Below are 144,179 nucleotides of genomic sequence, written 5' to 3'. Positions count from 1 at the left end.
CGTAGTTTGGTCTCCCGGTTCTGGTGGGGATCGGAAAATGGTAAGAAAAAGATCCCGTGGGTCGCTTGTACGAAGTTATGCCAACCGAAATGCTTGGGTGGACTTGGGTTTCGTAATTTCTAAGAGTTCAATTTAGCATTCCTTGGTAAACAAGCATGGCGAATGATAACAGATAGAGAGTGTCTTATGGTAAGGGTTCTTGGGGGCAAATATTTCCCGAATCGATCCTTTATGAAAGCTGAACTAGGGACTAATCCAAGCTATACATGGAGAGGGATTTTTGAGGCCAGTGGTGTTCTAAGGGCAGGGTTACGAAGGCGGATTGGGAACGGGTTAAGTACGCGTGTATGGTCTGATCCTTGGCTGGCGGGAACGAAGACCCACAAGGTACTCTCACCGCGTGGAGAGGCTGATGAGTCGATAGTGGTAGCTGATCTATTGAGTGCGGACGGACGAGATTGGAATGTGCATAAGGTACGTACCTTGTTTCTTCCATTCGAACAGAGCTATGTCCTGAATACGCGTATAAACCGGGAGGATTGTGAAGATGATTGGGTGTGGAACTTAGAGAAGGATGGAACGTACTATGTTAAGTCAGCCTATCGAGCGCTAGTGGGGGATAATGTGGCGGAGGAAGGGCAGTCGAATGTAGACAGGAATATGTGGGTTTGGAAACGAATTTGGAAAACTGATGTATTGCCACGCATTAAATTATTTTACTGTCAATTTTATAGTAATGCCATTGCTACGAGACAAAATCTAGCATCCCGTACACAAAACTTGAATGTGGAGTGTCCGGTTTGTTGTTGCGAAGTGGAGACGGGTCTCCATCTAGCTCGGGGTTGTGGGTGGGCTGCGGGGGTTTGGGACGGGTTGGGTTTGGAAGTGCGGGCGATATAGGGATATGAGCGGGTGAGGGAGTGGGCGGAGGATGTGATGAGGGAGCTTGATAAACGAGAGACCGAGGTTTTTATGGTCAGTGTGTGGGCTATTTCGTAGATGCGTAATAAGGTTGTTTTCGAGGGTACAAAAGTCAGCGTGGACAAGTGTGTGAAGCGTGTGTCGGAGTTGCTAAGGGAAATGGCTGGGTTGAGGGAGGCGGTGGAGGAGAAGAGACAAGGGGGTGAGCAGGAGGGAGTGGATAAACGAGGGGCGTGTGTGAGGTGGTGCAAACCGGTGCAGGGGTTGATGAAGATTAACGTGGATGCTAGAGTAGCGGAGAGGTCGGGGCTGGGAATTGGAGCTGTCTACAGGGATGAAATGGGTGGCATACGATGGGGTTGGGCAGAGAGAAGACGGGCTGAGTTTGAACCAAGTGTGGCGGAAGCAGAGGCAATGCTAGCAGGGGTTCGGATGGCGCGAAGAATGAAGATGACGGACGTGTGTATGGAGACGGACTGCAAGGATGTCATTGATGCAATTACAAGCAGACGAACAGGAAGAAGTGATTTCCATAGTGTGATTAGTGACATTCTCTTAGCTAGTTCACATTTTCGATCTGTGTCTTGGTCTTTTGTTCGTAGGAATTGTAATCATGTCGCTCATGAATTGGCACATTTTTGTCCGATTGGTAGTAGCAATTTGTTTGATGGTACGACCTTGCCTCGTAGTATTATCGACATTGCTAATGCAGATTTAATATAAGTTTGTAATCCCGCTTTGGGGTTTCCTTTCAAAAAAATAAAAAAAAAATAAAACAAACCTCGAACATTTTGTATTCCTTAGCAACGTCTAGGATGTCTTGAGCAACCTGTAGACGAGTATCCCTGTCAGTGAAGTGAGATGGAGCGGGGCTTATGGATGGAATTCTCGCTCTAGGTCCATTTAATTGAAATGGGCCTTCATGTGGTAGTAGTTGGTAGGTTTCGAGGAAATAGTCGCGGTTGGGGTTGTTCAATAAGCGGTGGGTTAAGAGGCGCGCGTGATCCATATTATTTCGAGAAAGAGAGATTTGAAATAAATTAAGAGGTTATTGTAGTTTGGATGAGTGTGGGAGATGAAGTGTTGGATTTTTGTTGTGAATTTTGATGGTAATGCGTAGCTTATTTATAGATAAACTAGTTTTGTGACCCGTGTAGTACACGAAACCTTTAAAACTCTATTTGGAGGCAAATGGGAGATTTATATGTTATCATTCCGCACAAAATATAGCAGTGATTTTAAAAAATAACAAAGCAACATCATAAATTCATAAAATACTTGATGAATATACCATTCTCTACTATCGCACTGACTTCATATAATTAGACAACCAAACCTACGTCCTACACCGGGTAAAAGTGTAAAACCTATAAATCTATAATGGCTCAACATGTTTCACATCTAGATACATGGCTCATACGGTCATACAGAGATATTGTCTTCTGACCAGTGGAAGACAACCGGCTCAACATCTCAGCCGTTTGCGGGTATTTCGATTTGGTCACTCACTTGATGAGTAGAATCCACCGCTCGAGAACTTCATGTTACACCAACTGATCAACATCAACCTTCTTATCAAATTCTCCTACATATTGAAACCAGATATAGTAAATATGTATAGACATCATAAATTATTAACATTATTTTTAGTAGGATAAATGAGTTTCATAAAAGACGCAGTTTAATATATACGTAGTACTCCCTCCGTTTCTTAAGAATAGCCCAATTTAATTAAAATACTCCTCAAAAATCTTAAAAAGTTGGGGCGATTCCAAAAAATCGGAGGTAGCACTCTATAAATAAGGTCATCTCATGAAAGTAGATCTGTACTCGAGATGTGAGGTTGGACAATAACATTATTCACCATAGGTGGCTACGTTTCACGGGAGTATAATAACATCACATTCTTGCCCTTCTATATCTTCTGACTTACTGTAAAGTTATACTCTAGTCAAGTTGTACTCCTTTTTCCATATTAGGATTAGAATGTGTCATTCATTTGTATATTAGTACTACGTATAGCCGTATAGGTGTGTAGGTAAATTACAGATTACTCCGTAGTTCTTACTAGTTACAGTGTTAGTCTCTCACAATATTGCTCACACAACTTAGTCCAAACTCAGACTTTGAAATTAGTGGCACCGAAAGGTCACCATCAGATTTGCAAGTCCCTGGCCATCCTAATCTATATCCCGTTACACCTTGCGTTCTTGTTACTTCTTTAGGCCATGTTCGCTTCCGAACAATTACATGGGATCGACATCTACTGACAACCCTCGTATCATACTAATGAACATCCTCATCATTTCCCAATGGTAAACATCTCTACGACTATATAAAATAAGCTGTAATACAAAAGGTTAGTTCAATTATAAAGTACGACAATATATAGTCGGTTCAATATTCGTGTCAGCCGTTGGGCGTACAAACCAAATACGGAGTACAACATCGTTCTATATAAGATCTTTTGCAATAGAATAACCGCAAACAACGATACAATCTAAAGATGAGCTGGTTCAGGATAAATACTCTGTAACATATACCGAGTACTACACAATTAAACATGAGGTAATCGCAGTTATAATTAACAAAGCATATACTCCATAAATCTTCACAACTTTTCGGTACATAGTTTAAATATACCTGTAGCATCATATATTTCATGACTGTGTAATCAAAGAACAAATCATATACGACTTGTAGACCGACGGAAATGACAGTATTTCACAACCCATTAAAGCATATACATAACCGCGTAAAATAATGATTGTTTGTCGCCATGTAAGTATACTATTCGCCTATTTGGTCAACAATTTTAAAATGTGTATGATTAGAAGAATTAATTATGTTAAATTTTGGCAGGATAATCCTCTCGAGCGATAATTAATCTAATCCATCCAAGTTTAAAGCTTTGATTTTGAATTCTTGATATCCATATGCCATGTTTCACCTGCACCAAATAGGCAAATATTGTCTACTCCTTGAAACAAAGGACAACACATGACACTTCTAAAATCAATCTATTGATAAAATTATACGAAGTATGGTTTCATGAATAACAAAATTACAATCAGTCAATCCACCAAATTATAAATCAAAGATACACTTAAAGGTGTCAAACTTGATCCTAAGGAGTCCTTAAGGACGACTAAACAAATTTTGCTCTTTTTTTAAAACCAAAGAAAAGCATCAAGAACAAAATTTTAGATTTACCACAATGCTCTATGATCAGCCATACTCTCCAATCCCTAACAAAACGAAAGTACGCAAGTTAATTAGATTTTAATATGAATACCATATGGATATCACTATGAATAAATTGCAAGATAGAGTAAGTAAAAATGTTATGTAATGAAAACTAAGAAATTTGTTCTAGTTTATTGATTATGAAAATATTATTCTACTCTAAGCATCAAATTGTTGGAAAACTAATATAAGATGAGCGCAAATAAATACTTGAATGCGAGTTTGACATATCTATTCATATTGAGATTAGGGGTAATATATAGGGAGGGGTAGAGGAGTTAAAAGAAGAGTAAAAGGTATGTAGAAGGCATTAGTTAGAGAGTTAATTTAATTATTACTTAATTTGAGGGGAAACTTGAACGATGCTAGAGAAAGTTCATTATGGTTTAGTGAATTGACGGGCTAACAAACTGATTATGAGAGTCGTTTACACTTCATATAGAATTGCAAATGATCCTCTAACTTGATTCAAAACAATATGAGAGTGACAAGTGGCTACTCAAACTAGCCTTTTAATATATTTGTATAGATAACTTGATTCAAAACAATATAAGAGTGACAAGTGGCTACTCAAGCTAGCCTTTTAATATATTTGTATAGATAGATTAGGGTGAGCATATTAAGTTGGATTTTATTGTGAGCATTAATAGATAATTCAATTATGGGAGATGAAAAGGAAGAAACAAAGGGACGGTGTCAATGATATAATTGATTGCAAATTCAAGATTGAGGCTCAACTGATTTGTATAGAAAATTTCAAACGTGGCAGGCTGGCAGCCCGTAAACAAACGTGGCATTTCTAAATCCTGCGTGGCATTTCTAAATCCTATGTGGATTTGTCTACATGGAGTATATGGGTCATTTTAGCCTAGGCTTTTAATAGTATTTTATAGATAATGAAAAGTGAATTTATGCGTAGCTTATTTATAGACAAATAATGAAAAGTGAATTTATGCTTTGATTAGTAGATAGAAGAGAATAATTGATGAAAATTTGATGTTAGGAAATGGAATAGTTAGAAAGAATAACACACTTCTCATAACAACAATTTCTTATGTAAGTCAAAGAACGGTATCCGATAATTGACGGTAAGGAAAAAACCAGGAAAAAAAGAGAAAAATAAGATACCTTCCATTCAAGGATTGCATAATAATAATAATAATAATAATTTGAGAGGAGAGGGAGAGGGGAACGTGCGATTCATCTGCGATCTACTGTGACACGCCTGTGCTGACCCTAGACCACCACCGTCACCACCGTCATCGTCATCTCAGGCCGGCATTCTCGTCGTCGGCAAGGGCTGTGGTTAGTGGCAGTTGTTGGGTTAGTTTTGCGCTGTTTAGGGTTGCGTTTTTGCGCTGTTCAGATTAGGGTTCCGTTTCCTTTTTGTTTTTCTTCTGCCGTTGGCTGCCAACAACCACCCCACGTCGACCTTTAGACCTCACGTCGTCGGTCAGGGGAAGTTGTTGTCGGCGGTTCCTGCGGTGGCTGCCGCTGTTGTGAGGGGAATTTCGTGCAGCGTTTTGCATTTTCAGGTGACATTGTCGCCTGTTGTGCGACGGTTGTCGACCTGCGCCACCACCCATTGGTATTCCGACCTCAAGTCACCGGCCATTGCTATGGTGGTTGTCGGCGCTGCCATTGCCCTTACTCCGGTCAGTTTCTTTTCTTTTCCTGTTTTTTTTTATTCCTTTACTTACTTCACGGTTTGAGCCTTGTTACGGTCTGGTGCTCCGGTCTGGTGCTCGGCCACTGCCACCTCTACCGTGTGTGGGGTCAGGTTGTGGTGTGGGTTGCTATTGGGAGTTTGGGTTGTACGGATTTTTAGGGCTGTTTGTCAACCATTATCGTTTTGGTTGGTGTGTTGGTCGTCCTTGGCCGTTCAACGCCGCAGTGTGCGAGGAGGGTGTTGGGTTTTTTGTCCTTTCATGCCTGAGCTTGTGCGGTACCATTTTCCCTTTTCGAGTCTTCATGCATGTCGGGATGGTTTTGGTAAGGGCCTTACTAAGGCCGCTTGGCAGAAACATTTTCAAGACCGACATTGCCTTCATGGTGCGCTGGAACTTACGCGTCAAACTCTTACTGATAGTTTGACTGTTTATTCCAATACCGAGAGTGTTTTGAGACGGATGGGGCTATGGTTGTGTGGGGTGTGTTTTATGACCCGTACCACTCGTTCTAGATGTCGACATAGCCGGGGTGATATTGTGCTGTCTCCGGAGCGTGTTGATGGCCTCTACAGTTTTCATATTTATGGTATTCCAAGACCTTTGGCTCCCTCTACTTCGGTTTCTTCTGATGATAGTGTTGAGCTTGTTCAGTGGTCTATATCTTCCCTTGATCGTTTATTGTCTTTGGGCCTCCGCACCGTAAAATATATTCCTCCTAAGTGTCGTCTTGGGTTTGCTCGGGCTTTGAAAGGAGCTTTGGATGATGTGGCTGATTCCCCTAGTGATCTCTCCCGCTGAGTTCGGTTACTTGTTTTACCGCTGTGTCTGCTTAAGACTTTCGCTCCTCGGAGTAATGTTGAGTGTAGGACGGCTATTCGACGCCAGCGTCAGGAGGAGAGTATTGCTAGGGCTATCCTTGCTTGGGGGGGTACCTGGGGGAGGTTTGCAGCTGTTGCACGAGTGTTTTGATGACGGTCCTTCTTTGTTTACTGTGGAGGAGGACCTGGATTTGGGTGAGCTTAACCTCCGGCAATGTCGGCGGAAGATTTCGGATGGTCATTATACTGCTGCTATTCGGGTGCTTTCTTCCTCTGGGGTCGCCCCCTACTCCGATGCCACTCTTGTGGCCTTGCGTGAGAAGTATCCTGTCGCCCCACCTCCTTCTTTACCTCCTTTGTCGGGGGATCATCATCCTCTGGTTGCCTCTGAGTCAGTGGTTTTGGATATGATTCGGAGCTTCCCTCGTGGTACGTCTTGTGGGAGGGATGGTTTTCGGGCCCAGCACCTTATGGATTGTTTGAGTGGCGCTGCTGTGACTATTTCTGATGAGTTGATCACTTCTATTACTAGGGTGGTTAATCTTTTTCTTGAGGGTCGGTGCCCTCTTGCTTTGGGAGAGTACATTGCCAGCGCCCCTCTCACACCGCTTGTTAAACCAGGTGATGGGGTCCTTCCTATTGCTGTTGGTACTGTCTGGAGACGGCTTGTCTCTAAGGTTGGTGCTTTTATGGTGGGTCCTTCTTTATCGTCTTATTTTGCTGGTTTACAGTTTGGGGTGGGTGTGTCCGGTGGAGGAGAGGCTATCTTGCATGCCTTGAACCGGCTCATTGAGGCTCGGGGTGCTGAGGTGGGACTTTCCATGTTACTGGTGGAGTTTTGTTATTCCAGCTCTGCCCGTCTTTTTTATGGGGAGCATTGCTTGTGGTCTTGTCAGGGAGTCCATCAGGGTGATCCTTTGGGTCCGTTGCTTTTCGCTTTGGTTTTGCATCCCTTAGTATGCAAAATCCGGGACACTTTTGACCTCACTATGCAGGCATGGTACTTGGATGATGGCACCATTGTGGGAGATACTTTGGAGGTGGGGAAGGTCTTGGATTTGATTATGGCGGATGGCCCCCGTTTTGGACTACACCTTAATGTCTCCAAGACGGAGGTCTTTTGGCCTGTTGAGGATCCTCAGAGTCGGCTACCTGGGGTTTTCCTCCCCTCTATTGCTCCCCCCAGGGGTGTTCTGATTTTGGGTGGACTCACAAGATTTGCCCCTGGTTTTGGCAGTGAGATTGTGGCGAGGAGAGTAACTAAGACCATTGTGCTAATGGACTTGGTTGCGAGGATTGAGGACCCGCAATGTGAGTTGCTTCTACTTCGAGCTTGTACTGGTATTTCTAAGCTCTATTTCTCCCTTCGTACTTGCTCCCCTTGTGTTTTTGGGTCTGTCCATCTTCCTTTTGATGCTGCTCTTCGTTCCAGCTTGGAACGTATCGTCACCGCGTCTGGCTCGGGTTTTGGGGATTGGCAGTGGCGCCTTGCTACTTTCCCTTTTCATTTTGGTGGTCTTGGTGTCTATGCGGCGGGGGATGTTTTGCATTATGCTTTTGTTGCGTCCCGTTTGCAGTCTGCTGATTTGCAGGCTAAGCTCCTCGGACCCTCTGGTATTGTAGCTGTTGGCCCTGCTTTTGATGATGTCACGCGAGGTTTTACTGCGACTACAGGCTTTGGTATCTTAGGTAACCCTAGTAAAATTGCGGCCCCCAAACTTATGAAGAAATTGGCAGACATTTATTTCGCGACGGTTCTTTCGCTACCTCGTAGTCCTGTTTTCTCTTTGACACCTCGCCCTTGCTTTGTGGCGATCTCAGCAGGGGTCCCACTCCTCCGATTGGTTGCGTGCGGTTCCTATCTCGGGGTTGGGTCGACTATGAACGGGAGGACGTCCGTAGTGTGCTTGGTTATCGTCCGGGTGTTCCGTTATTCACGGTCTCTAGGCCCCGTCCCTTGCTCTCGGGATTTTGCTTGATGATGTTTTTGGGGACCACGCTGTTTCTTGTCTTGATCTTGTGGGCGTTAAACATCGGCATAACCTCGTCCGTGACACTCTTTTCGACATCTGCTATAGATCCGGTATTTCGTGGGAAAGGAGGTTGATGTTGGTTTGGTTGACGGGCATGGGGTTCTCTTCGTCCCGCGGATTTGCTTTGCTTTATTCTTGGGACATGGGGCGTGATGTGTGCGTTGACTTGACCGGGTCTTCTCCTTTGACTCGATCGGATGACCGATTTTGTGCCTGGCCGGGTTGTTGCCGATCTTTGCTCGCCGTAAGTGTGCTAAGTATGGAGATTTGTCGCGCAGCGGGTTATGGTTTCCTTCCATTCTCTTTCTCATCACTTGGGGAGTTGGGGTCGGATGCTGTTGCCTTGCTCAAGCGGATCCAGAAATTCTCGGTATCTCAGGATGCGTGGGTTCGGGTTGCCGCTTACATTTTTACTAGACTTTGCTTTGCTGTTGCTAAGGGTGTGGGAGCCCAGCTTGTTTCTCGGCTCCCCACCAATTTCATGTAAACTTTTATTTTTCTTTTAATGAAAGCTGCGCGCATCCTTATAATAATAATAATAATAATAATAATAATAATAATAATAATAATAATAATAATAATAATAACAAAGTAATCAAGTTTAGGAAAGGACGAAATAAAACATGAAAGTCGTCCTCGAGCTGACCGAAGCACGCACGCGCGACCCTCGCCTTTAACCGCGACCCGCGCCAATCCCCGTGACCCGCGCCAATACTCGCGACCCGCGCCATTTTCTGGTCCAATTCTCCGTGTTTCGTCTTTTCCTGTTAACTTGCTCTTCATTTCTATTGTTGGGCCCAAAACATGTTGTCAACACCAAATGTCTTAAATCCAACTCATCACCAAATCACTCCTATGATCCATTTCTCAACAATTCCACTTAATTATTCCCAATTATAATTAACATTAAAGCATGAGAATTTATACAATTACTTCTCTAAATCTCCATGTAACACCCCATAATTTTCACGTCATCCTATATAATAAAACTCATATTTTTAAATAATAAGAATGATTCACAATAAAATTTTATCCTTTAAAATCTATTATTTTTCGACAATGATATCCAAATACCCATCCTAAACTTACAGTCCTTATGACGACGAATAACTACTTCGTCGTTGATGCTAATTTTATGATATTTTAAATACAGATTTAGCTCTTGGTCGTACAATGAAGTTGTAGATATTTCTCTTAGCTTTCCAACGCCACCAAAAATACCTCAATCGGAGTTCTGTAGAGGAAATTATGCCCGAAATACGAAAGGCTGTCGCAGAAATCCGCGAACAAGACCCACACTCGTTATTCCTCTTTTCACCTTGAGTTATCATTTACCTCATCACCTAGGCACATGGCAAGTTGACAACTTGATTTTTACCTTGGATTCCAAGGCCGCCTACCCTCATAGGCATGTGACTACTTTACTTAAAGTAATAGTCTAAGGTTTAGCCTTAATCATTCCCCTAACCTATTCCTTTTTAGCCTCCTACTCATCTATAACTTACACAACACAATTTGCACTCACAAATCTCTCCTCTTTGCCGTGAGCTTCTACCCCAATTCTCTACATTTCATTTCTTTCATTCATTCTCACATATCTTTCATCTTATTCATTAGTAAGTGTAAGTGATTATTTAGTTCCCATCCTTTTATTAGTTTATTTAGAGTAGTATTTAATTAATTGTTTTTCATTCTTATGTTTGTTCAAGAAGGTGAGCAAGAGACATAGGTTGAGGGAGATCATTTGGGTTGATCTTATAACATTATCCTTCTTATTTACTAATCTTAATCTCTATCAAGGTAACTAGATTTTCTCCTTTCTATGATTTTTGAATTTCAAGTGCTTTTATGAGGTTATAATAAGATTGATAATATATATGATGTTTAAAATAATGGAAATATATGAGATTCATGATTTATATCATAAATAGTAGTTTTTATTATTTTTGTGATGAATATATACTTCTTTAATGTTTTCTATGATTTATTTGTGTTTTTATGTGATTTAACAATCTAATCAATATGTAAAATATATAGATGCTTATAGAAATTATATTTTTGATTATATTCTGATTTATTATCATTATTTATGAGTTTGCATGTGATTATTTTAGTTTTATAACTATCATATGTTTATTTGTTGTTATTTGATATTTAATCACGGTTTTATGTGATAATCGTCTAATAAATATATACAACATAAAATAATTTCGAAAAATTTACTTCCTTAATTTTATTCTGGCCTATTATAATTTATATAGTACTTAAATTGATTATTTTATTTTTATAATTATTATTGCTCTTATTTAATATATATTCGTGTTTTATGCAATTAATCTCAAGTAAATATGTAAAATATATAAATAAATGTTAAAATTGAATATTTTATCATAATATGACTTGTTTTAGTGTATTAAAGTTTTTCATATCCATTTTTTAATTTTTATAATTACTTTTGAATTTTATAACTAATTAGTCCATAAATAAGGTTTAATTGTGTTAGAATAATAAATAAATATAAATAAAATATTTAAAATTTATTTTTATGCATATTTTGTCCTATACTTATGAAAAATAAATTATTAATGGTCGTGACACAATTTGCTTAATTATTTCTTTATTTTTGCATGAAATCGCCTATTAAATGCTATTTTAAGTTAAATATATGAAATGAAGTTAAATAATTTATTAGGTAATGTATTTATTGAATTTATAGCTCTTTAAAATGTCTAATAATTTTTCATGGGCAGAATATAACTTTTGTTTAATTGTTTAGATTAATAGGTGTTTAATTAACGGATTTAATAAATGTTTGTTAAAGAAATAAGTAATAACATATTTGTGTTATCATGTCATGTGAATATATTCTCCATAACGATGTTTATAATGTGAGATTACAATAATGCATGTGTTAAGAATTGATTGTTACTTCTACAATGCTAAATGTCATGTATACGCTTTTTGTGATATTGCCTTTCGTAAAATATATATTGACATGAGTGTCTCTTGTTTTATATTGGAAAAGTTGAACTTATATTCTAGCTTTGATGACCATTATTGAATTTCATTTGATATTATTTATCGCTCAGTTATGAGCATTTTGGCATGTTAACATGAGGTTATTCATGGTGCACATTTGTTATCTTTTGGACCTTGTTCTATTTTAAATATGGTTTAGCTAGAGTGTAAGATATCGAGCACAAATACTATCTTACAACCAGTTGTATATTAGCATTGTACAACCGCCTCAAAGTTGTTGAGTTCTTTACACAAAGTTGTCGAGCTATTTTATAAGTTATTGAGCTAGTTTAAAAAGTTATTGAGTTTAATAATTATTCCTCTTAAGCTCAATAACTTTGTATTGTAACTCGACAATTTTGTTAGTAAAGCTCGACAACTTTATAACAAAACTCGACAACATTAAAAAGGTTGTACATAAACTACATACAACCAGTTGTATAATCTACTAATTGGATATCGAGTAGATTTCAGGTTATTGGTCTACTTGAGAAGAGCAATACCAAACTGGGTAGGTTTCAGGTTATTGGCCTACCTAGTACCATGACATGGTTTCAGGTTATTGGCCTGCTATGGGCTGACCGTCCTTTTTGGATACTCTTATGAGTCTATGGATATGTCGTTTGGGGGTCAAGGGTCCGCACTTTTACGCCTTGACTGGTTAAGGGTCCGCACATTTACGCCTTAACTAGACATTATGTCCCTCGAGAGTCTGCCAGTCTTAGACATGGGTTCACGGTTATGTGTCCCGCCGTAGGGTTATTTTGGTGTCAGGTTATTGACACCAAGGTTTAGGGTTTCAGGTTATTGGCCCTAGACGGTGCTCGTTCTTGTCTCGTGTTATTCTATGTATTTATGGTCCAAGATTTGGATGTGTTTACCACTTGTATATTATCATTACTCATTTCATATGTCATTCAGGTAAATTGATGTTATTTCTTTTTCATTATGACCACCTTCTTTTACCGTATTTCATATAATCATGTAAGTGACATGGAATTTGTAAGTTGGTTACACATTTTAATTAATCGTGTGGTATCATTATTACTCACTCATTTGTGATTATATACCTTGATATTTAATTTCCATGGAGTTCACATGTTTTCATATTTTGAATGGATTATATGTTGTCTCTTATTATTTGCTCATAATTGTCGCCTAATTTTTCTTAAGTCATGGCTGGGAGGACTCCTAGTTACTCTCCACTGACGGTGGTTGTTGATATTTTTTTTCAGGTTGATGTGCTTCTTGGTCATGGAAGGGTTTTGAGAGAGAGATAATAAATAATAGTTATGATGTTTAGTAATCGAACCTTGTTGTTTTATTTTGGACCGGTTTTCATTCCCGAGAGTAGTTGTATGCGTAGTTAACTATTACTTTATATATTTCGGTAGCACCCGGATTTATCGTCATGGTGCTTCCGCCACCATGGACTTTTATTAATATAAAATGCAATATTTATCCAGCTTATTTGTATTATTAAATTCGGGGTTGTTACACTCCACTTATTCCCAATAATAATCACCCAAATAGGCACTCATATACCGTAATAAACCCGTCATCAACTTTCCCACACTTAGATCTTTACTCGTACTCGAGTAAACTCAAAGGATAGATAAAAGCTCATACCAACACCGATCCACGGAAGTATAAGGAAGCTAACAAAACGCAATGAAACTCTTACCATACGGTCTTCAACACAACAAGGAGAGATAAAACAGTATTGGAAGAATTCTTTTCTTTTACCTAAATCTCTCATTTTGCCTAGAGCGCCCGCCCTTGCGGTTTTTCACTCTAGCTTATATTTTTTTTTCAACCTCACTCTACTCTCAGTGGCACGCAACTTGATTCTTCATTTTACCCGGAGCACCCTTTCGGGTTTTCATTCCGTCCTCGGCCACATCCCAATCTTGCCTAGGCGCCCTTTCGGGTTTTCACCTAGCCGGGATACTTTTCTTTCTTTCTCTTTTCTTCATTTTTTTCTTTTCAATTTTTTTTTATGCTGAAATAAATAACTGAAATAAACACACCACACAATTACAAAGGTGTACAAATCGGAACGATTCTCCCTCCTCACACTTGAATGAAACATTGTCCTCAATGTTGCAAGGACATAATAAAGGGAAAAGGAGAGAAAACCTCAGTTAGACGACTCAATAAACATGTCAATCCTCAACATCGCGTGTAATAGAGAAATCCACGCCCCACACCTCCTGCCTACACTTGGCCATTAGCATCCTCCATAAAGTACACTAAGAACAAGGCCAACAAAAGATAAGAGTAACCAAAGAAGACTAACGCCCCTTACTAATCCGATCCTAACAAATGACCCAATAGCTCTAATAACATATGTGCCAGCAATAGATTGCACATAAAGAAAATACTCCACAATCCGAGCTTACATGGTCAATCCTAATCTCCTCTACACCAAATCAACAAACCATCCAACCGCAATAGCAAGGTGCCCACAACAACGCACCGCGGTTTCTCCACCATACCCACTATCCTAGCCATCTGACCTTCTATGTCTCCCTTCTTATGTCGCCAACACCAGAAATCAAGGCAGTTCCGATTGTTTTTTTTTTTTTTTTTTTTTTTTTTTTGCAAAGATCGCACAAACAAATCTATGAGTTGCCTCCCAGAAGCGCTGTTGTTTAACGCCGTTGGCTCGACATCTCGCAGAGTGGTGAACCACCCGACTTAAGAGAAAGGTAGAGATTTACCTGTCAAAATTTCCTTCAGCTGAGTGATTAGTAGTCAAGAGCGGAACAACTCAATGCTCTTAAGAGTTTATCAAACATGCTAGCAAAAGAATCAGTGAAATAACAGTAGCAGCTCAATATCAATTGAAACAACACATGAACAAAAGAGGTATAAGGAAATAACCAGAATTTATCCGAGCCCCTTAATTGTTCCATACTAGCTACTAAATCACGATATGGCTCTTTATAAGATAAGGAATCAAAAGGCAAAATCAAGTATGTAAAGGAGAAAATATAAGGAGCTTTGGGATTTACCTTATCTATCTCCTTTGGATGAGCAGTTGGTGATTCCTGTTTTTGAGATAAAACCTCAAGGATATCATCATGTTGTACTTTCTCAACATCTTTTAGTCTACTCTCTTGAATGTTTATACTCAGTTCTTCACTTCCTATCAGTACAACTGTAGGTTCTCCAAAGGGTAGGGTGTCCTCTACGTTGTCAAACATTGAAAAATCATCTCCAACATCACTAAGGACCTCATCCACTTTTGGGCCTCGTGTTCGTGTAAATTATGAAAACATTAGTCATATATACATAATAATCTCCATGTATATTAACAAATGTGTGATAGCATATGGGTGAAAACATGTTTCAATAGCCCAAGCCACCCGAGTTCGAGCCTTGCCATAACCTTTTTTATTTATTTTCTCAAATTTTGAAGGCCTCCGTTTTCATTTTGTACGGGGCCTCCGAATTATTTGAGACGCCCCTGTTTATAAGAGTGCTTCACATCAGATTCAAGAGAAAAGGGGTCATGACACTTATCAACATGTTCAGCTTGCCACTTAAGATAATAAGAATCAAGTTCTTCTTGTGTCACACAGTTATCAAAGTGATTAGTCGCTTGTTCAACTCCGTCCTCTAAATCTTGACTAACTAGCAGGTTAGTCTCACATGGGATGGGAGTAATATTAACACAAGAAGAATTCACATCAGCTACATAAGCACGTATCAAATCCTCGGTAGGCAAAGGTGAGTTATCATGACAATTTAAAGCATTGAAATAAAGGGGTTGGGAATGTATAGAGAGTAAATTGTATCTCTCCCATTCTTCAGTGTCATAAGCCAAATATCTCTCCCCGGCAACGACGCCAAAATTTGGTGAGCCGAAGTCGTATGCTCCCAAAAATAAGTAATAAAGTCATATTACCTTAATTATATAGTAGAGGTAAGTCGGGTGTCGAATCCACGGGGAAGACGTTGTAATTAATGTGTAGAAAGTAAATAGTACAAGTAACAATAATATGGGGGGTTTTGTTGATTGAATAAGCTAATGACTAATATGACAAAATAATAAAGATGATTAATTCAGATGATTAAAGGTCTTGGGTCAACAAATATCCACTATCAACAAACTAATTGGTCATCGATTGTCTTTAACTCAATTACTCTCGAGCACTTTATTGTGGAAATACAAGTTTCCCCTTCCTCTTAGGTTTAGTCAACTAACTCGAAACGCGATATTAGAAGACCGTAACTATTGAATAACCTAAGCCAAGCGTCTAGATTTAATCCAACAACAGCATTAACAATTCAAGGAAGCAATAAAGATAACGATCTTTAACACACGCAGTTAACGATTCGAATTATATGTTTAGTCTCTACTTCGTCCTAATAACGATGAAACACATACAAATTATTAGGCTAAAGTTTGCTACTTTAGTCTAGATTAATTGAACAATTACGGATTCAATATCTAAACTTGCAATAGATTAAATTAAACAATTACTAATTGATCAGATTAGCAAAAAGAAACAATAATCATAAAATACGAGTAAGAGACATAAACAATACTTGAGAAATAAAAGAGAGAAAGAACAATCTCACAATTAGTTAGTCAATAGCTTCAATCTGTTGATCCAAAAAAAGGAGGATTAGTTCCTCATAATTTCATTAAGTTCTTCATTTTTTTCTAACGTAATACTCCAAAACCCATTTTTTTTTTCATTAACGTGGCACCATTTATAACTTCATTCTTTCACACAATAATTTCCCAATTCTCCATCTTTAATACCAAAAACGTTTTAAAAATAAATATGGATATAAATTTCCTTTTATCGGTTGATATAATTTTCAAAATTTAAATTCTTTTACCACCCGTTATTTCCACTAAATGTCGAAGAGTTTGTAAAGTGTGACGCATAATAATCGTCTGCAGGTACAAAGAAATTGTATGAGCGGATTGAATTCGAAAAGGAATTGAAAATCGAAATTTTTATATTAGTTACTCTGTACCATAATAAAAATTATAATAATTAACTGGAAGATTTTATATGGATAAAAAAGAATAATAAGTTGTTTTAATTACAGTAACAACTTTTCATTTTAACAAAAATAGTTATAGTTAAAGTGTTAATTTTATTCCTGGTAAGATTGTCAAATTTTATCTATTCTAGCTCATAATTACTACATGTCCGCAATTATAAATGTTAAAGATAATAGAATAATGCGATAGCGCTACCACATGGTACTTATACTGAGCGTCAAACGGGGAATGGTAGTAAATTTCTTGTTTATTTTCATTTCTCCCCCTTGAATTTTGAAATCCAAACCAATAAAGAAAAAAGTAATTAAGGAAATTGTAGTTATAACTTGTAGTTATAATTATTATAATAAGAAAATAAAATTCTAATGCGTTATTAACGCCATATTTGTAGCATTTTTTAAGATCTTCATCAAACATAAAAGAAGGTCATATGATCTTTTCATTTGGACCACGTAGGATCAAGTTCATATGATGCGTATAGTTTAATTACTACGTATAAAAGAAGACTTTAATTCATTAGTTAAGTGAGATTGTGATTGTGTGGGTAATCAGACCTGTCTAGCATGTTGATAACAAATCTGATCCAATCCATCTTTATAGTGTGTTCATTCTTCGTCGACGGATCGTATTGAATTTTCTCTTTCGTTGGTTTGTAGATAAAAAATCAAGTAGATGAAAACCGAAGTAGATTAAGAAAAAAATACATACAATGATGAAAAAAAAAGTAATTACTGATGAAGAACGTAATTTAGTATAGATTAGGTTATTACGGAGTATAGAATAAATTTTTTTGGTGTAAAATATTATAAGAAAGAGTGATTATAATTAAATAGATATAAATTTACATAACTATTCTTAAACACTTGACGCAAAAATGAAAATTGACATTTTTATTTTAATTTTTTTTTTCTATAATTATGGTGGCGCCGAGATTCGGCGTCACCATGTGGCGACCTATCACCATCCAAGATAAAAAGGGCATTTAAATTTTAATTCTTTAATATATAGTTAATTCTCGAACAGTACAATCTAAAAAATACCATGCTTTAACATGGGATCTATACTAGTTAGACTATAAAATGATAAAGCTCTCCGTCCTAAATTTTAACACGATTGCATTCTTAGAAAACCAGAATTGTCTATCATATGTTGGTTTTCAACAAGCCCGAGCATCGCTCAATTGGGCTATGGGTTACGACCTATGCATGCATAGACAATAGTCTATGATGAACGTTGGTTGGCTTAAAACAATTAATATTGAAATAATTTACAATATATAAACCCCCTTCATTTTCTCTTACAAACAGTGGCTCATTATTATTTTTACCAGGTTTGATTTAAAGTTATTTTACTACCAATTGCCTATGGCAAAAAAAAAGAGTTATTGAAAATATTACAATATTATACTTGTATTAGGTATTTTTTTTATCAAATGACGATAAAAAATAAAAACAACAGTACGAGTATTAATAATCTACACTTGGGTTGGGGTTCAACCATGTTTTTGGTGGCTGTGGGCTGCCTTTATATTAGGTGTACCGCTCATTTTTCCGACCGTTCCACCACCGCCACCGTCTTACGTCCTTTTTATTCCTCTCATACTTCTTGTGCTTCTAGCAATACTTGCTTGCATGCCTAACAAACTCCGTGATCAATCTAATAATAATGCTGTATTTTTTGGTTAATATTTGATTTTTGGCTCAAATGAGTCGCAATAGCTGTATAATATAAAAGAAGGATCGGGGATTATACCTACGACCTAATATTCCGAGTACATTTATTTTTCTTAATCACATAATTAAACGAGATTGTCTTATCATGACTTGGTACCACATAACGTCATCTCATTTTAATTCACGTATACTATTAATTACTCCGTATATGCACAAATACATCGCGCCGTTATTAAATTTGTTTGAACGTGAGCATTATTACGTGCACAAATGCACCTATACTTATTATTACAAGGTACTCCGTATTTTACTACTGGCAATATAATATAATATACTCGTATTTTCCAAAGTTTGTACAACTATATATATATAAATCCATCATCTCTATTCTCTCACTTAAAAAATCACCATAAATACAAGAAATACAAAGAAGATGCAAAAGAATAATCTAAGACAAATGAAGGAAACCGTAAAGACGACACAAAACTACGTCGAACGACAGCCTCGTCGAAGAAAAACACAGTGTTATTGGCAAATGTATATTTGTAGGAGAATTAGCAAGACAAGTGCAATAATGGTGATAGTTATGGTGTTTGTCACGGTGTCGTTGACGATGCTTCCGTTGTTTCTGCCACCGCTTCCTCCGCCACCGTTGCCTTTCCTCTTTCTTCCGGTGCTTCTTTTGGCTCTTCTTTTCTCTTTAGCATGTGATCCTTCTTACAATAAATTTCCTCATGATCCCTCTTTTTTTCTAAATACTTAATTAATTAGTGCAACATTATTGTGTATTTGTATTGTACAAAAATGGTGTACGTTAGAATTGTTCTCAAATTATATTTTGGAAAATGAGAAAGTGTCACTATATATGTAGTATCAAATCTCCATACCTACTGTACCACCCTTTCACGTATAATATGTATAGTTCTTTAATATGATGGATTCTACAATAAGGGCATTTGTGAGGGTGGTAACAAACTAACAATAATGAGCTCAGACTGTCACTACCATCGGCTACATCCTATCCAGTGGCGGAGCCAGGGGCCTTTTTCTGGAATCCTGGTCTCCTGGGACACCGCAAACGGAAATTTTTAGATAAAAATAGAGTAAATTTATATTTTCAAGTAGAAATAGGTATTTTATTTTATTTTTTCCATGGGAATTCATAGAAAAAAATTTTGGATCCTCTACTGGTCCTAGCTATCATGGTTTATTAACTTCAATATTATTCAATATGGAGTACGGAGTATATTTTAGCGCTATATATTTTATTGTCCTAATTTAAATCGTCTTCATTTCTCCTCTTTAGATTTTTTTTTTTATTTTTTTGTAAGGAATCACATTATATCCTGAGACGATTTAACGATCACAATTTCGAGCAATAGATGCAGTACATTAAATGAAGCTATTGCTATCCAACACCACATATGTGGGTGCTATGTCCAAGACAATGAAACCAAATATATCTCTTAATAAGTCTTAATTACATACACTGGACAAGCAAATGAAGCAGCGTAATTTATAAGACCAGTTTAAATTCTTCATTTATAACAGGAAATTTCGATACTACCATGCATGCATGTAAACTTATACGGAGTATATTCATGGATTTACGTCACATTCACAAAATGGAAACATTATTACGCTTTATAAGACCAAACAAATACAATTCCATGGACCTACATGGCTACATAGTCACATACTCACATAGTCTACTAGTCTAGTTTCCCACGTCTAACAATCTAACATGAATAATACATACACTTGCTAAAATTGTAAACAAGAACGATCGATTGAGGGCAAGCGGTAGGAGCGTAAATAAATGAAATTTTGGGGTGACAAATTTTCTTCTTGTAATATTATATCTTTGTTAATACCTCATGTTCATAATCAATCAGGAAGCAGAAATCGATAATTTTGATTAATTTTTTGAATTTGGGTTGCAAGTGCTACCGCCTTTACTATTCAGTAGCCCCCCTTGCGAGCAAGCATATAAAACCGTCAAATAAGAGAGAACATATAAGTAACTATGAGTATATAATTAATTTACCTTGAAGTAATAAGTCATTACAATTTACCAGCGACAACAGTCTTATTTGAATTTATCTGTCGAGAATTTGGATGAGGCTAGGGTAATTTGGTCTTTATAAGCTAATTGGTTATATCGATTCAGGTTGTTGTGAATGTATGTATTTTAATTTTAAAGTGAAAACAATTAAGATGAGGGTAATTTGGTGTTATAAGCTAATTTTCGATTCTATGGAGTCGGATTTGGGACGAGTTGGACCGGATTCATCGTATCGGTCAGCTTTATAATTTGACAGGTCGTCAGGCATGGAGCAATGAGCAAAACAAGCAGTGCATGCGGTAATGTACCTGAATAGCCGTGACAGAAAACAGAGTACTAAAGTAAGATAGATTATATTCCAATAATATTAGTGGCTCTGTTGAAAAATGAAAATGAAAGACACATCACAGAGCACGTGTCTATCATTCTATAAAATGAACACCAAACAACAACGTTTCCTTTATTTGTACTGTATATAGGCTTTTCTGTTGCATCTTGATCAACTTAGCCTAGGTGCATTGTATTTCCAGAAAACTATACAATTCAGTAACCAAATTGCATGCATGAGTCCTATTTTTGAATTAATGAATATGACACACATTACGTATATCAACTCACGAGGATATGCATGCCTTAACAAGTTAAGATCGAGCTGGATGGACCTTGCAAATTTTGTTTGTCGTCCTTTCGAAATTTTAATAAGCTTACACCAAGAGAGCGATAAGAGTTTCATTAAGTTTTAACATTGTCATATGGTCACGAGTTAGAATAATTAAAATTTGGAACGTTTTCTGCTTAACTAAATTACTCCAATAACTGCGTATACATTAATCCGAGTGTTCATGAGTTTTTGATGGAGAATGGAATCTCAAGGACCAGACTTATTAACGGTCAACTCATTGAACCAAATGAAAGCCACAAGTAAGCCCGATACTTGGTCTCCAGTCGACGATCATTTTCCATATTTATATGGGAGCTCCTAGCCAGTACCTTTATCCAATTGACGGTAACATACTAACAAGCCTTGACCATGAATGATACGGGTTCACAAGTATATTGTCGTGGCTAAAAATACCTCTCGTGACTTCATTAAATGAGGTATTAAGTATTAAATATTCATCTCCTCGCTCTCTTTACATTATAAACTTGTAAATTGTACCTCAAGTACAACGTAGAATACGTTTCCAACAAACTATGACTTAGACATCGGAAATGGCCCCTTGAAAGATAACCCCGATGCCATTGAAGATTGGCCTATGTACTTTGCTCTTACATGTTGGTGGATTTGGAAGTGGCGGAATAACATTGTGTTTGGAAGGGACAATGAAAACCCTCTAGACCCGAGAGAGTTCTTATATCAACAATTCCATTCTACAAAGCTAGCCCTTGATCGTCACAGCATTTTCGTGCCTATCCCACGCAACCCAAGAATGGAAATATTTGTCCGTTGGACACCCCCTCCTCACGGGTGGATTTTATTAAACACTGGCGCAGCCTCAAAAGGCAACCCCGGTCCAGCAGGAGGTGGAGGAATTCTTCGGGATGAAACTGGTAATTTTATTACTGCCTATTTCTTTTCTTGTGGGTCGTGCTCATCTATGAAGGCGGAACTTCTGGCTCTACTAGCGGGACTAGAACGAGCTAAATCCCTTAATATTCCAAAACTTATTATCAATATGGACAATTCTCCCTGTGTCAATCTCATAAATGAAGATCAGCTGGTAAGCAATGGATTGAAATTCATTGTTAAGCGATGCAAGGATCTAATGCGAGGAGGGCAGTGGAGAGTCAAGCTTGAGCATACTTATCGAGAGGCAAACAAAGCAGCCGATTTCCTGGCCAACAAGGGAGTAAACGCGAGTACTTTAATTACGCACTTAGATCTTCCTCTTAATGAACTTCGTCCTATCCTTAGGGAGGACATTTTCGGGGTTACTACCCCTCGTATAATAGCTAATAGTTAGTTTTGGGGCTTTGCCCCTCATTCGCACCAAAAAAAAAAAAAAAGATAACCCCGATGCCCCGTTGCTACATGTTCAAGCATGTTAGCTGGATTAGCAGTTTAGCACTAAGCCCAAAGAAAGAGATCATTAATTCATCATCAAAGACATCTTATTTATATCGACAAAACAGTGATTGATCAAATGGAATCGGGTCAACATCAACAACATTAGAATCTTAATCCTAAAATAATTTGGGGTCGGCTGATATGAATCATCCCAATTCCCAAAATAAAATCTGGTCAAATTAAACAAATTCAAAAACAAGAAGAAGAAAAAATAGACGAAACACATGTTGAATGATATTGAGTTTCAATAATACAACAAAAAGAATTTAAAATATGTATGAGATGATTATACCGAGACTCGTTAATGAACTAGAAGGAACAACATCGTTAACATGAAAAGTAAAGACAATGTTCATGACAAAACCCCCCAAATATTATTATCTTAATAAGCCCTAATTTTCTAGATTAAGTTATCTTCAGTTTCACACTTCGTGCATCATATGATCTCTCTACGTCTACTAAATTTTGATGTATCTAGGAAATTCCCAATTCGTATTTCCTGTATTTTTTTTTCTTTTTTCTAGTACCTTTTATTATGATCATGGGTCTTTCGGAAAAACCCATTTTGTCGCTAACATATGGATACGATTGTGTACATCCGATCCTCCCTTGCCCCGCAATTTGCGGGAGTTCTTGAGGCATTGGGATAATATCGTTGTTGTTGTTGCTTAGTTGGAGCTAAACTCACATGAATTGCCACAAAATGTATTATTGGGATTCAATTTAATTATAATTGGATTTTTAATATTTTGTTGGTTGTAATTTTTGAATGCAACAACTGTGTTTTGTAGTTCTTGTGTGTGCATTGGATTAATGGAACATGGCTTATGATAGTTATAAGTACTTTATCAAATGCTGTTAGGACTTGGTATTTTGTCTGAGTCACCTGTTATTAATTACCCCTGCAACTGATTGTCCTGAATGACTATAGTTGGATAGATGGATATCAGAAACCATTACACTGGTTTGAACATTCATCACAACTTTCGACGAATTCTTAAACATTTCATGGACAAGTCCTTTTCTAGAAAGCAGGCTTCAGCATTTCAAGTTCCAGCTGACAACCATAAACTCTGGCAGGATTATCGATTTTCAGATCATTGGAAACTGTATGAGCAGCAGCTGCAGAATGTGTTAGGAATATATCGGTTATACCGATATCTTTGGATATTATATATGCCGTAATTATAGGAGATATTATAGCAATATTGATTGTATTCACACCGTACATTGTAACTATATAAGCCAGTGGACATTTATCAATGAGACTCAACCTTTTCCCTTCATACGCTTATCATGGTATCAGGGATTTCTTCTCAAAAAACCTAAAAATCACAAAACCTAAAACCACGAAAATTCTCAAATCAGCTGCCATGGGCGACAAGCTCGATTCCACTGTCGAATTTCCAAAAATCGACCCTTCGAGCCCGTATTATCTCGGATCCCAAGATGGTCCTGGCGCAAAAATTTCTCATATCATGCTTCGTCGTGACAACTACCATGACTGGCAACACTCCATGACGATGTCTTTAAAAGCTCGACACAAATTCGGATTTATAGATGGTTCGATCAAAAAGCCAACAAGCAAATTTGACCTCGACAATTGGGAGGCCGTTCACTGTACACTCGTGAAATGGCTACGCAACACAATCGATCCCTCCATTCTCGACAATGTCTCCTATGTGGCGGATGCATCAGTGTTATGGGCGGAATTGAAAGAGTAGTTCGATGTCGTAGACGGCACCAAAATTCACGGTTTGAAAACTCAACTCAATAACTGTAAACAAACCAAAGGTATGGATGTAACCACTTACTATGGCAAATTAAAAACACTATGGGATTCTCTTATTGTGCACGAACCACCGTTTGCTTGTAAGTGCGGAAAATGTGAATGTGACATAGGCTCCGCTGCCCTTAAACGTCTTGATAATGAACGATTGCACCAATTTTTTATGGGTCTTGATTCCTCCTTATATGGTAGTGTCAGGTCCCAACAGTTTCAGTTGGATCCTCTACCTAGTCTCAGCCGAGCCTACAGTGTAGTCGTTCAACAGGAACGTTTGAAAACCGAGTCCAATCCGGATGTGTCTGAAGTTGCTGCCTTCGCTGTCCCTAATTCCTCTATCGATTGGAGGGTATTACGCGATCAGGAGAAGGGTGCACACCGTCAATTATTCTGTTCCTTCTGTGAAACCAGAGGCCATGAAATTTCTGGTTGTTTTTTCAAATCCAAACGGTTTCCCGATTGGTGGGGTGAGAGACCACGAACAGTAGCTGAGTATCGTCGTTGGCACAAGGAAGTGGCTCGTGGGAAGGACTCAGGTGCTGCCTCGGGTTCAGGTTCCAGCCGTGACAAGGAGCCTGTGACGCAAGTAAATGCCGTCATCTCAGGCGCCAGTGCTCATTCCCTCCTCGCTAACGACCGTCTCAGTGGTATGTGTTCTTGGATACTTGATACAGGAGCCTCTAATCATGTTACAGGTACTCTGCAATATTTGGAGAACAGTTACACGATTCCAGGCCGACCCGTTTGTCTCCCCAACGGACAACAAGTTGTGTCCACGACGATGGGTTCCATATATATAAATCCGTCTCTCACTCTTCATAAAGTGTTATTTGTTCCCAGCTTAAAGTGCAATTTGATTTCTATATCTCAACTTACGACAAACACTAATTATTGTTTTGAATTCTCCCAAAATTCATGTCTTATACAGGACCGTTCCTTGAGAACGACGACTGGAGTTGGTGAGCTACGGGATGGACTTTATTGGATTTGTGCGGGGGAGCGACCTTTGGCGGTTCATAGTATAACTGATCAAGGTACTTTTGATCTTTGGCATAAGCGTCTGGGGCATCCATCAGATAAAGTTGTCAAGACCATTCCCTCTTTGAGTAATTTAATTTGCAATAAGAACTCTATTTGTGACGTGTGTCACTTTGCGAAACAACACCGTAATACTTTTGATTTAAATAATAAACGTGCTTCCGATATTTTTAAATTAATACATTGTGATTTGTGGGGTTCTTATCGCGTTGCATCTTCATGTGGGGCTCGATATTTTTTGACAATTGTGGATGATTACTCCCGTGCTACGTGGGTTTACTTATTGCTTGATAACAGTTGAGGTTACGGACATGTTCATGAGCTTTATTAATATGGTTAACACTCAATTTTCTAAAAGCATTAAAACAGTGCGTAGCGATAATGGAACGGAATTCAATTGTATGGCCGGGTATTTTTTCTCTAATGGTATTCACTTTGAGACTTCTTGTGTTGGCACGCCTCAACAAAACGGGCGCGTTGAACGAAAACACAGGCATATATTAAACGTAGCCCGAGCCCTTCGATTTCAAGGCGATCTACCTCTCTCATTTTGGGGTGAATGTATCCTTTCCGCTGCCTATTTGATTAATCGCACCCCTACACCATTGCTTAATAATAAGACCCCTTATGAACACTTGTACGGGAAACCACCGAATTATACAAATTTACGGGTATTTGGGTGTCTCTGTTTTGCGCATAATCAAAATACTAAAGGCGATAAATTTGCAAAAAAAGGTCGAAAGTGTGTTTTTGTTGGGTATCCTCATAATAAGAAAGGGTAGAAATTATTTGATCTTGAAACGAAATCACATTTCGTATCTCGAGATGTTGTTTTTCACGAAACCGTGTATCCGTTCAATGTCACGGATGACACTCCTGCTTCTAATCCTCTTGAACCTGACATTTATGACTCGGATACGGAAGCCCCTGGAATCGCACAACCTGGCGTGACCAATCCAGGCCCTGCCACCGACGACATACCCACCCCGGACACAGGTACCGAGCCTGATACTACCGCTGCTACTGACTTGAGCTCAGCCCCTACCTTTGACACGGGTTCTGAAACAACTACACACTCCGCCAGTACCGACCTCACTGCCGCAAGCTCTGCCCCCACCACGGATGAAGCAATGGGCCGTGGTCAACGGCTGAAATTCCCTAATTCGAGACTTCGTGGTTATGTTCTCGAGACCGCACAAAGTCCATCCCCATCACCAAGCGAACCAAGCTCATCAACGTCGCCCTCAGGTACGTCCTATGCTCTCACTAATTATGTTAATTGCAATAATTTTTCGGAAAAACATCGATGTTTTCTAGCAGCTGTCACAGCCGGAGTTGAACCTCCAACTTTCAAAGAGGCAATCCGAAATAAAGAATGGTGTGAAGCTATGAAATCTGAAATTGACGCTTTGGAAAGGAACGGAACATGGGAACTCACAACACTTCCACCCGATAAGAAAGCTCTTGGGTGTACGTGGATATATAAAATCAAATATCAGTCCAATGGTGAAATTGAGCGCTTCAAAGCACGCCTTGTAGTATTTGAGAATCATCAAGTGGAAGGTTTGGACTTTGGTGAAACTTTCGCCCCAATTGTCAAAATGGTTACGGTACGAACTTTTCTTGCCGTCGCCGCAATTAATAAATGAGAGCTTCACCAGATGGACGTCCATAACGCTTTTCTACACGGTGACTTGGATGATGAAGTGTACATGAAAATTTCTCCGGGTTTCAGTCGTGGGAAAGATGGGCAAGTATGTCGTCTCAAAAAGTCCTTATATGGTTTACGCCAAGCACCGCATTGTTGGTTCGCAAAACTCACTTCGGCTCTAAAAGAATACGGTTTCAAGCAGTCCTATTCGAACTATTCCCTATTTTATTTACTCGCAAGGGCAGGTGCGTCTTTACATTCTCATTTATGTTGACGATCTTGTCATTGCGGGAAATGACTCTTCCGCTGTTGCTCAATTCAAGTCGTATTTAGGGAATTGCTTTCACATGAAGGACTTGGGTCCTCTTAAATATTTCCTTGGTCTCGAAATCGCACGGAGTACCGAGGGTATCTTTGTTAGCCAACGGAAATACACGTTGGACATCATCTCCGAGGCTGGCCTTCTCGGCTGCAAGCCGTCTGCCACTCCCATAGAACAGCACCATACTCTCGGTTCAGCTACAGGGCCGGTTCTTGAGGACGTGGAGTCTTATCGTCGTTTGGTCGGGAAACTTGTGTACTTATCCGTCACTCGGCCGGATGTGTCTTATGCTGTCCACATCCTCACTCGCTTTCTTCAACAGCCACGACAGGAGCATATGGCTGCCGCATTGAGGGTGGTCCGTTATCTTAAAGGTAACCCAGGGCAAGGAATTTTGTTGAGTGCTAATAGTAAAGCTGTCATTACGGGTTGGTGTGACTCGGACTGGGGTGGATGCCCCTCGTCACACAAATCTGTCTCTGGGTGGTTCATTTTTTTGGGTCACTCGCCTATATCGTGGAAGACAAAGAAGCAAACCACGGTATCCCTTTCCTCGGCCGAAGCCGAATATCGGTCCATGGCCAACATATTGTGTGAATTAAAATGGTTAAAGAGCCTCCTGCTTGATTTTGGTCTCTTTACCGTCTCCTATGCACATTTTTAGTGATAGCAAATCCACTATTGATCTCGCTCACAATCCCATATTTCACGAGCGTACCAAACATATCGAAATAGATTGCCATTTCATTCGCGATGCTATTCTTGAAGGCCTTGTCACCACGGCTCATGTCTCCACCAACGAGCAGTTGGCCGACATATTTACCAAAGCATTGGGTGCGCCTCAATTTCAGTCTCTTCTCCGCAAGCTGGGCATTCTTGATCTCCATGCTCCAGCTTGAGGGGGGTGTTAGGAATATATCGGTTATACCGATATCTTTGGATATTATATATGCCGTAATTATAGGAGATATTATAGCAATATTGATTGTATTCACACCGTACATTGTAACTATATAAGCCTGGGCATTTATCAATGAGACTCAACCTTTTCCCTATTTGGGAAAGTAAGTCACTGCCTGAGCTGTTTAAAGGTCATTCTATTTGGGGAAGTCGTTTTACTGGTGTCAAGTCTATGTTACAAGTGTGAAGGTATGCATCTATATGCATTTATCAGAAACCATTACACTGTTAACTCTTGTTTCTCACAGAAATCCACTTGTTTACCCTCTACAACTCTCCATTCAAATTTCCAAACCAAATAACCCACAAAGTATTCCAAGTGATGTACACCAAATCCTAGTCCTGGACATATCCTTCTCCCTATCCTGACAGCCATCATCTTTATTTTCCGACTTCCTTTTATATCAACATCCCTCCCTTTTATATCATTCAAATTTCGAACAAGGACCGTCTGCGCTGATATCAAGTTTGACCCATATGTAATCACAATATATGAAATTATTACTTATACAAAATGAAAAATTCATATACAGTGATCACCTTAAAACTTTTAACTGATCTGTATAATATAAATATATATAATACACAATCTAATACAATAATAATCCATAAAAATACTACTATCTAGTTATATCAACAAAATCAAGGTTTGAGTTAATAATTGCGACGCCTAAGATTATATTTTCTCGAAACACTAGTGACAATGGAGTTTTGAGACGGTGGATCATCGTGAGCAGCTGGAAGAAGGTATTCAGGGTCTTCATTGATGCTCATATCTTCTGACAACTCAGTGTCCAACCATGAAGGCCAGTCTACTTCACTGTCTATGCTCTCTTCGTCGGAACAATAATACTCTTTTTTCCATTGCTGCATATTGTTCACTTTATCAATCAAACTTGCTAGCATTTTATGGTTTAGTGCTTCATAATCCCTGCAAATACATCCAACAATTTTATAATGTCAGATATCAATTCATGTTATCGCTTTTGATCCTATAACAATGTTTAATTTGTGCATACCTGTATGTGATAAAAGAGTATAACAGTTGAAGAACAACATAAGTGCAAAGAAGCGACTTCACTATCGATCTGACCCGAGTTTTCTGTTCAACTTCAGTACTTGTCAACTGCAGAATCCCACACTCTATTGCAAATGCAATGCACAAACCTGCAATTATTATTAACCTATAACTGTTAAAACAGAATATTCATCAGAATATCTGAATAAGGCCAGCTAGGATAAGACGGCATAAATCATACTTATATAAAGCCTGCATCTTACTGAGTAGGTCTGCTTTGTGCTTGTAAACATGAACATAGCAAATATTAGGAGGGAGTATACGATGAACGCTTTGATAAGCCTCGACTCCAGCAACATCGCTTTGTGTAATGCAAACAGTTTATCTATTGCACTGAACATGCTTGCTTGTTTCGACTCAAAAGCTTCCTGAGCTTCCAACATTGATTTTGAATTAGTAGCCAACTGATCATGAGCCTGTAACAGCTGTTCTTGCTGCTCCCTGAGCTCTTTATGTTTCTCGTGCGCAAATCCTACTATCTGCTGAAGCGTAACCCTAATAGTACAGTGAACAAAACATCAGCAATACAAAGATGCACAACACAGTCTAAGAACAAACACGAATTCTCATGTGAGACGGTCCCATACATCCTAAAATAATTACCTGCTCTCCTGAAGGGCTTCAGACTGAAAACTAGTGAGAGATTGAAGACCGTCAAGTGCCTGAGATTGGGTTGTAAGAAGTTGTCGTTGATTCTCCACAGTAACCCCCGTCATTCCTGCAATTTCATCAGCTTTGCCTTGAAGATTATGCATCTTTGAAGCTAACGCTTGGCCGTATTTATTAACCTCTTTCTGTACATCAGCGGCCTTTAACTGCAACACCATTATGTTTTCCTTCAAGTTATAATACGATTCTTCGACTTTTGCCAAGTTTTCCTCCATTTTCAACCTCAATAACCCCTGTCCTTGAACCAAATCAACCTGAGAAGTTGCAATACCATGGGCTTGCTCTTTAAGCTCCTTGGATTGATCCAAAACAATGCCCATATCCCCTACCATGTTCTTCAAATTTTCCCCCACTTTTCGGGTTTCTGCATCAATTGATGTTATTGATTCTTGTATTTGATTTGAGTTGTGAATGAGATTATCAGATTTTAGTTCAATGGATTCTAGTTTTTCTTCTGTCGACAATGCTGAGTCTTTTAAATCGTTCACCAAATTTTCAACTTGAACCTTGAAAGCCTTTGATCTGCAGGAAACATTCCATTTTAATAAACAGTATTGAATTTAACAGAGACGTAAGCTCCGCATTAAGAAAATTTTTACAGCAGAGATGCACTTACTGTAACTGATGACAGATAGAATTGGTAGTGAGGTAGAATTCCAGGTAAGTCCGATGTTCATCATCTTTTAATTTACGGAGACAATTGACCATTTTACTATTCGAATCACATTTAGGAAAAGAATCCCTTCCTGAGTCCCTTTGAAAACAATCACTCAGAAGCCAAGCAAGTCTACTTCTCTTTTCCTCTGCAGCAAAAATCTCTGAGCATGACGAAAATAAATTCTGATACGCGTTAAACCAGCATGGATTCGATCCTCCCAATTTCCTCCTCGCATTTTCAATTAACTCAACAGCATTTGGATCGTTCATGCCATCTACTGAAAACTCGGCAACCAAACCATTTGAACCCCAATCGGCCTTATTATTAGCACCAGAAGGCGGTGGGGTGGATTGTCTCGAGGAAGAGAACCAACCACCCCATGACCGGACGTCTGATGGAAATGCTAGAAATGTGAGTACAAATAGAACAAAGACGCGATTTCCCATGTTTGAATTCGTGGCACAAGTTCAAATTTTCTGATCTCTTAAATGAACCTGCATTTGCAAAAAGGCCAAATGTAATCATAAGTTTCCATTAGAATGCTTTAATGCTAAATAAATGAATATATAATCTTGCCATGGAAATGTATCATACTCTTTTCACTTAATTCGATTAATGTCGTCTTAAACAAGAATTTATATTAGATTAAAGTCATGCCATATAAATTCTAATAAAAAAATTGATGTTTAATTCTTTCGAAAATTCAGAAAATAAAGATTTATCGAGTCATCAAACACAATAATAGAATACGAAAAATTATAGTATACTCTAGTATACAAATACACCCATGCGTTCTAATCCACATATAAGTATAAAACCTTTCGACCTATGTATTAAATTAATTAAAAGTATAAATCATACAGAATTTTCATATAAAGTCGAGTACTCTAACATCAACCCCATAATAATCGACATGATTAAACCTAAATTAAACGAGTGATATCAAACATTCATAAGTATTTGAATTGGTTTGAGAGAAATTAAACCGTTTTAGATTATACTAGTACATGTTACTCAATACACTACCTTATGGCATGTACCGTGGTTGAACGACAAAGAAGACGAGAAATAATTAAGGTTGTAAAAATAAAGGGTAAAAAAAAGTTGTAAAAGTGTTTGGGAATTAGCCGGGATTTTTCAATAGGCGCGAAGGAGAAACGAGGAGACATGAAGGTCGTTACTTATATACGATGAATCGTTTGCTTGCACCCCAAGTTCATACTTTCGTTTTTCTGTGATAATTTTATATACTATGTACTTTTTGACCAACTTTGTGATAATTTTATTAAAAGAAAAAAAAAAAGGTATAACATGCGTACTATATACGTTTAATTCTAAGTGATTCTAAGGAAAGTTATTATTAAACTCTCGTATGCTTTTTCTAATTAAAACTAGTATTGGTGTCCAGTTTTCCCCGGACTGCCTATATTTAGCATAAAATTTATTTTCAATTAAATAAAACTACTTTAAAGTTGCATAACTCATAAATTTATCATTAATATATTTTTCTTTCTTTGACATATCTTAAAATTGAGATGAAATAAATCATGAGACAAATTCACTATCTCGCTATTAATATTTTACTTAAATCGATTGGTTAGCTAATTATTCATATATACCTTCTTTTATTGTTAATACTAGTTTGAATGCCCGTGCGTTGCAACGAGATAATTAACTTATTTATAATGCAAAAAAAAAATGTTATAAGGGTTTAATGTTTACATTCTATGTCTAATGATTTGTTTACATATTATTAAATATCTCTTTCAAAAAAAATCCAAGATTAATATATACGTGGGTTATTTATAATCATATAATCACCCCACCTTATACTAATCTTTCGATGTAGCACAATTCTACTATTTATAAGTAATATATTCACCAAACTTAGATTATTTTTCTAATATAATGTGGGACAATTCTACTATTTATAAGTAGTATATCATCAAACCTGCATTGTTTTTCAGTGTGGGACAAATAACATACTCAGAATTACATCATCTTTTTTGCACTTAGTTCGACATTCAACCAGATCCCGAATACCAAATACGGACAATTGCTACTCATTATATCTAATAGTTATATTTAAATTTAATAATATGATTAAGAACTCTCCATTAATATTTGTCGTTGTTTTTCTTCATTTTTTTTATCATAGTCGAGATACGTAAATTTTCCGTGGTCCCCCTTAATTTTGTTAGATTTTCCATGTTACCCATACTTTTAAAAATCTGCCAATGGTATCCTTGAGGTTCCATTTTTTTGTCCATGGTACCTCTTAATGTAAAGGATGTTAAATGGACGCTAAGTTTGATGGCGTGACAATAAAATAACAATTAAAAAATAATACCCCTTTATTGTTTTATCGGTACCGATAAAACTCTCTTTTAAATGAAAATTTAATTAACTATATCATTATAATATTGGAAATTTCTCATGGTAACCTTGAACTTTGATAGATTACACATAGTACTCCTAATTTTAAGTTTCTACAAATGGTATCCCTGTGTTCACCTTTTTCTTTCCCAGAATATCATTTGACAATTTCCGTCATAACGTCATTACTCCTATAATTTTTGACGCCTTTTTCTTTTGTTATCTATTACACAAACACTTCATCATCTAATTCTTAAATCCATATTTTATTTAATAAACTAACATTTAATACCTAAATAACAAAACACAAATAGCATGGCATGCTCAATTACTCATCTAGTTACTCATAGGAGTAACGGCGTTATGAAAAATGTGAACACAAGGGTATTATGTACAAATCTAAATTTAGGAGTATTATGTGTAATCTAACAAAATTCGAGGGTATCATGAAAAATTTCCGTTATAATATTGACCATTTTATCAATCTTTCTCACACCTAAAAAAAGGTTACAACTTTAAAAATTTAACATTTAATTCAAGATTATGTTTAAAGTCTCTTATATAATAAGTATATACTTTGAGAGATTCAATATATTTGGGGTGATAGCTAAGTTCTAAGGATAAATCCTATTTATAATCATGTGATCACCCTACCTTGTGATAATCTTATGATGTGGGACAATTCAACTATTTGTACATAGTGTATATTTATCACATCTACATTATTTTTCAATGTGAGACGAATAACATATTTAAAAGTACACCATATTTTTTGAACCTAATTCGACATCCAACCCGATTTAATAATAAGAAAATACTATATTCTATAAATATTCATACGTTTGTTTTTATTTTTTTTATCATAATTAAAATATTTGCAAATAATATGAACCTATACTCTAATGATAGAATTTTTTTGTAATACCCTGACTTTTGATAAATTATTATAAGCCGACCATGTTATGTCGCGGAATAATATAATATTACAATATAATAAATAACAAACTATAATCACAAGACGTTAAATTTATGTTACTCAGTGTCGGGATAATACGGAAGTATTCTCGTAAGTTTACGTTTCACATAAGATAATTAAATATAGGATTGCGGGTATTGGTTAAACGCAAATAAGAAACCGATCGGACCCAAAATAATTAAGGGGACCGTGTTTTTGGGAGTGTAAAGCATGCTTGATTATTTTTATCAAACCTAGACTACCCATACTCCAACTCCACGCCTACACCAACTTCCACACAACCCATACTCCCTTGCTCCTCCTTTTTCTTATTAAACCCGACAACCCTTCCCATTTTCGTCCATGAACACACCCCATCTGCGAAAAACAAGAGAGAGAGAGTGAGCTTGGGATGTTGGCGGCGCTGCAAGGATGAGCCGGGGACCATTGTCGACGGTCGGGGTGGCCATGGTGGTCTGTGTGGTGGCGGAATAAGGTAAGCATTCAACTCGGTTCCTCTTTTTTTAGTATTGATGTCGGGTTTTTGTGGTTGTTCCGTGTACTATAGAGTACTTGTTAGTGGCGGTTGACGTGGTAGGGGTAATGGGTAGTTAGGGTCGATGGTATTGGCGGTGGTTAGGGTGGTTTTGGGCGGTGTAAATGGTGGCAAGAGGCGTTGTTGACAGGATAGACATACGGGTTACATTTGAGGTTTGCGGGTGGGTTTTTAGAGAGAGTAGGCGTGAGGTGGTGCCACCGTCGACTAGGGGGAGGTCGACAGGGTGGTGATGGGTTGTCGGTGTTCGTGGGATGACGGAGTGCAAGGTCGTGGTGGTTGGCAGGGGTAAGGTTATTAGTTGCGGTGGTGGTCAGGAAGGGAAATAGGTCGTTTGGTGAGGCTCGGTGTTGAACCGGCCAGTTTGACCACCCCCGGTTCGACTCGCCGGCGGTAGTCGACCAGGATGGTGGTGTCTGTTGGTGGTGGGGACGATGTGGGGAACAGGTGCGGTGGTTGTCGTGGTGGTTCTGGTGGCGGCTAAGGGTATGGGCGAGAGTGAAGTATGGGTCGTGTTAATGCGTGAGTGGTTTTTAGTTTCGATGCGGGTTTTCATAGTTTAAAATTAGTAATTGGCCGTATGCTTAATTAATTAATTTATTTATGTTCCGAGTTATTTAATTAATGAAAGACGGGTTTTGAGACGGGATTGTTTAAGTTGTTTAAGGAATTGATTCGGGTATTTATAAATCATATAATTCATTTAATTATCATATTAGTTATCTAATTTAATTCCCGAGCCGGTTAAATAATTCAAGTCGGATTTTTGAGTCGGGTTTGTTAAAAGAGAAAAGTTACTATACCGGGAAGGTTTCCATTTTAAGAAATTATACTTTAATAACTTCTATTTTGGGAAGTTGAGTCAAATACTAATCGGGTTATTCTAATTATCAGTCGGGCATAAGTTGGTGTCGGGATTATATTTCGGGAAGACTTCTAATTGAGAGATCTCCATATTTAGTAGTTAGTAATTATAAATATTATAATTGTTTTAGGTGGCGGATTCGTGAAGGATCGATAATCAATTCATTGCTTTATTTCTGGACTGCTTAATTGGATTGCTGGCACTTGAGGTAGGGGAAATACACTTGTCCTAATATCGTTGTTGTTGAATTGTGTTGGTTGGATTCGTGGTTGATTTACGTTATCATTTATATTCGGAAAGGTGATTGACTGAATTGATCATATTGAGTATGATAGTACAATATCGGATAATCGGCATGATTTTATGATTCATCATTTAAATGATTTATATAACGTGTTGCATCAATTTCTTTGAGCATTCATATGCATTGGAGTTGGAGGATGTTGTGTGACATGGTGTGGAGATTATTCAGGGTCTGTGATACGGTGTGGAGATTATTCAGGGTCTTGTGATACGGTATGGAGATTATTCAGGGTCTTGTGATATGGTGTGGAGATTATTCAGGGTCTTGTGATATGGTGCGGAGGTTATTCAGGGTCTTGTGATATGGTGTGGAGATTATTCAGGGTCTTGTGATATGGTGTGGAGATTATTCAGGGTCTTGTGATATGGTGCGGAGGTTATTCAGGGTCTTGTGATATGGTGTGGAGATTATTCAGGGTCTTGTGATATGGAGCGGAGATTATTCGGTGGTCCGTGATATGGAGAGGTGGAGTATGTGACGAATCGGAAATAAAGTTATGCATTTTGTTGTCGTACTTATTTTGTTGTCCCTACTCAACCTCGTGGTTGACCCCGTGTATTCGTGAACACCTGTGATGATCCGTTTTATGGGGAGCAGACTTGACAGGTTTAAGAGATAGGACGGGAGCTTGATGGGCGTGAGACATTGGATCGGACGACTTACTTAGTGGCTAGATCATCATATAGAAGACTTTCACTTTTATTTATGACAGTTCTTGTAATCGAGTTGAAAAGAGGTTTGTAATAATTAAGTTAAAATATTACATAAATTGCCTTGGAGTTTAATTTGTTATTCACTACCTCGAAACCGAGATGGTAACATCCGTTTATTAGAGAATGTCTTGACGAGGACTTCTTTTATAAACCGGGGTGTTACAAAGTGGTATCGAGCGAACGATCCTCGTGGCCTAAACCAATGAGCCCAATGAACATAGGAAGAGTCTAAATAAAATGAACACCGGGATAGAACTGTTAGGAGCACACTGAGGTAAGGTTTGAGTTAGGGGCCCCCTCACACCGAACCAAAGGTGGCCCTCTCGGTTTGACTCGGAAAACCCTGAGGGTATATGAGAGAAAAGGGTAGAAAAGTTGCATAAGGTTGAACCTGAGGTTCCTATATCGTTGCCTAAGTATTGATTGATGCATTGATGATTGCATAATCGAGTTGATATATACTTTGAAACCCATATATTCTAACCATTCCGCAGGACAACGCTACGGTAAGTATTTTGTATGAATGATGACGTGATCATATAATGTTGGGAAATGAGAAATAAATTTTCGAGTTCAGGTTAATAATCAATGAAGTGTTGTGCTAGTCGTGAGCATGAAAATAATTGCGAGTCTATGATAACTACCTAGGGGGATGTGAATGATGTGCTGATAGTACTAATGTGACTAAGTAATATGCGGTTATGTGATCCCAAGCCATGCTAGTATAATAATGTGATAGTAATAAGAAACGCTATTGAATTGCCTGTTTTTGGTCATAGCAATCGTAATGTAGGTGTAAAGAGTAGATCGAGATGCGAAAGGATTTTACGGGATAGATGTTTACGAAAGCACAATGTGAGGTTTAAGTTGGGATGGGTTAGTATCGATAGTATGGTTGTAAGAGTTGGAACATATAAAATGAATTGACTTAGTGGTGAAACATGTTTTGGTTGATGTTACTCCTTAATTGACCTTACTACCATTTATTTGCTGTTGATTGTCTATCGAAGAAAATGTTATGAGAGGTAGCCTCGTGAGTTAGTGTTCATTTGACGTTGGTTTCATACTTATATGATATACGGATTAGGAGAAATAAATATTTTAGTAAGATGTGGTTAGGAAGTTCTATGCAGTGACGCTTGACCAACGATTTTGTGAAAATCTTCATTTAAATGGTATTAATAATTTTCGCATAATTTCAACTCCATCGATCGTAAAATTCACATGTGTTCAAATTGATAAGCCACGAAAAATCTTGATGTCTCAATATTAAATAATAAGTTTTGCAAACTGACCCAAGTTTTGGATCAATAGCTGTCACATGTTTGGTTGGACCAACTGAGTTGTAAAATTCTTTAAAATGGTATTCTTGTGCTTTGAACCTAATTCTTGTCCCTTGATTTTAACTCTCCGTGTTTTGTAAAAGTAATATGAATCAAGCTTTAATCGAACGGTTATTTATTAGTGATCTTTGAAGGTTACAACGTGAATCATGATTTGTAAAATGTGTGTTCTAGGTTGAGTCTTCATACAGTGTTTGATTAATTCACGAGCTTTAATAATATGAATTTATAATGTACTTATATGATGATAAGTACCAGGCATGTTCAGTAGTTACGTATCTCAACCAGTGATAAAATTGAAGTTTAGTTGATAACATTATTGGCGTGATGGTATAAGTAAAATTGAATAAATTAATTTGATTCGTAATCGGGGGTGAAATATTTTGAACGAGTCCAGTTGTTACATGTTATATATATGTGTTTGGCATGTTGTAGTATCTCTGGTGTGTTCATCATAATTGCATAGTGGTCGAATATATAAATATAAACTACAGTGTCATATCGTAGTAAAGTCAATGGCGTTAAAAGTCAATTTGATCGTTCTAATATACTCGCATGAATATTTACAATAATTTTGTTTAAAAGTTACACATGGGTGGTAGTAATGATTGTGTCTAAATGAGCACGCGTGTAGGGTGTCATCTGAGTTTAAAGACTTTCATGTGAGTCGGTGTGCCTAAAGTATGTTTATTACTTACATTGCATTAATCTATTTCAGTGGAACTACACCCATAACATGATAATAAACAGTGTTGTTAATTCTTAGTGGATATGTTCATCACTATATCGTCATAAAATACTAAAGGGATTCTTGCATTTGTAGGAGCATGATATAAAGGAAATTGTTTGATATAATACGACGATTGGTATATCTAGATTCTCGAGTCATCACTATCAATTATATTCTGATAAGGATTGTTTATGATGACTATGTTGGCAATATTATAATGGGATAACCCTTTTATGATTCACATGATACACATTGGTTTAAATGATAGTTGTTATAGTTACGTTTAATTGAGTCGTGAATGTAATCGGGTAAAGAAGTGCAACTAAAACCACGATGTTGAGATAATAGTCGCTCATTAGTAAAGATAGGATTGAAATGAATAAGATGAACCTGTAAATTATGATATATGAGTCGGCACCTAAGCTTGTTTTGTTGGAAGGAATTGAATTAAGTTTATCTGATTTTGAGTCTTGTACCAAGTTGTAATGAATTTGATGGACAGCTCTGTTATAGGAATTATGTTAATAAATTTATTCATCGTCCAGTATGGAAGTAAAAGTTTTTGAAAATGAAGATAAATTCTGTCGTGTGAGTATAAATTCGGAAAGAGATTTCCAGTCAGTGTCTGGTTGTATGTGTCCATGATAGTTGCTAGCCTGAGAAATGAAACTAAAACGGAGTCACAAGTAGTGGGTTAATTTAGTCATACTGTTGTTCATGTAGCGAATTGGTGGGTTGTGGGAAGTTACGAATGTCCAAACAGGAAATGTAACGTGATGATTTAAGTGAGTTGTGTATCAACATGGTACGTTGATATTAGCATGACAGGTAACGAATATTGGTAAAATTGGGGTAGTAAAATACATTTAATCTTTTATGTCATGGTGTTGTGTGCAGTTTAAATACACGTAATATCAAGAACGAAATTTTATGAATGATAGTCTTGCATGTTAACCTTCCAATATCGCTGTTTAATCGTTTGTTTGACTCAACCAATAAGTTGTAAAATTTGCCAAGAAATGTGCTTTCGTCATTCATGAGTAAATACCAAACCCAATTGTTATGAGGATTGAAAATAATTCTGGGATGATAAGTACTGCGAAGCTGGTTGTCTTCATTTTACTGAGGATTATGTGTCGTGACCTAAATCTATACCATTAAGTAAAGAAAAGTCAGATTGAACCTATTAAGTTATAATTCACATAAATCGATTTATCAAATGTTGACCTTAATTCTTTTCTTATGTGATTAATCCCCTATGTTTCTAAAGTATGAGATTGCAACGATTGGTAAAATGGATAATTACTAATGATTTTACTTGTAACGGTAGCTTCCTTTACTACGAGTTTGAATATTGGTTGTCCTTGGTAAGGATTAGCTAACTTGAGCGTGAGTGGTGAACCTTTTGTCCTCTTTCAGTTGTTAGCGGTAGTTTGAGAACTTTGGTTATAATAATGAAGGTTACGAGGACGTAACCATGTTTTTAGTTGGGTAGGATTGTAAAATCTTAATGCTTGAATTGCACCTGTTGTAGATTGTAGTTTTGATCAAGTTGACGTTTCGTTGTGAGGTTGCCTATGCAAATAAGTCCTATATGTGTTGTTCCTACATCTGATAGTTGGTTGTTGTGTAAAAGGAGGGTGTGATTAAACTACTGGTATTGAGTTATGAGTTGTGGGGCCTTTGCGCCGAGTTATGTTTACGGTCCAAAGCGACCATGGTTAATGAGTTTATGTTGAGTTTGAGATCGAATTTAGATGGAAGATGACGGTGTTCTCGAGATGATTATTTAGTTGATTATACATTTGTGTTCTCGATTAGTTATTAGTTAGAGTTACTTCGGTTAAGTAAAGATTTGAGTTAAACTTCGGGACGAAGTTTATTTTTAGGAGGGCGGAATGTAACATTCCGTGTTGTCATGTTTTGTTGGTATGTCAAAAGTATGTGTTAACCGTGTTAGAAATGCGTGACGTCCGTAGGTGCGATATACAATACCCTTTTGAGGTTTGGGTACGGGAGCGAACTTCGGGACGAAGTTCATTTTAAGGGGGGAAGACTGTAATACCCTGACTTTTGATAAATTATTATAAGCCGACCATGTTATGTCGCGGAATAATATAATATTACAATATAATAAATAACAAACTATAATCACAAGACGTTAAATTTATGTTACTCAGTGTCGGGATAATACGGAAGTATTCTCGTAAGTTTACGTTTCACATAAGATAATTAAATATAGGATTGCGGGTATTGGTTAAACGCAAATAAGAAACCGATCGGACCCAAAATAATTAAGGGGACCGTGTTTTTGGGAGTGTAAAGCATGCTTGATTATTTTTATCAAACCTAGACTACCCATACTCCAACTCCACGCCTACACCAACTTCCACACAACCCATACTCCCTTGCTCCTCCTTTTTCTTATTAAACCCGACAACCCTTCCCATTTTCGTCCATGAACACACCCCATCTGCGCAAAACAAGAGAGAGAGAGTGAGCTTGGGATGTTGGCGGCGCTGCAAGGATGAGCCAGGGGACCATTGTCGACGGTCGGGGTGGCCATGGTGGTCTGTGTGGTGGCGGAATAAGGTAAGCATTCAACTCGGTTCCTCTTTTTTTAGTATTGATGTCGGGTTTTTGTGGTTGTTCCGTGTACTATAGGAGTACTGTTAGTGGCGGTTGACGTGGTAGGGGTAATGGGTAGTTAGGGTCGATGGTATTGGCGGTGGTTAGGGTGGTTTTGGGCGGTGTAAATGGTGGCAAGAGGCGTTGTTGACGAGGGATAGACATACGGGTTACATTTGAGGTTTGCGGGTGGGTTTTTAGAGAGGTAGGCTGTGAGGTGGTGCCACCGTCGACTAGGGGAGGTCGACGGGGTGGTGATGGGTTGTCGGTGTTCGTGGGATGACGGAGTGCAAGGTCGTGGTGGTTGGCGGGGGTAAGGTTATTAGTTGCGGTGGTGGTCGGGGAAGGGAAATAGGTCGTTTGGTGAGGCTCGGTGTTGAACCGGCCGGTTTGACCACCCTGGTTCGACTCGCCGGCGGTGAGTCGACCACTGGATGGTGGTGTCTGTTGGTGGTGGGGACGATGTGGGGAACAAAGTGCGGTGGTTGTCGTGGTGGTTACGGTGGCGGCTAAGGGTATGGGCGAGAGTGAAGTATGGGTCGTGTTAATGCGTGAGTGGTTTTTAGTTTCGATGCGGGTTTTCATAGTTTAAAATTAGTAATTGGCCGTATGCTTAATTAATTAATTTATTTATGTTCCGAGTTATTTAATTAATGAAAGACGGGTTTTGAGACGGGATTGTTTAAGTTGTTTAAGGAATTGATTCGGGTATTTATAAATCATATAATTCATTTAATTATCATATTAGTTATCTAATTTAATTCCCGAGCCGGTTAAATAATTCAAGTCGGATTTTTGAGTCGGGTTTGTTAAAAGAGAAAAGTTACTATACCGGGAAGGTTTCCATTTTAAGAAATTATACTTTAATAACTTCTATTTTGGGAAGTTGAGTCAAATACTAATCGGGTTATTCTAATTATCAGTCGGGCATAAGTTGGTGTCGGGATTATATTTCGGGAAGACTTCTAATTGAGAGATCTCCATATTTAGTAGTTAGTAATTATAAATATTATAATTGTTTTAGGTGGCGGATTCGTGAAGGATCGATAATCAATTCATTGCTTTATTTCTGGACTGCTTAATTGGATTGCTGGCACTTGAGGTAGGGGAAATACACTTGTCCTAATATCGTTGTTGTTGAATTGTGTTGGTTGGATTCGTGGTTGATTTACGTTATCATTTATATTCGGAAAGGTGATTGACTGAATTGATCATATTGAGTATGATAGTACAATATCGGATAACTGGCATGATTTTATGATTCATCATTTAAATGATTTATATAACGTGTTGCATCAATTTCTTTGAGCATTCATATGCATTGGAGTTGGAGGATGTTGTGTGACATGGTGTGGAGATTATTCAGGGTCTGTGATACGGTGTGGAGATTATTCAGGGTCTTGTGATACGGTATGGAGATTATTCAGGGTCTTGTGATATGGTGTGGAGATTATTCAGGGTCTTGTGATATGGTGCGGAGGTTATTCAGGGTCTTGTGATATGGTGTGGAGATTATTCAGGGTCTTGTGATATGGTGTGGAGATTATTCAGGGTCTTGTGATATGGTGCGGAGGTTATTCAGGGTCTTGTGATATGGTGTGGAGATTATTCAGGGTCTTGTGATATGGAGCGGAGATTATTCAGGGTCTGTGATATGGAGAGGTGGAGTATGTGACGAATCGGAAATAAAGTTATGCATTTTGTTGTCGTACTTATTTTGTTGTCCCTACTCAACCTCGTGGTTGACCCTGTGTATTCGTGAACACCTGTGATGATCCGTTTTATGGGGAGCAGACTTGACAGGTTTAAGAGATAGGACGGGAGCTTGATGGGCGTGAGACATTGGATCGATTTACTTAGTGGCTAGATCATCATATAGAAGACTTTCACTTTTATTTATGACAGTTCTTGTAATCGAGTTGAAAAGAGGTTTGTAATAATTAAGTTAAAATATTACATAAATTGCCTTGGAGTTTAATTTGTTATTCACTACCTCGGGAAACCGAGATGGTAACAGTCCGTTTTATTAGAGAATGTCTTGACGAGGACTTCTTTTATAAACCGGGGTGTTACATTTTTTAACACAATTCTAATTATATTATTTAAACGGAGTATTTACCACACCTAGAAAATATAATGATATAAACTTTTAAGAGCTCTCCAAGACAATACTTAAGAGACTTAAAAGATTTTGGGTTGATGCCTAAGTTCCAAATATGTCTCATATTTATAATTATAGAATCACTCACCTTATACTAATCTTTCGATGTGGGACAATTCTACTATTCATATGTAATATGTTAACCCCACCTACTTATTTTCCAATGTGGGACAAAACATACTAAAAAGTACACAATTTTACATATTAAGAACTACACCATCTTTAATATGTCCAAATATATGAAATTTATACTCTACTGACAGGGGCGGATCTAGGGGGGCCCGGGTGGGCAAGTGCCCACCATGAAATTTTGGAAATAAATTTTTATTAGTCTCTTAAATAAGCACCAAGCTACATTAGAACAGTTGGTAGAGGGTGTGTATGTGTGTTTGTTTGGTACCGGGATCGATTCCTATTGCTTCAGGTTTACTTAACTAATTTTTTTGTTATTGGGCTTAGCCCTTTCACAGCTATTATTATTTCAGCCAAAAACAATTAGCATAGGATTTGAACTCTAGACCTAGAGATGAATTAACAACTACATAACCATTGAACTACTTAAGCTTATTGCCTATATAAGGACTAAAATATAATATATCTTATAACTAGTGATGTTATCGTCAATTACTACGATGTAAATTTAATGAAATCTATTGCATTTCGGAGAAAAATAAATCAACATAAAACATTATTTACTAGAAAAAATATTGATCGTACCAATTAATTCGCCATTTTTTTTATACTTTCTACAACATTAGGAGAACAAAATTTTCAAAATAATAAAATGTTTTACGATAAAAATAATGTACTAAATTTTTTTTCGGTGCCCCCCTTAGACGAAATTTCTGCGTCCGCCCCTGTCTACTGATAGCATTTTTTTACCACAAAGCTAATTATATTATTTTCATAATTTTTTTAACGATATTTTTTTGACAAATGAAATGTAAAAGTTTGATATAAAAATTGGAAATATCACTTGAATATGATTTAGGAAATATACATATTATAATAATTAAAAGATTCTCCACTTTATTTTTTACATCAAAAATTATACTTTCCTAAATTTATTTTTGATGATGTGGACGCTCTCAAATCGCTCGAAAAAACTCTCTTTTATATAGATACTAGATTTAATGCCCGTGTGATGCACGGGCCTATTGGTAATGTTCTATCTTGTATAATGTATAACGTAGTATCAGGAAAATCAAACCATCATTCTTTTAGTACCCAATCTCCACTGCCATTGTATCAAACGCAGTTGCCTTTGGACTAAGGATGGCAAAGCAGATGGGGATTAGGTCGATCGTCCTTAAATCTTACTCGCCAATGCTATCTCGAGAATGTGGTTAACTAATAAAGAGAGATTCTTATGTTAGGAACTTCTATTTTGCCTTATTCTTTTAGGTTGAGAGAAGTCGAACTGAACTAAATGTAATTGAGTTGAGCTGAAATGAACTGAACGGAGTTGAAGTAATTGTTAATTTGAGAAGTGTTGAGCTGAGCTGAACTGAACTGAATGGAGCTGAGTTGAGCTGAGCTGAGCTGAACCGAATGAAACTGAAGTAAGAGTTAATTTGATAAGAGTTTAGGTGAATGGAGTTGAGCTGAACTGAACGGAGTGGAGTGGAGCTGAACTGAATGAAGTTGAAATAAGAGTTAATTTGAGAAGAGTTCAGCTGAATTGAATGAAACTGAACTGAACGGAGCTGAGCTGAACTGGATAAAACTGACTAAAAGTTAATAAAACGTAGAGTAAATTATCAAAAACTCCCTTTTATATACAACTTTTTAAAAATTACTCCCTTTAATAATTTTTTTTAAAACTTACTACCTTTAAAGAGGAGAAAGTTAGAATTTGATACCAAAACTCATCTCAGGGAAATCAATAAGGAATATTCGGGCCATTTTGATTTTTTGCCTCCAAATGTGTTTTTTTCTGACGAAAATACCCCTCTCCCTATGTTTTTTATATCCATTGTTCATTCACATTGTCCCTGCTAGTTTGTCTTCCTCTCTATCTCATCGATTATCCACCAAAATCAAACTCGTCTCAAAAAAATTACCCCATATCTGATTGTGTGTTCATGTGAAGAACACAAAAAATCAAGAGATCCCACCTTAATTATTGTCTAAGCACCGTTGTACATAGCAACAAATAACTCTTACTGAGTAGAAATAAAAACCCAGAAAAATTTCACAGATCGAAGGTCTATTCAACAAGGAAACGAAAAGTTCATTATTGTTTTAAGCTCCGTGACTTTGTTGTCATTAAAGCTAAAATGTGCAAAAATTCTTCTACAGTATAACCCCATATTTGTTGCCATTTACTCATAAAAAAATGGCCATCTACTATATTTTAAGTTCATGGTAAAAATCCACTGGAAAATCTTTGTAAGTGAAAATAAGCTTTATGAGAAAGGGAAACGGAAGAGGTAGCTTCATGAATAAAATTCATAGAATCACAGAATGAGAATGAATCTCAAATTTTGATGTTTCTGGGATGAGCCGAGACCTACTATTGTGTCCACAAGTTTCTGCAAAAGTCACTTGCAATTAGTCCAAAGCATGAAAGGAGATCAGAACGAGCGAGGAAGGCGGGTCGTCGTCATTGTCTCCTGTTACCTACGGGTTGGTGTCTGACCATCTTAATCAGCCGTTGGAATCAATAAGAAATATTCCCGCCATTTTGAATTTTTGCCTCCAAAATGTGTTTTTTTTTTTTTCTGACGGAAATTAACCTCTTAAAATTTCCAATGAAATAGAATGAAATAGGGGCAATTAACAGTAACTTAAGGAAAAATCAAGGTAAAAAAATTACAAACTTGCTTAATGCTCCAGAGGATGAATTAAAGTTGACGGTGATTAGATGAGACTAGATTATCCATAAGATTTTGATTAACAAGATTAATGAAAGGGTAAGAAGGGGAAATAATAACTGAGGGGCAAATTGGACCATTCACATCATATTTCACCGAAAAAGGCATTTGCTATCAAATTTTAAAATTTGTCTATTTAAAGGTAGTAAGTTTTAAAAAAAAATTATAAAAGGGAGTAATTTTTAAAAAGTTGTATATAAAAGGGAGTTTTTGATAATTTAGTCTAAAACGTACTCAAAGTTATATAAAATCTAAAATATCCAAATTAATTATTTTATTAGTTTTAGCCTATGTTTTGCGAGGCATTTGAGCTAGCTTATTTAACCAAATTATTTTATTTGACCAAAATTTAGCTACCTTGTGTTTTTGCAAATGTTTGATAAGTAGTTTATTTAACCAAATAAGATACCTGAAATAGACTCCTATCTAAGATAATATTTGAGAAATAAGATACTTGGTCCTATTTTTTCACCCCTTCAATATACTATTTTTAATTTTTAATTATATAAAAGAAAAATAATCTTTAGCTCAGCTTGAGAATGATTTACTTATATAATAATATAATAGAAAATTTATTGGCTTTACATTATGATGTCCGTGAAGATTATTGAACCCATTTGTTAAGAATTGTTACCTTAAAAATGAAATTAATTAATTATCACACAACGTGTGAGATAACTGTTGTTGTTATTAATAACATGCTTTTTTTTTATGTCATACCTAGCTCAATTACAATTACAATGATTATTACGCACTAAAATTTATTCTCATCGTCTGAAAAAACACATATGTTGAACCTGCGTCGTCAATCACCATGTTTATTATTACTCTATTTTAAGGTTGGAGTTCATATGTGAAATAGGAAATTAAATTTTGAGTATTAAGTGTATACCAATTCCTGTGTATATATATGTGGAATTCAACTCTAAAGAACGTTCCACCTTATTAAGGCATATTAGATAGTTCATCCATATCAAGTCAACTATGAAAATTAGGTAGGGAAGGGGGGTTGTTGTCAAGTGTTCGTCATCTCAAGTTCTAATGGTAAATGGTGACCCATTCTATATGTATAGCTAGCTATACAAACAATTCTATGATTTACGGAACTCGACCGTATATAATCCGGCACAAAAAAGAGTAAGATGGCGGTCTGTATATTTATAGCTATACAAACAATTCTATTATTCACCGAACTGGACTATATATAATTTGGCACAATAAAAAGGAAGAGATAGTATTTGTGCAACGCAAGGCAGAGCAAAGTCGGGTCCTAGTTATCACGCAAAATAGCAAGAGCTATCTGTGTGATGATTTAAATTGAATGAATTGAATACCTATTGCAAATTGAAAACCAACGTCATCAATCTTAAGGTAATAGTTGAAGCCCAACTATTTTAATTATTCCTACTAATTATTACTTCATCGTATTCTTGTGGCCTGACACAAACAAAAATTAAGTGCTTCTCATTAACAATACAACGTAAAATATAGTATTAGATATGTAATACAGCAGTTGATGAACGAATTAAGCAGGTCTGAATGTCTGATAAATCATCAAAGCTGTTGTATACTATTATTGATTACGGATTCAGCACGTCTGATAAATCAACAGTTGTAAACTCACATTTGTTTAGATTTTTATCATATCAACATAACAAAAGAAATTCATTAGTATTTTTATTATATTAATTCATGCAACTATCATGATGGTGTTTACAGGAAAACAATAGTAATCAAACTTTTTCTCCATTCCTGGAAAAAACACAACCCAATACAAAAATTAATATTGTAATATAGATTAAATCATATCATCATTATATATATAAAAGAATCTTGTAAAACCGCTGACGTGGCGCAACCATATTTAAGAAAAGTACTCTACAAAGCCTCTCCTTTATTCTCATAATTTCAGTTTTTCTCAGCCAATCAAAACTAACACCATTGCCATGTCAACTTAATTATTTAGTAGAAAATTAAAGGATAAAATAGTCTAGAACATTTTCATCCCAATACCCAAGTTAAATGCTACCGAGTACACGGAGTAGAGTCTTCCAGAAAAAGCTTCACAGTTCACAAAAAAACTCTCCAACTTCTACCTACCCTCCTACCATCACTATCTCAGACTGATCAATTCTCTCAAGAGAAAATTTCAATAATTCTCCCAAACCATCCACCATAATCATCCTTCCTTTCTGTCAACAATAGTAATAATAATTAACAATTTTAATTATTAAATAATTAATTAAGAATAATAATAATAATAATAATAATAATAATAATAATAATAATGGTGATGCTGTACAAAAGGGAAGAGAAAAGGTTAACAAATGGCGTCTGAAAAAATGCAGGCAACGCCATTATCCTCGATCGTAGAAGCATTCGAGGAACTTGCGGAAATAATAGAATATGGTAAAGAAGAACTTGGTTTGAAGACTTTTTGTGATGCTTGTGCTTTGGTTTCTGTTCTTTTTAATTAATTCTTTAGGCATTGCTTTTAAATTTGTTGAGATGGAGTATTGTGCCAAGGTAATTATTTTTTTAAAAAAATTGTTTTTTATTTTGTATGATCTATGTATTGTTTTGATGTTTTTGAATTTGGAATTGTTACGATGATTCATGTTAGTCGATCCCTGATTGGTTTTCGACAAGGTTTAACATATTTACTCGCATTATTAAATTTCAGGCAATGGTGGATTTGTGATTTGGGATGAGAGAATATTTACTCGGATTTCACTACACTTATGGTTAGCCTTCTTGAATTAATCATGTTTGTAAAAGTAAAGATATGTATTCAAGATACTATTTTATTGCTTTAAACAGAGAAGAAAGTATGTATACGGAATTTCGTCATTTACCCTTTAGATAGATCCCTTAATAATTTCGTCTTTGAAATTACTTCCTCCATTCAACTCCACTCTACCTATTTCACTTTTGTACACTATTCACAATTGTGTATTTAATTTCGATTTTCTCTCGATACGTAAGTGGCAATATATTCATGTAGGATCTTGTTTGATTCGTCTTTACGAGTACATTAAAAATATCTAACTTTTATAATTCTTGCAAATACGTAGCTAATGATATTTAGCGCGTAAAACACGCGTTGGCAAACGTGAAAAAAGAAAGTGGTAGAGTGGAGTTGAATGGAGGAAGTATGTTTTATGGCAGTTCCGGTGTATTATATTTTGCATTTTCTAGGTATACGGAATTTTCTCTTCTGAACTACTACTCTTTGTGATTGTTAGTTTTATTATACTGCCCTATTGCTATCGTGTGAATGTCATTTATGTTTTTCAAAAGTTTAAGTGCTAAACCAATGGTGTGAATGTTATGGATCGAATCTTCGTTTGGTAGTTAACAGGCCTTCAAAGTATGAGTATACTTTAAGAGTTCTTATTGATTGGTGGCAGCAGAAATGGAAATAAGACAAGTTTCAACTTGCTGATCGCTAAATAGAATACGGCCAAGTTCACAAATGTTGTAATGGGTCATTTTTTGTCAATTGTTTTCGGAAATAAGGTTCTAAATTCACTTCAACAAATTTAAGACATATGAGTAGTTGGTTGTATTAATAGTTTTTTTAGTTTCTTAAAGATTTCGCTTGATTCAGTACTGTATATTGGTTTCATTTTGTTTGGTTATTTCTTATTCTTAAGCTACTGTATGGATTAGTCTCATAATTGTCTTAAGACCATCTCATTTCTGTTTATGTATTTATTTGTTATTGTAATCACTACATTTGTGGCGCAGATTAATGATGATATTGAATTCGGATGAGAAGTAATATGGTGGTTAAGGAGCCATCAACACTGACCAATATCTTCAAAAGAAGTATTCGAAATAGGTTTGTATTTTCTCAGCTTCGAAAGTATTTTGATTTGAGCTCTTTATTTTCCAACATCTTTATGTCAAGCTCTCCAATTTTTCGTTCGTACTCATCCCTGTACAGCTACGCCACTGCTTAGGTTTGTATTAATTTGTATTGTAATAGGCTCGAGTGCCATTCCCTTGACATAAAACAAAATTCTGTTGAGTAAACTTAAAATTGCAAAATGATCTCATTTGAAGTGGTGGAGAGTAGTGCTAAAAAAACAGCATTGTCTAGCATTGTAAACTTTCTATGAGGTTTTCAGTTTGTGCAGACTAAGAAAAATAGTAATGTGACATTAACATCTTAAATTCATCACACTCTAGGCCTACAAATTAGTGCGGATATTTAGAATAGATGGTTCCAAACGGGTCAACTTTGATTCTGTACCGCAGTTTAGAGACTCTGGCAACTCTGCTCGAAGCAAGCCATTGTGTATATAATTGTCTTACGGCATCGTGTACATAAATGGCTGCCTGTTCATTTATACCTTGGAATTTTTCCTTATGCAATCTCATAGTATTATTTCTTACACTATCGTACTATCCACTAATGTTGTATCTAAATTTTTGGTTCTGCTGACAGGCGCAATGTTGCAGTTTTTTCTAAAGCTTATAGGAATATTGATGACGATTGACAAGAGAGTTTGTTAAATTATCCAATTAGAAGTCATATACGAGTACTAATGTTTTTATTTTTCTTATCAATCTATAACACTCATTCTAATAATCTCATTCTAAATGTTAAGGAGTAACACGAAGCAAGGTTTGGAGCTATCATGTTTGTACCTCAGGGTAGCACGATCGATGGTACAACAAGATAAAATTTGACGAGTCGTACTAATGTATTTGAAAGATAGAAAAGAAATACGGGGTACTCTATAAAGTAATAGTAACGCCAACTAATGTCCGAAATAACAATAGTAACATTTATGTTACAAATTTAGTACCTAAATTTATTTTCCAAAAATTAAAAACAATCCCGTTATTTTATTAATTTACATATCTTAAAGTTCTCAAATTTGAATGTTATAATTTCTGTATATATATTTTAATATATATACTTTTATGCCTTTATTTCTTTTTTATTTTTAAAAAGTAAACATGTTCAATAAATAAAATTGGTTATATAATTATTTGAACTACGCCTCTGGATAATATTGTTTTTTACTACTTTTTTTAAGATTAAATTCATTATCTCTTTAATTTTATCCAACTCGAAACCGATCCCCAACCCGACCCGTTATGGACTCGATTAAATTTATAACCCGATTATTATTAAGCTCAATATTGATCAATTTGAAAGCGAATTATGGTTACTCCTATTAACATTATCATATGTTATCTTATTAATTAATTTACATATCTTAAAGTTATGAAATTTGAATGTTATAATTTCCATTTATATATTTTAATATATATAATGATATTATATATTTTTTTGTTTTTAAAAAAGTACACATGTTCAATATATGGAATTGGTTATATAATAACTAAGTTTTATAGTCATCTTTAGAAAAAAAAATGTACACAACCCCGTGATTTTTCACGGGTGTTACACTAGTAACTCTCTAATGCAGTAACCAAATCGCTGACATGACATCTTAATCTACTAGCACAGTCCTATGTGGCAATTAATGAGAAGCCTTTAAAATACACAAGTCAGAATTTTTAAAAAAGTAAATAAACTACCCAGTATAATAATAATAATAATAATAATAATAATAATAATAATAATAATAATAATAATAATAATAATAATAATAATAATAATAAAATAATCCCTAACAATAAATTGCTAAATTAAATGGAAGGAAAATATGGAATGTGTTATGTGTATGGAATATTTCATTTTCCATATTCCATCACTATATATACATCAAAAAATATTGTAATTATCTTTACAAATTATCTTCTTCAATTTACATATCCTTAAAATAATTTACATGATATGTGAAATTTGCCCCCTAAGATATAGCACAATCGGTTATGTATACACCTTACAAGAATCACAATAAAAATCACATGTAACCCCAAATATCTCCACCGTTCACAATTCACAAATACCGATAACAAATCTAAGAATTCCAATATGGTTTTCAGTTGCACTCTCATCGCCATTAGTGTTCAACATTACCATGCAAATGACTGGAGAGATGACGGTCCGTCAAGGGAGTGACGATAACGTTTTTGTCGGGGATTTCAGGGGTTAAGAGGTTGTAAGGGGCATGGTTTGATGATGCTTATTATTGCTCTTCCTTTGTTCTATTTGTGATTATGAAATGTTTGGTTTGATCTGTGAACATTTGCAATCGTAAAATCATTAGTGTGTGAGTAATGGGCTTGTGATGATGAACTCGGAGAAAAATGTGCAACCTTTTTTTAGTGTAATTACAAGCCTTGATTTTGCGTTTTCTACCTATCACTATCCTAAGCAAGTAATGAGTTTTTTTTCTGTGTTTCGTTATTCTCGTGTTCTTCACATTTGGGTTGTCTTGAATTATTTTCTTATGTTTTTTTAATAATTAGTTTACTATCTTACGATGTTATGTATTTTCTTACATATTTTACGGGTATCATAAATTATACTGTAAGACGATTTTACACGGTCAGACTGGCGTAAATGAGTTGCCGTTTACTAAAATTGGATCGTCTCACACTCTCACCATGATCAAATTTTTTAATTATTTTTTAATTAAATGAGTCTTCTAACCATCCGTCTTACACAAATTTTATTGTACGACTATTTTACATGTTTTAAATACGCACTAATTTTATTATAAGTCTTGATCATACTAATGAACACAATATATTCGAAATTAATTACTCTGTAAAACAATATATCTTTGCTATTATTAACATGTACTACTAAAAGGAAATAACAGGAATACAAAACCAAATATTAAAACCTATTAATTATTGCTACCAAAAAAATGAAATAAAAGAATAACATAAGAGGGAATTCTGAAACCAAAGCTTAAGGAGCGAGCATATGTGGTTTTGGCCGATCAATCATCATAACACCATTATCAGTTGTAGTCGTACTGCAAAACAAATGATCAATCAAGCAAAACGTTAATAAGAGGGGGGAAATTATTGGAAAAGTTAAGACCTTATATCAGTTATATGCTAAATAATCAATCAATAAAAATCAAAATTAAATAAAAAAGTTCAGCATATAACAAACATAAATTAGAAGATAAAAAGGAAATTACGTAAAAGCCTAAAAACTGCGGAGTAAAATATTAGAATAGCTAAACTAAACGTGATTGATGGCCCTTATAAAGATCCACATAGCATGGGGAAGGGTAGCCCTATTTATAAGAGTATGCTAATATATGAGACTCCTACATTAATCCAACTTTTTATGTAATTTTTATCTTGTATGGAATAGCAGTGAAACATTAGACTTGTACAAAATTTGAGTCTCTAATATTATTGGTCGGAAGTATCTCAATAAAGTTGGACTCTCTGTAATCGCTCGAAAAAAGCTTCTTTTATTAATATAGATAGATATAGATAGTTACTTTTATTACATTCGTTATTACTACGGTTACGTTCACTACCCGTCGTAATTATTGTTACGTAATTATTGTTACTTTCACTACTGTCGCATTAATATTGATAATTTCACTATTCCCGTTGTTACTTCTATATTACTTTCACTTTTCTCGCTCGCTGCTAATACGGTTACTTTGACTATTTAAATGAGTAATTACTACTCCCTCCTATAGTCTTATTCATTAAGATGTTACACAATTCCAAAAATGACAAATCCACTAACATCTTCTACTTTCCTTATTAGTCTATTATTTGTGGTTCTTAGGACTTGTGACTAGGGGTGTTCACTAGTCCAGAACCGAACCGGACCGCAAAGACCCGCGGACCGGACAACCCCATATCCCAAATCCGGAGACTGGACCGGTTAGGTGGGAACCTGGACTGAACTGTATTTGAACCCTTTAAGTCCGGTTTTTTCCAGATTTGGATGATCGGACCAGTTAGGTGAAAACCCGGACCGAACTGTTCCGTTCTTATAATTTACCCCCTTAATCTCCCACTTTCCTAATTAATTTGTTTACACCTTGATCAACAAGTAACCCTATTTCCTACCCTCATCTTCTGATTCTTCAAGACGCAATGTTTATATCTACTCAGGTAAATTTTCACGTTCTTGTGACGTGAATGTGTCTTGTTGCAGGTATTCTACTGAAGCTCAACTACTGAAGAAAAGAAAAGGACCGACATCCTCAGTGTGCTACTCCAACAACTCTTTGAAGAAACCTCGTGTGTTAAGTAACCCAACTCCTAATTTAAGTTTAAGTTTTTGTATCAATAATGTAGGATTAGCACCGGCCTTATCGAGTCCCATGTGCTTTATGTAAAAACTTTCTTTACAGCTCCCAAAAAAAAAAAATCTTTTGATTCTCTTCCCTTTAATTTCCCGTAAATCCAATCTTCATTACAATACTTGAGTTATGTTAAACACTGCCAAATGCAATTTCAAGCCAAGAAAAAGTCAAAATCCGGCATTAATCACTGAAGGACGTGATTAGAATTTGTTTGCCTTAATCTCAACTGATTTGTCTGTCACAACTACACAGCCTCAACAACCATTTACTCCCTTTATAATTGTCCATGTTTATTGTACAAGATTTGGGAAAGTAAAATTTGACTAACAAGATAGACAACGAAGTGGGATAAGAAAGTTAGGAAACATGAAAATGGGACAAAAAAAAATAGATGCAAACGGCAAATCAGTTGGGTTTAAGGGAAACAAATTTTAATCACATCCTCCAGTGGTCAATGTCGTGTCTTGACTTTTTTTTTTTTTTGCCTGAAATTTCATTTTGACATTGTTTAACATCAAAACATATTTTTAGGGGAGTGTTACACAAAAAATTGAATAAAAGGTAGTGTTCAACAATTGATCCTTAATTTTATAAACCAAGCTTGTATTGAGGTACCGGTGGACGATTTATGACTGTGTGTCATTCGATAAGCAGTAAATATAAAACGACTGTTTTTTTTTTGTTGTTGTCTTAGTCCAGCCCAGGCCCGCATGACCCATGATCACCTCTATTTTTTTTTTGGTCAAAAGAAGCGGGTTGAACATCCCAAATAAGAAACGCTAACAAAAGAGAAACAACAAAACAAAAACAACTACAAGCTACTAACTAACAGACGGAACAACACGAGGCCAGGCCACCCCGCCAAGGTCCTGATGAGCTAGACGAGCCAAATGCAAAGGTAAGGTATCCTCCTCGAAAATAACCAGCTGTTGTGATTGTGCAGCTCCAACATTTGCTAACCAGTCCGCACATCGATTTGCCTCTCGATAAATGTGTTGAATCTTTACATACCAACTAGTATCTTGAATAAAGCATTGGCATATCTTAACCATATGCGAATGGGCAGATGGTAGCTCTTGATTCGAACGTAACAAACTCTCCACCACACGCGAGTCCGTTTTTATGAACACCCGAGGAAACTGCCGTTCCTTTGCCAAAATTAGACCACGCTTCAAAGCCATTATCTCAGCCCGAGTAATAGTTGCAATCCCAATGTTCTCCGCAAAAGCTGCCACCACACGACCCTTACAGTCCCTAAACACTCCTCTTGCCCCTCACATTCCCGGATTACCTTTAGACGCCCCGTCAATATTCAACGCAATCCACTCCCAAGGAGGAGCCACCCAACGCACAAAAATTTCCTTCACTCTTCGTTCACTAGGCATACATCCCGTGTCAAGGGATTCCCTCGCATTGTGAATATCCCAAATCCTTTGCATCAAGAAAGTTTGCAAATTAGTCGGGATGTCCTCATCTCTACCATACACCCGACAATTTCTCCACTTCCAAATCCACCACACCGCTACCGAGAAGAAAGTAGGCCAAGAATCGAGACCATCCTTCCTCTGTTTTTCCAGATTGTTAGTAACCCAAGTTCGTAAAGAGTCTCCTTCATAAAACAGTTGCTTCCTAGCAGCCGGGAACAGTTGCCAAACCACCTTAGCAGCCTTACAATCTCTAAGTAAGTGAAGAGTCGTTTCCTCCACCCCAGTGCACAACCCACAACACGGATTGTTCGTGAAGCCTCGACGAGCTCGATTGACATTAGACATGACTCGATCGTGGAGAAGCAACCATAAGAACATCCTTATTCTCTGCGGCACCCATGTTGTCCAAGGCAGCTTCCAAAATTGCTCTTTTGCTTCCCTTGGTGTATCCCTAATCAGCCTAATGGCTGATGATATAGAGAAGAAACCCGATGGGGTTTGTGACTAGTATAGTTCGTCATCATTATCCGCTCCTCTTATTACTTCGAACGATGTTATGGTTTGCAGGATATTAGTTGGAAGAAAGTCAGCGAATGTCTCCCAACGCCATCCCGTATCATTATCCCACATCTCCTCCACCGTGGCAGAGCGAATTGCCTCGGGAATTTGTACCGGTGAGAAGCTCTCCAAAGGTTCACTCATAGCCCATAGATGACTCCAAAACAGAGTGTGCTTTCCATTCCCGATAGAAGAATTCAAACCCTTCTTTAAGACATGTGAAGCATCTACAATCCCCTTCCAGAGGTTTGAGCTTGGTTGTTTATCTTGAAACATATCGAAATCACACCGGCCTTTGCAATATTTATGTCGTAGAACTCTTGCCCACAAAGCATTAGGTTCCGTCAACATACGCCATCCTAATTTCGCCATAAACGCCAGGTTCACTTGCCTCATCGATCGTAAGCCTAATCCTCCGTCCTTTTTCTCATTTGTGACCGTATTCCAATTCACGAGATGAAGGCCCCTGCTATTATGGTCTCCTCCCCATAAGAACCGCCTGGATTTTTTATCCAAATCATCACAAATTGCAGCTGGAATTTTAGCCGTTTGCATCGTATATGAGGGAATGGATGAAAGAGTTGATTGAATTAGAGTTGCCCGACCCGCCAAGGATAGGTTCTTTGCTTTCCACCCAGAAAGTTGTTTGTCCACTTTTCCAATAATGAAATCAAAAGTGTCTTTCGTAATTCTTCCATTCAAGGTTGGCATCCCAAGATACTTCCCCAAATCATCGATCGACTGAATTTTGAGTTCATTCAAGATAGCTGCTCTATCATCCATATTTGTATTTTTGGAGAATAAGACCCTTGACTTATTTAAGCTTACTGTTTGCCCGGAAGCTTTGCAAAATTTTGCAAGGCAATCATTAATCACTTGAGCTTGTGCCGGTGTTGCTTCCCCAAACAAAATGATGTCATCCGCAAAAAATAAATGGGTAACAATCGGGCCAGCTCTGCTAGTTTTAACACCCTTCCACTTTCCTGCTCGGCTAGCTGCCTCAATCGACTGACTCAAAATCTCCATACACATGTTGAAAATATAAGGAGAGAGGGGATCTCCCTGACGAGTCCCACAGGTCGGGATAAAAGGCTCTGTTTTCTCCCCATTCCATAAAATATTTAACGAAGTCGATCGAATGCAAGTCATAATGGTACGGATCATCCCCTCAGGTAAGCCCATATTCGATAAAACAAATTGAATAAAAGGCCACTCCAATTTGTCATACGCCTTTTCCAAGTCCAATTTCAGAGCCATGACTCCTTTCTTGCCAGTTTTGCCTCGCATAGAATGCAACACCTCCTGGACCACAACAATGTTATCGACAATTTGTCTTTTCGGTACGAAGCTAGCTTGCATGCGGGACTAATCAGAGTAGGGAGAATCGGTTTTAACCGATTAACGATCATCTTCGTAATAATTTTATAAGACACATTGCACAAGCCAATGGGTCTGAATTGCGAGGCTACTTGTGGTTGGTCTATTTTCGAAATTAATTAAATAAACGCATCCCCTAAACCATCAGGAAATTCATTATTGTGCAAAACACTTAGTATCATTCTACATAGGCTCGGAGAAACCGTATTCCATTGAGATTGATAAAAAAACAGCTTGAAAGCCATCCGGACCCGGAGCTTTATACGGAGCCATCTGATTAAGTGCACATTGCACCTCAGTAAGTAACCGTGTACTCTCGTCCTAGATTAATCTTTTCATCCACAGACAATTCCGGGAACAGTCGCATTGTGACTTCGTCCAAACAAACAGTGGCCACAGGTCTTGCAAAAATCGCTCGAAAATACTCCAGAACCAAATTTTTCATAGCCACCGAGTCCCAGATCCACGTACCAGTCTCATCCTGCAATGCCTCAATGCGGTTGTGCTTGCGTCTAATTATAGTACTTAGATGAAAAAATCTCGTATTACGATCTCCATCACATATGGCCTCCATACGAGATTTTTGGAACCATAGCATTTCCTCCTCACGAAGAACTTCATCGAGCTGCTTACGCAATTTGAATTCAAACTTCAGCAAGTAATTCGCTCCTCTTGAAATCTTCTCTTGAACTCCAAGCAATCTCCTTTCCAGACTTTTTTTTCGTTCAAATATATTTCCGAAAACAGTTTTGTTCCAGTCTAGCAGTTTATTTGCAAAAGAATACACGAAAGGGATGAGGGGCTCCTGGTTGGACCAATTCGATTCAACAAATTCCGAAAACTTCTCGTGGCACAACCAAGCTGCTTGGAAACGGAATGGTCAAAGCATACTCGAAATCGGTGCAAAACCATTCGTATTCACTAGAATGGGACAATGGTCAGATTCGTTAGCAAAAAGATGTCGACAAGAGCCTTCTGCAAACGCTAATCGCCAAGGAGAATTAAAAATCGCTCTATCTAACCTAGCCCATTTCTGAGTCTCACTAGAGTTTCCTCGAGCCCACGTGTAACTAGGGCCAGAGTAGTCCAAGTCAATCCAATTATTTGCTTCAAACCAATCATTAAACCGGTTACAGCGACGCCTCATAGCATCACTATCCCCATTTCGTTCATGTAGGAAACGTGTGTCATTAAAATCCCCCATCACAAGCCAAGGTCGATTGTGGGTAGAAGCGAAACCTTACAGCGCTCTCCACAACCCTTCCCTTTTGATCGAGTCCGGACTCGAATATATTACTGAATAGAACCAAGGGACTTCCCCAACCCGAGAGATTTCCACCGTGATATGCTGAGGGTGATGTATCACAGGTACCACATTAACAATCTCAGGACGCCAAAAAAGCCAAATAGCTCCTCTAAAACCCTCAGCTTCAACACGAGTGCGACCACCAAAATTAATTTGGTTACAAACTCTTTGAGCTGCTTCTCCGCTTATATGTGTCTCGACTAGTGCCAACACATCAGGTTTATTGAGTCGAATAAATTCCATCAGGCAGCCGAGCTTTTCTTTTGACTATGATCACCTCTATGAAAACATAAATTCTCATTTAAAACTAACATTATCCGTTGTAAGCTTAACATCAAATGATACTATTTAACCTGTTTTAAGAGTTAAGACGGAAACTCTATCTTAAGCAGGACTCCCAAAAAAAAAAAAAAACAGCAACTCTTCTATATGACCGTCCTATGTAGCATAGGACTGGCCCAAAAGGACAAAAACCCAAAATTAACATATAATTACATTCATATTTCAGTTTTATTTTGATTACCTGATATCTTATAATGAATACCGACATAGTTAAATATGCAGGTTATCAAGATATAGTATTATGTTACCAAAATAAACAATTTTTTTCACATATTTATTAACTTACTTAGTTGGGCTTTGTTCCATTAGGCTAGTTTTTTTGCTAAAAATGGTCCTATTTAGAACAATTTGTGGAAAAAAAAAAAAAAACTAGAGTACTAAGCTCAATTGCAAATAAGCAAGTACATCAAACTTGGAGCGAGAATTTTCGTGACTATAAAAACAGGCCCAACAAAAAAGGCCGGCCCAGTAAATAAGAAAAAACTTTCCATAAACCATTGACATTGCATCAGTCCGTTGTAATCCGAAGACAAAATTACCGCGTTGTTCCGTTCATATAATTACCTTTCTTAATCTCCCGCTTTCCTAATTTCATCTTCACTTTAATTTGTTTACACCTTGATCAACAATTAACCCTATTTCCTAATCTTCATCTTCTCTTCCCTCTAATTTTCCCCAAATCCAATCTTCACTACAATACATTATTACTTGAGTTATTATCACCACAATGACGAAATCAGCTGCGAAGTCGAAAGCCGGGTACATTGCTTACATCCCTGGGGAGCCTCTTAGAAAGGTTGCTCACCGTTCTGTTTCCACCTCCATGACGGTACTCCCACTCAAACGCCGTCGTGCTGTTGCAAGGAAATCTATACCGCCAAGAAAACTCAGTCTTAAAAAGAAACCAACAGCAAGATGGTCTTCCAATTACTGTGTTTCGCTTTCTGTCTCTGACGAAGATCAATCTTCTGCTTCTGAGTCGGGTTCAAGTCCGATGAGTTGCTGTTCGTCAGAGGCTTCTAATTTTCCTACTTGGTCCGATGAAGGCTGCAATAATCAAAATCAATCTAGTGCTGATTCTGAATGTTCTAGTTCGGTTTCGTGTTCGAGTTATTACTCAACAGGGGCTTCTAATCATCCTTCTACTCAACCAATTGTCTATGTCCTCTGTAAACTTGTTGATGGTGTTCTTGTTAGGGTTTAATTTTCCCCAAATCCAATCTTCATTATTATTATACATTTATGTAAATTACTGAATTACAAATAATGTTTGGGTTTAATTGTGCCCTAATTTGTTAAACCCCTAATTGTCTGGGTTTATTTTGCCCTAATTTTGTTTTTAATTTGTAATTGCAGATTAATTGTAATTATTGTTATCCGTATTGTTATTTCTATTCATTGAATTAAAATTCGTATTTCTTGAATTGGGTCTTATTGATGTTGACTTTTATTTTGAATTGTTTAAATTAGTTATAGAAGACAAAACTTCCTGGAATTGAAATAGTGAATTCGTAACTAATTTTATTAACAGTTTAATGTTGACGGAAACTTTATTTTAATGAAACAATACAATCAATGGCACTACAATACTAAAGAATTATTCTATAGCATGAACAAAATATAGAAATCATCAATTGTCGGAGCGAAATTAGGATCCGGTGGAGAACTTGGACTGAAGGTACTTAACAAGGCCAACATCAAGCTGGAACGCCTTGGAAAGAACATCAACAGAAATAAGTGGGTCAGAACCAAAGACCGCGTTAGGAATAGTGACCACACCGGGGTTTTGGCTACTCAAACCTGAGAAGGCAACTGCAGGGGTTTTGCCAATGTTAAGCTGAAAGTGAATAAGGCCTTGTGGGAAGACAAATACGTCACCCTTGTTAAGCACCTTTGTGAATAATTTATTGCCTCCATTGGCCTGGTTTGATGTGACGAAACCCACGTAGATAGTACCCTCCATGACCGTGAAAACCTCTGTGGCGCGAGGGTGAGTGTGGGGTGATATGAGCCCGTATGGTGCAAAGTCAAGCCTTGCAACGGATATGCCAAGGGTGTTGAGTCCAGCGAGGTTCATTGGGTTTACTAGAGTCACGCCGGATCCAAGCCTGTTGTTAGTATTGGCCGGAACGTCTAACCCTTTGAAGTAAAAATCATCTGGAGTTGCTTCGTTTGGGTTCTTGCATAAGAGCCCATTTACAAACACTGTAAAGAGATAATCGGATTATTATTAGTTTTTGCAAATCATGTCGTATCATGTACGTTCAAAATAATACGAAGTAAAATCAAATTTAAATTATGTACTCGTAGCAACATGCGACTTTTTTTCAGTGTTGACACTAATACAAAGTTTCAGATTTACTCTCGTTTATTCAACGTTTTAACCATAGAAAAAGTTGATTATACCACTCATGACCCGTAATAGCAAGGGAAGTAAACTAGTAAATTTAAAGTGACAATATTGGAATATTGTGGATTATATTATCCCCTCCGTTTTTATTATCTATTTATAGATGATTAAAGAATTCCTCACAATAAACAAAAAAAAGGAACAAATAATTGAGACAAAGGGAGTATAAGATATTTACCTGCTTTTGTAGGATCACTTGTTGCGACACAGAAGTCTTGTAGCTGGGACGGATCGGTGGCGTATGCCAAAGACACAAGTATAGCCATGCAAGCAATTGTTGAAAGTAAAAGCTTTAGAAATGCCATTATTGACGTATTGGACTATATATTCCTTAGTTTTTCTTGTAGAAAGTGAAGATTTTAGAAGTTAATTTGATGGAGTAATATTGAAAAACATCTTTTTTTTATAGCATTAGATGGAAACTGTAGGGGAGTTGAACTGGTCGTTAAAGTTCTACGATAACGCTATTGTAAATCTAAAGTAATGTAAAATAATGAGAAAAGATTACCGTGTTAGAATAACTGGTCTTGTTACAACTTACAATGTTGGATTATGGTGGACTGTGGACAAAGTCCATTAATCTTACATTATCGTTGACTATTTCATTTTTGTTGTTTGATTATCTTTTATGGTCTTGGATCATTGATTTTCATCGTTTATGTATTTTTAAGACTCTATTTGACGAGATATTTTAAGTGATTTATTTTAGACCTAGCAAATAAATCAGGTCTTATCATGTTCGTATTTGTCTCAACTTTGAACGGGTTACCATTTTTACTAATACTTTAACCCTAACCCGGCCCAATGACATAAACGACTCTGTTCCGGGTGTAATTCCAGAGCAGTTATGTGTTACCACCCGTGCTTGTAGAATGACGTCCTTAGTTGAATCCTCCTTGCGGCCTCCTGAAACGATGAACAAACTGAGGGCTCGGTTTTGGGCCGAGCGAACTCACTCCGACGCTCAAGTCAGTAACTTAGAGAGGTAAGTTGTTGTTACTTGGCAAAGTACGTATTGTAGAGAGATAAGGAAGATATTACCAGATGAATAGTGATTCTTAGGTTAAATTGTGGATCCTTTCCTCAATGATAGTTGAGGAGTATTTATAGACTTTCGCCTTTTGTCACGTAGTGGCCAAGTGGCCAAGTGGCTAGCAGGTGGAAAGACTGGTCTACCCTCGGCCGAGGAACCCATGGCAGGCCGGCGGGCCCTGTTGACTCACCGCCGAGGGGTCTTGGATGTGAGTTCGCGGATGTATGCCCCGGCTGGCTGGTTGCCCCGGCCGGGACCCATCTGACGGGCCGACAGGCCTCGTCGGTTAGGCTGTCTAAGCCGTTGACTTGCTGTGGATATCTTTGACCTTGCTCAATGTGTTTATTTGGTCAGCGGGTGCAGAATATGCCCCATCAATTTGCCCCCAGCGTAGTCTATGCCGTGGTATGGGCTCCGATGTACGTTGAGCGTATATTCTGCGTAATTCAAAATTTTCTGCCCCGGCTTCTTCTACCTCGGCGTGGCCCTGCTTAGGCCGTACCATATCCCCCCTCCACATGGTTGTGCAATGGACATCCGATGTGGAAAAGGCAATGACGCTGGCTGAGACCAGGGTTGAGAGTGCCGGCTGTTTCTGATTGCCCCCTGGCCGGTGCTTTCTGGCTTGGTTGATCATGTGGCCGGCGGAGAGACAGATACTTAGGAACTTTGTTGAGGAAGATGAACAGGCAGAGAGATATGAAGGGGCGTGTTGGAGACGCTTGGTCACTGTTGCATTGATTGACATTCAACTGTCGCAACGATTGACATTCCGCGGTTGCATGTTCGACACGTGTCTGATTGCTGATTGGCTGACGTTTCATGGGCTGTGCCCTGATTGGTCCTTCTTCATGGGCTTTTTCCTATAAATAGGGCAGTTAGTTTTTGAAATTGGGCACCAATTTCGCTCTCTTAAAATTTTCTTTCCTCCAAATTTCCAAGGGTTTTTCTCTCTTCTAATCTTCAGTGTCGTTACTTTTGCTAGTGTTTTTCTGCAAGGTAAACAAACATTTCTCGATCTCTTATTTTGTTGAATCACTGTTGCTACCATGTCTTCTACTGAGGCCGGACCTAGTAATCGTGCGCCGGGGGGTTCCCCGTCGCATCTGGATGAAGGGGAGGCACTGGCCGCCGTCCCACTAAGGTCCGAGGGTCCGAGGTCTCCTTCTCCTGAAGTTGATCCTCAAATTTTGGAGGAATGGGAGGATGATGATGATGTTGATGACGACGGAGACGATTTCGGTGATGATGCTGAAAGGGCTCATCCTAATGAGGGGAGGCGATCGTCATGGATCACGGCGAGCCTTGTAAGGTCGGCCCCGACCGTACTTGGACCCATAAGTTCGCCCGTTGTTCCGGCGAGACATTTTTCGAGGGCCATTTCTACTTTGGCAGGGGATACAAAATTGTTATCCCTGAGAGGGGTCAGGCCATCTGTTGCCCTCCACCGGGTTGCACCGGTGTATATATGCGGTACCTGGAGTACGGGCTCCGGTTTCCGCTGAATAATTACGTTATGGCCATCATTAGGGCCATGAACGTCGCTGTGGCCCAGCTTCACCCGTTGGGCTGTTAGGACCATAGTCGGCTTTGTCGCTCTGTCTCTTTAAGGGGAGGTCCCAACGGTTAATTTATTCCGTCGGCTTCACCACCTTCGGCATCGTTTCCGGTAAGGTGGGGTGGTATAGCGTGCAAGTGGAGCCGGGGTACATCTCCGTTGATAAGCTTTCCTCCTGCAAGGATTGGAAAGATCGGTGGGTGTACGTTGAGGTGCCGGATGACTATCCGCACCCTTGGTCCTTCCAAAGACCAAGTTAATTTGCGGTGCGAGACTAAGGCGGAGCATGACGATGGGTTACCGGAAAAAACTTAAGATGGACGCCGACAAGGTCCCTCTTAATGAGGATGAGAGGTCACGATGAGGCTCTTTGAGACGGACAAGAGCGGGGTGTCGAAAAGATGGATCCCCGACGCAGATCATCCTTCAGGATGAGCCGCTTCTGCCATGCCCGGCCTCATACCGGCCCGGCGCAGGTGAGTGGGGTCGGTGTGAGGCCCATGACCGCTCTCAATGTTTCGTCTGCTTTTGAATTTTGGTTCATTCCTTGCTTAACTCTTGCTTTGCTTCTTTTGCAGATCATTTTGGCGCGGACCTGTCCGAGGATATTCTTAAGAGGATGGGGCTGCACAAGGACAAGACCGTTGCTTGATTTGCACCCTAAGGCTCGCCCGTGATCGCAGGACGTCGCCGAATGACCCGATGGATCGCGGCTTAAAGGCCTGAATGTGGAGGCGGCCCAGGCGAGGATTGCTAGTAACATGCCGCGTCGAACGCGGAAAACAAAGCCTTCGGCGGCGACGGCGTCGACATCCGTTCCACCTCCCGTCCCTTCAGTCCAGAAGTTGCCGGTGGAGATCGTTGACATCACCAACGGGGAGGACTCTGATGAGGAGGGATCTCCCCTCGTCCTTAAGAGGAAAAGGTCTATCCCCGCTGCTGCTGCTGTTGCCGCTGCTGCTACCGAGGGCGGCAAGGAAATGGGCCCTCCGACAAAGAAGTCCAAGCCTGGTACCGATTTATCCTATGGCTCAAACTCAGCCGGCTCATTGGGCGTTCCTGATGAGCGGCTTTCCGATATGTCCATGTATACTGACACGGATGTTTTAATTGACTTGTTGTAGATCAACCGTCGGCAGCCGCCGTTCTCACCGTGCGGCAATTGGAGAAGCAGCCTGAGAAGGTGGGTGATAGAAATGTCACCGTCGCTCCCCGACCTCAGAAGATTTCCCCCGCCGAGCTTGTGGCAGAGGGTGCAAAAATATCCAAGAGGCTGGCGAAGTGGGCTCGGCTAGCCGGCTCCCACATTATGGAGCAAGAGGAGACCATGGCTGAGGCTGCCCCACAGATCGAGCGGCTAAGGCTGGAACTTGACGTGGCGAACAAGGAGGCTAAGAGGGCCAAGGCGAAGGCTGAAGAGGCAGTTCGTGCTGAGAGAAAACTTAGGGAGGACGCTGAAAAGGAAGTCCTTGCTGAGAGAGCCAAGGCTGAGGCTGCGGCGGCTGAAGCTGCCAAGCTGCGGGAGATGCGTGACTTTGTTCAGAAGCGCGCCGACCTTTACCTTAAACAGAGGAACAAATTTAGGGACCTGTTCCATACCCAGGGGAAGGTAGTCCGGGACAAGGATGCTATGATTGCCCAAAGGGAGGAGGACATTGAGAAACTCCAAACCGTTCTTCTCCCTAACATGTGCGCCCAATAACGGGACCTGGCCGAAGGAGCCGCCAGGGAAGTGATTGAGGAGCTCTTCCCTCTCGATGGCTCCTTTCCGTGGGACAGATTTGACGAGCTGTTTGATGACAAGCTCGAAGCTAAGGAGGAAGAGGCGAAGGAAAAGGCCAAGGAGGAGGCAAGGGTAGCCAAAGAGGAAGCCGAGAGGATGAAGGCAAAAGGTCGCCGAGGCCGCACTTCTTTCTGAGAAAGCCGAGACTCGCCGAGACAGCTTCTGGGTCGCCTATTAAGGACGATGCTGCCAACGCTGCTGACGGCGAGCAGCAACAGGCATAGGGAGACGGGCGGTTGTCACCAGGCTCTCCCGGTGCCTCGGATAGCTTTTGCCTTTCTTTTCTTTGTATTTTGTACAACTTTGGTAGGTTGTGTTTTGGCTCATCCTTATGGGGACGGCCGTCGTTTGTATTCTCCTCATTTGTAACTCGTTATCTTTTTAATAAGAGTTCGCTTCTTTTGCCTCCGGCCTGGCCGAGGTCTTTACCTCATTTTCTTTTGAGTTATCTTCTTGCGCTAATAGTTGAGCATCTCAACTGTACTTAGCGTTTTCACTTTGCCTCTGGCTTGGCCGAGGTCTTTTCTCGTCTTTGTCTGAGTTGTGTTACGTTATTAATCGAGCGCCTCTTTTGTTTCCGCCTCGGCTTGGCCGAGGCAGTCTAGAGTGCGTGTCTCAACTGTGTTTAACGTTCCTAAGGCATGCTGATCGTTTTTGCGAGTATCAGCCTCTTGATAGTGATCGCTAGTGGCGTCTACCACTTGGAGTGACTGCTGCGGCGTCTACCTCTTGGGGTGACTGCCGTAGCGTCTACTACTTGGGGTGACTGCGACGGCGCCTGCTTCTTGATGATGACTGCCGTGGCGTCTACCACTTGGAGTGACTGCTGCGGCGTCTACCTCTTGGGGTGACTGCCGTAGCGTCTACTACTTGGGGTGACTGCGACGGCGCCTGCTTCTTGATGATGACTGCCGCTCTTGTCGGTATGACAGTGTGAGTCGGTACCTGTTTCCGATAGTGACTACCGCTCTTGTCGGTATGACAGTGTGAGTCGGTACCTGTTTCTGATAGCGACTATTTGGGAAATGAACACTTTGATGGAGAACTTGGACGATTCCTCATTAGATATAAACATGTGTCGGGGTACCCACAGTTATCTTGGGCACCTCCGGCACTTTACAAGGTACTTTCTGAGATCGTCAGTGTTCTAACGGCTTATTAAGGGCACACCTTCCTAGTTAGCCGTCAGTTGCATCCATGAGGTCGCCCTCCTGTTGTAAGGATGGGCTTTTCTCCCTCTCTGACTTCTTTGCCGTTTTGAGGGATTGCAAGTTGCATCCTCTGGCGGATATCTGAACGTTGACCACCTCGTCCTTCTCGTCCTTGGAGACGAGCTTATGCGCTTCCCCCCGGTCCGAGACATACATCAGTGTCAGGGCCCGTATGGACATCACTGCGTCGGCCTCGCTCAGAGTGACTCGGCCGATAAGAACGTTGTAGGCGGACGAGCCGTCAATGACCACGAACTCAGCTAGGACATTCTTAGCCGCAATCCCTTCGCCGAACATCACCGTGGTCTGATTGACCCCGTGGGTACTAGTCCGGCCCCGAGAAGCTGTACATGGGACCGGTGCGGGGGCTTAGGTCCTTGACTTTCGGCCGAGGTTGAGGAAGCATTCCCTGAACATGATGTTCGTGTAGGCGCCCGTGTCAATCAGGCACCTCTTGACCAGGTGGTTGGAGATGTCCAAGTGGACTATGAGTGGGTCGCTGTGAGGAGCGATGACTCCCTCGTAGTCCTTCTTCCCAATAGTCATATCGGGGATGTTGGAAGCGGGGACCGCTGTTTTGGGCACAAAGTTGATGGCCTGATACAGCTCGTTCAGGTGCCGTTTGTGCCCATGAGCGGACCCACCGTTCTCGTTTCCCCCGATGACAACATGGATCACTCCTATCCGTTCAAAGACGGACTTCTTATTTGAACCGCCGGCCTCAGTCTTCTGGACTTTGGCAACATACTTGCCGAGGCTCCCCTTCCGAATTAGCTCTTCAATGGCATTCTTCAGATGCCGGCAATTGTCAGTAAGGTGACCGGTGTGGCCGTGGTACTCACAGTACTGGCTCGTGTCACCGTCTCCCTTCGGCTTGGGAGGCCTTTCCCATTTCTGGCCCTCGCCCTTGCTCAGGGCGAAGACCTCGGCGGCAGATACAACCAGGGGGTGTGATCACGGTACCGCCTTTGGTGGTATGTTCCCGAACTCCCCCCGGCGCCCGCCGAGCTCTGCTTTCTGGCATATTTATCAGACCGTGACCTATTATTGTCACGGGGTCTTTCATCCGGGTTGTCCTCCCGGTGGCTCTTCTTCTCTGAGTGCCCAGCCTCGCTGTGGCCGACCCAGGTCTTGTGATAGTCCTCTACCTTGATGGCTTGATCGGCCATCTTCCTGGCGGCGTCTAAGCCCAGGCCTCCGGACTTGATGAGCTCGTTTTTTAAGTCTCCCCTTGGGAGGCCTTTCATCAGCGCGAAGGCTGCCAGCTCGGGATTAATCTCTCGAATCTGTTGAACCTTGGCATCGAACCTCTTCACATAGCTTCGTAGAGACTCGCCCCCCTCCTGTCTAATAGTTAGGAGGTCCGATGTCTCCACGGCCTTCCTCTTATTGCAAGAGTACTGGGCTAGGAAGGCGTCCCTTAAGTCGGCGTAACAGTATACTGAGCCGTCGGGCAGCCCTTTGTACCAACTCTGAGCCATCCCATGCAGGGTCGTTGGGAAGACTCGGCACCAGACTTCGTCGGGTTGTTCCCACACCGACATGTACGACTCAAAGGCCTCGGCATGGTCGGTGGGGTCGCTATCCCCTTTGTAAGTGAACGCCGGCAATTTTAGTTTGGTTGGCACGGCGGTGTCAAGGACATAGGATTGAGGGGCTGTTTGACCACGTGTCGAATGACACGCGGCGATCGGCTCCTCGCGTTCCTAGTCCGGCCCCTCTCCTCGTACTGGGTGGGGCTTCTCCTCCGACTATGGTAAGTCGGGCTCCTTCTTCGACTCTGACGAGTCGGACTTCTTTCACTCCTCTGAGGCAGGCCTCGTCGGTGCCGTGGCGACGCTGTCCTCCCGCGGGTGCGGGAGGAGCTTAGGTCTACCACTGGCACGCTGGGCTCCTCCGGCGTCTTGACGGGGCCTGCTTCTTCCAGTGCTCCATTCAAGTCTCTTGGAGTCACATTCCGGGCCCTGGTTTCCTGGACGGGTTCCGCCGCTCTTGTCGGTGTGACAGTGTGAGCCGACGTACCACTAATGAGGTCCAGGAGTAGCTTCAGCTTTGCTGCATCAACCACATGTCCCATGATGGTGACCTGGTTGGCGGGCAGCGGCGTATCTGGTATTATTGGCATCCCGTACTCCGGCTAAATTACCCGGCCGGTGGAGGGCTGCGCAACTCCAGAGTTGTGGACGGTATCATCTTGGCAGAACTCGGTTTCGTCGATTCACGAATACCTCTTGTTGTTTTGACATCTTCTTAGTTTTTTGGGTGGGTTTTTGTTTTGTTTTTTTTTTTTTTTGGGAATGAATGTGACTAGCTTCTAGTATCTTTCCCCACAGACGGCGCCAATTGTTCCGGGTGTAATTCCAGAGCAGTTATGTGTTACCACCCGTGCTTGTAGAATGACGTCCTTAGTTGAATCCTCCTTGCGGCCTCCTGAAACGATGAACAAACTGAGGGCTCGGCTTTGGGCCGAGCGAACTCACTCCGACGCTCAAGTCAGTAACTTAGAGAGGTAAGTTGTTGTTACTTGGCAAAGTACGTATTGTAGAGAGATAAGGAAGATATTACCAGATGAATAGTGATTCTTAGGTTAAATTGTGGATCCTTTCCTCAATGATAGTTGAGGAGTATTTATAGACTTTCACCTTTTGTCACGTAGTGGCCAAGTGGCCAAGTGGCTAGCAGGTGGAAAGACTGATCTACCCTCGGCCGAGGAACCCATGGCAGGCCGGCGGGCCCTGTTGACTCACCGCCGAGGGGTCTTGGATATGAGTTCGCGGATGTGTGCCCCGGCTGGCTGGTTGCCCCGGCCGGGACCCATCTGACGGGCCGACAGGCCTCGTCGGTTAGGCTGTCTAAGCCGTTGACTTGCTGTGGATATCTTTGACCTTGCTCAATGTGTTGATTTGGTCAGCGGGTGCAGAATATGCCCCATCAGACTCATTTGTCTAAACCACGTAACTCAACCCATTTAATTTTTATATAACTCAACCCGACCTGTTTAATTCATTTATCATTTAGCAAGTAATTTTTAACCCACTTAACCTGTTGTTTAACCCAATAAACTAATAAAATAAACTAAGCATTATAACCCTATTATACCAAAAATGATGAACGAAAATGCTTATTTTTAAGTTGTTTGATTGGATTATGATTCAACCCAAATATATTATGACACTTTTAAATAATCGGGTTATTCGTATCGGGTTCGTGTCAAAAGAGCTCAACCCTAACCCGAACCATTTAAGTATCGTGTCGTATCGGTGTTAACCCGGTTACTTAAATGGGTCACAATGTCTTACCCGAACTCGTTAACTTTGTATCTTAATGTCGTGTCAATGATTATCACCTCTAATTTATTTGACCAAAGTAGCTTATTTGACCAAAGTTTCAGCTAACTTATTTTTTTGTAGCTATTTGACAAGTAGCTTATTTAACCAAATAAGCTGTCTGAAATGAAATAATACCTACGGTAATATTTGAGAAATGACTAATGAGGTATCTGATCTATATTATCTTCCCTTTGTACCCATGTAACCTATAATATTGTATTAAATAATTATTATATCCTTTTATCTCATTTTACCAATAATCAGCTATCTTTTCAGCTAGTTTGGCAAACATTTTTTTTATAAAATCAGTTAGTTTATTAGCTAGTTTCTAATTTTTAGCTAAATTTTCAGGTTTCAGTTAGCTTTTCGGTTTTCAGTTACCTTTTCAGATTTCAGCCACTTTTTCGGCTAGTTTTACCAAACAGAGCCTATTTGTACAATCGTTGGTGGTCGGATATGAGTATGGTTATTGACCAACTACGTTGTTCTTGCTCGTGATCTATTGAATTATGCTCTCTATTTTAATCATTTGTTTATCTTTAGTTAGAATATCCTCATAAGTGAATGAGACGAAGAGAGTAATAGCTAGTTTATTTACTTCAAATAATCGATTTAATGAGACATACTAACTTATACTCTGTAATAGTTCAAATCAAATTTTGTCAAAAATAAATAACAATAGAATTATGGAATACACATATAGCTGACTTATTATGTAAGTTGAGTGGTGAAGAAGTATTTGTAACACCCGCGAATTTTTCATTTTGACATTTATAATTTAATTAACCATTTACTGTCTTATTCATATTTTAAATTATTTAATTTAATTAATTTCATTACTAAACATGATTTTTATAAATATTATATTTTTAAAGCTTAAGTTATACAAAATAAATATTTTGGTCGGATAATAATGATAATAATAATAATATTTTCCGTCTGGAGTTGTAGTGGGCTCGAGACGTAAATTCTAGTGTATATCGACTCAATTTTGCTTGTTGGGCCTAGTATGACCAATGGACTCACCTACTACTCTTTCCTCCTCATAAAAATAATGAGGGAAACCCTAACTACACCTCTCTCCTCAATTTTTCAGCATTCATCCTCAACAACAAGCACCATTTTTACACTTTTCTCTTACAAATCTTCAAAACACCATAACTTGCTCAATTCTTATCCGAATCAAGTGATTTTCACGTCTATCTCTTCCTCTCATCGCCCTCCATCTTTCTAGGTAAGAAAGGAACCGACTTTCATCCATTCATGGGGCTGTCGACCCATATTACACACGGTACCCTTTTTCTAATTTCGATTCTTAGTCTTAATTTGTGTTTTCTTATGTTTAGGAGAAAGATTAGTTAACCCGGAAGTGGATTCTTGAAAGGTAGATGAGTATATTGTGGATTTAAGTGCAAAAAGGTAACGGTGATGGGTTACTCGACATTATGTCAAATTTGTGTGTTTATATGTTGTAGTATGTTCATATGTATGTTAAAGTTTGAATCTTTTCTTGTTTCACATGTTTGTTGTTGAATGAGTTTGTATGAGAAACCATCTCATGGTTGGTTGAAGAGATTTCCAATCTTTTGGGTTACATGAGTGTTTACATGGATGAATTAGTGGGTAAACCATCTTATCCTTGCTTAATATTTGTGTTTAATCATGTCATGAATTTGTTAGTTTGGAAATATTTGATTTGAGACAAATTGAGTACGTTTAGTTGTTTAGAGTATGTAAACTTGTGATTTTAGAATAATTGGGTAAGTTGGTTGCTTGAATATGTAAACTATTGATTTCCTCCCAAGTATACATGTGGAATTTCTTGTTAATTACATGTTCTTGTTCAATCGGATTGTAATGATAAGATAAGATTGACTTGAGGATGAAGATTTAGTTCGTATGTGTCGTGGGAATCAGGTCGTTGCCGCAGGCTCCGGTCACCACCGCAGGCTCCGGCCGACACAGCAGGCTCCGGCCACTATCGCAGGCTGCGGTTTAAGCCTGACCAGTTTTGGTAAAATGGCCATAACTCCTTCGTTACTTGTTTGTTTTGGGCGTATGACCTACCGTTAGAACCGTGAGAGGATAAGCTATCACCTCCAATTAGTTTCACCTTATTCTCATATCTAGAACTCAAGTTATGACCGTTTGAAGTTGACCCTTGTTGTAGTCGAGTACTAAACTTGTTGTTATACATTGGGTTTTGAGCTCTTGTTGGGTATGCATCTTAACCTTGGTTCTAATGCTTGTGTATGGTGTGTTGACACTCTTTTATCATGGGAGTACTTGATATTTGTTATACTCTCGTACTTATGCATGCTTCACATGAATTGTTTACGTTATGTTTATATAATCATTTTTACTCGTATTAGTGACCCCGTGTCATATGACATTCTATCGTGTTTATATTCACATGATCGTTCTTATTCTTTTTGTGACCCGAGTGTGACGTTTTACATTGTGTAACTACTCGACATTCCTTATTTATTTTGCCCTCGGACCTTGGGTCACGATTAGGTGCCATTGTTTCCGAGTTGGGCTATCTTCCTTCCGCCTCTTCGGACCTTGGGGTACGGCTAGGTACCATTGTTCCGATTTGGGGTTACTCGACCTTGGGGCACGACTAGGTGTCATGGATCGAGTCTTGGATGCGGATAGGTCACCGCATGTCGAATCGGGTGACGTCCATCCCGAGAGTCTGCCCAGATTTAGACTAGGACCGTATTATGATCGTCGTCCTACCAGAAGGTTGGAGTCTAGGGGTTTGTCTTGTTTTGAGTCAATCCTTTGTAAATGTCTGCTTGTTACGGTCATTGGCGTGTTCTTACATACGAGAGTGCACGTCTTCTATGATTGTTTGTGAGAGTCTTGGTCCTATCGGATACTAGTGGTGAGATGCAAGCCCCTAGTTGCGATATGATCGCCGGGATTGATGTTCCCATCCGTTCTTATGGTGAGATGCAAGCCATAAATATGAATGTGACATTAGTAGCCACGTCCCGTGCTATGGTTGTTAAGAGGTTTTCAAGTAATGGCTATTGGTTTCCATCCATGTATTTTCTAATCAATTGATCCGTTGTTTACCTTCTTCATATGATTCGATGCCTAATCTCATATCTATCTTTGGTTACCTTGAATGCATGTTTAATATAATGTACCATGCCTAACTCATTATGAACGCACTATGTCTATCTCATTATGATTATCGTTTATATCCCCTTGTTCATTATTATTCAAGTATGATGTATGATCAATATGTTTAAATAAGTTATTGCTTACGTGTATTTTGACATATTGTGGCTGGGAGAACCCTGAGTTACTCCCCACTGACTGTGGCGTTCATCTTTACATGAATGACAGGTTTGTGATGCAGATTATGGGGAAGACGTGTGAGCTAGCGAGAACGTTGACCCTTGGACCATAGTTATCGTTTTCTTAGACTCACCTATCTTTAGACTTGTGCTTATTCGTGGGATATCTTTTTCCCAACGCACTTGTTTTTAATTGTAAAACTTAATTATCTTTCTTTTCATTTTCGTTTGATCACTTATGGTGGATTTCGCACTTTAAAATTTAAAAGGTTTTAAAAATCTCGTATTTTCCGCTCAGATTTAATAGTTCTTTTGATGCCTCATCGAGGGGTGTCACAATATTAATCTCCCTTTAATATGCACAAATTCGTAAACTTAAAATTGTTCAAGTACTATAGATGAGATCGACAAAGGCTAATTCTTTAGGAATAACAAAAAAACTTGTCCCATTCTATTCAAGTGAGTGATGTTTATAATTGTAGTACGGAAATTGTCGTCTTAAGAGACACCATCTGTTACCGAAGATGGTTGAAAAACTTATCTAATTAAAGTTGTAATAACTTTTCAAAAAATAGCTACAGTATATTGCATGCATTGGATATAAGTGTAAATAATATTGTCTCTCCTTGTTCTCCAAGTAAATAATATATCGTCTATATTTGTATTTAGGAAATTGTATCTTTCTCTAAGTCTTATTTCCTTAGTTCACGTTTCCGTATATTTTGTAAATAGTTTAGGTAAATCGTAGTATTCCATATCGTGTGCTTTGTACTAGTATATAAGCTCTTGTAATTATGCTTTGTGGAATATACAATTACAATTCTTTACATGGTATCAATAGAGTCTTCAAAATCCAACCATCCGTCCCTTTTTTTATTCGAAATTCCAATGGCCTCCAACAACCTTCAAATCCCAAACCCCGATGAACCAACCAAACCGATTTCCGTCATCAACTTTCAAAATTGCATTCAACTCACCGACACCCTAACCTACAAACAATGGAGTTTCCAAATCCGAGCCACCATAAACGGTCCTTGCCTCTTCCCTTACCTTGATGAAACTTTACCCGCACCTCCCCAAACCATCACCACGGCACCCACAAAAGAAGGTGAAAAATCCGAGACCAAACCCAACCCAGCCTATACGACTTGGTATCGCCAAGACCAATTCATCTTGGGTGCTCTAACCGACACTCTCTCCTCCACCGTTGCCCCTTTAATTGTCCATGCCACCACGGCTCATGAAGCATGGACAACCCTCTCCCGTACCTTTGCAAACAAATCCCGTGGCCGCAAACTACAACTCAAAGCTCGCCTCCAAACCCTCAAACTTGGTGACGGTACCATCACCGAATTCATGCAAGCTGTTAAGTCTTGCACGGATGACATCGCTCAATTCGATCCCCCTATGGACATAGAAGACATCCTCACTGTCATCTTCGATGGCCTCAACTACAACCTTTATGGACCCGTCATTGAATCCGTCAAAGCCCATGACACACCCATATCCTTTGAAGATCTTCACGAAAAACTAATCCAACACGAACTCACTATTCGCAACAAAACTATTGTTCCCAATACCTTCAATTCATCCGCACAAATTGCTCAAAATCAAAACAACAACTACAATCGAACTACCTATATGCCACGACCCAACTCTTACCCACCCAAAACAACCTACCCGTCCACCACACCCAACCCCAATCCCGATTACAAACCCGCTCCATACAAAGGTCGATGTCACTACTGTGACATCAAAGGCCATGTCGCATCCGACTGTCGCAAACTCAAAGCTGATTTCCCAATGGTTGTCTTCCCCACTCGCCAATACCGCACCCCTGCCTCTGATGCTCACTTTGCCAGTCACGCTTCCTCCTCCAACCCGAACACATGGACCATCGACACTGGTGCCTTGCACCACATCACACACGACCTCAATACCCTTGCTCTTCACAACCCGTATGAAGGTCATGACGACTTGGTAATTGGTGACGGTTCTTCACTTCAAATCACTCATATAGGTTCTTTTACTCTCCCTCACTCCACTACTCCTTTAATTTTCAATAATGTTCTCTGTGTTCCCCTTATTTCCAAAAATTTATTTTCCGTAAATCAATTTTGTCGTGATAATGATGCTTTAGCCGTTTTCTCATTATCTTCTTTTCTTATAAAGACACGAACGACAGGAACAATTCTACTTCAAGGCCCGCTTAACAACGGAGCATATGAGTGGAATCCGACAACACCGACTCCCTACACCGCATCCGTCACTTCCACATTGTGGCACCACCGACTAGGCCATCCGTCATCCTCAAGCTTTTAAATTCACGTTTTAATTTCCGTATTTCCGATTATCCGCATTGTAATCCTTGCCTAATTAATAAAAGTCACAAACTTCCGTTTAAATCTTCCACGTTAATTTCTCATGCTCCACTCGACTTAATTTTTTCGGATGTCTGGACTGCCCCGCTTCATTCAACCGAATTGGACAAATATTACGTCTTCTTTGTTGATCATTTTACTCACTATATTTGGCTTTATCCTATCAAAAAGAAATCAGACACTGGAATTATCTTTAGACAATTTCGTGCTATTGTAGAAAAATATTTCGATCGTCCTATAAAACAATTTTATTCAGACAACGGTGGTGAATTTATCAAATTAACTCCCTCACTACTCGACAGTGGCATATCCCACCTCACGTCTCCACCTCACACTCCCGAACACAACGGGTTTGCTGAGCGTCGACACCGTCAAATAGTTGAAACCGGCCTTGAACTTCTCACTCACGCTCAATTACTTACAAAATTTTGGCCTTACGCATTAACTAAAGCTGCTTATCTTATCAATAGACTTCCGACTCCTACCCTTCAAAACGATTCTCCATATTACAAATTATTTAAGCAACAACCAAACTATCAGAAGTTACATGGTTTTGGTTGTCTGTGTTTCCCATGGCTACGCCCCTACACGACACACAAGCTTCAACAACGCTCCACTGCCTGTGTCTTCCTAGGTTATTCGACCACACAGTCCGCTTATTATTGTCTTGATCCTCTCACTTCTCGCGTGTACACATCCCGTCATGTTCGTTTTGTGGACACGAAATTCCCATACAACACACTTCTCAAAATTAATCCCGCTACTCCCACCTCCGCTCACCAGTGAGTCACGTTCCAACTCCCAGTACTCTCTTCCACCTCCACGACTCCCTCTGTCACACCCGACACCACTACTGACACCCCTTCCTCAATCCCTCCACCACGTACTCCAACCACCCCCGTCATCACCCCGACCTCCTCCACCTCGCCCTCCACTCCTTCCCCCCACCTCCACCCCCTCCACCTCCTCCACCATCTCGACATGACACCCGTCTTTCCCATAATATCATAAAACCCAATCCCCGTTATGCATATACTACCTCCTCAACCGCTGCCACTCCCCCTCCACCCCCTCCACCCCCACCTCAAAAATCTCGACATGGTACCCGACTATCTCACAACATCGTTAAACCGAATCCTCGCTATGCCCTCACTGCCCAAACCAATAACCCGTATGTTACCCAACAACTGTCAAACAAGCACTTGTCGACCCCAAATGGCGTGCAGCGATGCTCGAAGAATACGCGGCTCTCACTCGTAATAACACCTGGTCACTTGTTCCCCGAACTCGGACCCAAAACGTGATTGGCTGCAAGTGGATATTTCGAATCAAATATAATCCGGATGGTTCGATTAAACAATATAAAGCTCGTCTAGTTGCTAAAGGTTTTAATCAACGTCCTGGAATCGATTATTCGGAAACGTTTAGTCCGGTCATTAAACCGGCCACTGTTCGATTAATTCTTAGTCTTGCGATCACCAAAGGGTGGTCAATTCGTCAAATCGATATAAATAATGCTTTCTTGCCGGGCTCCTTGACCGACACCGTTTACATCGTTCAACCTCTTGGCTTCGTTGATGCTGAACGTTCTACGCATGTGTGTCATCTGTCTAAAGCCATTTATGGTTTGAAACAAGCTCTGAGGGCATGGTTCACGGAGCTACGCAATTATTTGTTGTCTTATGAGTTTGTTAATTCGGTTTCTGACTCCTCTCTTTTTACTTATAAAAACGCATCCGATCAACTCTTTGTTCTTGTTTATGTGGATGATATTATTGTTGCTGGTTCCGCTGATCAAGTTATTTCGAAGTTTATTGCTACCATTGCTGCTCGTTTTTCCCTTAAGGACCTCGGCCCTTTGTCCTATTTCTTAGGTATCGAGGTAACCCCGACTCGTGAAGGTATTCATTTAAATCAATCGAAGTATATTTCTGACATTCTCCAGCGATATAATATGGCTGATTGTCGACTTGTGTCTACACCTATGTCTGTCGATTCGCTTCTTATTCGTCAACCTGACAAGCCGATTGTAGATGAAGCTACCTACCGTGCCATTGTTGGTAGCCTTCAATACTTGTCTCTAACTCGTCCTGATGTTTCTTACTCCGTCAACAAGCTTGCGCAATTCCTTACGCATCCGACAGAGCTTCATTGGGTTGCTCTTAAGCGTGTGCTACGTTACTTGAAAGGTACGTTGCACCTTGGTATCCATCTCCGTCGTTCTTCTCCTTTGATCTTACATGCCTTCTGTGATGCTGATCTTGGGGGTGATCGAAATGACTATATGTCTACTGGTGGTTACATTTTGTTTCTTGGTACCAATCCCGTCTCTTGGTCGTCCAAAAAGCAACGTGCAATCTCCCGTTCCTCGACTGAAGCTGAGTTTAAGGCTGTCTCTGACACCACTGCCGAAGTGCTCTGGCTTCGAGGTTTGTTATCCGAAATTGGTGTTCCTATTTTACACATTCCGACTATTTATTGTGATAATTTGGGTGCATCTCATTACTTTGCTAATCCGATATTTCACTCCCGAATGAAACACCTGGCTCTCTCGTTTCATTTCGTCCGTGAGCAAGTACAACAAGGCTCTTTGCGTGTTCAGCACATCAACGGTTCTGATCAGTTGGCTGACACTCTAACGAAGCCATTACATCGGTCACGTTTTCTTACCCTTATCTCCAAGACTGGCCTTACTCTTCGATTGTCAGTCTTGCGGGGGCGTGTAAATAATATCGTCTCTCCTTGTTCTCCAAGTAAATAATATATCGTCTATATTTGTGTTTAGGAAATTGTATCTTTCTCTAAGTTTTATTTCCTTAGTTCCTGTTTCCGTATATTTTGTAAATAGTTTAGGTAAGTCGTAGTATTCCATATCGTGTGCTTTGTACTAGTATATAAGCTCTTGTAATTATGCTTTGTGAAATATACAATTACAATTCTTTACAATAAGTTCATCATGATTGTACAATGGATAGGTCTCAAAGTTGTACCCTTAGTTTGTAAATTGTACCCTTTTACTTGTACCATTGAGCAACAAGCCAACTACTTAAGTAACCAACTGCCAAATCAGGCCAATAATAGTTTCATGCAAAGTTTGTACATCTCTAATAAATAAATTTAGAAGTTTGAGAATAATTAGCTAGCTAGATGTGGCTAATTGATTATGACATTTAATTTTGAAGACTTTTCACATGGGTGTTAATTACTTATACTCCCTCCGTCCCGGTCATTTGTTTTCCTTTAATTTTGGCACAAAGACAAAGAAAAGAGAAAATGGTCAATTACTAAATGACAAGTGGAACAAATTATGTGTGAATGATCAAATTGCTCATCAAGTTTATTCTTAAAATAGAAAGGACAACAACTCACTGAGACACCCAAATATGGAAAATGACAACAAATGACCGGGACAAAGGGAGTAACTTATAAGTATGTTTTTTAAGTACTCCGTGTATCTATGGTATAGTTATTTCCGAGTTTGAGTTACACTAAAGTATGTATATACGAGTATAATTTATTTTAGAATCTGGGTCGTTTAATTCGTTTCATACAATAAAGAAAACGTAATATAGAACTTGTTTTTCAACAATTGGAAGCAAGCTTATTACATACAACGTTTAATAATCTCCGCAATTTATAAAATATATTTCACTTCAACATTTATATATCCTTGAATTACGAAGTATAATATCAAAGTGCTAAAATAAGCTTTCATATATAATTCGATGATTAATTCCTAATTTCTTTTCATATTATCTCGTTTCTCACTTTTTCATGCTATCTTTTTCATATATAGAACCCAAAAAATATAGTCAATTCATTCTTTCGAAAAACAATTCCTAGCTTGTTTTTTGCGATAATGTTTTTAGTTCTTCTCAAACGCACCGTTGTCTACACTAGAATTGCGGCGGTTGTGCGATAATGACAATCCAGAACGATTTTTAAGATAGTTAAAGATCAAATCAGTGAAATCTTGACGAAAAAAGTTAAATGGGAAGAAAAGTAAAAAACGAAGTAAGTATTTTACTAGACATAACAAAAAAAACAAGTATTGTATTATCACTGTATCACAAGATACTCTTCCAAAGATAATATGAAGAATACAATTATTACAACGAGTAAAACACAAATAAAATAGTTATGCATCTAATAATAGTTAATTATATAGTTAATTAAGTCCACAAATTAATTTCCTGTGGCGAACTTAGATTGCAACATCTTGATCACGTTAGCATCAAGCTGAAAAGCCTTGGATAAAACATCAACATTGATCGGAGGCTCAGCGCCAAAGACCGCGTTGGAAACAGTAATCACACCGGGATTCTGGCTACTCAACCCTGAAAATGCAACGGCTGCTGTCTTGCCAATGTTGAGTTGAAAGTGAATTAAACCTTGTGGGAACACAAACACGTCTCCCTTGCTAAGCACCTTTGTGAACAACTTGTTACCGCCATTGGCCTGGTTTGATGTAACGAAACCAACATAGATGGTTCCATCCAAGACGGTGAACACCTCAGTGGCGCGAGGGTGGGTGTGGGGTGAGATTAGCCCGTATGGCGCGAAGTCTAGCCTAGCAACTGATATGCCGAGAGTGTTGAGTCCGGGTAAGTTCATTGGACTCACTAGTTTCACACTTGATCCAAGTTTGTTTAATGGGGCTGGAACATCTAGCCCTTTGAACAGAAAATCTTCGGGTGTCGCGTCCATTGGATTCTTGCAAAAGAGTCCATTCACAAATACTGCAATAATAATACAGAGTACATACGTTAGTAATTATTACATCTCAACCAAAAGCTATAGCTGATGGTTGAAGTCTAATGATCAGTTTAATATTCTAACATTATCGACTTATTGATAAACATGGACCTATATATATAACTCGAAATTAAGTACTTACTTCCGTTATTGGTATCGTTTGTGGCGACGCAAAAATCTTGAAGCTGGGTCGGATCAGTGGCATAAACCAAGGATAAGCTTATGAGCAAAAGGGTTAAGTGTGCAAAGATCTTGGAAAGTGCCATGGTAATATCTTTGATTAGTGAGGTGATTATGGGTTTAATTGTGGTTTTTGATGATTGTTTAACACAACAAAATGGCCTTTTATAGGCTAAGGATATGATAAGTGAATGTGTTTAAGGGTTGAAACGGTCGTAAAATTTGACGAAATACGGAGTATTACGTGATGGTGATGACTAAGGACTACTACTACCATTTTTTTCATAATGGTGGACCATGTATTAGATATTACCGTGAATGTCTAGAACGACTTGCTAACTATAACCAACAATCAAATGAATAACAAGATTTATAAGTCCGATCCTCCATTTCAATTAATTCTATACATTTATCTAGCATAAAACTTTTGTCTTTAAAGACTGTGCCTTAAATCTCAGGCTTTAAGGGCATTAGCAATAGACAAATCCCAAATGAGGTTTGTCTAATGCCACATCACTCAAAACACAAACCTCTCTAACAACAAACCTCAATACAACAATAGACAAACCTCTTAAATATAGACAAACCTTATAAAAGTATACTACATGGAGTCGACTATCACTCACAACCAAAAACACAAACCTGTATACAAAATTGTAATCATTCTCATCTATGAACCTAAACCCCCATTCCTAACAATAGATAGATTTATCAACAAACCTCTAAAAAATACACAAACCTTTGTTGATAAACCTCTATTGTTGATGCCCTAACTACTTTAGCTAAATCACTAGCTACATCCGAATATAGGCACTAAATCATTCGGATGATGGCATATGAGCCAACTCTACGTTAATCCCTTTCTAAGATACTTCTATTGCCTAGTCATAATAATATGATATCGTATCATATATTTTTGCTCACTTTTCTAGAATCATAGATGAAATAGTCAAGTCATGTGTTTGGACAAATTAACGTAATTAATTAATGGTAATTAACATTTTGTTCATTTAGTATAGTCACTAGTCACTACCTACTACAAGTAAATCAATTGACCTCGTTATCAAACATCCAACAATAGTGAAAATTCTAAATTACTCCTTTGTTTTAGTTTGTTTAACTTTAACTAGTTTAGATCCCGCGCAATGCGCGGTATATACAGAGGTTCCACATTTTAATGTATTATTAGTATAGAACCCGTGCAATTTATGCACGGTATATATGAAATTTTACTTTTTAGTTTATAACTTGACAATTTATTAATTATTTATGCGTTCATCATCTGTATATTTTGATTTGAAAAAAAAAAAAACTCAACATTGAAAAAGTAATCAAGAGGATTGAGTAATGTTAAAAATGTCTATTTTAATAATATCATTTTCCATAATCATTTTATTTTAAAACATTTTATTAATTTATACTTTTTGATCCGCAATTTCTTATATTTTCATAGAAAATCAATGAATTTTGGAATTATAAAACCCGTGGAGGTAAATCTTGCAGATCAAATTTGTGCAGATTGTGAGCATTTCAATTTATGAATATATCAGATTAAAAGATTATATCCATTTATAGTTCAAGATACACCTATAGAATAGACTATAATAATAATAATAATAATAATAATAATAATAATAATAATAATAATAATAATAATAATAATAATAATAATAATAATAATAATAATAATAATAATAATAATAATAATAACCCAATTTTAGATTCTAAAATTTTAGGCGGTAAAATGTAGAGTTCCACCTATTCTTTTAGTAAATAGGGGATTATAGCAATCTCCCCTACTACTAAGAGAATAAAACTCTTAGTAGTTTTCCCGCCTAAAAGAATAACTCTCAAATGGGTCTATTTAATTGGATATTCACTGAGAATGAGATAAGGAATGAGTTAATTAACAACCCAGTATATTGGATTCAAATTATCACGTTAAACATGTGACAGAACTATGTATGGAAACAATAACAAATAAATTTATATTCATTTATATTTTACCTCTTTTACAAGAAACAATCACTATCCCTAATTTATTACGCAATAATTTCCATTTTCATAAATATTATTCTTCATCAGTTACACTCTAAAATTACGCAAATCTGATTCTTATGCAATCTTTACCATAATTATTGTCATCACTTGCACTCTAAAATTACGTAAATCTGCTTCTTATATTATCCTTCATCGTTACACTCTAAATATGGTGTATTTTTTAAAGGACATAATAATTTTTCTGTATTTTTTTTGTAGAAATAAAAAAATTATTAGTTTAATTATTCGCAAATCGTCTTTTTAAATGCGTGGTATACTGTTCTTAACTGTTTTCGTTATAAGGTTAATATGCGTTTTAATTAGATTTTACATTATTTAATTGTATGTCATAAATTATTATAGAGTTAATTTTTATAGTAATGTAAAAATAGTTTAAGACAAAAATAAACTGCAAGTACATTTAATTTATGCAATTAATTTAATGAGAATATTTCTTTATAAAACAAAACTAAAAAATACCGTGCTGTAGCACGGGGATCTACACTAGTGATTAACTGTATACTTATCTTTTGGCAAGGATTGGGATTTTATACTTATTTTTTGGCAATCAATATAACGTTATTTTGGGCAAGATAATTGATATGATCTAGATTTAGCCCGTAGTAGAATAGAAGGACGTTATACATATTTTTTTGCAATCATTTTTTATGTTAGACTTGGCCCATAGTAGAATGTAAAAATTAAAAGCCCAAATAGAAATTAATATTTTAGGCGGGAAAAAACGTAGAATTACCTATTCATTTAGTAAATAGGAGATTTTGACAAATATTAAGAAGAGAAGAGGGGGTCAATTGTTAAATGACAAGTGGACTAAATTGAATACCGATGGATCAAATTGCTAATGAAAGACATTTCTAAAATAGAAAGTTAGGCTCCGTTTGGCAAGACATTTCAGGTACCTGATTTGGTTAAAGTAGCTTATTTGACCAAAATTTCAGGTACCTTATTTTTTTGTAAGCGTTTGGTAAGTAGCTTATTTGGTTAAATAAGCTACCTGAAATGAAATGTTACCTAGAGTAACATTTGAGATTTCAGGTACCTGATTTGATTTGCTTTTCCGTTTTTATCCCTTAAATTTATATTATTAAATAATTATCATATTCTTTTACGTCATTTCATCAAAATCAGTTACCTTTTCAGTTAGTTTGCCAAACAATTTTTTATATAATCAGCTACCTTGTCAGTTCCTAATTTTCAACTATCTTATCAGTTACCTTTTCAGGTTTCAGTTAGCTTTTCAGTTTTCAGCTATCTTTTCAGGTTTCAGCTACCTTTTCAGTTAGTTTTACCAAACAGAGCCTTAAACAATTGAGTGAATCACCCTAAAATAAAATAAATATACAAATAATCGGGACGGAAGGCTTATCAACTCTTAAGCAAGATTTAATGTTGTAAAAATATACAAACGTTGAACAGTTACCCCTTATTTCACCTGACATCGCACAATCACCCAATTCACTCTTCTTATTTAGGGTTCTTCCCCAAATTCATCTCTTTTTAATAGAAACGCTAACCCTAATTTTACCCGGACCCTCCTTTCGACCCATCACAATTTCAGTTGGTAAGCACTCTTGAATTCATTTTTTAGGAGGGTTTATGTTTAAATTTGTTTTTGCTTTGATAGGGCGGGATATAATCAAACCTTAATTATATAATTAGCCCTAATTGAATTTGTTTCTAATTAATTTGATAAAAAAATACTCCTTCCGTTCCGTTTGGTTCTATACTTCTATATATATGTTTCATTAAAATACACCTCATATGTATTAAACAAATAGAATCAAACTGAACGGAGTGAGTATTGATGGAAACATAATTATTTTGCTCGTCCAATATATGAGTATTAAGATGCATAATGGAAGAATTTGATTTATAATGGATGAATTTGATTTATTTTGTAGAAGTAGAATATGTGATGGAAAAGTAAAATATGTACTCGTACATGAAACAACAATTACGATAATCCATTGATGTTTATTTTGGGGAAATTGGTTAGCTTTGCTTAATTATTTCAGCGCACGTATCATCATGTAAATTGGTTTTAGTTGACCATGTCTGTAATTTCAGCTTCAGGGTACGTATCATCATGTAAATTGGTTTTAGTTGACCATGACTGTAATTTCAGCTTGTGCATTTTATTCTCACAGCGATGGCATAAGTAAAGGCTGTGAGAGATTCAGGCGTCAAACCGGTGAATACCATTGTAAGAGATTCTGGGCTCAAACCGGTGAATACCATCACACATTGGGAACCAGAACCACATTTCCTACTTGATAATCCTATCTCGGACGTTAAAGCCACAACGCTCTTTCAGCTCTCCTCTATTAAAATCTCATGGCCAGCTGTTGGCTACGGGGAACTACGGGTAGACAAAATCTTTGGCACAAGTTTTCTAATTGATGATCTAGGAAATGAATTCTCTGTTTTTCATAGAAAACAATTATTTTACAACCACCATTCGAAATTTCCAACTTGAGGGTCTTCGGTATTTGCCAAATACTTTCTGTCTCGTATTCTACCTTAAGGAAGGGGAATCAGATTTCTTAGTGATGGACGAAATGAAATTTATAGGTTTGCATCAGGGCTCTCCTGTGAGCGCAATCCGCTCGTGGAGGTGTTCTCAATTTCAGTTTGCTTGTATGGTTTAAACAATTCAGCTACGTTGGGTCTCTCTGGTACAATTTTGTGTTATGATGGAATGGAAAAATTTGTTACTTTCTATGAAAGCAAGATAAAACCTCAGCTTATACGCCCTTTTGAACGTGTTTCGCTAAAATGTCTTGGTCGTTGTTACGAGGGGACTATTTTGGCTTGAAACTTTGACTTGAAGGATAGTGAAGGACATGAGATTAGCAATGGATATTTGAGTATAACACGTACATATAATTGTGCATCTAACAATAGCCAATAAAAGTATAAAAAATTCTATACAAGAATATCGTACACCCTAGCCAATGAGATGCCTAAGTTTTTATTTTATAGCTATTCCATAGTTTAATTTCCGGTGGAGAACTTGGATTGCAACATCTTGATCACATTAGCATCTAGCTGAAATGCCTTGGATAGAACATCAACGTTGATCGGAGGCTCAGCACCAAAAACCGCGTTGGAAATAGTAATCACACCGGGATTCTGGCTACTCAACCCCGAAAATGCAACAGCTGGTGTCTTGCCGATGTTGAGTTGAAAGTGAATTAAACCTTGTGGGAACACAAACACGTCTCCCTTGTTAAGCACCTTTGTGAACAACTTGTTACCGCCATTGGCCTGGTTTGAAGTTACGAAACCAACATAGATGGTTCCATCCAAGACGGTGAACACCTCAGTGGCGCGAGGGTGGGTGTGGGGTGAGATTAGTCCATATGGTGCGAAGTCTAGTCTAGCAACTGATATGCCGAGGGTGTTGAGACCGGGTAGGTTCATTGGACTCACTAGTTTCACACTTGATCCAAGTTTGTTTAATGGGGCTGGAACATCTAGCCCTTTGAACAGAAAATCTTCGGGTATCGCGTCCATTGGATTCTTGCAAAATAGTCCATTCACAAATACTGCAATAATAATACAGAGTACATACGTTAGTAATTATTACATCTCAACCAAAACCTTAACCTGATGGTTGAAGTCTAATGATCAGTTTAATATTATAACATTATCGACTTATTGATAAACATGGACCTATATATATAACTCGATATTAAGTACTTACTTCCGTTATTGGTATCGTTTGTGGCGACGCAAAAATCTTGAAGCTGGGTCGGATCAGTAGCATAAACCAAGGATAAGCTTATGAGCAAAAGGGTTAAGTGTGCAAAGATCTTGGAAAATGCCATGGTAATATCTTTGATTAGTGAGGTGATTATGGGTTTAATTGTGGTTTTTGATGATTGTTTAACACAACAAAATGGGCCTTTTATAGGCTAAGGATTAGATACGTTAATGTTTAAGGGTTGAATTGGTCGTAGAATTTGAAGAAGTATTATGTGATTAAAGTCGCTAATTCTGATGGTTGTATGACTAAATACGTCTTTAATTAGTAGGTAATGACTACGGACTACTAATACCATTTTTTTCATAATGGTGGACCATGGAGTATTAGATATTACCATTTATGTCTAGAACAACTTGCGAACTATAACCAACAATCAAATGAATAACAAGTTTTATAAATCCTCCATTTCAATCAATTCTACACATTTGTTTAAAATATAACTCGCATATATTTTAAACAAATGATTCGAATAGGGAGTAGTTTGTAAGACGTTGTTCTTGTTATTGTGTAATACAAATTTACCACCTAAATACTCATAGTCATATACCTTTCTTAATTATCCAACTGTAAAAAAAAATAAAAAAAATATACTCCGTACTCATCAGTATATTAGTTCAATTGGATAATAAAAGATTTAAAAAATAGTTTAAAAACCTCTTTTGCTCAAATTCTTATGTAAAACAGTCTTACACAAAATTTTGTGATTGATAAATTTTTTGGTAAATGTTAGATGACTAATACTTTAGTTTAATATGGAGTACCATTTTAATTATAAGTATTAATGGAATACAACTTAAATATATTGTTCATTTTTAATATTCATTTTTAATACAACTCTCTACGTTTACCGTTTAACAAAAGTTGACACATACGTGTTTCGTAATATATTTACCTCCTAGTGTGCTCGATCGTGACTACCAACTGCTAGCGAGGTCGACCTTGACTCTTGAGACCCCATAACATTACTCTTTTTTTTTTTGGCAGATGGAAATAAAGGGTCCTAACAGTCCTTCATAGCCCTTTTTGTCAGGCCATGAGCTAGCCTATTCAGATTCCTGCGCACAAAGCTAAAACATAAACAATGAAAAGATGTTGAAATGAACGCAATCTCTTCCATGATGCCTTTAATATGGTGATGCTTATGAGTCCTTCCTCCCCATTGCTGTAGCATGCTAAGACAGTCCGATGAAACTTCCAAATGCAAAAAACCTTGAGACTTAGCCTATTCCAGCACCTTAAGAACCCCAATAGGCTCTTCTTGAAGTGGTGATTCAGCTCTCCCTTTCAACATGCCTTCGAAAAGTGGCTTCCCTACCGCTCCAAAAACAGCCCAACCAAAAGACCCGATCCCTAGACCTTTTAATATTATTGTTATTCATCTTTTATTTACTTGCAATTAGTTGATTAGCATACAAACAATCAAACCCCCAAAATTGGTTACCTTAAGACGGAACTAAATATAAACAAACTAGATAATCACCGCCTCCCTGAGGATTCGACCCTGACTTACCGCTAGCTATTTTGTTAGTACTAAGCTAGGATTTATTTTGATTAAGGTGATACGACTTTAGCCTTATCAAATTTGGCGCCGTTGCCGGGGAGGCAACAATTGTGCTGTTTGTTTCTGTTTATTTTTGTCTTTTGTTTCAGGGAACTTCGTTCCTTTGAGACAGCTTTTATCTTTTCTTGTTGTTTCGTGTATGCCCGTGTCTAACAGGTTAGAGATCCTACCGTTTGATCCCGAGCGAAAAAAGACTTTTCGCTACGATTTAAAATTTCAAAGAGAAGTAAGTCAAGTGGAAGACTTGAGTACACTTGACTACGAGCGGTATACTTTCGCAGAAGACTCGTCCTTAGAAGAGGACACACTTATTTCTCGCAAATTTGTGACTTCTACAACACCAAAGATGCCTACATTAGCAAGTCACTCCGAACCCACGGTTGATTCTATTCCTAAAGGCTTCAAGCTCCCTACCGCTGATAAGGGAACTTTTGAGATCAAGCCTTCTTACATAAGCTTGATAGAGAGGAATTTATTTGGAGGAAAAGCAGGAGAGGACCCCGCAAAACATATGGAGAAATTCGTTACTTATTGCTGTTCTATTCCTTTAATAGCTGGGGTGTCTCAAGATCAGGTCAAGCAAACTCTCTTCCCTTTCTCTTTGAGAGATGATGCAGCTGAGTGGTTAAGGGACTTAGACATGGAGACCGACGCGATTACCAACTGGACTTCTCTAGCTCTTGCATTCTACAAAAGGTATTTTCCACCACAGAAGACTAATGCATTGAGAAGTCAGATTACAAGTTTTAAACAGGGTCCTACTGAGGATTTTAATGAAGCTTGGATACGGTTCAAAAGACTAGTGCGGTCCGTCCCTCACCATGGATTTAAGATTTGGTTCCTTTGCAACCAGTTTTACAACGGGTTGTATGGTGATCATAGAGCTTTACTTGATTCTGCTGCTAATGGGAGATTCCAAGATAACACTAATGACAGTAATGCTTGGAAGTTGATTGATCAGATTGCTACTCACACAACTGAGTATGGTAACCCCAGAGGAAGTAAGAGAGGAAGTGGCTCAGATAGTGCGGTCGCGGCACAGTTGGAGACTATATTGGCTCAAATAGCTGAATTGAAGACTACCCAATCCTTGGGTAAGCAAGAGATGGTTCATATGGTTCAACAAGAAGTGTCCTGCGAGAGATGTGGTATAGATGGCCACACTGCGGCCAAATGTATGAGTACTATTGAGCAAGTTCAGGCCTTCCAATATTTCAAGCAAGGTACACCGTATTCTAATTTCTTTCAAGCTCCTCAACAAGGTACCTATAATATTCCTCCAAATCGTGGTAATCAGCCACAAGGAGGTTATCAAAGGCCAAATCAAGGAGGTTTTCAACAATTTCAACCTCCTCCTCAAGTTCCAAGTAATGAAGTATCGGAGTTAAAAGCTCTATTGCAACAAACTTTGATGATGCGGCAAAAAAAAAACGGCTCAAATCTCCGAACTTATGGCTCATAATAAGATGTTGGATACTCAAGTTGCTCAAATGGCGGCTCAAAATCCATCAAAACAGTCCGGTCTTCCTCCTCAAGGTAAACAAGCTCATGAGCAAGTTAATGCAATTTCTTTAAGGAGCGGTACTTCTTATAACGGTCCGGACATGCCCATTAAAGATGATGAAGCTCCATACATGCATCCTAAGGGGTTGGGAAATTTGGAGCTAAGTGACGATGAAAAAGAAACTTGCAAAGATGAAACACGAGATTTGACGAAAAGCAAAAAAGACGAAGGAGCTGGACCTGCAGAGGTTCCTCGATCGAGTCAGCCCCGGCTCGATCGAGGAACCAGCGTGCTCGATCGAGTCACCTCTCGACTCGATCGAGGCACCTCTTCGACAGATGGCGGTGTTTCAAAAGTTGTTTCTAAGCTCAAGCCAGCCGAGCCCATAACTATTGCACTACCTTTTCCTCATCGACAACAAAAATCCAAGCTGGATAAACAGTTTGGAAGGTTTATGGAGGTAGTAAAGAATCTTCAAGTGACAGTGCCATTTACTGAATTGGTAACTCAAGTGCCGGCGTATGCTAAATTTTTAAGAGAAATCTTATCAAAGAAGCGGTCTTTTGATGAAGTGGAGACAGTAGCATTTACTCAGGAGTGCGCGGCCGCATTACAAGCTAACTCACCACCAAAGCTTAAGGATCCAGGGAGTTTTTCTATTCCTTGTCATATTGGTAGTATAGCTATTGATAGAGCCCTTTGTGATTTAGGGGCTAGTGTTAGTGTCATGCCGTATTCAATTTGCAAAAAGTTAAATATGGGTCAACTCCGTATTACTAATATGACCTTACAAATGGCCGACAGATCTTTAAAGAAACCTATGGGTGTCTTAGAGGATGTGCCCGTTAGAGTAGGGAAGTATTTCATTCCAGTTGACTTTATTGTTATGGATATGGCTGAGGACTCTTAAGTACCCATCATTCTTGGTAGACCATTCCTTCACACTGCAGGAGCACTCATAGATGTTAGGGATGGTAGTCTGACACTAAGAGTCGGGGATGACACTATTAGATTTGTTCTTGATAATACTTTAAAACGTCCTCCTGATTTAAAAGCTTCTTGTCATATGATTAATGCTCTTGATCCTACTTTTGATGATTGTCTTGCTTTATGTTTTGATAGGAATCCATATGACGCCCCTGCTGCTGCGTCATATCCATGGAGCAAGGAAGTGGATGAGATAGAGAAGCTGATTTATGGAGATGATCCTCTTCCTGAGATGGTTTACAAACTGTGTTGAGAGTGTTGAAATAGAAGCTGAATTGGATGCTTTGGAAGCTGAGATTTTCAAAAAGGAGTCTGTTAGAGTTTTTGATGAAGCTTCTATGACAGACGAAGTTCCTTATCTCCTTCCTCAAGAAGATGACCTGAAGAACGATGAACATTGTTCATATTTTATATTAAACTTTGAGTTTGATGAGCCAGGACATTTTTCATTGTTTTTATTCTTTGCTTGGACTTTTTATTGGTGCTACTTATGCTTGTGTGTAGCACATGCACTACTTTTTGATTTACTGTTACGAGCTTTAACTTGTATTGATTATGATTCGTGTGCGGATTTATTTTAAATGCAGGAAGTTGCTCGTCCAGATGGTTCCTTGATCGAGTAAGACGAGGCCCGATCGAGTAACCACGCTTTTGGGTTTATTTCATAGCCAGACGATGATAGGAATTGCGCGGTTGATTATTTTCCCTTATTTTTGCAGCTGGTTTGGGGGAAATTCTAAGCTCTTACCCGGTATTCTCTTCCATTGTACCTTCTTTAATTGTATTATCTATTTCTTTTCCACTCCTTTTGTTAGTTGTGTCCTTTAGGTTGCTGGATTTGTGTGTGATTGCTATGTTGTAGGCGTCACAATGGGGACACTGTGACATTTAGGTTTGGGGGAGGAGTTTATTTATGTTGTGTGATTTATTTCTGTTGTGTGCTTTTATATCAAAAATACATAAAAATTAAAAATTTAAAAAATACAAAAACATGTCTTTTTCTTTGTTTTAGGTCGAGTCTTGGTGAATTGAATAACAATGATGTTAAATTGCATTGTTTTTGCATTTGAATCCCAAATAGTTGTCCATGTACATTGTTTTGACTCGTTAGCCATGAAAACAAAGCTCATAATTCAAGTCTTAACCATATTAACATGCCTTATATTGATTAGATTTGACACAATTACGTTGGTAAACTACTTAAATTCTGAGGTCTATAGAGCTTCCTAGGCCAGGAACATCAATAAACTGGTCTCATTGTCAATTAGGCTTGAGTGTGGTTTCTCCTTGTGGAATGTGTAATATCAAACTGCATAAGTGTGACATTGATTTCTTGATACTTCTATTGCTTTCATTTGACTAAGTACATGTGGATAGGCGATTCTTATCGTTCAAATAAGCCTTACATTACCTTTTGTTAGCCCGTTTGAACCCTTGTAGCCAATATTAATTACATCCTATGAGCTACAATCCAAGAATTTGACTACCTTTTCGGGACAGTCGCAGTTGCTTGTTTATCATGTTTATTTTGCTATTATGGTTGGGTTGGGACTTATTGTTGTCATGTGGGTATAGCAAAATACTTTTAGAGATTGTGTTGTATCCTTGTGTTGGAAAAAGAAAAATATGAAGCGAAAGAAAAAGAGAAAAAAAAGAAAAAGAAAAAAGAAAAAAGAAAAAAAAAATCGAAAAATAGAAAAAACGAAAAAAAAAGAAAAGAGATTGCTTCATTTGGTTTTGTCAAGGATCAAAAGGATGGTTGTTAGAGTCTAATGCGTAATTGGAGAGTAGTTTATTAACTCTCATACGTTGTAAAGTTGAGAGCATTTCTCTAAGTTGGGTTCATTTATTATCAAAGATTTGGTTTTTGTTTTGGTTAACGCTGCGACTACCGTCTTAGCTCCACATATCCATAACGTGCTTTGGCACAAGCCACTTCTATTCCTTTAACCCATTTACCACCCTTATTGTCCTTGATACATGTACTTTTGTCTACATATGATGATTGCATATTAGTTGGGGAAATCCCTATCACATTAGATTGCATGCATGTTTCATAAGTTGAGTGAGTGTTTCTACTTCTTTCTATCTTCACATATAACTCACCCTATATACTTATGAGTGCATGAGTGAATCCGCGAGAATCCGACTAATTTGTCTTGCAAGATCGAAAGGTATTTGGCATTTGTATCTAGTATGGTGACTTGAGACTTGAGTTACGTTTTCTATTTCCCGTACCTTTGAATTTGTTTTATTGGTACACTTTAGTCATTACTTTGTTACAGATATGGATAGCTTGGGATTTGTATGTGCATTAAACATTAGCTCTGAGTCGTTTATTCGCCATTTGTATGATTGCCTTTTGTATTGTGTGTTGCTTTGCTTGAGGACAAGCAAAGAGATGGTTTGGGGGAGTTTGATGAGTCATAATTATATACATATTTATGCCTCCCCTTAATTACTTTTGATACGGTTTTCGTGCTAGTTTATATCATTTACATGCCTTTTATGTTAGAATGTCGATACTTCCGCCTTTTGATGTTTAATGCAGGAATGATGCATTTGAGGAGCAAAGGAATGAAATGGGCATCGCCGAGTGAGCATGAAGGTATACACGAAGCATGGCACGAGAATCCATAAGAATGAAGGAAGAGAAGTTAAGAAGAAAACACGAAGAAAAGAGCTTCTTATACAAGTGCCTACTTTGAAGAGCCATATCTTGAGTTCTACAACGGATTTTCAAGGGATTCTAATTGGAGGTAAAAGCTTATCTTCTTAGCTTTCCAACGCCGCAAAAATCGCTTGTTTCTGACAAGTAACGAAGAAATGGCGGCCGTTTGAAGTTCAGTGCGCGAAGCAGGAAATTGGTGCCTCGATCGAGTCAACCTTGGCTCGATCGAGGAACTTCATGCTCGATCGCGTCACTCTCGACTCGATCGAGGAACCAACCTAATCAACTAAATTTCGCAATGTCGAGAGTTGGGTGTTCTTGAACTTTGGTGCCTCGATCGAGTCACCCTTGGCTCGATCGAGGAACCTTCCAGTTTTATAATTCCCGCAACTTTCCTTAAGTCGGTTATGTATTGCTATAAATACCAATACCAAAACTCGTACCCTAGGTTATTTTATGCTCTATTTTACATAGGTTTAATATAGATACCTTAGAAAACTCTCTCAAATACTTAGTTTAGTTTATTTATTGTTCTTACTTCCGGATCTAGCTATTTACGGTATTGTTCTTAATCTTTCCTTTATTATTAATCATTTATTTCATTGTTCATCTTTTATGCTTGCAATCATGTTTCTTATTATTGTTATTGTTGTTCTTATTTCTATTATGCGTAGCTAAATCTCTTATCTAGGGTGAAAGGGGATCTAGGTTGTTAGAAAAGGGATTATTATGAATTGATTGTTAAATTGCTCTTAATTGTTGTTTGATTATCGTACTACTTCTAATTAGTTAATTACTGATCATAATTGATTAATTAGTCTTGCATAAACTAGGATTATCACCGACCGGGTTAAGACTAGTATAGGCCACGATAATTGAATAGAGATAATTTAATGATAGCGACCGCATGTTAAATTAGATCTAAAAGAAATATTGAATCGACCGATCATATGACTTTCAACAATATACATTGCTCAATCAATGAATTAAATTCTACCCTTTGACGACGACCTAGTGAACCCGATCCCTAGACCTTTTAATATTATTGTTATTCATCTTTTATTTACTTGCAATTAGTTGATTAGCATACAAACAATCAAACCCCCAAAATTGGTTACCTTAAGACGGAACTAAATATAAACAAACTAGATAATCACCGCCTCCCTGTGGATTCGACCCTGACTTACCGCTAGCTATTTTGTTAGTACTAAGCTAGGATTTATTTTGATTAAGGCAAACGACTGAAAATAACCTGCTCCTAGGGGTCTCGTAAAAGTAAACGTCGATGCCGGGGTGAAGGAGGATGAAGGGGTAAGTTTGGGGCTGGTGTGTCGGGGTGAGAAGGGGGATGTGTTGTGGGGTGTCTCTATAGTGCAGGATCAAGTTTGGGAGCCACATGTCGCGGAAGCTGTCGCTGTTCTTGAAGGCCTACAGGAAGCTCTACGGACAGGTTACAGGGACGTGGTCCTCGAGAGCGATTTTCTTCAAGTGGTGGAAGCACTCAAGAAGAAATTAGCTGGACGAAGTTGCTTTATGTTAGTTATTGAGGAAATTTTACTGCTTTGTAATTCTTTTAATACTGTTATTTGGTCTTTCTCTAGTCGTGTGAACAACTCTGTTGCTCACGCTTTAGCGCATGTTTTTCCTAGGAATATTGGTAGAGTAGAGTGGTCGGATACGCTGCCTCCGTCCGCAAACGATGCTGTTTTGTTTGATTTATCGTTATTAAAGTAAGCCTTCGGGTTTTCTTCTCAAAAAAAAAAAAAAAAAGTTGCGATCCCCATTGCTTCCCAACTTGCATCAACCATAATCCTCAATCTATTACAAGGACCAAAAGGGCCAATAATGAAAAAAGGATGACCATCTTTAAGACAGTTCGGCTCATCCTCCAGATCCTTTGAGTCATTTGAGTTAAAAACCCCCTCCCCATCATTTGTAATTTTCATCACCGGGTTCTTTATGGCCAGTGAAACCAGAGATCCCAACTGTTTGAAGAAAACTTTTTGTACAAAGCTTTCACCTCTAAAAACAGAGTTGTTACGCAATGCCCAAATACTATTCAGAGTGGCCAAAAAGTGTGTTAGTCCGTAACAATTCTCCTTTTGACCCTTAAAGTATGTAATTTAATTAATAATCCACTCGCCTAATTCCAAGGAAGTATTTTGATCCATTCTGGTGCCCAACACGGACCCGAACCAAATCCTTGACGACATCACAATCCCTGAATAAGTGTTCCAGAGTTTCGACCTCCTTCAACTCCTTACCACACAGAGTGCAAAAATGATCCCATCCAAGATTTCTCTTAATAAACTCACACCCAATGGGTAGGGACCCAGTGATAATCTTCCATAGCAAAATTTTCCATAGTTGAGGTCCTGGAAGCTTCCAGAGAGTAGTTTTACAGAACCTTTTCTTTTTTAAGTTTAACCTCTCCTTATCCTTCAATGTTCCTTTGTTATTAAAAAACTCCCCAAAAATCACCCCATATCCACTCTTTACCGTGTACCGTCCCTCATCCGAGAAAGGCCAGAAGACCTCATCATGGCTCCAAGTGGAAATCAGAGGTGTCGCCAGAATCTTATCCACACTCTCCTGTTTAGAAATTAAACGAACCATCCCCTCATTCTAGCCTCCCCCATTATAGCATAAATCCTTAATACGCAAGTCCTTCATATAACGAAACCCTTCTTCCAGCAAAAAGTCCACTGACCCCATAACATTACAGAGTATATTATTAACGTTTTTTCTTGTTAAATTTGTCAATCATAAACTTTTTGTCTTTAAAGATTATATGGCCCTGTTCTTTCTGGCTTTTTAGAGCTGAATCAAATCAATCAATCAATGGAGCTGAATCGAATCGAAATAATCGAATCAATGGAGCTGAATCAATCAATCGAATGGAGCCGAATCAATCAATCAATCGAATCAATTAGAGTTGAATCAATCAATCAATAGAGCTGAAATGAATCAAATCAATCAATAAAGTCAATTGAATCAAATAATCATATTAATAATAATAATAGTATTCAATATTATTGTTATTATTCAATATTATTGTTATTATCAACTATAAATATTAATATTCATAGTATAATAGTAATACTAAAATTAATATTTATAAGAAAAAAATTATAATATTATATATGAATAATCATAAATTATAATAATGAAAAAATAGTATTTTTCTATATATAATATTTTTAATACCAATAATAAATAATACGGTCATATTAATAATGATATTAGTAAAATAATTGTTTAGAATAAAAACACTCAAGTAAGCGTTGCTCGAATTCAGGTCGAGTCAACGCCCTACTCTCATATGACATCTCGAGCCTATGCTTGCTCTCTTCGGATGGATCTTTCACGCGTAACAAAGGCCTCAGAGGGTAAAGGTCCTTTTCTGATGCCTTACGGTAATGGTAGATAGTCGGGACCTTGCTTGAAGCTAAGATCTATGTGCCCTCTTGTAGTAGCTCGAGTAGTCTTACTTCTAGAGAGAGGAAGTTGTTGGTGAGAAGTTTTTACCATTGATTGGTGAATAGTGAGATATTTATAAGTTTTATGTGTACCTCAAATGATGGTTTGGCAAGCATGGTTACCATATTCGATATGAATACGCCTTACCGATTCGCGATTCGCTTATAGAAAATGTGTTACATGTATTTTCAGTAATCAACTTGATAGAATTCGCTTTTAACGATTTGTGATTCGTAGGGTACCAAGCGAATTTGTAACCATGTTGGCAAGCGTGTTGACTTATAAGACCCCGTATTGGCAAGTGAGTCAGGTCGGTTCGGTGTGCCTCATTAATAATATTAATAATAAATGTTATGAATTTTAATAATAATACCAATAAATGTTATGAATTTTAATAATAATACTAATAATAATTATAATAACGACGACAATAATAATAATAATAATAATAATAATAATAATAATAATAATAATAATAATAATAATAATAATAATAATATCAACAACAACAACAACAACAACAACAACAACAACAACAACAACAACAACAACAACAACATTAATAACATTATTATTCATTTTAATAATAATATTCATCATCATCATCATCATCATCATCATAATAATAATAATAATAATAATAATAATAATAATAATAATAATAATAATAATAATAATAATAATAATAATAATAAATAAATAAATAAATAAATAAATAAATTATTAACAATATTATTAATTATAATTATAATAATAATAAATAATATTAATATTCAAAAAATAGTATTATTGTTAACAAAATTAATAATAACTATTATTTAAATTAGTAAAGCTGGAATGAGCTGAATTTAATGGAGTCAAATCGAGCCGAATCAACTAAATGGAGTCGAATCGAATCGAATCGAATCGAATGGAGGAGCCAATCAATCGAATCAACTAAATGGAGTGAATCAATCAATCGAATCAATGGAGCTGAATCAATCGAATCAATCGAATATAGGTCAATCAATCGAAATGAGCTGAAAATAAGCCAGAAAGAACAGGGCCTATATGCCTTATAAATAAAAAAAAAAAAGCATAATAATAATTACATTAAAATTGATCTCACGCTCTAACTACTTTAGCTACATCACTAGCCTAAGTTACAATAAACGGATAACATTAAGAAAAAGAGGTACTAAACCTATATTCGGATGATGGCATATGCTCTAACTCTACGTTAATCCCTTTCTAAGATACCTCTATTGCCTTGTCATAATAATATGATATTGTATCATATATTTTTGTTCACTTTTCTAATTGTAGATGAAATAGTCAAGTCATGTGTTTGGACAAATTAACGTAATTAATTAATGGTAATTAACATTTTGTTCATCGAGGAATCACTAGTCACTACCTACTACAATTAAATCAATTGACCTCGTCATCAAACACCCAACAATAGTGAAAATTAGTTTGACATTTGTGCATTGCAACAGGGTAATTAATTTAGTTATAATGTTACATGTAATGTCTAATATAGAAAAGGGTTTTTTGTCAAAAACTATCTTATATTTAGGGGTATTTGTAAAAAAATTACCTTATATTATTTTTCTTGTTTTAGACGTTTTCTCATTTTTATCTTACATGACTTTGTCAACATCAAACAACAATGATCAACTGCGTCCAAACCACAATTTAACTTCAGATAAGCAAAATTAGTGAATTTTACATTTCAATAATAACTACAAACATCTACTAAAGTTAAGCGTCAGTACTTCATGACTTCCCAAAATCGGCCTTAGTAAGATTAAAACATAAAAGAGTCATATGAGATATTTAAAAGCCGGAAAACAGAGCACATATGTCTAGACTCTTAGCATAGGTAGTTATTAAGCAAAAATAAAGAAAACAAAGATAGTTGAATACAAAAAAAATAATATAAGGTAGTATTTTTACAAATACCCCTAAATATAAGGTAGTTTTTTTAAAAAAAACCTATAGAAAATTATACGGAGTATCATATTTGGAGAGAATGATACAAACTCTTAAGAGCTAAGACAATAATATAAATATTCAAAAGATTTTAGGTATGTATCAATATAAATACTCAAAAGAGGTTGGGTTGATACCTAAATTCCAATGATCTCTCCTATCTATAATCAACCTTCGATGTGAGACAATTATACTATTTATAGGTAATATATTCACCACACCTGCATTATTTTTTAATGTGGATCAAATAACATACTAAAAAATACATCATCTTTTTCGCACCTTCTAAATTACTACTCCGTCTCGGTCGTTTGTTTAACTTTAATTTTGATACAAATATTAAGAAAAGAAGAAGAGGTCAATTATTGAATGATTAACCGAGACACCCTAACATGAAATAGATAAACAAATGATCGGAGAGTATTATAGGAGCAGAGTAATCCTAGTTTAATTACTTTACGACCAGTACAATTCTTCAATAGGAAAAGCAGTATAATTCTTATTAAGATTTACTGTTGTAAAAGGTATACAAAGATTGAACAATTACCCCTTATTTCACCTGACATCGCACAATCACCCAATTCGCTCTTCTTATTTAGGGTTCTTCCCTAAATTCCGGTCTTTTTAATACAAACGCAAACCCTAATTTCACCCGGACCCTACGTTCGACCCATCAGAATTTCGATTGGTAAGCACTCTTGAATTCATTTTTTAGGAAGGTTTTGTGAAGGATCGAATGTTATTATAATTGTTTGAATGAATTTACAAGGTTTACAAGAGTTAGTATTTATACTAGAAGAGATATAAAATATCTAAGCTAACTAACCCTAAACTATTAGCATAAGACTAGGAGTACATATTGACTAATATTAACAGCTAAGAGATTGAAGGCATGTATTTAGGAGAAGTAGCTGGAGGTAGTTCCTCAATAGATGGAGACGGTTTCAGTTGTTGACCATTGAATAATTGATTATCCTTAACACGCTCCCGCAAGACGGACGGCCGTAGGGAAAGTCCGATCTTGGAAGCAAGCAATGTAAAGCGTGGTCGTGGCAACGGCTTAGTAAGAGTGTCAGCGATTTGATCGTCACCGTTAATATGTTGAATGCGTAGTCCCCGAATGAACCTGTTCCCGGACAAAGTGAAAGGCAAGAGCGAGGTGTTTCATTCGCGAATGGAAAATAGGATTAGCAGAGTAGTTCGTCGCACCAAGATTGTCACAAAACAGAACCGGGGGCTGGGGTAGAGGAATGCGTAACTCAGTAAGGAGCGACTTGAGCCATAACAATTCGGATGTAGTATCAGCAATAGCTCTAAATTCCGCCTCAGTAGTCGAACGGGATATCGCACGCTGTTTTTTAGATGACCAAGAGACGAGATGATGACCAATAAAAACAATATAACCAGTAGTGGATAGATAGTCATTGTAGTCGCCACCATAATCCGCATCACAGAAGGCATGAAAATTGAACGGATTGTCCTTGCGAAGATATATGCCATGATTAATAGTACCTTTTAGAAAACGAAGTAAACGTTTTAATGCACCTCAATGAGCAGCTGTCGGATGGGTGAGGAATTGAGCAAGCTTAATGACCGGAAAGGCGATATCGGGACGAGTGAGGGACAAGTATTGGAGACTCCCGACAATTGCCCGATAATTAGTAGTATCTTGTGCAGATTCATTATCATTGCGAACAAGAGGCGGATGAGACAGCATAGGAGTCGTTGCAGGGCTACATTCGAGCATACTGTAGCGAGCAAGAAGGTCGGAGACATACTTGGACTGATTAAGATGAATACCAGTGGAAGTAGGCGTGACTCCCATGCCCAAGAAATACGATAGGGGACCCAAGTCTTTGAGCGAGAACTTGGTCGAAATAGCTTGAATAAATGTGTTGACGGCAACGGAATTTGGACCTGTTATTATTATATCATCAACATAAACAAGTGCAAATAATTTATCGTTAGTTCCATCGAAAATAAAAAGAGACGGGTCTGATATGGAATTTCGAAAACCACGGGAAATAAAGTAATTTTTGAGTGCAGTGTACCAAGCACGAGGTGCTTGTTTAAGACTGTAGATAGCTTTGCTAAGTTTACAAACGTAATTAGGAGAGTCGAGATTTGCAAAGCCCGGTGGTTGAACCATATACACAGTCTCGGTTAAATTCCCTTGGAGGAAGGCATTATTAACATCAATTTGACGCATTGTCCACCCATGAGTCACGGCTAAGGAGAGAATCAGACGGATAGTGGTTTGTTTGACAACGGGGCTGAATGTCTCAGATTAATCGAGACTGGGTCGTTGATGAAAACCTTTAGCAATAACAAGACGGGCTTTGTGTTGCTTAAGGGAGCCATCGGGATTATATTTGATACGAAAGACCCCATTTACAACCAATGGCATTATCGTCAACATCCATAGGATGTTCGAGCTGAGCGAGATCATCGGTGCAAGCTTTGATAGATGTCATGTATTTGTTTTTGCTTTTTGTATGGTGGGATTTAATCAAACCCTAATTATATAAGTAGCCCTAATTGAATTTGTTTCTAATTAATTTGATTAAAAATACTCCCTCCATTCCGCTTGATTCCATACGTTTCATTAAAATTCACCTTACATATATTAAAGGTATAAATTGATAACTTGTACCTAGAAAAACTCAATTTTTAAAAACTTATACCTAAAATCTTAAATTATCATAAATTTAATACCAAATCTCAAAAAAATATATAAAAAGACTATTTTACCCTTATTAATTAGTCCAATATGAGAATTAAGATGCATAATGGATGAATTTGATTTTTTTTTTTTTTTTGAAAAAGATTATAGGATGCAAAAATAAAACATGTAAGTGAAAAAGCAATTACGATATAATAGATTGATTTTTATTATTTTCTGGGAAATTGGTTTAATTTATTAGAGCAAAATAGGAAGATTTTTGTATTGAGATGATTAAATGATTACAAAGCAAGTCTTATTTATACTAATAAGACCACAACTTCTTAAACTGAAAATAAGGAACTAACCCACAACATTAGGCCACTAATCTATAATTTAGGAACTACCCACTCAACTTATTGACTCCTAAAAATACTCTAACAACTGATGACCATGACTACCATTTACCACATGATCCTAAATAATAGTAGTCAACTTTGAATTAGTTTCCAACACTGCCCCTTGATTCAAAGTCACTGACACCCAACTCGGACATAAAAAACTGATGCTTGGCTTGCGGAAGCAATTTTGTGAAAATATCGGCAATTTGCTCATTTGTACCACAAAACTTCAATACAATTTTTTCATCAGCTACAAGCTTGCGTATGAAGTGATATTGGATGTCTATATGCTTTGTTCTTCCATGAAATGTCGGATTTTTCGCCATTGCAATAGCAGACCTATTATCACAGTATATAACAGTACCTTCATTTTGCGGGATATGGAAATCTCCAACCAATTTCAGCAACCATAAAGCCTGACGGGCTGCTGAACTAACTGCTACATATTCTGCTTCTGATGACGAAAGTGCTACTGTTTCTTGCTTCTTGGAACTCCAGGTTATGGCACCTGAGCCAAGACCAAACACATGACCAGAGGTGCTTTTACGATCATCTATGGAACCAGCAAAATCACTATCACTATACCCGACTAACTTGAAGTTAGTGTCTGGCACTTTAGTGTACCATATGCCAACATTCAGACTTCCAGCCACATAACGAATGACTCTTTTCGCTGCCCCGAGATGTTGTTTGGTCGGATTATGCATATATCGAGACACCACACTAACCGGAAAAGCAATATCCGGTCTAGTATGAGTGAGGTAGTTCAAACCTCCAACAATGCTCCTGTATAATTTTCCATCAGCTGGCCCGGTTCCATCTTCTCGTTGCAACTTTTCATTTACATTCATAGGTGTGGTCAGAACTTCACAATTTGACATGTTGAATTTTTTCAAAGATATCGGTGGCGTACTTCTCTTGGCAAAGAAATATACCGTCTGCACTTTGCTTAATTTCAAGCCCCAAAAAATACTTTAGCAAACCCAAATCAGTCATTTCAAATTTGCTCATCATACTTGACTTAAATTCTTCAACCAAGGATTGAGACGAACCCATATAAATCATGTCATCGACATAAAGACAAACCACCAGAAACTCAGAATTACCTTGCCGCTTAATATAAAGCGTGGGCTCATTTTCACTTCTCTTGAATCCGGTAGTTTGAAAGAATGAATCGATCTTGCTATACCAAGCACGCGGTGCTTGTTTGAGCCCATAAAGAGCTTTTCTCAGCCTGTAAACTTTGTTTTCAGTGTCATTCGTCTCAAAGCCTTGCGGTTGTGAGACATAGACCTCTTCTTTCAAGTCTCCATTTAAGAATGCAGACTTCACATCAAATTGATACACAGGCAGCTGAAATTGAGCAGCAAAAGCAAGAAATACTCTTACCGTCTCAAAACGTGCAACGGGTGAGAACGTCTCATCAAAATCTACCCCTTGCTGCTGTGAATATCCCTTAGCGACTAGACTAGCTTTGTGCTTCTGAATGCTACCATCGGAATTATATTTTGTGCGGTACACCCACTTGAGCCCGATGATATTCTTATCCACCGGTCGATCAACTAATGCCCATGTCTGATTCTTCTCAATGGAATACATTTCTGCTTTCATTGCCTCCTGCCATTCACAACTTTCAGCAGCATCATTGTAGGTGTTAGGGTCAGACACATACAAGGCAAAGTTACACGACTCATAAATGTCTCGGAGTGATCGATAATGCTTTGGAGGCGTCTCATCCGAGGATGAACTTGATGATCGTGGTGTATTAGGTGTGTTTTGACCACTATTCTGCACAGAAGGGCTGTTAGGTGGCGTGGAATCGGAAGATGATGAACTGCTTCTATTCTGCCCGATATCAGCAGCATGAGGTTCTGGTTCATCATTAGGCACCAGACCTTCTTTTGGACGCTGCTCATCATCGTTCCAAACACGTCTTTCTTCTTCATTGAACCTAACATCTCGGCTTACAATCACCTTGCCATTTACCGGGTTATACAATTTATATGCTTTAGATTCACCACTATAGCCAACAAAAATATATTTTTCAGCTTTGCTATCGAGTTTGCGGCGTAAAGTAGAAGGAACTAAAGCATAAGCGACACAACCAAAAACTCTTAAGTGTCTTACCCGAGGCTTCTTACCCCTCCATGCTTCGAACGGCGTGCGATTCATGACTGCCCTGGTTGGGGAAATATTTAACAGGTATACAGCAGTAGCTACGGCCTGACCCCAGAACTTATTTGGCAGCCCCTGAGCTTTTAGCATGCTTCTTGCCATTTCGACCACAGTACGATTCTTGCGTTCCGCCACACCATTTTGTTCGGGCGTGTAAGGTCTTTGTGAGTTCCCTGCGTATACCATACTCATCACAGAAAATATTGAACTCATTAGACAAAAATTCACCGCCACGATCACTTCGGAGAGCCTTTATTTTCCTGCCACTTTGATTTTCAACAAGGAGCTTAAATTTCTTAAAATAACCAAAAGCTTCTGATTTTACTTGTAAGAAATAAACCAACTCATTCTAGTAAAATCATCAGTGAGCAGCATAAAGTAGCGACTACCTCCAACTGACTCAGTTTGCATCGGCCCACACAAATCCGTATGAACTAAGTCAAGAAAATTTGAAGCCCTCCAAGCCTTTTCAACTGGAAACGGCAGCCTGCATTGTTTACCATATACACACCCTTCACAGAAACCATGTTCACTAATTTTCGGTAATCCAACTACCATTTCAGTTTGACTCAAAAGTTTTAAACTTTTCACATTAAGATGTCCAAAACGTAAGTGCCAAAGCTTAGTTTCATCATCACCCTTAGCAACTAAAGCACTACTAACATCATTTGACACATCAAGAGGAAACATTCTATTTTGAGTCATGGAAACAGTAGCTACATTTTTACCCGTTTTTTTGTCACTAATAGTGCATAACTGATCCTCAAACACAACCGAATAACCACTACTCATCAACTGGCCAACACTTAGCAAATTGTAGGCTAAACTATGAACAAAATTAACATTAGAAATGAATTTTGTATCACCTTGTTTGGTTTTAATTGCTACTGTCCCTTTGCCTTCAACTTGAACCGGATTGTTGTCACCAAGTCGGGCCTCGCTTTTCATTGTTTCATCAAGGTCTTTGAACAATGTTTTTGAGCGGGACATGTGGTTGGAGCGACCACCGTCGATGAACCAGTGCCTTCGGTGGCGTCACAGTTGCGAGAATGAGCCATGAACAATTTGGCATCCTCATCGGTTTTCTCAGCAAAATTTGCCTTCTGGTCATTCTTTGGATTGAACCAACAATCGGCTTCCTTGTGGCCATATTTTTTGCAAAAAGATCGCACCGTATCGATTATTACCGGAACGCCCTCGTCCGCGTCCTCTGCCACCACGACCTCGGCCGCGACGACCATTTCCCCTTCCTGCACCGTCAGCCTTCCCCTTAGAAGAAGACTCATCCTGCACTGAAAAAGCTTTTTCGTCTACTTTGGAAACCGATTTACGACCCCTTTCTTCATGAGCTAACAAAGAACTCATTAATTCATCAAAGGTAAATTTAGACAAATCCTTTGATTCCTCTATCACAGGGACAATATGATCAAACTTATCATTTAAACTACGCAAGACTTTACTAACAATCGTCTCACTAGTCATAGTTTCACCAAATGACCTCATTTGACTGACGATTTCAGTCACTTTCGACAAATAAGATTGCACAGACTCCGTATCCCCCATTGTCAAGGCAGCAAAATCGCGACGGAGAGTTTGTAAACGTACCTTAATTACCCTCTCGTCACCCATATACTCTTGTTTGAGTATCTCCCATGCTTCATGAGATGTTGTTGCTCCTGAAATCCTCGGAAAAATTTCATCATCAAGTGCAGACTGGAGGAAGAACAGCGCTTTTGCATCTCGTTTGCGATTCTCCTTCAGTTGCTGATCAGGCACAGTCGGTGCCGGAGTCGGTTCAGTGTAACCGACCTCCACCAAGTCCCATAGCTCTTGAGACTTGAACATGGTCTTCATTTTAAGACTCCAAAGATGATATTTTTCCCCCTTAAAAACTGGAATTAAGGGTTGGGTCGAAGAATTGGTTCCGTTTCCTGCCATTCTTCGTATGTTAATTGGGTTTTTTTTGTTTTGTTTGGTTGGAAATCTGGGTGTCTGGCAAGTGATTTGGGGCTTTTGGTTTTCGGGAAGACGATGAAGTGCAGAGGAAAAGTAGTGGGACTTTGTTTTTTTGTTTTGGTGTTTGACTTTTCTTTGTTTCTTTTTCTTTTTCTTTTTTTTTGTTTTTTTTTTGTTTGGGAGTTTTGTTGGTTTGCGAAATGGATCAAAACTTGGTCTCCTGATACCACTTATTAGAGCAAAATAGGAAGATTTTTGTATTGAGATGATTAAATGATTACAAAGCAAGTCTTATTTATACTAATAAGACCACAACTTCTTAAACTGAAAATAAGGAACTAACCCACAACATTAGGCCACTAATCTATAATTTAGGAACTACCCACTCAACTTATTGACTCCTAAAAATACTCTAACAACTGATGACCATGACTACCATTTACCACATGATCCTAAATAATAGTAGTCAACTTTGAATTAGTTTCCAACATAATTATTTCAGCTTTTGTATCATGTAAATTGGTTTTACTTGACCATGTCGGCATGTCATTAATTTCAGCCAATGGTAGAGGTAGAGGGTTAGGATTAAATTTTCGGAATTTTTAGTTGAGGGTCTTCGGTGGATATAGAAAACAATTACTCCGTATTATGCAACCACCATTCGAAATTTCCAACTTGAGGGTCTTCGGTGTTTGCCAAATACTTTCTTTCTCGTATTCTACATTTCTACCTTAAGGAAGGGGAATCAGATTCCTTAGTGATGGACGAAATGAAATTTATAGATTGCTCGGACTTTGCTTATGACAACGTATGTTGTATACACTTTGGCAGTCCTTTTCCGGGATTTTCCCATCCAAACGTAGTTGTGGAGTTCATAATATTCCAATGTGCAAACTTGGTATGCATCAGTCTTATAGTTGAACCGAATCACCATCATGGTAATAGCGATACTGTTTATGCTGAAATGAGAAAACTAACAGTCTAACACTGACAGAGGAAATATTTGTTTTCAAAGTGTGTTGAATACTCAGAAATTCAAGCTACTAACTGTTAATATTATTGTGGTATATAACAGGTTTGCATCAGGGCTCTCCTTTGAGCGGCGTCCGCTCGTGGAGGTGTTCTCAATTTCAGTTTGCATGTATGGTTTAAACAATTCAGCTACGTTAGGTCTCTCGTGTACAATTTTGTGTTATGATGTAATGGAAAATTTTGTTACTTTCAATGAAAGCAAGATAAAACCTCAGCTTATACGCCCTTTTGAACGTGTTCCATTAAAATGTCTTGGTCGTCGTTACGATGGGGACTATTTTGGCGTGAAACTTAACTTGAAGGATAGTGAAGGACATGAGATTAGCAATGGATATTTGGGTTATGATTTTGCCACAGTCGAATACTGGCTAAATAGGCGCGTATGCTCAATTGTTAAGAGGCAGAGATGGCTTTGCGGCAGTGTACCATACTGTCTTTTCTGATGCTCTTCAATCAAAGCTTCAGTTCAATGTAATGGGAATTGAACTTGGTTGATGTACCGTTGAATGGTTCACTTATTGTCAGTACTCAGTATAGAATTATCGCGATAAGTAAAAATAATACTCTGTATATAATTATCACAAAGATACTCTTCGAACAACTAGACTAAGAGTCGAATTTATTACGACGAGTATAACACGTACATATAATTGTGCATCTAACAATAATAGCCAATAGAAGTATGAAAAATTCTATACAAGAATATCGTACACCCTTGCCAATGAGATGCCTAAGTTTTAATTTTATAGCTATTCCATAGTTTAATTTCCGGTGGAGAAATTGGATTGCAACATCTTGATCACATTAGCATCAAGCTGAAAAGCCTTGGATAGAACATCAACGTTGATCGGAGGCTCAGCACCAAAAACCGCGTTGGAAATAGTAACAACACCGGGATTCTGGCTACTCAATCCCGAAAATGCAACAGCTGGTGTCTTGCCGATGTTGAGTTGAAAGTGAATTAAACCTTGTGGGAACACGAAAACGTCTCCCTTGTTAAGCACCTTTGTGAACAACTTGTTACCGCCATTGGCCTGGTTTGATGTAACAAAACCAACATAGATGGTTCCATCCAAGACGGTGAACACCTCAGTGGCGCGAGGGTGGGTGTGGGGTGAGATTAGACCGTATGGCGCGAAGTCTAGTCTAGCAACTGATATGCCGAGGGTGTTGAGTCCGGGTAAGTTCATTGGACTCACTAGTTTCACACTTGATCCAAGTTTGTTTAATGGGGCTGGAACATCTAGCCCTTTGAACAGAAAATCTTCGGGTGTCGCGTCCATTGGATTCTTGCAAAAGAGTCCATTCACAAATACTGCAATAATAATAATACAGAGTACATACGTTAGTAATTATTACATCTCCAAAGTTAAGTACAAAAACATTATCGACTTGTGTTATAAACATGGACCTATATATAACTCGAAATTAAGTACTTACTTGCGTTATTGGTATCGTTTGTGGCGACACAAAAATCTTGGAGCTGGGTAGGATCAGTGGCATAGACCAAGGATAAAGTTATGAGCAAAAGGGTTAAGGTTGCAAAGAGCTTAGGAAATGCCATGATAATTTTGATTAGTAATTAAGGTGATTATTGGTTTGATTGTGGTTTTTGATCGATGATTGTTTAACACAACAAAATCGGGCTTTTATAGGCTAAGGATATGATAAATTAATGAGTTAAGGGTTGAAATGGTCGTAGAATTTAATTTGACGAAATATTATGTGATTAAAGTCTCTCTAATGGTGATGGTTGTATCACCAAATAAGTCTTTAAGCAGGTAATGACTTAGAATTAATAATAACTATTTCTTTCATAATGGTGGGGGCGCGTATTAGGAATCATGAATCTCCAGGCCGACTTACTACTAGCTACAGATTTGTGGTGGTGTTTTTACACATAAAACAGGATTGATTGATAACCATTTTTACCTACTAATTGAATCCGTTTTAAACTTCCAATAACGAGGCATATGCTCAAGTTGATCCTTTCCTAGCTAAGATATTACTCCCTAGTCCCTCAATTCAACTCCACTTTGCATGTTTCTCTTTTGCACACTATTCACAAGCGGACATTTTTTTTTTGGAAGAAAGGAGCAATATATAAATAAATAAACAAAAGAGTTACAAGTACATCACGGGGGCGGGTCGGGGGAAAGAGGCGCACATGCCACAACAAAGTCTAAAGTGCAAAGGTCTACAACAAAAGGAGGGGGCAAATCCCACTCAAAACAACCCGACAAAATACTAGAGTCTCTAATGGAGTGGTGGGCGATGGCATCCGCAACACGGTTGGCCGATCTCTTCTCAAATACAAGCTTCAAATGCGGGGAGTCCTGCAAGAGGGTCCTACACTCAAGAATAATGTTAGTGTAAACGGTCCACAAGGGGCATAAAATAGAGGTAACCGCATCAAGACAGTCAGAGGCAATCAAGACATTATTCACCAAGACTCTAGAGCGTAAAATCCCATCCCGAATGGCAAGGACCTCACAAAGGAAAGGGTTAGGACCAAGGAAGCGGGTGGACCAACCTAAAACCCAGGAACCAAAACCGTCTCTGATGACACACCCCAGGCTAGCTAAGGAAGAGGAGGGAGAAAAGGCCGCGTCAACGTTGGTTTTAAACCAACCAAGCGGCGGAGGGGCCCAGCTCAAAGGGTAGCTAAAGGCATCAAGGTGGGTGGAAATCATAACAGGGGTAGTGTGGGAACAATCAGAGGCGCGGGTCCAGGCAAAAGATTGGGAAGCGACCGAGGCACAGAAGGTGGAAGGGGAGGTAGAGGTGGATGCGGGGGGGGGGAGAAGGTTAAGTCACATCGTCTCAGCCAAAGGCGCCAGAGGACGAAGGTGAAGAGGGTAGTCCAACTAGGGGGGGTGAGAAGTGCAGTTATCATAAATCCAGTGGTGAAGGTCAGCATCGAAAAAGGAACTAGTGACATTGAGGATGGACCAAGAGTGAGAGGCAAAGCTACAGTCGCGGAGGGCATGGAGAGAGGTCTCGGGAATAGAGGGTTGGGACACAGGGAGCAGGACGAACTGGGCAAGATGTTTCTTCCAAAGAGAGAAGCTTTGTGCGGTAGCTTGTTCCACCACACAAGCCAGAGGAAGACTTTGATTCGAGGTTGGGTTGGAAGATCCCAGAGCCAACTAAGGTCGGTAGGGAAGGGGGAAGGGGTAAGGGTAGGGATAGGACGGCACAGAGAGGAATAAGCATCACTGACAGAGAATTTGCCTTTGGGGGCAAGGAAGGTGGAAAGGACATCAGGTCTGGGGGTAGTCGAGATGGGGATGGAGAGAATGTTGCTGATGATGTAGTCGGGGAGGACAAAGTCAAGGGAGTCGAGGGCCCAAACTCCATTGGAGATAATAGAGCATAATCTTGCAGTGGAGGAAGAAAGGCTTAGGGGGCCAAGAACGAGGGTTATGAGAGGGCCAAGGTCAAGCCAAGGGTCATCCCAAAGGCTGATGGTGGAGCCATCTCCAATGGACCAGAGGAGGTGATCTTTCAGGATGTTCCACCCTCTTCCAATGTTCTTCCAAATATGGGAACCCCGAGAGAAAGAGCGTCGGGAGGGAGTACAATATTTGCTGTGGATGGCCTTAGAGGCAGAGGAGGAGTTGTTGATGAGGACTTTAGTACTGAGTTTAGTTGAGAGAGCGTCATTAAGAGGCTCAGCGGCTTTAATGCCAAGGCCGCCAAGAGAAAGAGGAAGGGTGACAAGATCCCAATTAGCAAGATGGAGTTTGTTAGCAGACTGACTAGACCAAAGGAAGCTCCTAGTGGTCTTGTCAATGTCACGGAGGATGGAGGAGGGGAGGCGAATGCATTGCATCGCATGGTTGGGGATGGCGTTGATGGTAGATTTGATAAGGCAGATCCTACCGGCTCTAGAGAGGAACCGAGATTTCCAAGTGGCAAGTTTAGACTTAATGTTGTCCAAAATGTAATGTAAATCAGATCGCTTAGGTTTCCTACTTAGGAGGGGAAAACCAAGATAGGTACCCAGGTTGTTGGTTTTCTTGATGTCGAGGGCGTCTTCGAAGAGAGTGGCCTCGGTATGGGGGGGTGTTTGGAAAAGGTGATTTTGCTTTTGGAGCAGTTAATCTTTTGACCCGAGTTGGAACAGAAGGAGAGGATGGTATCTTGGAGGGTGATACGTGCATTTTATATAGTCTTTTTAGCCTATTTTATGCACGTATTTCTACGCTTTTATCGTAATTTATGCTACGAAATGCCCCGAATATGCTACTTTGGTTTGTTTTGTCTTATTTGTAGGAATGAACCAGAAAGTAGTGAAATCAAGCCTTTTACCGTCCGTTTAGCATGAATTTGGAGAAAGAGTGAATTTGGAGCGGGAATGTAGCTATTTTGAGATGCGCAAAGAAGAAAGATAGCTAGGCGAGCAAAGGAAGAACTTCAAATTGCTAGTGCCTACTTTGAAGAGCCATATCTCGATTTCTACAACTTATATTCAGGTGATTCTAATTGGGGATGAAAGTTTGTCCTCTTAGCTTTCCAATGCCACCGGAATCACCCTGTTTGACCAAGTAACGAAGAAATGGCAGCCGTTTGAAGTTCAGTGCGCAAAGCAGGAAATTGTTGCTGGAAAGTACTCGATCGAGTAGAATTATGTTCGATCGAGTCCTTTTTCTACTCGATCGAGTAGTGGCATTTTAGGATTTACTCGATCGAGTAGATTTTCTACTCGATCGAGTGGTTTAAGATTTAGTTTACTCGATCGAGTGGTTTTAAATCACTCGATCGAGTGGATTCTCCTACGGGCTTGGGCTTTTTAGTTTATTTCCGTCATTAGGTTGAATAATTCCTATTTTCTTATAAATAGGAAGGTATTACGTCATTTGTAACTCTCTCTTCTCTTCCCCTCTCGGGATCTCTTATAATTCCATACACTGTTACTCTGCTACATTATTCATCTCTAATTTCCTGGATCCTTTTCTCTTTGTAACTTCTTTCCCTTCCTTTTCCTCTTTAATTTATTTAAATGTTTATCATTCTTTCCCTTGTTCTTGCTTATTTAATTATGTCTAGCTAAATTCTCCTCCTAGGATTAGGTGATTCAATAGACCGATGTTAATTGCTAATTAGGTTATTAGATCTGTCGTTGTAGTTATGTCTATGTTGTTAATCGTTGCTTTAACTGTATCCTGCTAGTTGATTCGAAGCAATTAGTCTTTTAATATTGGTAAACCTTGACCTGGACCGAAAGGTTGGAAGGGGTGAGAACTGCAGTGAACAATAGGATGCTTTAGTGAGGGCGAAAGTTAAGCTAATAGCATTTTAGGGTGAATTGAGACCGAAAGGAGATATTCGTTGCCCCTTAGACCGACACATCGACTGATCTGTGACCTTAGCTGTGATTAACTGACGTTTATTGATGACCCGAAATCCTAGTTCCCTTCTCTTACTGTTAATTTCTCTCTTTTAATCTCTTAATAGTTTTAGTAAAATAATTTAAACCCCCATTTCTGTGACATTCTGACAGACTGAGTTAAACAGATAATTAGCAAAATAGCCTCCCTGTGGAGGTCGACCCTACTTACCGCTGACTTCTGTTAGTAGTACTTAGGTATTTATTTTTGATACATAACGACCATATCAAATTTTGGCGCCGTTGTCGGGGAGGCGACGTTTTTTATCTGTTTTATTTTGTTTGTCTTTCGCCTCAAGAGAAGGCTAAGTACCTTGAGGCTGTTCTTATCTTTTTCTTTAGTGCTGTTTTGATAGGCCTACAGGTTTATTGGACAGGCTACCGAGGGAGATTATCGAAGGGAAGGCTTGAGTACCATCGATCCCTTTTGCCAAGATGACATCTGTCTCCCGACTAATCGCTCAGTTTGAAGCTCAATCTGAAAAACCTTCTAGTTGGGAAAGGAAGAAATCATGGGGATGTGGTAATTACTGCACTTCTCCTACGCCACATCCACCCTATCAATGGCCACCGCAACAAGATCCTCCTGATATACAAGAAGAAGAGATTGCGGAGCTGAAATCTTTGTTAGAGATACTTGCCTCCAAAAGGCAAGAGCATGATAGACGGTTTTTCGCGCACATTGATGAGCTCGAGTCTATAATAGCTCAGTTAGCAGCTGAGTCTGATAGTTGGCAAACAGAAGAGGTATACTTTACTGAGAGCGGTTTTTCCCATGAAGAACCCGTGTTGCCCAATGCTGAGGATGATCTTTATGACTCGGATAACGAATTTCTATCATATTTCAATAGCATACACGAAGATTTCAGTGCTGTACAAGAAGAATCACTCGATCTAGTGACTTATATTAGTCGATCGAGTGAATTTCCAGAAGAAAGTTCTCGATCGAGTGATATTTCTACTCGATCGAGTGAAAATCAGGAAGGAAATGGTCGATCGAGCAACAATTTTACTCGATCGATCGAATCTAACCAATGAGAGCATTGATTCGTCATGTGGATTTGTTTTGGATGACGATTTTGACGATGATAATGGATACGGTGAATCTCCCCTATTCAAAGCCGAGTCGGATGCACAAAAGGCTGCGATTTACGGGACGATATCCACTGAGGAGGGTGACGAAGAGGCAGCTGAGTCGGTGATTGCTCCTAGCACGGAAGAGGTAATATTTTCCTTTGTTAATGATTCCGTCAATGAGAGCGACCAAACCGAGGTAGTAAACGATAATTTATTTATTGTTTGTTTAAATAGTAAATTGCCTCGTTTAACTTACGCTGCACATTCTAATGCTTTGCCCCTTCCCAGTAGGTCGAATAATTTAACGATTTTCCGCCGTCCTTATCATTTAAATATTGTTAATCTGAAACGGGACCTTATTTTATCGTCTATTGCTCCCGCGCTCCTATATTTTGTGGATAAATTTAGGAGCTCTCATAGGAAATTTGTGAGACTTAAACAGTTTAACATTTTTATTTCCTATATTTTTATTCCACTATGGTGCTACTTATGCTTTTTTGTAGCACATGCGCAGATGTATGATTTAATGCTGCGCGCTTTGAGCTGTTTTGATTATAACTGATTAGTGAGGCTCGAATAAAAGAAGGTCGAGCTGGGACCTGACTGAAGCTAGCGCTACCCGGGAGGCAACCCGGAGATTTATTTTTCATTTTATTTCATTTCAGTTGTAATAAATGGTTTTCATACCATGGACTATATCAGTATGCTTGCTTTGTTAGTTTTGCGGGCTGTTTTTATTGCGTCTTTTGCAGGAATATACTAAGGATCACTCGATCGAGTACCTTTTGTACTCGATCGAGAGCTTTTGCTGCTGAAATCACTCGATCGAGTACTTATTCTACTCGATCGAGTACCTGCGCACAAAAAAAAAAAAAAATACTCGATCGACCACAATTTTACTCGATCGACCACTATTCCTCTCGATCGAGCTGTTTTGGACGCCCATTGCTTGGATAGCTTCTTGTGACGATGTTTCGGAGCTATTAGTGACCTCCCACGTTGCTGGCTGGTTTGGGGAGGTCCCTTATTCGCGCAATCTTGTGAGTTTTCCGCATTTACTCTCTTTCTCTTTTAGTTTGCGTTTCCTTTCCATGTTTTGGTACAATGAGGGCATTGTACGGTTTAGTTTGGAGAGGTTATGCATCCATATCTGTGTCTGCATTTTGTTGTTTATTGCATTTTTGTTTCACGTTTAATTTTCAGTTTGCATTGTTGTTTATTCTTATTAAAAATCTCAAAAAAAAAAAAATTAGAAAATTCAAAAAATTCACGTTTATTTTTAGCATATAGGTTGAGTCGGAACGGTAGATTTCAGTGATGAAATTGCACTGCATTTGTCTTTTTGCTTAAGCCTTGCAATAAACTGTTATCTTTTAACTTTGTCTTTTGCATATCTACGAGTTAATGTTTAATTTAGCTGAACGAATAGACTTGACCTGAAATTTTGGCAACCTACTTATATATTCTAAGGATTAGAGCCATATAAACTGGTGTCATTTGTGACCAGCTTCATGTAGGATTGTGAGTAGTTACTCCTTGCATATCATGTATCATCAATTTGCACGTATATGAAATTCAATTGCTTTTTGCCTACATACATTCGGGTTAGTGGTTGGTGTCACATGCAGGGAGGTGCTTACAATTTCCCTTTCTTTCATTTTTACTCGTTTAACTCCACATTAGCCAAATCTGCCTGTTGACCCTTAACTACATCCAAATTTAGCCTGCCCTGTCAAGCTAGTTTAGATTGTTTTTGCGGTATATACTTCATTGTGCCAAATTTGGTTCATATCATATCGATTTGGAGTTGGTGATTTATGAAGAAAAGGAGGTTGATGAAAAAAAAATGACAAAAAAAATGAAAAAATGAATTCGAAAAGAAAAAAAAAAGCAGAAACCGAAAAAAAAATAGGAAGATAAAGAAACAAAAGAGAAATGTTGTTTGAAAAAGATCGGTTTTGCTCCTATGCTTTACTTATATTAATTGAGGAGTAAGTTCAGTTCGGTTTGGTGAGTTTTATGCCAAATGAAGGGCATTGTGCTTATTTCACAATTGAGTTGGAAATGGATGTTGTCACATGGTTCTGTTTAGGTACTAGCTTGATCACCTATACCTCCACATTCCCATAAATGTTTTGCCTTTTCTTACCCATTGCCTCACTTTACCATATTTTTGTAAGCCCTCGGCTGTGACAGGACCTTGTTTGGTTGTAATGTGTGTACGGTAGCTAGAATTGTTTATCATATTAGGTGCATGCATGTTTATGTGGGTCGTAGTCTAGGTGAGCGACTATTTTTCTTTCTCTCTTATACATATATGCCTACCCTTTGCTTCATGAGAGAAGAGTGACCCGTGAGAGTCCGATTTTAAAGGTCTTGCAAGGTCGACGGTTCAGCTTTATTATAAACATCTTACAACTTGTTTGCATTTGACTGTTTGCTATAAGAGTTAGTTTGCTTGCATTAAATCGGTTTAAGTGGGCATTTGTAGCTAGCTCTTTGTTATCTTTTTCCGTTCCATTAATTTGAATTTAGTTTACTCGAGGACGAGTAAAGGTTTGGTTTGGGGAGATTTGATACGTGCATTTTATATAGTCTTTTTAGCCTATTTTATGCACGTATTTCAACGCTTTTATCGTAATTTATGCTACGAAATGCCCCGAATATGTTACTTTGGTTTGTTTTGTCTTATTTGTAGGAATGAACCAGAAAGTAGTGAAATCAAGCCTTTTACCGTCCGTTTAGCATGAATTTGGAGAAAGAGTGAATTTGGAGCGGGAATGTAGCTATTTTGAGATGCGCAAAGAAGAAAGATAGCTAGGCGAACAAATGAAAAACTTCAAATTGCTAGTGCCTACTTTGGAGAGCCATATCTCGAGTTCTACAAATTATATTCAGGTGATTCTAATTGGAGATGAAAGTTTGTCCTCTTAGATTTCCAATGCCACCGGAATCACCCTGTTTGACCAAGTAACGAAGAAATGGCAGCCGTTTGAAGTTCAGTGCGCAAAGCAGGAAATTGTTGCTGGTGTTCCGGGTGTAATTGCGAAGCAGTTATTTGTTACCACCCGTGCTTGTAGAATGACGTCTTCGATTGAATCCTCCTTTCGGTCTCCTGAAACAATGAACAAACTGAGGGCTCGGCTTTGGCCGAGCGTACTCACTCCGACGCTCAAGTCAGTGGACTTAAAGAGATAAGTTGTTGTTACTTGGCGAAGTATATTTTGTAGAGAGATAAGGAAGATATTACCAGATGAATAGTGATTCTTAGGTTCAATTGTGGATCCTTTCCTCAATGAGAGTTGAGGAGTATTTATAGACTTTCACCTTTTGTCACGTAGTGGCCAAGTGGCCAAGTGGCTAGCAGGTGGAAAGGCTGATCTACCCTCGGCCGAGGGACCCATGGCAGGCCGGCGGGCCCTGTTGACTCGCCGCCGAGGGGTCTTGGATATGAGTACACGGATATGTGCCCTGGCTGGCTAGTTGTCCTAGCCGAGGCACGAGAGACAGGCCGACAGGCTGCGTCGGTTAGGCTGTCTAAGTCGTTGACTTGCTTGTGGATATCTTTGACCTTGCTCAATATGTTGACTTGGTCAGCGGGTGCAGAATATGCCCCATCAGCTGGAAAGTACTCGATCGAGTAGAATTATGTTCGATCAAGTCCTTTTTCTACTCGATCGAGTAGTGGCATTTTAGGATTTACTCGATCGAGTAGATTTTCTACTCGATCGAGTGGTTTAAGCTTTAGTTTACTCGATCGAGTGGTTTTAAATCACTCGATCGAGTGGATTCTCCTACGGGCTTGGGCTTTTTAGTTTATTTCCGTCATTAGGTTGAATAATTCCTATTTTCTTATAAATAGGAAGGTATTACGTCATTTGTAACTCTCTCTTCTCTTCCCCTCTCGGGATCTCTTATAATTCCATACACTTTGTTACTCTCTACATTATTCATCTCTAATTTCCTGGATCCTTTTCTCTTTGTAACTTCTTTCCCTTCCTTTTCCTCTTTAATTTATTTAAATGTTTATCATTCTTTCCCTTGTTCTTGCTTATTTAATTATGTCTAGCTAAATTCTCCTGCTAGGATTAGGTGATTCAATAGACCGATGTTAATTGCTAATTAGGTTATTAGATCTGTCGTTGTAGTTATGTCTATGTTGTTAATCGTTGCTTTAACTGTATCCTGCTAGTTGATTCGAAGCAATTAGTCTTTTAATATTGGTAAATTTTGACCTGGACCGAAAGGTTGGAAGGGGTGAGACCTGCAATGAACAATAGGATGCTTTAGTGAGGGCGAAAGTTAAGCTAATAACATTTTAGGGCGAATTGAGACCGAAAGGAGATATTCGTTGCCCCTTAGACCGACACATCGACTGATCTGTGACCTTAGCTGTGATTAACTGACGTTTATTGATGACCCGAAATCCTAGTTCCCTTCTCTTACTGTTAATTTCTCTCTTTTAATCTCTTAATAGTTTTAGTAAAATAATTTAAACCCCCATTTCTATGACATTCTGACAGACTGAGTTAAACAGATAATTAGCAAAATAGCCTCCCTATGGAGATCGATCCTACTTACCGCTGACTTCTGTTAGTAGTACTTAGGTATTTATTTTTGGTACATAACGACCGTATCAGAGGGCACACAAATTCCTCTCGGAGGTTCTGCCAAAGACCAGAATATACAAGCGGACATTTAACTTCATTTTTCTCTCGATATATAAGTTAAAATATATTCATGTGAGATCTTATTTGATTTGTTTTTAAGAGTACATTAAAAATATCTATCTTTTATAATTTTGCAAATACGTAGCTAAAGATATTTACCGTGTAAAAGTCGCGTTGGAAAACGTGATAAAGCAAACATGTAAAGTGGAGTTGAATGGAGGGAGTATTACCTAGTCATCGTAACATGAACGATAAACACCTAAGAGGGGGAGGGGGTGAATTAGGTGTACCTTTTAAAAAATTTATCCTTAACTTAATTAATTGATTAACTTAAGTAAAGAATATTGAAGTACAAGACTTGAGAAACTTAATTGAATGTAAGTTTACAAGAAGGTAGAACAGCTTTATGTCACAGTATAGGTGACTGTGACAAAGAACTTGACTAGGTACAAGCGAGAAATAGCAAAGTGAAAGAACGTAAAAGTAAATGAACAAACAAACGACATTTTAAAAATTGGTTCAGCCTCTACTCCGAGACCTACGTCCAACCGTTATTTTATTGCTTGTTTAGAAATTTACTCAAACTTACTAAACCCCTTACAATGAAATAACTCGCCAACCTACTCCGGTTGCACTCAAACTTAAAGCTACTCCACTTCAAGAGTTTATGGGTTGTATCTCAAGGTGTTACAGAATCTTGAATCTCAAGAGTTCACTAAATGAACATGGAGATCACAATTAAGATCTAACACGAGAATCATAGAACAAACTCATTATGTCACAGCACAGCGAACTGATACTTGAAGGTTTACTGCTTTTTCGAAAACAAATGAAGATTTTTAAAAATCTGAAAAAACGTTTTGCAAAAACTTGAAGAACAAAGCTTTAAATGCACAAATGATTTGCAATGTTTTACAATAAATGCTTTGGAAAATCTTGGGAAATAAATGAGACTAAGACACTCTATTTATAGTGGATTTGTTTTCAAGTAAGTACAATTTAGGGAAATTAAATCCAATATAAAATGAGTAGCTTTGAGTGATGGTAAGTGTTAGACTATAGGCTTGGGGCTTAAGTTATTGAAGAAATCAGAAAACTTAAGCTAATACACTCAACATGTAACCTTTTACAAAAATGGCAAAAAAACTTTTCTACCTTTAAAAGTTTGACAAGTCTAACTTACCATTTATATAAAAGGTGTTTGCACAAATCTATAGGTTTATTCAAGTGGATTTTGTGACTCAAAATTTTAGATTTGTTTTCAAGCTATTGAAGATTCAAATGCTAAGGTTTGAAATTTCCAAAGTTTTAACACTTAAAACATTTTGTTGAAAACGTCCTCCATACGGTAGTACCAGAAACCACAGTACAACGTACTGTTGCATGGTTTTGCCATAACTCGACTTAAATAAGAATGTTACACTTACTCTTACATTTTTCGACTAAGGCTAGGATAATATCATTGTCTTGACTTTCTTGATTATCTTGATCATCTTGAGTCATCGTTGAAAGTCCATTTGATTACTTCAATCACTAATCACTCTTAATTTGTTTACACCTTGATCAACAATTAACCCTAATCTTCATCTTCTCTTCCCTTCAATTTTCCCCAAATCCCCATCTTCATTACAATACATTATTACTTATTTACTTGAGTTATTATCACCACAATGACGAAATCGGCAGCCAAGTCGAAAGTCGGGTACATTGATTACTTCCCTGGGGAGCCTCTTAGAAAGGTTGCTCACCGCTCTGTTTCCACCTCTATGACGGTACTCCCACTCAAACGCTGCCGTGCTGTTGCAAGGAAATCTATACCGCCAAGAAAACTCACTCTTAAGAAGAAACCAACATCAATATGGTCTTCCAATTACTGTCTTTCGCTTTCTGTCTCTGACGAAGATCAATCTTATGATTCTGATGACCCGGGTTCCAGTCCGATGAGTTGCTGTTGGTCAGAGGCTTCTAATGTTCCTACTGCTGATTCTGAGTGTTCTAGTTCGGTTTCGTGTTCGTGTTCGAGTTATTACTCAACAGGGGCTTCTAATCATCCTTCTACTCAACCAATTGTCTATGTCCTCTGTAAACTTGTTGATGGTGTTCTCGTTAGGGTTTAATTTTCCCCAAATCCAGTCTTCATTAGTATTATACATTTATGTAAATTGCTGAATTACGAATATTGTTTGGGTTTAATTGTGCCCTAATTTGTTAAAGCCCTAATTGTCTAGGTTTAATTTGCCCTAATTTTGTTTTAAATTTGTAATAGTAGATTAATTGTAACTATTGTTATTTCTATTCATTGGAATTAAAATTCGTATTTCTTGAATTGGGTCATATAGATGTTGACTTTGATTTTGAATTGTTTAAATTAGTTAATAGTTATAGAAGACTAAAACTTCCTGAATTGAAATAGTGAATTCATAATTAATTTTATTAATTAATGTTGACGGAAACTTTATTTTAATGAAACAATACAATCAATGGCAATACAATATGAAAGAATTATTCTAGCATGAACAAAATATAGAAATCATCAGTGGTTGGATCGAAATTAGGATCCGGTGGAGAACTTGGATTGAAGGTACTTAACAAGGCCAGCATCAAGCTGGAACGCCTTGGAAAGAACATCAACGGAAATAAGTGGGTCGGAACCAAACACCGCGTTAGGAATAGTGACTACACCCGGGTTTTGGCTACTCAATCCTGAGAAGGCAACTGCAGGGGTTTTGCCAATGTTTAGCTGGAAATGAATAAGGCCTTGTGGGAAAACAAACACGTCACCTTTGTTAAGCACTTTAGTGAATAACTTGTTGCCGCCATTGGCCTGGTTTGAGGTGACGAAACCCACGTAGATAGTACCCTCCATGACGGTGAAAACCTCTGTGGCGCGAGGGTGAGTGTGAGGTGAAATGAGCCCGTATGGTGCAAAGTCAAGCCTTGCAACGGATATGCCAAGGGTGTTTAGTCCTGCTAGGTTCATTGGGTTTACTAGAGTCACGCCGGATCCAAGCCTATTGTTAGTGTTGGCCGGAACGTCTAACCCTTTGAAGTAAAAATCATCTGGAGTTGCTTCATTTGGGTTCTTGCATAAGAGTCCATTTATGAACACTGTAAAGAGATAACCAGATTATTGTTAGTTTTGCAAATTATTTCATAATCATGTGCAGTTAAAATAATACAAAGTAAATCAAATTTAAATTATGTACTCGTAGCAATATGCGACTTTCTTTCAAGTTTCAGGTTTACTCTCGACGTTGAATAATAAGTGGATTATACAGTTTCCATTCATCTTTATCACTACTTGTTTACATATGATTAAAGAATCTCTCACAATAAACAAAAAAGGTAACAAATGATTGAGACGAAGGGTGTATACGATCTTCACCTGCTTTTGTGGGATCACTTGTTGCGACACAGAAGTCTTGTAGCTGGTTAGGATCGGTGGCATATGTCATAGACACAAGTATAGCCATGCAAGCAATTGTTGAAATTAAAAGCTTCAGAAGTGCCATTATTGACGTATTGGACTATATATTTCTTAGTTTTTCTTTTGGCAAGCTAAGTGAAGATTTTGGAAGCTAATTTGATGGAATAATACTGAAAAACATCTCTTTTTATAGTGTTTGATGGAAACTGTAGGGGAGTTGAACTGGTCGGTAAAGTTCTACGATAAGACAATTGTTAATCGAAAGTAATGTAAAATAATGAAAACATTACCGTGTTAGAATAACTGGTCTTGTTACAATGTTGGGTTATGGTGGACAAAGTCAATTAATCTTTACATTATCGTTGATTATTTCATTTTTGTTGTTTGATTATCTTTTATGGTCTTGGCCGGATCATCCATTTTCACCGTTTATGTATTTTTACGACTCTATTTGACAAGATATTTTAAGTGATTTATTTTAGACCTAGCAAATAAATTAGAGCTTGTCGTGTTTGTATTTGTCTCAAGTTTAAACGGGTTACTATTTTTACCAATACTTTAACCCTAACCCGTCCCAATGACATAACGGGTCATTTGTCTTAACCGTAACTCAACCCATTTAATTTATCTATAATTCAACCTGACCTGTGTAACTCATTTATCTTTTAGCAAGTAATTTTGAACTCACTTAACCCGTTTAACCCAATAAACTAATAAAATAAACTAAGCTTTATAGCCCTATTATCCCAAAAATGATGAAGGAAAATGCTTATTTTTAAGTTGTTTGATTGCATTATGATTCATCCCAAATTATATTATGACACTTTTAAGTAATTGGATTATTCGTGTCGGGTTCGTGTCAAAAGAGCTCAACCCTTAACCCAAACCATTTAAGTATCGTGTCATATCCGTGTCAACCCAGTTACTTAAATGGGTCACAATGTCTTACCCTAACTCGTTAACTTCGTATCTTGATGTCGTGTCAATGATTGTCACCTCTAATTTATTTACCGAAGTAGCTTATTTGACCAAAGTTTCAGCTAACTTATTTTTTGTAGGTATTTGATAAGTACGGAGTAGCTTATTTAACCAAATAAGCTACCTGAAATGAAATGCTACCTACGATATTATTTGAGAAATGACGTATCTGATGTATATTATCTTCCCTTTGTACCCATGTAACCTATAATTAGCTATATTTTCAGCTAGTTTAATTGGCAAACATTTTTTTTTATATAAAATCAGTGAGCTTATTAGCTAGTTTATAATTTTTAGCTAAATTTTCAGATTTCAGTTAACTTTTCGGTTTTCAATTACCTTTTCATATTTCAGCCACTTTTTCACATAGTTTTACCAAAAAGAGCTCATTCCTTTGTACAATCGTTGGTGGTCGGATATGAGTATGGTTATTGACCAACTCCGTTGTACTTGCTCGTGATCTATTGAATTATTCTCTCTATTTTAATCATTTGTTTATCTTTAGTTAGAATATCCTCATAAGTGAATGAGACGAAGAGAGTAATAGTTTATTTACTTCAAATAATCGATTTAACGAGACATACTAAATTATACTCTGTAATAGATCAAATCAAATTTTGTCAAAAATAAATAACAATAGAATTATGGAATACATATATAGCTGACTTATCATGTAAGTTGAGTGGTGAAGATGTATTAATCTTCCTTCAGTATGCACAAATCCGTAAACTTAAAATTGTTCAAGTATTATAGACACTACTACAAAACTTGTGATGGACATCGGACTTTTCGCTATATAGACATCGGATACACAACCGATGTAGAGTTTGGTCATGTCCATTGTGGATTAATGGACATCAGATTTTAAACCGATGTCCATCAAAATTTTCACATCGGATGTTTAGGAAAACCGATGTCTATTTGATCAATGGACATCGGATTTTAGGAAAACCGATGTCTATTTGATCAATGGACATCAGATTTTTAGGAAAACCGATGTCTATTTGATCAATGGACATCAGTTTTTTGCAAAAATCCGATGTCTATAATTATTATTTTTTATAAAAAAAAAATATTACGCTGTTGTCCATATTAGTCGTACACACGATGACAATGCAAAATGATTCCATAATCAACAAAAAATATCTGTATACAATCAATCGGTTATCCAAAGCCAATTACAAAAAAAATTTCATCTACATAATGTGTCAAATTTACTTAGACGACTAACCTATACAAAAATATAAACCGATATGTAAACTGACTAATTGTTTAAAAAAAAGGCCGAAGAGACAAGATTACTTGGCAGCCTCAGATTTGCTCATCTCCCATTGGGCATATTACCAAGAGAATCTGGTTCAACACAAGGAAATGAAGATTGGTAAGAAAAAGGGAAGGAGTAAACAGGCTTGCATGTCATAATATTCAACCATATGTAAGCAAAAAAGACGTCATATTTGTAACGGAAAAAATCAGTTTACGGTGTCAATCGGACATGAATCGGACAACAAAGTGCCAATCGACAGAATCGACAGAATCGAAATTTACGACATTCACAAATACATATGCAGTCAGACGTTTAAAATCTAACTGTATAAGAAGGATATGTATGTCTCCAACTGTGAGTGGGAGTATAGCTTGAATGATTTCTTTTTACGGTCTCGTAACAAGAAGAAACAGAGAAGATCAGAGTTATTGTCTTACACATGCGACACTCATTCAACTGTCAAATAAACGGGTGTCAGATAGCTAAACACATTGTCTTGCATCCATTGAAAATTTAGCTAAAAAATAGCCTTAACCGATCAACCAGATGCCTCAAATTCTCCCACATCCCGCGCTAAGGTGTGGTTTAATGTGCGCATCCTTACCAAACACAAAGCGACCATTTCACCCCTCTATTTTCGACAAATGAATAAACTAGGTTGCTACATTATGTTCAAAGACAAACCAACTATGGTCCTGCAAAAAAGTTTACTTAACGAATATCCAACTTTTCCATCAAATTAATTAAAAAAACTAAATATAATAAGAAAAACTAGCAATTACCTAGTTCAATTTAATACGAAACCAAAAAACCCAAATCAGATATCAACTTGTAGTGTAAAATGTGTGCAATCCATTCATTATCAATAATTCTCTTTAATTTAAATATTCTAAGAGAAAAGGTAATTACTCATTCCCTATGCAAGTTACTAAGTTTTAAAATTTGATGTACTCAAAGATGGGGGAGAAATAGAAAAGAACATCAATTCTTAGAGGCTAACTTACTGAAGCTAGTGAGTTCACTCATTTAGATTGAGTCTGATAAATGGATAAGGGGACATTGAAGCAAGAGTAAATTCTAATCAGAGTCTAATACTAAGAACTCAAACGCTAAATGCACTCACTAACTAGCTATGTTCAGAAAGCCCAAAAATGGATAAGGAAACATTGAAGCAAGAGTAAATTCCCCTCATGGAAAACCAAGAACACGTATTTAAGGATAATATACACCAAACAGAAATGTGTTTCTATTTCTAAAACACAAGAAAATACAGGTGCAAATAATAAGAGCCAGTCACATGGTTGACATAAAGTCTAGAATGATCAGCAACATGCAATCAAATTTTTCCACAAGGACAACGTCATCGGAGTAAAGGATGAATATTGAGTAGCAAAAATACCTGAGCGAGAAATTCCTACTCAATAGCACTTCCAGCTGCAGCTTCTTGTTCTACTACCCCTTTCCATCTAGTAATTTAATTTCCTCTTCAGCAGTAGCATATCCATTATAAGAATCTAAAGCAAGAATGAATGACTATATTAAAGATATTGCCTTGATCAACTAATAAATACCGGTTTTCAAGAATCCTCGAAATGTAAATGGGAAAACTAACAAGCAAGTGAGCCTGTGAAAGAGCATTAAAGCTACCTGTATTTTAAGTATCACAACTACTAGCAATACATTCACCTGAATGTGCGGATCCTCAACAAGGTCGGGGCACTAAGTGAAGTTGTGGCAGTTAAACTCTTCTCATATAGGTGATGTTGCTACTCCATTTTCTTCATCAGTTGTTCTTTTCTTGGTGCTACTAATTCTGCACACCTTCACTTCGTCCGCCTGCCAACAACACATACTTTTCTGCCCATCTTTTTAGTTGTATATCTCTTAACAAGTAAAAAGGATATCAGTTAGAAATGAGGAAATGAGAAATGACAAGGAGCTGAGTATACTTTACCAAATAAACAAGTATTAGCCGTGAGTGATGTTTATAATTATAATATAGAAATTGTCGTCTTAAGAGACACCAACTATTACTGAAGATGGTTGAAAAACTTATCTAATTAAAGTTGTAATAACTTTTCAAAAATCAGCTACAGTAGATTGCATGCATTGGATATAAGTTCATCATGATTGTACAATGGGTAGGTCTCAAAGTTCTACCCTTAGTTTGTACCCTTTTACCTGTACCATTGAGCAACAAGCCAACTAGGTATACTTAAGTAACCAACTGCCAAATCAGGCCAATAATAGTTTCATGCAAAGTTTGTACATCTCTAATAAATAAATTTAGAAGTTTGAGAATAATTAGCTAGATGTGGCTAATTAATTATGACATTTAATTTTGAAGCCTTTTCACATGGGTGTTAATTACTTATAACTTATAAGTATGCTTTTGAAGTACTCCGTGTATATCTATGGTGTAGTTATTTCCGAGTTTGAGTTACACTAAAGTATGTATATACGAGTATAATTTATTTTAGAATCTGGGTTGGTTTAATTCGTTTCATACAATAAAGAAAACCTAATATAGAACTTGTTTTTCAACAATTAGAAGCAAGATTATTACATACAACATTTAATAATCTCCGCAATTTATAAATACATCCTTGAATTACGAATTACGAAGTAATATCTAAGTGCTAAAAAAGGTTTTTCTAACATGTGCCCTTAGGGCACATGATAATAAGTTAAGTAGGGAAATATTGTTGAGATTATTTCACTAATTATGGTAAATATGAGTTTCAACTCTAATTTATCATGATATATTCTCAACAATATTTCCCTAATTAAATTATTAACATATACCCTAACGGCACATCCGCACATATTAGAAAATCCGAAACATATATAGAACCCAAAAAAATATAATCAATTCATTCTTTCGAAAAACAATTCTTGTTTTTTTGCAATAATGTTCTTAGTTCTTCTAAACGCACCATTGTTAAGATCAAATAAGTGAAATCTTGACCAAAAAGTTAAATGGGAAGAAAAGTAAAAAACGAAGTAAGTATTTTACTAGACATAACAAAAAAACAAGTATTGTATTATCACAAGATACTCTTCCAACGATAATATGAAGAATACAATTATTACAACGAGTAAAACACAAAAAAAATAGTTATGCATCTAATAATAGGGAATTATATAGTTAATTCCAAAGATTAATTTCCTGTGGAGAACTTGGATTGCAACATTTTGATGACATTAGCATCAAGCTGAAAAGCCTTGGATAAAACATCAACGTTGATGGGAGGCTCAGCACCAAAGACCGCGTTGGAAACAGTAATCACACCGGGATTCTGGCTGCTCAACCCCGAAAATGCAACTGCTGCTGTCTTACCAATGTTGAGTTGAAAGTGAATTAAACCTTGTGGGAACACAAACACGTCTCCCTTGTTAAGCACCTTTGTGAACAACTTATTACCGCCACTGGCCTGGTTTGAGGTGACGAAACCAACATATATGGTTCCATCCAAGACGGTGAACACCTCAGTGGCGCGAGGGTGGGTGTGGGGTGAGATTAGTCCATATGGCGCGAAGTCTAGCCTAGCAACTGATATGCCGAGAGTGTTGAGTCCGAGTAAGTTCATTGCGCTCACTAGTTTCACACCCGATCCAAGACTGCTTAATGGGGCCGGAACGTCTAGCCCTTTGAACAGAAAATCTTCGGGTGTCGCCTCCATTGGGTTCTTGCAAAAGAGTCCATTCACAAATACTGCAATAATAATACAGAGTACATACGTTAGTAATTATTACATCTCAACCAAAAGCTTAACCTGATGGTTGAAGTCTAATGATCAGTTTAATATTCTAACATTATCGACTTATTGATAAACATGGACCTATATATATAACTCGAAATTAAGTACTTACTTCCGCTATTGGTATCGTTTGTGGCGACACAAAAATCTTGAAGCTGGGTCGGATCAGTGGCATAAACCAAGGATAAGCTTATGAGCAAAAGGGTTAAGTGTGCAAAGATCTTGGAAAGTGCCATGGTAATATCTTTGATTAGTGAGGTGATTATGGGTTTAATTGTGGTTTTTGATGATTGTTTAACACAACAAAATGGGCCTTTTATAGGCTAAGGATTAGATACGTTAATGTTTAAGGGTTGAATTGGTCGTAGAATTTGAAGAAGTATTATGTGATTAAAGTCGCTAATTCTGATGGTTGTATGACTAAATACGTCTTTAATTAGTAGGTAATGACTAAGAACTACTAATACAATTTTTTCATAATGGTGGACCATGTATTAGATATTTAGATATTACCATGAATGTCTAGAACAACTTGCGAACTATAACCAACAATCAAATGAATAACCAGTTTTATAAATCCTCCATTTCAATCAATTCTACACATTTGTTTAAAATATAACTCGCATATATTTTAAACAAATGATTCGAATAGGGAGTAGTTTGTAAGACCTTGTTCTATAAAAACACTGTGTCATACAGATTTACCACCTAAATACTCATAATCATATACTCCGTACTTAGTATATTATTTAAAATGGATAATAAAAGATTTAAAAAACAGTTTAAAAACCTCTTTTACTCAAATTCTTATGTAAAACAGTCTTACACAAAATTTCGTGATTGATGAATTTTTTTGGTAAATGTTAGATGACTAATACTTTAGTTTAATATGGAGTACCTGTTAGAATTAATCCGAATAGAGACCATAAACTTCATACTAAATTATTCGGTAAATACTCGATGCGGAAGCGTACCTGATTACATGACGAATGGTTGGGATGAACCGCCTGGAGGGACGATCTTCAGGATTAGGTCTTCTAGTAGACACACATACCAATAGGGATCTCTCTACTGATGGGATGCGGGGAGATTAGGTTATTGTGTGCTACTAGGGACCATAACCCAGGTGACTTATATATAGTCTCCTTAGTCTAATGCGTCCATCGTGCATTAGCAAACCTAATGGATATCTACACTTAGATCATAGACTGGCCCATACTTTTTATGACGTAAATAAGCCCATATTTAATACACCGTAGTGGATCACTTTATATTTGGGCTAACCTTAACTGATAGCGCATAAATACAATTATTACCGAATTAATAATTTGTCCATATATAATATTGTATTAGGCCCATATTTCTTACAATCTCCCACTTCGGCCAAATACATTCATATATGTGTGACACCTGATAATTGTATTTACAATATAACCTTATGAGCTCAAAAAAAAAAAAAATGCTATCAAACATCCAACCGTCTTAAGCAATTCGGTCCATCAATCATACCAACATAGGATCAAAGCGGCCTTTGCTCCAGTTTGTCGTAGCAGGACCCTCAATGGTCACATATGTCAATATAACCAACGACATGAATCGAGCATGGGAGTGCAGCATGAAAATAGCATCCGAATGTGATCCCTATATGCATATTTTCAACTGGTGCACCTTAGTGAGATCAACCAAAATAACACAGAGTGAAACCGTAAACCTAAAACCTTATTTCTGCAGAACTTAATAACCGTAAACTTTAATGTGTCTAACATGACAAACTCCCACTTAAACTGAATTTCCTTAAAACCGAAACACCCATTTGAGCAATTAGCTCAAGAAAGACCGTGGGTGCTAATTCCTTAGTAAGCGGATCCGCAAAATGGAGTTTGTATCAACATGTATAATTGACACCTTTTCACTCTTGAATTGTTTCTCTAACAATACGTCATTTATATTGTTATTAGAAACTTTACAATTGTACATTTGTCGCAAAATAACTTAAATGGTCTTTCAATACCGTACTGAATTTGCAGCCACATGACAAATGTTCATAACTAACTAGGAGTCGAAATACCAAATGATCTCAACCTGAATCAATCTCCTATAAATAATGTTTTGTTCCAAATATAAATGACCAACAATATATTTGGATGCCCTTAGTGGATCCAAGATCCTAATCCGTATTACCTTAATATCTGTCCAACAAACTTTAGAATGTACACAATATCTGAACGCATACAAGCTAAATATATACCATAATACTTAAACACATTAAATATTTCCTAAGACACATGAGTTTAAGCATTAATGAATCTTTCTGAATATTTTCCTTAGGGCATTTGAGACTAATTTGTCTCCTTAACTGAAAGGGTATTAACTAGAAATATTTACTTACTTCCACTGAATCTTGAGTATCTACAATCATCTACCCATTCATCTAAAACAATTAGGATGACAACAAGGCAGATTTGTAATCTTTATGACGGAAAACCTTACTTGAGCTTTATTGGATGAATTCCCTTATTGCAGAAATTCTACTTTGAATCTATTGAATCAAGGTTCTAGTTACTGCACGTCTGCACTGAATAGTTTCATCAATGTCACCATTGCAAAACAAACCTTTAACATTCATCTAATATAACCAAAATACCGAATATGCCAAAAAGTCCTTATAGTCAATACCGACACGATGATCCTGATTGTCACATTACCTTTTACACCCTTCTTGGTAACAAATGAATATTTGAAACCAATATATTTCACAACTTTAGGTAATGGAACAAAGTCCAAATATCATCATTCATCAAATAACTTATTTTATTTATGGCATCAATCCACTTATATGAGTTAGGACCTTCAATGGTTTGGCAAAAGGAGATTAAATCATCTTTACCATCCCATTATCTAACTCTTACTGCAACTTTTTAGTCCGTCATTACATTGTTATTCCCTTTTAATCATATAGACAACAATGTAATTATCTATAATTGCATTAATCCTTATAAGTGGATCTTTTAATGAATTGGTTCTTGAGATATTTGAGTTTGTTCTACCGAATTGATCTTGACGATCCTATATAGGGAGACTTAATAATTTCAATTACCTTTTCTCCCACTCAAACTCAATATCCTCAACGAACCCCATAATTTCCGTCTTAAATAACTTGATTTTGGGATCATTACCTTATTACCCTTAAACCTTAAGTACTATCCAACAAAATAGTCATTAACATTCCTTAAGTCCAATTATTAACCTTATGGTTTTTAAACCTCAACCTTAATTAGTTAGACATACTAAATATGTAAATAATTTACACTATCATTAAATAGTCAATGCTATTATTAGAACTTTATCCAAAGATAGCTACAATCTTAAGAACTTAGTACTAGAGTAATATGGAAAAGAGTATGAATTATCACACTCCTTACCAGGCCTTAGGATCTTGTTTGCATGCATACTACACCATCCATATTAAGAATCCTCATATGGTGTAATAATATCAAATAAGAGATCGAACTCCTCTAGAAATTCTTTAAAAAATAACCTTGACGTTGTATCTTTAATAGTCATTTGACAAAGTATTAACACTTATGATCAAAGATGATATAATTATTTCTTTACTGAGTAAAATAACTCAGTCAAATATCACTGAAAACGTCAAGAACTTAAAACTTCTCACAAATGAGATTTAGATATCCATACCTAAATTCCGTCTACAAATTAACATAATAATTTAAACCATTAATACTTAAGTGTAAAATGGTTCACTTATCTATGTATGTTAATAATAAGACACCTGAAATCATTTGATATCTAATCTCCCTTTAATTTGTCTTTATCCCCTTAAATATGGAAAACTGAAGTAAAGGAGCCAACAATTTCATTTTGACACAAAACCTTAATATTCCTTATAATGTGTCATACCGAAAAGAAATTGTCACTTCTGACTTATTCTTTATATCCACTGAACTTTAATGCAAACTTACTTGAAAGAGACTAAAATCTGTACTATATAAAGCTATCAACAATGATAGATTCATCATTATTTGAATTTGGAAAACACAAAAAATAATTATTTCTCAATGGACAAAGAACCAAATTTACCCATACGAAAAAAACAGTAACCGTTTCCACCTAAAAGGCGGTACCAAAGTATTTTCCAAATTCAAATAAAAGAACAACTCATTAATGATAACTAAATTAGTTGATTGTCTCAAACTCAGATGATGACTTGCCCCAAATAGATGAATCTTTCATCATCACTTGGCTTGTCACATCTTACTTATACTTGCATCAATATCCTTATGTGGGTGAAAAAACCAGATACACCCACCAAACATGATTGTTGGATATAAAAAAAACATAACCTTACACAACCAAAATGAGAAGCTTAACTTTACTGACACGTCAAGCGTTAAAAAAATTGTTACTAGATTTTCCTTATGTGTCAAAACTCTTAACAAACTAACACTAAAAAGTCTAACGTTATGTTTGTTGTTATTTCTTTGAGTTTGACTTTTGCAGCTTCTTAATGAACTTCTTAATTAACTGAAAAATGCCCTTAAATATTTCCTTAATATTGCCTTAGATAATCACTAAACAATGCATTTTGAACGCCCTACTCCATCCTCAAATCACGTGAGTCCACACGATACTTTCTTTATGAGTAGCAATTATACATTCTTAAAGCAATGTTTAGATTATCGCGGCCTAAAAAATATTTACATTCTCTTACCATTCATTTAATAAATGGTCTCATCCGAATTGAGAATGTAACCGAATATAACAGATATAATGAGCATAAATGTTAATCGAATGAACAAAACTATATCCTTATATTTTGAATAAATTCAAATAATTAAAGTGTCTTTGCACAATTAATATTTAGTTGTTAAACATAAATATTAACTAGTTAAAGACACTACTTTTTAGTAATTGTAATCAAATATTGACGATAAACTCACGTCGAATACTAAGCCTTCCTTTGGGCCGACTTAATAATCACATGAAAATCCGAATAATCATCACATATTTATTACCCTACGTGTATATAATTCTGCCAAATAATGGCCTTCCTTTGGGCCGATCATTATTCGCATGAATTACACACACTAAACTGAAAATTTGAATTTATTCACCCTAACAAGCTGTATGGGCATAATCCTTATGAGTGTCATAAACATTACGACACTCCCTTAACTTGATTTTCAGATTCAAATATTGGCATCCCCATCAACACAAGACACCTAGCACAACATTAAGTTTAGTCTTTGGACATAAAATCAACTTGTAAGTGGTCATCTTGGTGTAGTGATCAAGTATTAACAATAAATTCCTGTCAAACATTAAGTCTTCCTTTGGGCCGACTTAATATTCACATGGAAACCTTACAATTGTTACATACTTACCACCACAAGCATGATTGAATTTTGGCCAAATAATAGCCTTCCTTTGGGCCGACCATTATCCGCATGAAACTCAATCACACACTGTAGTCATAATATTCTAAATCATTCAATTTACACAATAGAGGTCACTTTGACAACTTATTGTGTCGATCAAACAACCTAAAATATTAGACCCGTTATTATAAATCCGATTGTTAATTATTAAATCTGAAAATACAAGTCATTAATTGACAAGTGACTTAACCTTTAGTGATAATATACAAAACTATATCAAAATAGTTCCTTACTTAGTATAAGTCCGTAAAATTAACAAACCATACAAGTATATGTCCTTAATGTTCACTTGTTTAAGCCTTCAATATTTCCTTATGAAATTATGGACACATGACTACTATACCATATCCATAGATCAAACAAACTTTTTTCAAGACTAGTTGTTGCGCCGCGCCCTACCGGGCGCGGAGCCCCAATTCGTGTGAACGTTCTTCCGTTTTCTTAAGGTATATTGTTAGTGTAGTTAGCTTCTAAGGAGGAAACATCTTACTATTTTTAGAAAGATTAGTTATTTATACATATTAGACACTGCGCCTCTAGCAGCTATTGATTTGTAAAAAACTGTATTTGTCAAAAGCTAATTAGTTTTAAGTCTTTACAGTTTATAAAGTGCAACCTTAATATTAGACGCCCGTTGTTAATCCTAAAAGAAACGGTTCCAAAAGTGCGCCAAAATTTGCCAAGGCAGCTTTGAAACGTCTTGCTTTTTTAGTTTAGACAAACTTGTTGCAGCACCCACTCTAGTTTTTGTGTTCTAGAAAGAGCTGTTGTGGGGATGACCTGTACATACAGATGGGTTTTCAGAATTTTGTCTTCGATGTACTCAAGGTAGTTTCCCCGTTCCTGCAGATCACAAAACGTATGCATAAATTGTAAGCCGTTCAATTTTTTTTAAAAGTGAGGTATGAGGTCTCTTATAATATAATCCACTTATTATGGGCTTGTAGTTTGTCTTGGTAGACAGCAAACATACGAGGTACTATGTATAGTAATGTTGTTACCTGCACAGTCATGTCATACAAGTTCGATGCCTCCATTTGTACAAGCTTTTCTGAATTGGTAGTGGCTGCTGTTAGAGTGTATTTTCCAGATGCATCTGCTGCTTCAAATGTCGTTCTCATTCTGTATATGCAAACCAGAGTATAGTCAATAAGCCATAATAGTTTTGTTTGTAGTGTTGTTACTTGGTTGTTTGTGTGTGTAGGGGGGGGGGTAATCTACATTGTTGAATTATTACCGTGGAATTGAGATGACATTTGCTGTTAAACATGAAGCACATGTATATACAGAGCCCTTAGGTTGACTGCTGCTTGTGCCACAAAAGCTACAACCAAGGTACAAGTGTACATCGTATTTGCTGAAATTGTTCAGCTTAACGTGCAACCAGTGGGATTCCTCTTGTAAAGTGTTGTAAGCCTGTAATTTGTACCAATTCTTAATCAATACTTTCTATATATTCGCGTTTGTGAGAGAAATGCTAATGTTCCGTAAAATAAATACCTTTCAAAACGGTATTGATATCTTGTGCACACTCATTGGGTTGGTGATGAGTGTTGATGTCATAAAGTATGGTTGTTGCATTTAATAGTGTGTTTCGGTGTAATATGTAGGTAACATTTTTATGGAACTTACATTCTTTTGGAGAAGATTTTCAATTGTTGTTATCTTGCGTGTGAGCGTTGGATGGCGGCACTCGAAGATCTGTTGTCTCTTTACATTAAGCATGTGTTCGTTTTCCTTAGCCCTGTATTAATGTAAATAGATGTATATATATAGCAAGAAAATATATCATATAGTCATCCAAATCATTCAATGCGTACTTACCATGTCTTAAGTGAGTCGGCTTTTTCTACTTGTGGATTTAAGATAATGAACGAGGCATGCGTTGTTATGAGTGAGAAGCCTGCAATATATGAGATCATAATTTGTTGTAAGTAAGTTTCAATATTTTTTGTTGCTATATACTTACGTGTCAAGTTTCAGATTATTGAACCTTTCTGGTATGAGGGCATCAGAGCTGTAAAGCCAACTACTGGAAAGGTTGCTGCAACAGAGTGTAATGCTGCACATTCTTGTATGGCTAAGTCTGTCCAAGCTGTTATCATCATCACCTGCTGATGACTACATGTAGGAAGAGACGTTTGTAAAGTTTTGTCTTTGTATAGGCCTTTGTATACATAGTTTGGTGTCATCAATTAAAAGTTTACCTGTAATCAACAATTACAACCTCACAAGCATCTGAGGTTCTACAGTTGTAGTTAATATTGTTGCAACGTCGGTCCACATATATAAGAACTCCTAAGACATCTGGGATTGTAGATATAGTTAAATGGCGGATTGGGTGTATGTATTTATTATTTTTTATCTTGTTTATCTTTTTTTCTTTCACATATTATTGTATGTGTATTATTAGTTGGAACTGGTTTGTATATTTAATGGTACTGTAACTTACCGTAGCGAACATCGAGTGATACTATCCTAGGGATAGTTCCAATTAACACGTAATTAGGCATATTAGGAACTTCTAGTTCGGGCACACGTTGGATAATCGTGTCGATGTTGAAATCAATTTCATAAATTTGATTTCCCGAACTTCCTGAACTGTCTGTACGTATTGGTTCGACCCTAGCGTTAACAATGTCGTATTCGTTGCCTTCTTGCATAATATCCTCAAATGCTTCTAAGGATTCATTGAAGAGGTAGGTCTTCATAATAGTACCCTGCACGGACAGGAACGTTTCCTATTACTGTAGTTGGATGTGGTTAAGTTAAAGTACATATGAGTATGCGTTACATGAAAGCTTTGATTTTAGAACCCTTGCTTCTGATTAGGTAAATCTAGGGACAATTGGTCATGCACAGGGAAAATGTAAAGGACCAACAATTAAACACAATTACATTCAGCAACAAGATAACAAAACATATAAGTTTTAAGAGGATGAAGTTCAACAAAATAACAACAAAAAAATATAATTCAGGCAATATTTTAATTTGATTTTTCGACTTTTAGCAAACAATTGCTTATAGTTTAGCGATCAAGGATAGTTTTGTTAATCAGGAAATCTTGTTAAATTATCTGAAATATACCTCGTCATCTTGGAAGGTGATTTCTTGGTACTCTAAGGGGCTTCCAGGTGTTGCTGAACGCACATTTGTTATATCAATGACCCGTGCTTTAATAGTGTACGGACCGGTTGTGCGCGAGAGTTCCCTAATGTGTTTCCTCAAAGGTCTCATAATGATCTGCTTTATTTCAGTATTGGAGCAGTAATACTGGTATGAATCCTTTGATGTACAGATACAATATATAGCACATATAATGTAGATACTATTCAGCTATGTCTAGTAAAAAAAGTGGAAAAGTTTAGATGGATTTTAGATTCAGATATTTTTGCGATAAACTACGTAAAAGTTTGTTTGTGACTGACTGCTAGCCTTATCGATTTGGTTTGAAGAATAACAGGGAAAAAATGTATGTACCTTGGATAAGCTGGAGCAAGATGTTTAAGACTGCCTCTACAATATGTGGTTAGATCTTTGAATTTTATGATAGTGCTTTTATGTTATTTTTTTGGGTGGGGGTGTGGGTGTGTAGTATGTGGTGAGCTGAGAACAATATTTGAGCTTTTATGTTTAGTAAACGAGATTAGAATCTATATTATTGTTTTTTCTTTTGTTGTTGTATAACACTGTAATATCCTTCTATGTAATATGTTTAATCTTTTTTTAATACTGTTTAATGAATTATTTATGTTGTATGTATGCATGTTCTATAAGGTCTAATCACACACTCTTTAGATATTGTGGATAATATTATCTTTTGAGTTGTACATTTCTTTTGCTTAATTCAGGGGATTGTGTTTTGAAGGTAAGATATATAGTTTGTCTCCAACTGACTGGTTAGATGTACGTGCAACTGTCAATCGAATCATCTGGTTTGTGCAGTGTCAAATGTTTTAATTATTTTTGGTGCCATTGATACTGTTTTCTTACTTTTTTTTTTTCTTGTCCGGCTACAATGCTAACTTTCTTCTGTCTGTTTGTAAAGCGTATGAATGTATACCAGTGAAAGGGCAGACCAATTTAGAAAGTTCTGTCAAATGTTTTTGTTGGCAGACGTTTAGAAAGTAAATTACACGTTAAATGGAACCATTACTTTCATAGGGCTTATCTATGAAATTTCAGCTTGTAATTATTAGGCATAGATGATTATTTAAGTGGAACAATATACATGATTAATTCATAAAAGAAACTTGGACTGGATCGTTAATTAGTTACTTAAACACAATAATTTTTTTTGTTTTGACATTTTTTGGAAGCATAGGTCCAAAATAATACATTTAACCCCAAAAGCATAAATCGAAATGCTTTTGGTCGGAACACAATGCTATGTATGCAAAAGTGTTCCCAAAATGTTAGAGGCGCCCTATAGCCTCTACACAACCATTCCGTTTTCTAGAAATGGATAGGAGGTGCACTGTCAAGGTTTTATAAGTAGAGAAGGCAGTCTTAGTTACTATTTACATATATGCTGCAGACGTACAACTTGGAAGTGTTAGAATCTGGGACTACTGGGTTGCAGCTGAGCTGCTGGTGTTTTTCCTTTTCTTGGTAGGCGATCCAGAACTCTGCTTGGTAGTGTGGCGCTTTGGAGTGCCCTGCGCTGGGGTTTCTGGAGTGCATGAAGCAGTTTTTTCAGCTTTGGGTGGTTTCAGCAATGGGGTTGTGGGCATGGAAAGCGCTTTAGTCGTATTAGTAGAGACATCAGGTGGATGAGTAATTTCATTATCGGCAGTTTCAGTAGGAGCTTCAGACTGCAACTGGATCTTTTCAGGACTTGTAACGACTGACGCAGGAAGCTTTCGTAATGCAGGATAGTCGGAAGTCACTGCAATATCAACCAGGGTTAGGTTTGTAGAGGGCTGTCCTGTTTCTTCAAATTGTAATTTTCTGGCTACTGACGCTGGCTGATCTGAACTGACCATGATCGGTACAGTATTTGAACTGTGATCTCTGTTTTGATCGTCCGTGTTTGCTTCTGATTGTTCTGACGCATCTCTGTGTTGCGATGGAACTGCAACAATTTTACGAAGAGCCCATTGCAAAATATTGTTTCTTGATAGCGCAATCTTTGGTGAAACTTCAATTACCAAGGGCCCATTCTTTAAAGGTTCACAAGCTTTCGTGAAGGTTATACTGTCATTCTGAAAGAGAGGACAATAGCTCAACTTAGATATTACAAATAGGACATTTTCTTGAATTGAATCTTTAATGTTTTTTAAAGTCAGCATTTATGTTTTATGACGTTTTGATGTTAATTCAGTAATCTGGCTGAACCAGCCTACTTGTTTATCTGATTTAGTCGCTCTACCACAATGGCACATGGTATTTTTTTGATATTCAAAATGTTTGTTACAGGTTTGTTTGAGAAGACATAACTAAAGTTGTAATTTTTGGGTCCTAAATGGTGTTGTTCATTTGTCTGCTATTCACGTTTAGAGGTCAGCTGGTATGAATGTCGGATACTGCTCTGTAGTGTTATAAGTGCAGACGCTATTTAAATGCGATAACGTACCGTATGTTTCATATGGAATATATCTGCAGCCGACATCTGGAACATTGCAACTGCATCTGTTGTGAATGCTGTTATTTCTATCTGTCCAGTTCCGTCTGAGACTTCACAATTGAATGTAATCCTGCGTTTAAATTGTATAAGTTACTAATATAGAAGAGTTTGATCATTAAACACTTTGAGTGTGTCATTTACAGGAAATGTGCGTGTAGTCTACCTTGGCTCTGACAGCACTCCATCTTTAGTGCATGTTTCACATTTGAAAGATTCTCCAGATGCATAGTCAGTACGTTTACCACAGTTTGAACAGCCTAAGTACGCATTAATTTTCTGCAGGTCTGGTTTTGGCACTGTGACGTTCAATTTGTACTTCTCGTCCTGAAGCGTCTTGCTTGCCTGTTGCGAATTACACATTAGATATCGAATGTAAGACAGTGGACGTAAGGGCAACTTAATATTAAGTGTGTACATATAACATATTGTTTTCTTAAGATGACCACTTGCAAGCCATTTGTTTATACCTTTTTTTTAGTGAGATTACCCAACGTAATTAGAGGTGTAGGTGTGTCCGGGTCTCTGAGCTGGTAAATTTTTGACTGTAAATCTTTCAGGGAGTTTCTGTTCCGGCCCCCTACGAGAAGATAACTCGTGATTAGTAAGTCGTGGTGTTTAACTAAGCACTGAAAATGAAGTTGGCAAATAATGTTTTAGGTTTAGAGCCGAAGAGATCATACCATTCTATCTGGGCAGTAATTTTAGGACCTGTAGGATCCGTATTGATTATGGTTGACGTGGTGCATGTTAATGAGAAGCCTGCATGATTCTTAGATTAATACAGCAGATATATTGGAACATGATAAACCTTTTGACACTGTTATAGGTTATACCTTTATAGCTGGAAACCCGTAAAGTCGTGAAGCCAATTACGGGTAATTTATCGACTATGGATGTCGACTTATCACATTCGTCTTCGAAAGATCATTCCAAGTGAGACTACAATTGGTTGTTCGTGAACTGGGCCATAAGTGGTAGTGTTAGTTAGTTGGGAGGTCGGTATGTCCAGTATGTTTTTTAAAATGCAACAAGCGTTACATGTGGTCAGTAATAACCATCTCCCTAACAGTGCTTTTGCGGCCTTGCTTGGAGGGAACTTCGCGCGCAACCGGTTCGACATACAACAGGATTCCAGCAACGTCTGGTAGCATCATTTTTGTTAGGGTTAATAAACAGAAACATTATGTAAGTAAGTGAAGTCATTCTGCACATTCGTTTTTTACCAAAAATGTCGTAAGGTGTTGCTGTTTTTGGTACTTGGGAAACATTCTGGTATTCTGGAAGTAAGGCCTCAGGTGTAGTTGTAAGCGGGCGGATTAGTGTCTGCTTCCCAAAACCCATTGTGTATGGAACTTCAGCAGGATCTCGCCTATATTGGTCCTGCATTGGCCTGATTGGGGCATTTGCAATTTCATATACTCCGTTGCACATAATTGCTTCTTCATGAGCCGCAACTTGATCCCCAAATAGAATTCCCGCATTTTATGTCCCCGTACGGAGATATCTCAAACTCGGTAAGATATTTGTTTTTTTTTGGTTTTATTTTGTTAAAAAAAGGTCGTTTTTTGAAACACGGCAAGTAGTTTTCATAGTTGACGCCGGCAAAACGAAAAAGAGCGATGGCTATTATTTGTGTTTCTGTAAACACAGCACGTGAAACGCAGTGACATCTGCATGAAAGTACTCATTAAATGTAAAGTAAGCTGAGATTAAAAGTTTTACATAACCAACTCAGTGTAGACAAAATCCAACAAAGCTATATAGACGACTTAAGTACACAAATAACAAATTGATGACTGGTAATTAATAACACACAGTGGCATTCCTATAAACTTGGTATGCAAGATATACACAATATAATAGACATGTTATTTGTCTTATCATCTTGCAGTACCACCGTCTGATAGAGGACATCCTTTTCAGATCTTTGGGCTTTCCCTTTTTGCAAAACCTTAACCTTGACCCTGTAATTTGTGCTATTGGTGTTCAGCTCATCTAAATATACTCTGCCTTCAGGTCATGATAGACGGTGCACTGTATATAAAGCATCATCGCGAGAATGTAAGCAAGTGTTCAGGTAAATTAGATGCACAATTGCTGGAAATTTTTGAAGAACAGTACTGTTATTTAAAGGATATGATTGCAAATTGAAATATAACAACAATGCTCAAGTTCTAGTTATATGAAGGCACAATTTTATCTGAAAGTTTCATAGATTCTAATAGCACGTAAAACACAGAATAATATAGTATGTACACTGTAAATGTAATGAATGTGTTGACAGTGGAATTGTCTTTTACTTCTGATAAGTTTATATTTCAACTTGTATCTCACTGCTGTTGGTTTGAAAGAAAGCTTTGTTAAGCAGATTGACAATTGTACACTGGAAGGTATTAAACAGAGCAACAAGGGTAACCTGATTTTACCTCTAACACCATTAGAATTAGAAGCCCTAAAATTTAAAAAGGCTAAATGTTTGTATATAAATAGCATTAACGCCATTGATGCAGGACATTCTATAGCATAACTACAACATATTACAAATCTAATCATTGTAAAGTTACCATTATAATCATGCATGTTATTACGTGTTTAAAGTTGAAACAGTTACTTTCTAATACACATAATTGCAAGCAAAAGCAGTTTTAAAGAGATTACCTCCTTACAGTTGGTAATTAGAATTGTTTCCTGTCGAAGGAAGAGCGTAAGATCACAGTTAATTCTTCCAATGAGACTTGTTTTGAAAGCTTTGCTTAACTTGTTTTTATGAAGATCAGTATTGAAGAGTGGTGTGGTTTATACTTTTAGTATATTGTTTTACTGACAGAGGGACACATTGTTGGACTGTGTTACTGACATTAGCTTTATGCCTATGACTTATGGAGTGTTGGAGTATATTAAGGGAAGAATTTTAGTGAGGGTAGTTGTATATATGTGGTATGTAGAGCTATTGTACTTTTAAAATCAATTATTTTTTGTGGTAAGGTGGGCTATTTGGGTGGAATTGTCAATTAGTAGGAATAGTTGATTGTACTGTAAACGGTCATTTCCGGATAATATTGTATTTAGACTAAGTAGTTTATTAATTTTAGTATATGATTAACAATTAACAAGGCATATCTCTTTTTCTTTTTTCGTGGTTTTGTTGTTGTTTTGTTAGTTTGTTAGTTGGTTTGTTAGTTTTTTAGTAACAAGGCATATATGATTAACAATTAACAATTAACAAGGCATATATGATTAACAATTAACACCTATTTTGTTGTTGGTTTGTTAGTTTTTTAAAATCTTTTTTCTTTTTTTTGGATTTTTTGTGTGTGTTGCTTTGTTTTTAATATTTACAAAGTTGTTTTCCTGTATATTGATTTGTCCAGTTTCCGCATTTTTTTTTGCGTGTAGTTTTTTTTTTAATTGAATTATTATTTTTTTTAGAAGATATTGCAGTTCTATGTCTTGTTGTGGTAGGATGGATATTAGTAATTCTATGTTTGAATGGCAATATATAGGTTATAATGGCATTAATACATTAGATATTGTGAGTATGATTAGTAAGTAGTTGTACACATATACATGCACAATTACGTTTAACTTTTTGATGCACCATCTGTTTAGGATTAAAATACCCTTTTAGGAGGTTTGATTATAAATGCTCCCTCCAATTTCATTTATTGTCCCCCTTTCTTTTTTGGTATGAGAAATGAGTGAATCAATTTGGAGTATACAATACACATTATCCCGCATTAAACTGATTTTGCGCCATACAAAGTTGTCCCAAAAAGGAGAGAGGGAATAATAAGAAAAATGGATGGAAAGGGAAAGGGGAATAATAAACGAAATTGGAGGGAGTATTTTTTTTTGGGAATGGAATCATTAAAATCTACATCTTCATAAAATATCACCCTTAATATTATGCCTAATATCTGGTTTACATAGAGGAGAAGTTCATTGTTCATATAAGCATTCTATGGAATCTAACTTCTATTTAGTGGTCACCTAATTGTTCAATTTTCAAAGACACAAATATTTAGTAGACCACTGTGATTTTAAGTTGTTGGTTAGGCATACATATTTCCAAAAGCTAATTCATCGTCCATTGGACTATAGTTTATAGCAAATTGGCATATCCGGCAACTGAACACTTGAGCTGGGATGTCATCACCAAATAGCGCTGGTCCAATCAAAGCTAAGGTAGCGCCTTTTTTCACATGGCAGTGCTGTGCATAGTAAGTCGTAGATAATGTTCAGGAAGTTTGTAGCTCCAGGTGTACAGAATTAGCACTACTTGTCTATTCAGAGCCTATTGTACAATACAAGTAAAATTCGTTAATATTAGCTGCGATTAAATTCCTAACAATAATCCGTCAAGAGATGTAATGTTCAGGAAGTAAGTCGATGTGATGTTTACCTTTAAATGGTAGTAAGTGGTACAATTCCTGCAAGGGTTAGAGCTTCATATGATACGACGTTTCTGACGAAGGTAGCGGGAACTGTTTCTGGGCCCGGTGCTGCGACAACTGTAACGTGTTTTGCTTTCCGTGCTCTGGATAGTGCCACATATAGCTGTCCATGAGAGAAACACGGGCGAGGTAGGTACACAGCAACCTGACTTAAAGTTTGACCTTGACATTTGTTGACTGTCATTGCAAAGCTGAGCTTCAATGGAAACTGGTTCCTCTGGAATTGAAAAGGATAGTTAGCTGAAGGAGCTGGGCGGAGTTTGATCCGTGGTATCAGCACGGTGTCTCCCCTGTTTTGCCCAGTCATAATTACACATTCAATTGTGTTTGGTAAAAACTTCTTACATATTAGTCGTGTGCCATTGCATAAGCCAAATGATGGTTGGAGGTTCCGAATCAGAATAACAGGGCAATTTTCTTTAAGTACAAGTTTGTGAGGACTCATTCC

At 37.6% G+C, this 144,179-nt stretch overlaps 10 protein-coding genes and 2 long non-coding RNA genes across 14 annotated transcripts in view; 3 read left to right on the top strand and 9 right to left on the bottom strand.

Annotated features, from left to right (window-relative positions):
• Nucleotides 1-231: 231 nt before the first annotated feature.
• LOC141648695 (uncharacterized) lies at nucleotides 232-1,644 on the top strand. The gene is made up of 2 exons (XM_074457418.1): nucleotides 232-693; nucleotides 1,000-1,644. The coding sequence occupies exons 1-2, from the start codon at nucleotides 232-234 to the stop codon at nucleotides 1,642-1,644; spliced, it is 1,107 nt and encodes a 368-aa protein (XP_074313519.1).
• Nucleotides 1,645-28,766: 27,122 nt separating this feature from the next.
• LOC141645927 (protein GAMETE EXPRESSED 1-like) lies at nucleotides 28,767-31,348 on the bottom strand. Its single transcript, XM_074454079.1, has 5 exons — nucleotides 30,662-31,348; nucleotides 29,980-30,567; nucleotides 29,558-29,871; nucleotides 29,318-29,465; nucleotides 28,767-29,229 (listed from the first exon to the last, which is right to left on the bottom strand). Exons 1-5 carry the CDS (start codon nucleotides 31,147-31,149, stop codon nucleotides 28,953-28,955), a joined length of 1,815 nt encoding a protein of 604 aa, XP_074310180.1. The 5' UTR covers nucleotides 31,150-31,348; the 3' UTR covers nucleotides 28,767-28,952.
• Nucleotides 31,349-48,071: 16,723 nt separating this feature from the next.
• Nucleotides 48,072-51,080, top strand: LOC141645926 (uncharacterized). Its single transcript, XR_012545226.1, has 4 exons — nucleotides 48,072-48,736; nucleotides 48,894-48,954; nucleotides 49,961-50,054; nucleotides 50,664-51,080. It is a non-coding gene; the product is annotated as an uncharacterized LOC141645926 (long non-coding RNA).
• A 10,003-nt stretch (nucleotides 51,081-61,083) lies between these two features.
• LOC141645925 (putative germin-like protein 2-1) lies at nucleotides 61,084-62,170 on the bottom strand. 2 transcript variants are annotated; one of them, XM_074454076.1, is made up of 2 exons: nucleotides 62,028-62,170; nucleotides 61,084-61,644 (listed from the first exon to the last, which is right to left on the bottom strand). In XM_074454076.1, the coding sequence occupies exons 1-2, from the start codon at nucleotides 62,152-62,154 to the stop codon at nucleotides 61,088-61,090; spliced, it is 684 nt and encodes a 227-aa protein (XP_074310177.1). In that variant the 5' UTR covers nucleotides 62,155-62,170; the 3' UTR covers nucleotides 61,084-61,087. The 2 variants fall into 2 exon arrangements, with proteins under 2 accessions (XP_074310177.1, XP_074310178.1); XM_074454077.1 differs by having other exon boundaries at nucleotides 61,084-61,578.
• Nucleotides 62,171-71,875: 9,705 nt separating this feature from the next.
• On the top strand, nucleotides 71,876-74,182 carry LOC141645924 (uncharacterized). Its single transcript, XR_012545225.1, has 3 exons — nucleotides 71,876-71,997; nucleotides 72,110-72,182; nucleotides 74,124-74,182. It is a non-coding gene; the product is annotated as an uncharacterized LOC141645924 (long non-coding RNA).
• A 6,306-nt stretch (nucleotides 74,183-80,488) lies between these two features.
• LOC141647242 (germin-like protein) lies at nucleotides 80,489-81,568 on the bottom strand. Its single transcript, XM_074455355.1, has 2 exons — nucleotides 81,353-81,568; nucleotides 80,489-81,194 (listed from the first exon to the last, which is right to left on the bottom strand). Exons 1-2 carry the CDS (start codon nucleotides 81,474-81,476, stop codon nucleotides 80,641-80,643), a joined length of 678 nt encoding a protein of 225 aa, XP_074311456.1. The 5' UTR covers nucleotides 81,477-81,568; the 3' UTR covers nucleotides 80,489-80,640.
• A 4,707-nt stretch (nucleotides 81,569-86,275) lies between these two features.
• LOC141645922 (germin-like protein) lies at nucleotides 86,276-105,598 on the bottom strand. 2 transcript variants are annotated; one of them, XM_074454075.1, is made up of 2 exons: nucleotides 105,502-105,598; nucleotides 86,276-86,999 (listed from the first exon to the last, which is right to left on the bottom strand). In XM_074454075.1, the coding sequence occupies exons 1-2, from the start codon at nucleotides 105,581-105,583 to the stop codon at nucleotides 86,446-86,448; spliced, it is 636 nt and encodes a 211-aa protein (XP_074310176.1). In that variant the 5' UTR covers nucleotides 105,584-105,598; the 3' UTR covers nucleotides 86,276-86,445. The 2 variants fall into 2 exon arrangements, with proteins under 2 accessions (XP_074310176.1, XP_074310175.1); XM_074454074.1 differs by lacking the exon at nucleotides 105,502-105,598 and adding an exon at nucleotides 87,158-87,475.
• Nucleotides 105,599-108,369: 2,771 nt separating this feature from the next.
• On the bottom strand, nucleotides 108,370-109,277 carry LOC141647241 (germin-like protein). The gene is made up of 2 exons (XM_074455354.1): nucleotides 109,064-109,277; nucleotides 108,370-108,938 (listed from the first exon to the last, which is right to left on the bottom strand). Exons 1-2 carry the CDS (start codon nucleotides 109,185-109,187, stop codon nucleotides 108,385-108,387), a joined length of 678 nt encoding a protein of 225 aa, XP_074311455.1. The 5' UTR covers nucleotides 109,188-109,277; the 3' UTR covers nucleotides 108,370-108,384.
• Nucleotides 109,278-121,212: 11,935 nt separating this feature from the next.
• On the bottom strand, nucleotides 121,213-122,314 carry LOC141645921 (germin-like protein). The gene is made up of 2 exons (XM_074454073.1): nucleotides 122,148-122,314; nucleotides 121,213-121,870 (listed from the first exon to the last, which is right to left on the bottom strand). Exons 1-2 carry the CDS (start codon nucleotides 122,272-122,274, stop codon nucleotides 121,314-121,316), a joined length of 684 nt encoding a protein of 227 aa, XP_074310174.1. The 5' UTR covers nucleotides 122,275-122,314; the 3' UTR covers nucleotides 121,213-121,313.
• A 5,142-nt stretch (nucleotides 122,315-127,456) lies between these two features.
• Nucleotides 127,457-128,606, bottom strand: LOC141647240 (germin-like protein). The gene is made up of 2 exons (XM_074455353.1): nucleotides 128,308-128,606; nucleotides 127,457-128,149 (listed from the first exon to the last, which is right to left on the bottom strand). The coding sequence occupies exons 1-2, from the start codon at nucleotides 128,429-128,431 to the stop codon at nucleotides 127,596-127,598; spliced, it is 678 nt and encodes a 225-aa protein (XP_074311454.1). The 5' UTR covers nucleotides 128,432-128,606; the 3' UTR covers nucleotides 127,457-127,595.
• Nucleotides 128,607-130,734: 2,128 nt separating this feature from the next.
• Nucleotides 130,735-136,888, bottom strand: LOC141648694 (replication protein A 70 kDa DNA-binding subunit D-like). The gene is made up of 11 exons (XM_074457417.1): nucleotides 136,739-136,888; nucleotides 136,104-136,371; nucleotides 135,859-135,958; nucleotides 135,645-135,772; nucleotides 135,476-135,554; nucleotides 135,284-135,395; nucleotides 134,889-135,067; nucleotides 134,653-134,773; nucleotides 134,375-134,494; nucleotides 133,598-133,678; nucleotides 130,735-130,821 (listed from the first exon to the last, which is right to left on the bottom strand). Exons 1-11 carry the CDS (start codon nucleotides 136,886-136,888, stop codon nucleotides 130,735-130,737), a joined length of 1,425 nt encoding a protein of 474 aa, XP_074313518.1.
• A 6,441-nt stretch (nucleotides 136,889-143,329) lies between these two features.
• The window catches only part of LOC141648693 (uncharacterized), a 4,941-nt gene continuing 4,091 nt past the window's right edge, over nucleotides 143,330-144,179 (bottom strand). Inside the window, exons 4-5 of the mRNA XM_074457416.1 lie at nucleotides 143,703-144,179; nucleotides 143,330-143,488 (exon numbers count right to left, since the gene is read on the bottom strand). The exon at nucleotides 143,703-144,179 is cut by the window's right edge and continues 2,840 nt beyond it. Of these exons, the coding sequence (XP_074313517.1) occupies nucleotides 143,330-143,488; nucleotides 143,703-144,179 (636 nt within the window). The remainder of the gene's footprint in view (nucleotides 143,489-143,702) is intronic.

This window comes from Silene latifolia, chromosome 3, assembly GCF_048544455.1.
Source record: "Silene latifolia isolate original U9 population chromosome 3, ASM4854445v1, whole genome shotgun sequence".
NCBI lineage: Eukaryota > Viridiplantae > Streptophyta > Magnoliopsida > Caryophyllales > Caryophyllaceae > Silene > Silene latifolia.
This window is presented reverse-complemented; position numbering and strand designations above follow the sequence as displayed.

What these genes read in the sequence shown, in the direction of transcription:
- LOC141647240 (XM_074455353.1), bottom strand. Translation starts at nt 128,431, where the DNA reads ATGGCACTTTCCAAGATCTTTGCACACTTAACCCTTTTGCTCATAAGC. An exon ending in AAACGATACCAATAGCGGAA is followed by an intron (nt 128,150 to 128,307) that starts GTAAGTACTTAA and finishes TTATTATTGCAG; the next exon opens with TATTTGTGAATGGACTCTTT.
- LOC141645925 (XM_074454076.1), bottom strand. Translation starts at nt 62,154, where the DNA reads ATGGCATTTCTAAAGCTTTTACTTTCAACAATTGCTTGCATGGCTATA. An exon ending in AAGTGATCCTACAAAAGCAG is followed by an intron (nt 61,645 to 62,027) that starts GTAAATATCTTA and finishes ATCTCTTTACAG; the next exon opens with TGTTTGTAAATGGGCTCTTA.
- LOC141647241 (XM_074455354.1), bottom strand. Translation starts at nt 109,187, where the DNA reads ATGGCATTTCCTAAGCTCTTTGCAACCTTAACCCTTTTGCTCATAACT. An exon ending in AAACGATACCAATAACGCAA is followed by an intron (nt 108,939 to 109,063) that starts GTAAGTACTTAA and finishes TTATTATTGCAG; the next exon opens with TATTTGTGAATGGACTCTTT.
- LOC141645922 (XM_074454074.1), bottom strand. Translation starts at nt 87,281, where the DNA reads ATGGCATTTTCCAAGATCTTTGCACACTTAACCCTTTTGCTCATAAGC. An exon ending in AAACGATACCAATAACGGAA is followed by an intron (nt 87,000 to 87,157) that starts GTAAGTACTTAA and finishes TTATTATTGCAG; the next exon opens with TATTTGTGAATGGACTATTT.
- LOC141648695 (XM_074457418.1), top strand. Translation starts at nt 232, where the DNA reads ATGAAAGCTGAACTAGGGACTAATCCAAGCTATACATGGAGAGGGATT. An exon ending in AACGAATTTGGAAAACTGAT is followed by an intron (nt 694 to 999) that starts GTATTGCCACGC and finishes GCTATTTCGTAG; the next exon opens with ATGCGTAATAAGGTTGTTTT.
- LOC141645921 (XM_074454073.1), bottom strand. Translation starts at nt 122,274, where the DNA reads ATGGCACTTCTGAAGCTTTTAATTTCAACAATTGCTTGCATGGCTATA. An exon ending in AAGTGATCCCACAAAAGCAG is followed by an intron (nt 121,871 to 122,147) that starts GTGAAGATCGTA and finishes ATCTCTTTACAG; the next exon opens with TGTTCATAAATGGACTCTTA.
- LOC141648694 (XM_074457417.1), bottom strand. Translation starts at nt 136,888, where the DNA reads ATGAGACCTTTGAGGAAACACATTAGGGAACTCTCGCGCACAACCGGT. An exon ending in GCCGACTCACTTAAGACATG is followed by an intron (nt 135,396 to 135,475) that starts GTAAGTACGCAT and finishes ACATTAATACAG; the next exon opens with GGCTAAGGAAAACGAACACA. An exon ending in AATGTCATCTCAATTCCACG is followed by an intron (nt 134,774 to 134,888) that starts GTAATAATTCAA and finishes TTGCATATACAG; the next exon opens with AATGAGAACGACATTTGAAG.
- LOC141645927 (XM_074454079.1), bottom strand. Translation starts at nt 31,149, where the DNA reads ATGGGAAATCGCGTCTTTGTTCTATTTGTACTCACATTTCTAGCATTT. An exon ending in TCTATCTGTCATCAGTTACA is followed by an intron (nt 30,568 to 30,661) that starts GTAAGTGCATCT and finishes TGTTTCCTGCAG; the next exon opens with ATCAAAGGCTTTCAAGGTTC. An exon ending in GAAGCCCTTCAGGAGAGCAG is followed by an intron (nt 29,872 to 29,979) that starts GTAATTATTTTA and finishes CTGTACTATTAG; the next exon opens with GGTTACGCTTCAGCAGATAG.
- LOC141647242 (XM_074455355.1), bottom strand. Translation starts at nt 81,476, where the DNA reads ATGGCACTTTCCAAGATCTTTGCACACTTAACCCTTTTGCTCATAAGC. An exon ending in AAACGATACCAATAACGGAA is followed by an intron (nt 81,195 to 81,352) that starts GTAAGTACTTAA and finishes TTATTATTGCAG; the next exon opens with TATTTGTGAATGGACTCTTT.